The sequence below is a fragment of the Geotrypetes seraphini genome, chromosome 9, assembly GCF_902459505.1.
Source record: "Geotrypetes seraphini chromosome 9, aGeoSer1.1, whole genome shotgun sequence".
NCBI classification, from domain to species: Eukaryota; Metazoa; Chordata; class Amphibia; order Gymnophiona; family Dermophiidae; genus Geotrypetes; species Geotrypetes seraphini.
Window position 1 is genome coordinate 91288477 of NC_047092.1, and position 144179 is coordinate 91432655.

General features: G+C 42.4%; 1 protein-coding gene and 1 pseudogene across 2 annotated transcripts; one reads left to right on the forward strand and one right to left on the reverse strand.

Moving 5' to 3' along the window:
* Nucleotides 1-12238: 12238 nt before the first annotated feature.
* LOC117366419 lies at nucleotides 12239-13958 on the reverse strand (annotated as a pseudogene).
* Nucleotides 13959-20703: 6745 nt separating this feature from the next.
* On the forward strand, nucleotides 20704-112746 carry CLDN18 (claudin 18). Of its 2 annotated transcripts, XM_033959257.1 has the most exons (5): nucleotides 20704-20986; nucleotides 34145-34309; nucleotides 43093-43231; nucleotides 101820-101930; nucleotides 112438-112746. In XM_033959257.1, exons 1-5 carry the CDS (start codon nucleotides 20767-20769, stop codon nucleotides 112601-112603), a joined length of 801 nt encoding a protein of 266 aa, XP_033815148.1. In that variant the 5' UTR covers nucleotides 20704-20766; the 3' UTR covers nucleotides 112604-112746. The 2 variants fall into 2 exon arrangements, with proteins under 2 accessions (XP_033815148.1, XP_033815150.1); XM_033959259.1 differs by lacking the exon at nucleotides 101820-101930.
* The last annotated feature ends 31433 nt before the right edge of the window (nucleotides 112747-144179 follow it).

Genomic DNA, 144179 nt, shown 5'->3' on the forward strand with positions numbered 1-144179 from the left:
CAAACTTTTGCCTCACAAACCGAGAATGTTCTGGTGTACGAGCACCTCCCCCCCCCCCCCGCTCTAACTGGCACCGCACCCCCCTGAACCGGCATCACAAACCCCCCCCCCCCCCCGCGAACGCCCCCCATGAGAACCGCAAAGCACCCCCGTGCTGAAAGCAGCATCCGCCCTTCCTCCCTTCCCTCCCAAGCACTTGGCCCTTACCCCTTCTGCTCGTTATAAGTGTGAATGCGAGCTCCCGCCTCTTGCCTGGGCTTGGCCTTGAACATCTGTGCATGCTCAAGGCCTTCTGGCTCTCGTTCTCTCGGAGATCTGTACTTTCATTTACCTCAGTCTATCTAGATACAGAAATCATCATAAAATTCTGTATTAATAAGTCAATTGCATTATATTCATTGGGGCTGATATTCATACCATGGGAGGCAGCTTGTATAAGTCCTGCAGTTTACACTGGCTCTGGATATTCAATGCTGGGCCACTTCCAGTGATCAACATTGAATATTCAGGGGGGAGGGGGGGGGTTATGACACTAATTTAACAGGCTAACTCCAAATTCTGTATATAGCACCATAAATTGGATGTGCAGTCAGTGTGCACAGTCAATTTGCACGCACGGCTTAATTGTTTAACAAGCCAATTGGCACTGATAATTCATTTAAAATACAGCTAGAAAAAAGGCAGTCCTACAAAACAGATATTTTTGCAAAGGTTTGTCAATTAGACAGAAACTGCTGTTTTGATTAGGTGCTTTTCAATTAAACAATAGTGCCTGATTAAAAGGAAAAGTCGAAAGGTCAATATCAGTGCAGGGTGAGTCATCCAGGAGGTGTAGCTGATTAGATTAGGGCAGTTGAGGAAAATGTTTGTTTAGTGTTTAATTCCCGCCTACCCTCCTCAGCTCCTGCCCATCCCTGGCCTGATCTCTGATTTATAGACCCTTGAACCAATTAAAAGGCTAAAAAAGTAATTAGCTAATCTCTATTAGCTAGTAATTAGCACTTAAGTCAAAGAAATCCTGGAAGGGCATCCTACAAATTACATTACAAAATAATAATAAATAAACAGTGGGAAAACTCCTGTTTTACTTATTTAGATCTGAGATTCAGAAATCCTTTTAAAGGTTAAGGGCTAAGGGCTAGATTCATCAACCTGCCTGATTGGGCCCAATCTGGGCAGGTCTAACAAATTCAAGAAGATAAAATATGCAGATGGGACGATTGGAGGAACGCCCCCATCTGCCTGCACAGATCGCCGTTGTGCGATCCACGTGCATGCGCACACCATCTGTAGATGGTCTTCGCATGCCCGTCCCAGCTGCAACTTTTTATTTTTATTTTATTTTTACTTTTTAAACTTCAGTTTTTAGCCCTGCAAGCCTGTGGTTTTAATCAACTTTAAACCCGTGGGTTAAAACCATGGGCTCGCAGGGCGGGGAAGGGCAGGAGAGATTCGGAGAAGGGCAGGAGAACGGCGATGCAGCAGGAGAGATTTGGGAAGATCGAGGCAAAGTAGGGCAGCATTCATGGGGAAGATCGGGCCAGAGCAGGGCGAGCAGCAGGAGACAGAACCTGGGCAGAGCAGGGCGGCATTCGGGGGAAGATTGGGCCAGAGCAGGGTGAGAAGCAGGAGACAGAAGCTGGGCAGAGCAGGGCGGCATTCGGGGGAGAAGATCGGGGTGAGCACAGGAGATAGAAGCTGGGCAGAGCAGGGTGGCATTCGAGGGAAGATCAGGCCAGAGCAGGGCGAGCAGCAGGAGACAGAAGCTGGATAGAGAAGGGTGGCATTCAGGGGGGAAGATCGGCGCGAGCACAGGAAACAGAAACTGGGCAGAGCAGGGCGGCATTCGGGGGAGAAGATCGGGACGAGCACAGGAGACAGAAACTGGGCAGAGCAGGGCGACATTCGGGGCAAGCAGGCAGGAAAGATTGCAGAGCAGAGGGTTGAGAGCAGGGCTTCCAGTTGGAAAGACGTTTTCGACTGGTCCCCAGCAGTTGCTTCATCAGTTGATCGGCCAGCCCAGTCGGATATGAAATTTGGTGTTGTGAATCATGTCCCTGCCTACTTTGCATGCATTGTACCTCATTTGCATGCACGGATTCGAAGCGGATCGCAGGAAAGGTAAGTGAATCAGTCTGGAGGGAAATTTGATCATAAAGGGGTCGCAAACCGATTGGTGCACGATCGGTTTGCTTTGTGAATCTGGCCCTAAATTCACTAACCTGTCCAATCGTGTCCAAGATCCGTGTGAGATCCGTGTGAGATCCGTGGCAGGCCGACTGATCCACAACGGGTCCTTATTTAAATGGGGGAGATCAGAGGAACGCTTCCCACCGATGACACGGATCGCTTCTGAGCGATCCCGAAGCTTTGCCTGTAGATGGTCTGCAAATGCATTTGCTATCTATGAACTGCTTTATTTTCTGACTTTTTTTTACTCGCGAGCCCATGGTTTTAACCCGCGGGTTTAAAGCAAGTTAAAACCATGTGCTTACACTGCAGGGAAGGGCGGCAAGCAGGAGAGTTGTGGCAGAGAGTGAGGTGTCAAGCAGGAGAGTTGGGACAGAGAACAGTGTGGCCAAGAGTCGGAGCAGAGAGAGCAGGGCATGAAGAAGGAGAATCGGGGCAGAGAGCAGTGCGGCCAAGAGTCGGGACAGAAAGCGGGGTGGCAAGCAGGAGAGTTGGGCCAGAGAGCAGTGTGGCCAGCACCTCCCAACAACTGAGAGGAGAAGGGATGTGGATGTGCCGGCAGTGTTCCCTCTAAGCTGAGCAGGAGTCCTCCACCCACAGTCTCACCAATAGAGGGTGCTGTTTTACTGTCACATTTTTCAATTGTGAGGGACAGGCAAGTTCTGCAGGACTCCAGGGAGCATACCTGTCCTTAGCGACTGAAAATATTCCACCCCCTAGTGGTAGCAATGCAGCTGGAGGACACCTGCTCAGCTTAGAGGGAACACTGCGCACATCCACATCCCTTCTCCTCTCAGTTGTTGGGAGGTGACCAGAGGGCTATAGAACACTTTTTCTGCAAGCAAAAACTTAATGAAGGGTCACGGTGTAGATGAAGAAACTCCATTTTAGATCAGTGGGTTATAATTAGTACAAAGAACAACCTGTGACTCCATTTTATTGCTCTGAGAAATCACGTATGCATGCAGGCCTGTTCTATGTATCTGCCTTGGTGCCAGGCACGGCCAGGAGGCAACAGGATGCTGCTGTTAGCTAGCTTTGATGTATAGATTATAGGATGGATTTATGGTTTTGTTTTTCTCTCTGCTCTTACCTTTTGGCCAGAGCTGGTTATACCGGTTTGGACTGGCCAGGACCCTATATAACCTTTGTGTCCGAAACTCTCGGGGTCTTCTGTTTATGCAGCCAGTTCTGCCCAGAAGTCCAGCATATATGCTTGTTTAATAAAAAGCCTTTTTACATCTCTTCAGTCTCTGGCTCAAGTCTCTGCACTACTGACGAAGGGCCTTATCCTAAAAGGTACCTTCAGTTTTTTCAAGATCCACCATTATGAAGAAATGCAGTCGGGGCAGAGAGAGTGGGGCGGCAAGCAGGAAAATTGGGGCAGAGCGCAGGGCAGTCGGAAAGGATGTAAACAGTCGCTTTTTTGTTGATCAGCCAGCCCAGTCAGTGTTCCTGATTTTGGTTAGTGTATCGCTGCCTTTCTACATTTGCAGGCCATTTCCCCTCATTTGCATGCGCAGATCGGATCGGAGGATGATCAGCCACGAGGTTAGTGAATCAGGTCAGAGGAAAATCGGGTCTGTACACAATCTCAAACACGATCAGTGGGCTTAGTGAATCTAGCCCTAAGTCTCCTGTGGTAATGTAAAGAAAAAGTATATGAACACTGATTCAGTTTCAGAGTTAAATAGAAACAATCAGAAAAAGAAAACAATGAGAAAAAGAGTACAAATACCTGTCCAAGCCACTGCACTTGAGTAGAAACATGTTGCACTAAGTTAACCCTGAAAGTAAACAATGCATGTAATGTTTTATGGCTGATTTTAAAAGAAGAGAAAAACTCTTTGGGACAGATTTTGTAAAGGACGTCATTCTGTTATTGTTTTTATTTTTTTACCACTTGCTGTTATTGTATTAGAGATTACTTAGGTTGTGTTGTTTTGTTTGTATTTGTGTTTACAATGTATTTTATTATGTATATTTATTTGTGATCCGGATAGAATTTCTGGATATGCGGGATATAATTTTAAAAAAATAAATAAATAAATTTTGGTGTCCTCAATCTGGACATCCATCGACTTAGGCGTCCAGATAAAGTGGATAATAAGCCCAATTAGCGGTTTTAACAAGCAATAATTCAAAGTTAGACGTCCAAAGGCTGGACATGATTCACAAAATAGGTGTCCACAATTTCATGGATGCCCATCAGAAAAAGCTGCTCCTAATGGGATACGCATGAGCATGGCATGGGCATGACTTTGAAATAGACATCCATTTACATATCTACATGCTGCTCAGTGTCCTAAGGCATCTACCTAACGCCTAAAATGTAGGCGTTGCAAAAGCAGGTCTACTTTTGAGCATTTGTTGGTTGCTAGGTAGGTGTGAATTAGGTGAGCGTGATTTAGGCATCACTTAGGTGTGCTGGAGGCAACCGCATATAGGTGAATAGGGCTTCTATTTTGGGGGTTATAGAGAACTCTAGTTTGATATTAAGGTCAAAAGATGTTTAATAATGCATAATTAAGCAAAGCACCTGAAAAAATATATATATTGCATACTAAACCTTCTATTTTGGGGAGTAAAGAGGACACTGTTATTTTACCCCTTTAGTGTTCAATATTATATAATTTAACGATGATTGTTATACTTTGTTAATCGCTTAGTTTGTAATAAGCGATACATCAAATAAAATTAAACTTGAAACTTGAAACTTGACACCTCTTTAATAATAATAGAAAAAGATGTTTAATAATACATTACTCAAGCAAAGCACATGAGATATATACAGTATAATAATAATAATAACTTTATTCTTGTATACTGCAATACCATGGAAGTTCAATGCGGTTAACAATAGAAGAGACTGTACATTTACAGCGATGTTACATATTACAGCGTTGTTACATTTACAATGATGTTACATATATGGTAATGAAAAGGCATATACTAAAGAAGAGACTGTACATATACTAAAGAAGAGACTGTACATATACAGTGATGTTAAATATTATAGCGATGTTACATTTACAGCAATGTTACATATATGGCAATGAAAAGGCATATATTGTGGAGGCCTGAACAAAGGCAGGGCAGTTAGATAAAAACAGAGATTGAGTAAGAGAGGTCCGGGAAGGAGGGAAGGGAGAGTTAGCGGAATTTGTCGAAGAGGTAGGTTTTTAGTGACTTCCTGAACAGATGGTAGGGCGGAGAGTTGGAGATGAGGGCGGTTAGGCAATTGTTCCATTTGCCCGCTTGGAATGCTAGGGTTCTATCAATGAATCTCTTGTAGAGACAGCCTTTTAGGGAGGGAAAGGTGAATAAGTGGGTGTTTTGTGTGCGAGAGGGGCCTGTTATTTCAAGGTGCTCAGTATAGCATATTAAACCTCATTCCCAAAAGGCTAAAAAAATAAGAAGAGAATCCCTACTCACAATGGCTGTGGTTCAAAGTAAGTGGACATGTCTGATGCACAATCTTAGTCACAAAACAGGGATAGGGAAGCTGTCCAATAAACTATTGCATGAAAAATAGAGATCAAAATAAATCAATATGAAAAGGAAATATATATTCACATATTTTGAATATCATGAATATAAGATAATTCACATACACTCAGAATTGTGTAATTTGACCAAGAGCCGAAGCTCCTATAGTCAAGCCATCACCCAATCATTGTGTATGGAATAGTGACAAACAATAAAGAATTACTATATTGTGATTGTTCAAAAAGTTTTCTTCATTCAAAAAAGCTATAATAATAAATATAACTTAGCTTTTGGGATGTAAATGGGTCACGACGTGGGCCACAATCTTGACATCATTGTGACATCATCAATATGCACATAGATGACAGAATGTCACTAAAAATAATAGAAATGCCTGCCTAAATGAGAGCTCCCAAATGTACTGTCCATGTAACTTCTGTGAATGTTGGCTTGTAACCCATTCTGAGCACCTGGGAGGATGGGATAGAAATCAAATCAAATAAATAAATAAATAAATTTTTCCATCTTCCACAGGTCATGGGCTCAAATTCCCCAAAACAGCTTTTTTTGGTTTCATAAGAGTGTGTGGGTTTTGAACTTTGCCATTTACATTTGCAATTTGTTGTTTCCAGGATCCACAGGGAAACTTAATTTTACCCTGAGATGGCTATGATCTCCTAAGCTATCATCTCACATGGCAGGAACCTGTGCCTAAGAGAAACCGCCTGTGGCTCAGTGGTTAAAAATACTTCTTTCATCTTCCCACATTGGTGGGTTCAAATCCCAAGTATGGTCAGGAACTTCAGCACATATTCCTATTTTTTAGTGACAATATGCAATCTAGATGAATATTGATGATATCACAATGATGTCAAGATTGTGCATCAGACATGTCTACTTGCTCTGAACCACAGCCATTGTGAGTAGGGATTCTCTTCTTAGTTTTCTAGCCTTTTGAGAATGAGGTTTAATATGCTATGCTGTATATATTTTATGTGCTTTGCTTGAGTAATGCATTTTTAAACATATTTTTCTATTATTATCAGAGACCTCTTTACCCCCCCAAAATAGATTTAGTATGATATATATATATATATATATATATATATATATATATATATATATATATATATATATATATATACATGTACTTTGCTTAAGTAATACATTGTTAAACATCCTTTGACCTTAATATCAAACTGGAGTCCTCTATACCCCCAAAAATAGAAGCCCTGTTCACCTATATACAGACACCTCCTGCATGCCTAAGTGATGCCTAAGTCGTGTCCACCTAACTTGCACCTATCTAATGCTCAAAAGTAGACCTGGTTTTGCAAAGGAGTCTTCTTTACACCCAAAAATAAATTTTGTATGCCATTTGATTGAGAAACATAGAGGCCAAAAGAGTTTTTTTTAGAAAACAGCAGAGGAACTGCACAAATGTTGAAAGTACATTTTTGATATTAATCCTAGAGAAATTACTGCATGTGAATCAGGATATAAACTTGGTTTTGAAACTGACGTGTGGTTCAATGGCTGAGTGTATGGTGCAGTGGTTAGAGCTACAGCCTTATCACTCTGAGGTTGTTGGTTCAAATCAACCACTGCTCCTTGTGACCCTCGGCAACCAAAAAAGAAATATGATAAAGGAGTCAAATCTAAGTAGCACATAGGATATAAGTGGTATATAAGTAATTAAAAGGTAAATAAATAAAATTTTAATGTAAAAAAATATGCATACAATTTTAATGTAAAAAATGCATACAATTTTAATGTAAAAAATATGCATACAATTTTAATGTAAAAAAAAATGCATAAAATCACCATTCTAATGATGTCATAATGCTAACACACTATAACATTATAGACGTTATTAGGATGTCTATACAACTACTAAAAGGTATTTCTACAAAGGACATCTGATAATATAGACATGCTTAGATTCACTCAGCAGTGCACGTGATTCTCTATACTTAGCGTTGTCCTCCTGGACATCTAAACAACGCCTAATTTTTAGATGTCCTTTACAGCAGTGTTCTTCAACCGCCGGTCCGTGGACTGGTGCTGTCCGCAGAAAATTCCTGCCGGTCCGCGCAGGGCCGGCGAGACCGACGAGGCCGGGTATATAGCAGAGGTGGTGTTGGAAGGGCCAGATTAAAGGGCAAAAAGAAAGACAATAGCCCCAGGACTTTTCCTCTTGCCAGCATCGCTATAGGCTTTGCCGATCTTGATCACGCCCCTCTCTGAAGTGACTTCCTGTTTTTGAGGGGCAGGATTGAGACCAGTAGAGCTTATAGCGAATAGCAATGCAGACAAGAAGAAAGGTCCCTTAGCAGGACCACAATTGAAGGTAGGGTAGGTTTGGTCTTTGTTATTGTTGCCAGGGCTAGATTAAAGGGTAGGACCTGAAATTGTTAAGTGGGCCCCAGAGCCGACATTAGGGGGGAGCAAACAGGGCAGCTGCCCTGGGCCCCGCGGTCTGAATTTCTCTTCCCCTTCTCTCTATCTCCCTTACTTCCTGATCTGTTACTTTTCAGCGGGGTCCCAACACGGCAGCCATTCTCACATGCTGCCGGTGGCTGCCCTGAAGCTTTCCCTCTGTGGCGATCTGCCCTGTTGGAAAGCAGAAGTTGCGGCAGAGAGAAAACTTTGGGGCAGCCACCGGCAGCTTATGAGAATGGTTGTCGTGTCGTGGCCCCGCTGTGCCCAGCAAGACAAGATTCTGAACTGAAATTTAACATCTGATATCTCAACAAAAAGGTTCACTCTAGAGAGAAAACAGCAGCAGAGCGTCAGAAGGAGACCCTTTGAAAAACTCTTATGACTTGACTTTGGGAGGGCCAACAGGCACATTCTTTGTTACCAATGCAGATGCATAAACAACTATTTGTTTCACTGATCTTCTTTTCAGCTTCTCAGATTTATTTTTAACCCTTGGGGAGCTTTAATCTGTGGCCCTCACTTTTTTTTGTTAATGCAATGGCTCATTACATATGTGCAGATCAAAGAAAAGGGTCGAACTTTAGGCAGATCCTGCTCTGACAAATACAGCCATATCCTTGCCAGCAGCAGATCTACCTACCAGGTCATTCCACTACTCTCTGATAGTACCTGGAAACCTGATGGATGAGGACGCAGCATTAGAGTACCTTCATGTTCAATTGGTTTCAGAGTCTAATGCTACAGGAATTGAATATGCTCTAGTGATACAAGGGCATGAAGGAGAGAGAGGGAGGGAGGAAGAGATGCCAGAGCAAGGAGGTTCCTGCCCAGTTTAGCAGGACCAGGGATGAAGGCAGGGCTGATAGTAATCGAGTGCTCGAAGAATGAATCGGGGCCAGAAGCCAAGGGAGGGAATAAGAGATGCTAGATCAGGGGTGCCCAACGCGTCGATTGCAATCGACCAGTAGCTCAGGAAGGCAACGCAAGTCGATCGCGGAGCCCATCCCGGGCTCTGTGATAGACTCGTGTTGCCGTCCTGATCTATGGGCCGATCAGCCTTCCTCTCCAGTGTTCTCCCTAGGGCCTTTTAGCTGGGCGGTCCGCCCAGCTGTCATCTGCCGCTGCTGAACATTAAAAAAAACCCACCAAAAAACCGGCTTGGAGATTTCAGCCCGTAGCGAACTTATGCTCCGGGCTCTAACGTGCTTCTCTTCTCTTCCCTCCTAAACCGGAAGTTATGTCCGGGGGGGGGAGAAGGGAAGCCGACACGCACATGTTGAAAGCCCTGAAGCAAGCGTTCGCTACGGGCTAAGCGGGAGACAGGTTAGTGAAGCATTTGTTCTTCTTCCTGCCGGGTCCTGCCTACTTTCTGTTTCCGCAAAGGCAGGACCCGGCAGCATTTCCCCCAATAGGTTGATCACGATCTTGGGCTGATCAGCCTTCCTCTTCCCGATGGCAGAATTGACGTCGGGGAGAGGAATGCTGGTTGGCCGAAGCAGGGAGAGCTTGGGGCCTATTATTGGTGGCGTTTGGGTCCTGGTCCCCGATGGTAATGGCAGTGGCAGTGGCTTGGGGGAGGGCAGGGAGAAAGAAAGAAAAAGGGCAGGCAGGGAGACAGAAGGAAAGAAGAGAAACAGAAAAAAATGAAAGGGAGGCAGAGAGAAAGAAAGGGCAGGGAAGAGGAAGGAAAAGTTGGGGGAAGGAATGAGGTCTGGAGGAGAGGAAGCATACAGGCTAAAAGAAGGGAAGAAAGATTGTATGCACAGTCAGAAGAAGAAAGTGCAACCAGAGACTCATGAAATCACCAGACAAGGTAGGGAAAATTATTTTATTTTAAATTTAGTGATCAAAATGTGTCTGAATTTATATCTGCTGTCTATATTTTACACTAAGGTCCCCTTTTACTAAATCGCAATAGAGGTTTTTAGCGCAGGGAGCCTATGAGTGTCGAGAGCAGCGCTGGGCATTCAGCGCAGCTCCCTGCGCTAAAAACTGCTATCGTGGTTTAGTAAAAAGGGAGGGGGTATATTTGTCTATTTTTGTATGGTTGTTACTGAGGTGATAGTGCATAGAGTCATCTGCTTTGACCCCTTTGAAAAATCCTGGAATAGGAATGATGATTAACATTTTCTATGCGTACAGTGTGCTTTGTGTTTTTTTTTTATTTTATTGTTGGTAGATCATTTTGACTTGGTCATTTAAAAAGTAGCTCGCAAGCCCAAAAAGTGTGGGCACCCCTGTGCTAGATTATGAGGAGAGGGAAAAATGTGATATACATGTTGTGGAAAGGGGATGGTAGACTGGGGGAGGGGTAGTGTGACAGAAGGGAGATGGTGGATCCCCTTGGGGGAGGATAGTTATTGGAACTAGGTGGGAGTTGGAAGAATAGGGACACAAAGACAGATGCAGACCTTGCAGGGGGCAGAGAGACATGGAAAATGATGAACATGAGGGTGGAGTATGAAGACAGAAGTAAGATGTTGAACATGGATAGAGGGAGTAGGGAGAGAGGGGATATGCTGGACATGGTGAAGGGGGAATAGGGAGACAAGGAGAAGATGCTGAATAAAGAATGGAGAGAGTAGGGTGATGGAAGGTATCTGTTGGATTAAGATGGGGAATTAATTAGAAATTGATTAAAAGGCTAGAGAATTTATCTAGACTGCTGTACTTGTGAGTTGACAGGTTTACACTAAATAGAAATTAGGAAAAAGTAAAGCATACACATATTAAGTAGGCAGTGGTAGGCTCTCTAACCAGCTAATCAGGATGCACATTTCCTTTTCTTTTTTTAAACCCTGAGGCAAGCTGCTTACACTATAGGAGGGGTCTTAGGTATCTGGTCAATTGGAGTCTGGTACCCCCAGTCCACCTTTAATTCTGGGACTTAATAACAAAGCTCATGAAATTCTAGGTGGACGCCTTCACCATATATAATCAAATGCTTTATTTTGCAAGGACTTAATGGACAATCTGGGAATCTTCAGATGCAAAGTCTGACAAAAATATAAGAATCTAGGTAATAACATCATTTTACATATTGCCACTCTCCCCAGCTAAGAATGAGTCAGTCTATGCCATCTGTCTATGTCGTTCGACAAATCTTGAAATATTTTCCCATAATTTAACTGATATAAATATGAAAGATCAGATGGGAATTTTATCCCTAGATATTATATATAGGACTCAGCCCATATAAAAGGGAGGGTACTCTATAGTTGCGGAACAACTGACTTATCCAGGTTTACATTCAAACATTCTGACTTAGATGCATTCATTTTAAATCCTGATAATAGTCTTTTAATATCCTAAGCTTTGTGCTAATAGTGTTATGAGCAATTTGTTTAATGTTTCTCCTGCTTTATTATGTACTATATAAAATTTCAATAAAATTTTGGAACTGAAAAAAATTTATATATTATTTCAAAAATGTTTTAAAACATTTTTATTCAAGAAATTTGTATTAACATATTAATCACTTTAGGTTTATTAATATATCTAAATTGATATTGGATGATTCTTCTACTGGCTTCTTGCTTCTAATAAATCTAAAAAGTTTTACTATGGGGCTCATAATCGAAAGAGAAAAATGTCCAAAAAACAGTCTAAGTTGACACTTGGACGAACATTTCTCAAAAACGTCCAAGCGCCGAGAATAAAACCGGGTTTTGGACATATTTAAAAACAACCTAGGCCTTCATAGTGCCACTCAACATCCAAAGTTAAACGGGGCATTTCGGGAGGCGTGTCGAGGGCGGGAGTTGGGCAGGATGTGGGCCAGCTTAGAATTATTCGTACAGCATTTATAACCGAAAGTTTTACAACAGAATCTAGACGGAACTTGGACGTTGTGACTTAGACCAGTGGTTCCCAAACTTTTTTGTCCTACCGCCCCCTTTCCAGAAAAAATATTACTTAGCGCCCCCTGGAAATTAATTTTTTAAAAATTTTAATAGCAATTAATAGGAAATATATATTTATTAATGTTTCTACCTTTTTTGTAAACTATAGTAACGAAAGGTGTAAATTAGAAACATTGAACTTTGAAATTATGAAACTATTTATTGAACTCAGAATAGAATGTAATACAAAAAAAGTTAAAACATTCGAAATCATCTTAATGAGAAGGATGAACCTGGTGTGCTGCTACCAATTTAGTAATCCTCGGCTCTATTTTCGTCAGCAGTAATCTTAAATCACCGCGATTAACTATTTGTAATTGGTTTCTTTTTTTTTGTTAATAAATTGGTTACCGCACTGAACCCACATTCCACTAAATATGATGAAGGAAATGCAATTAAGAACTTTTGAATTACAGCCCATATTTCAGGATAAGCCATAGGGATCTCCCTTTGCAGCCAGAATTGTTGGTAGCCGCTTTCGAATTTAAATTTCAATTCATCATTTGTAGTTACTTCCATCAGTTCTTCTTGTAACTGTGGAAATTCTTCTGTGTTTACACTTGAAAAAGGATCCAAAATCCAATCAGGTATGTTCATTTTCAAAATATCATCAAATCGTTGATTAAAATCTGAATGGAGAGCATTCAAGTGTTCATAATAAGAAAGTATGTCTTCATCTTTATTTTCTGCTCCTGATAAATTTGGGAACTGGCTGAATTCCCCTCGTCCAAAGTTTTGTTTGTACAGAAGAAGTTTTGTCACAAATGCAGAAATAACAGATTTTGTTTTTATTAAATTCACTTCATCACCTTGAAGCTGAAGATTGCTTTCATTAAATTTTTGAAACAAGTCTGTCAAGTAAGCAATGCCACTTTTTGATTGAATTAAATTGGATCGTAAAGCATCATTTTTATCTTTCAAGAACTCCAGCACCGAGTTAAACAGTTTATAAAACCTATTTAAACAGGCACCCTTTGACAACCAACAAACTTCTGTATAAAGCAGCAAACGATTAAATTCTTCATCGTTTTCAATGCAAAGCTGTTTAAATAATCTGTCATTCAATGATTTGCTTCTGATTATGTTGATAGCTTTAATTACATATTGTAATGAATTATGTAGGCGTGCACTTAAATTTTTGGCAACTAAATGTTGAAGATGGATGGTACAGTGTACTGTGAATACATTCGGCACCTCCTTTTTTAAATATGCAAGAAAACCTCTGTAGTGCCTACCATCGCTGGAGCACCATCTGTGGCTACTGATAAGATATTACTCAGAGGTATTTCTTTTTCTTTAAAAAACTCATCCAATGCATGAAATATTGATTCTCCTTTAGTATCAGTTTGCAAATATTTTGCAAATAATAATTCTTGGCAAATTTGTTCCTCCTTTGTGAACCACACGTATGCTAAAAGTAAATCTTCATTTCCTGGCAAAGTTGACTCATCAAGCTGAATAGAAAACCGAGATGTTTTTAAATATCCACACAATAAATCTTCAACATCTTGAGCCATTTCATCAATTCTTCTTTGCACTGTATTATTGTTCCAACAAAATTTTCTTGATAATATCAGATGCTAGCTTGTGTAGCACAGTACGTATTACTTCACTTATAGCCGGTATAATTAGTTCTTCACCAATAGTATGAGGTTTTCCCGATTTGGCAATCATTAACGAAATATTGTAAAAAGCAAGCAAGCCATCGCCATCTTGTGTGGTTGCGGTTGAAAAGAGTTTTGCCAATGTCGGTTGTTTGATAAATTTTTCTTTTAGTGTTCTAAAATAAGATAAATCCTTATCTTTTTTATCACCATGAATTTTAGTCAAATGTTCTTGTAGTCTGGAAGGCTTCATAGCTTCATTTGATAAAACTTTCTGGCAAATCAGGCACATTGGTAATGTATTGTTTACAGGTGACTCAATAAAGCCATATTTAAATATTCGATATTATATTGTCCTACATTTTTTTCTTTGGTTGAGCCATTATTATCTGTAGAAAAAAATAAATTTTTAACCCTTTGAACCCTATGGGTCACTTTTCCGGCCTGCCTATCTGTCACCACTACCCGTGGGGCTATTAAACAGGCCCAGTTCTACTGAATTCTGTGTGTAGGCGAGATGAATCTTTGCCTCCCCAAACAAAAATGAATTAATTTTTAAGTTGAACAAAAATAAAAAAATACTGAAAATCCAAATTTAATTTTTTTTTATTGCATTAGAAAATATTATATTTCGTTAAGAAAAATAAGGTAAATGAATATTATGCAAAAATAAAAAATAACGTAAATAAATCATAATTAAAAGTGAATTTTCCTAGCTTTTAATTCTACAAAATCTTTTACCAAATCTTCTATGTCTAATTCAAGCCCAATTTTAGGCGTAGACGATTTTAGGCGTAGCTCCACTACTAGGCTCGGTTTTAGGCATAGGGCCTACGCCATAGGCCCTACGCCTAAAACCGAGCCTAGTAGTGAAGCCGAAAAGGGAGGGAGGTCAGGGTTCAAAGGGTTAAGGGGGTATTTTTAATAATATTTTTTTAGTAATTTTTTGAAATATTTTTGTAAAAAACAAACTAAAATAAATACTGATGAAATAAATAAACATGATATTATTAATTGTAAAGCACATATAATTATTACAAAATAAATAAATAATACTCACCAATTATAGTCGCACTATTTGTTAGTTAACTTTAACTTGTCACAATATCATATCACAACAATATAACCTTTGTTTGAGTTATATTATGCGTAATAATTACGGAGAAATCTCCTAATTCATAGCGTGCTCCAAAATCTGCTGGTAATACTGCCAGTAGCCAATACCACTGCTGCCGTTCCAGGCTTTGGCCTTGCGATCGACCAATCGCACGAGTGACAGTTACCTGCAGCAATGCTCGTAGTGCTCACGTGTTTTGGAACGGCAATTCAGTGGCACCACATGAACAGTAGCAGTGTGCGATTGCACATACCTCAATGCAAGTGAGGGAGTATGCGGGAACCGAGCCAATGTCCAGTACGTTGTTCAAAGAAAAGTTAAACGTTATGAGCGGAATACATAAATCAATTTTTCTAAATCTTCTCTTCTTTCTTTTATACTATCACCACCCCCTTACAGTTATTCATCACCCCCCAAATGCACCTGTGGCCATCAGCGCCCCCCTGAATCGCTGCAGCGCCTACCAGGGGGCGGTGGCGCCCACTTTGGGAATCACTGACTTAGACCATGTAAAACTGGTCTAAGTCACAAAAACCCACCTAAACTCACCAGATAAGCATTGCAAACACATAACACAAACCCACACACACTACCCCAGTGATCACCAACCCCCCTCATAAAAATTATATTTACAACTTTAAATTTCAGCCTCCAGACCATCATCACCTGGTCGCCTGGCATAGGAAAGCCTAGTCATCCAGCCCAGAGGTAGCTTAAGTCATCTTGGGGTTGGGTTAGGGACCTATAGAGAGGAGGACCCATGCCCATAATCACTGCATTGATATTGAAACATGTGCACTGCCCTATACGCCTCCAAATCCCTTTTTTACTGGCATATAAGTGGCTCCTGCAGCCATAAGGACTATTGGAGTGGTAGGTAAGTGGGTCTAGGATATTCTGGTGGTGGTTTGAGGGGATCACCATCACCTATAAGGGAGCTGTAGTGAGGAGAAGCCATGGCACCCTTTTTGTGAAGTTCACAACAGTGCCCTGTAAGGTACCCCACTATTTAGGTGGCATGTCTGGGTGTGCAGTCTATCACTTTGCAGACCCCTCTTATGTCCAACAGGGCTTGTCCTAGGCGCTTTGGACTTGGACGGAAAGTTGGATGGAAATGTGGTATAAAGATGGACAATTTAGCGACTTGGATGATCAGATCGGCAGGGCGTATAATTAGACGATTTTTGAAAGTAAAAAAAAAGTTGGACGTATCTTTCGAAAATATGTCTTAAGCTCTTTTTAACTTTGGACAACTTGCAAGATGGATGTAAACGGACTTAGACGTCCCTTTCGATTATGCCCCTCCACGTGTTTTTCCCTCCAATACAATTTTCTTTGGAAGGTCTCTCTTTGACTTTCTTATCAGCACCTTGCATTTGACTTGCTATTCCTTATGTTGTTGCCTATTATTTTCACTTGGATCCTTATTCCACTTTCTGAAGGAAGGCAGCTATCATTTGGCCTTCCTTTCTACTTTTTAATATGTGACATATATCTGGTCTGGGCTTCCAGAATAGTATTGGTGAATAACATCTATATCTGATGTAAAATTTGACCTTTGCAGCTGCTTCTCTAAGTTTCGTTTTTACCATTCTCTTCATGTTATTATAGTCTCCTTTTCAAAAGCTAAATGCTATTGTATTGGATTTCCTGTATGTACTTTAGAGATTATATCAAATCTGATCATGTTATGAGCATTGTTATCAAGCAGCCCCAGCACCATTACATCTTGCACCAAATCATGTTCTCCTATAAGGACTGGGTCTGGAATTGTTTTACCTCTTGGTTCCTGAACCAGATGCTCCATAAAGCAGTCCTTGATTTTATCAAGGAATTTTACCTCCCTAACATACCCTGCTGTTACATTTACCCAGTCAATTTTGAGGTAATTGAAATCACCCATCATTATTGTGTTACTCGGTTTGTTAGCCTCCCTAATTTCTGATAACATTTTAATATCTGTCTATTCATCTTGACCAGATAGATGGTAGTACACTCATCACTATCCTTTTCTCTTTTACACATGGAATTTCTATCCATAGGAATTCTAAAAACATAAGAATAGTCTTACTAGGTCAGACCAATGGTCCATCTAGACCAGTATCCTGTCTTCACTGTGACCAATCCAAGTCACAAGTACCTGTCAAAAACCTAAATAGTAACAACATTCCATACTACCGATCCAGGGTTTTTCCCATGTTTTATGAATGGAGTTTTGTCTAAGAATATAAGAATTGCTGCTGCTGGGTCAGACCAGTGGTCCATCGTGCCCAGCAGTCCGTTCCCGCGGTAGCCCCTAGGTCAGTGCCCTAACTGAGACTAGCCCTACCTGCGTACGTTCTGGTTCAGCAGGAACTTCTCTAACTTTGTCTTGAATCCCTGGAGGGTGTTTTCCCCTATAACAGTCTCTGGAAGAGCGTTCCAGTTTTCCACCACTCTCTGGGTGAAGAAGAACTTCCTTATGTTTGTACGGAATCTATCCCCTTTTAACTTCAGAGATTGCCCTCTCGTTCTCCCTACCTTGGAGAGGGTAAACAACCTGTCTTTATCTACTAAGTCTATTCCCTTCATTATCTTGAATATTTTGATCATGTCCCCTCTCAAGTCTCCTCTTTTTAAGGGAGAAGATGCCCAGTTTCTCCAATCTCTCACTATACGGCCCCTTAACTCCTCCAGCCCCTTAACCATTTTAGTTGCACATCTCTGGACCCTTTTGAGTAGTGCCGTGCCCTTCTTCATGTACGGTGACCAGTGCTGGACGCAGTATTCCAGGTGATTGCGTACCATGGCCCGGTACAATGGCATGATAACCTTCTCCGATCTGTTCATGATCCCCTTCTTAATCATTCCTAGCATCCTATTCACCCTTTTCTCCGTTGCTGTGCATTGCGCTGATGGCTTCACGACCTGTCGACCAGTACTCTGAAGTCTCTTTCCTGCGGGGGTCTCTCCAAGTAACGCCACGGACATCCTGTATTCAAGTAAAAGATTTTTGTTACCGACATGCATCACCTTACACTTATCCACGTTGAACCTCATTTGCCATGTCACAGCCCATTTCTCAAGCGTGTTTATGTCACGTTGCAGATCTTCGCAATCCTCCTATGTCTTCACTACTCTGAATAACTTAGTATCGTCTGAAAATTTAATCACCTCACTCGTCGTACCAATTTCCAGATTGTTTATAAATATGTTGAAGAGCACAGGTCCAAGCACCGAGCCCTGCGGCACCCCACTGGTGATGCTTTTCCAGTCCGAGTATTGTCTATTTATTCCCACTGTCTGTTTCCTACCTGCCAGCCAGTTTTTAACCCATGTGACTATTTCACCCTCGATTCCATGGCTCGCAATTTTTCGAAGTAGTCGTTCATGTGGAACCTTGTCAAGCGCCTTCTGAAAATCCAGATATACAATGTTGATCGGGTCATCCTTGTCTATCTGCCTGTTTACTCTCTTGAAGTGCAGCAAGTTCATCAAGCAAGATCTTCCTTTGCTGAAGCTGTGCTGGCTGGTCCTCATCAGATCGTGTCCATCAAGGTGCTCAATGATGCGGTCCTTTATCAGCGCCTCTACCATCTTTCCCGGTACCGAGGTCAGACTCACCGGTCTGTAGTTTCCCGGATCACCCCTCGAACCTTTCTTGAAGATTGGCATAGCATTCACCACCTTCCAGTCTTCTGGAATCCTTCCCAATTTGATCAACAGATTAGCTATTAGTTGAAGCAGTTCAGCTATAGCCCCTTTCAATTCCTTGATTATCCTCAGATGGATGCCATCCAGTCCCGGGGATTTATCATTTTTAAGCCTATCAATCTGCTTGCATACCTCTTCTAGACTGACCGTCAACCCTGTCAGTTTCCCATCTTCGTTTCCCGCATATAGTCTGTTGACTTCCAGTATATTATGTATATCCTCTTCAGTAAACACAGATGCAAAAAAATGTGTTCAGTTTGTCAGCAATAGCTTTGTCCCCCTTTAGCAATCCCTTTATTCCATGGTCATCCAACGGCCCCACCGCTTCCTTCGCTGGTCGTTTCCCCTTAATACAGCTTGAAGTTTTTCACCTCCTTGGCTATTTTTTCCTCGTAGTTTCTATTGACCCCTCTTATCACCTTATGGTACCTGCTTTGATGTTGTTTGTGCTTTTTCCAGTTTTCATCCATTTTTGACCTTTTCAATTCTTTAAACAAAGTCTTCTTGTCTCTGATCGCTTCTTTCACCATTACAGTGAGCCACGCCAGTTCCTTGTTCTTTTTCCTCTTGGATCCCTTGCCAATACGTAGTGTATATAGATTTTGCGCCTTGGTGACTGTGTCCTTAAAAAGGGACCATGCTTGTTCTAGCGTCTTTACAGTGCTTATCCTCTTCTTAATCTTCTTCCCCTCCATGAGTCTCATCCCTTTGTAAATCCCTTTTCAGAAGTTCAGCGCGGTGCCCGTCATTCTGGATTGATGTTTCGCCCCTATGTCCAGGTCAAAACGGATCATACTGTGATCACTGGTTCCCAGGGTCCCCTCTACTTCTACACCTTGTGCCGGTCCTCATAATCCATTTAGAATTAAGTCCAGAATTGTGTTTCCTCTCGTATTCTCCTTGACAAGTTGTTCCAGGAAGCAATCACATACAATGTGATATTATGAGCCGCTTAGTTTATTAAGCGGCTTAAAAATATTTTTTAAAAATAAAATAAAATATAAATAGCGGACTATGAACTTTTCCTCCAGAAACTTGTCCTGTAGAATTTTTAGCTTATTTGATTCAAGGCCCTCCTTAATGTATAATGAAATGCTTTCACTAATTCAGTCCACTCTATCACTACCATTGCTTATCTTCCTTTTTCCATGTCTTAGAGATACCTCATATATATATTTTAATTTCCAACTCTTCTATCTTATTTCTTAAACTTCAGGTATTTGCTTAGAGACATATCAAACAATGGCATTCCTATTTACACCTGTCTCAGCAGCTGACAGTGATAATTTGCAATCTTTACAATCTATCTGCCCAGTACTTAAGGATACCTTTTGCCAAATGCATATAAGGGAGTACAACCTTCTGCACTCCCTTATATGCATTTTACAAAAGTATTTGGGCTTTATATTCAGCACTATTTAGCTGGCTGGGAGCAGCTCGCAGCTAGCTAAATAGTACAGAGCTGGCTATCCACCGATATTCAATGGGATTTCACCAGCTATCTCCTGCTGAATATCCGGTTCAGTGGATAACTAGTATCTGACTATGTCACATGACAGACAGTCACTGCCAATATTCAGCAGTCAACCAGCTGAGTTCAGCAGCCTGGGAGACTAGCTTAAATTGCAGGCCTATCTTTGTCCACTATGACTTAGCTGGCCAGCCTATGAATAAGCCGGCCAACCCCCTCCCCCCCACACACACAATTCAATGTCATTTGCCAGATATGGTACTGGCATTGAATTTTTGGGTTCACTGCGGACTGTAGGAGACAGCTGGCTCTCTCCTGCAGTCTGAATATTGGACGGTTTGTGTTCAGAGTATAGCATAAAGGTATAATACTGAAAGAGAAAAATCAACACTCTCTTCTGACCCACCTCAAAACGTTCCAACAATGGACAAATGGAATTTTCTCATTTATACAATGATTTCCTAAAGTGATTGTTTTGGCATCGCACAACCTGCCACAAACAGGTGATTAGATGGGATAATAAAATCAAACAGTGAAATAATGAGGTAGAAGCTGAATTATCTTACACAAGTGAGTCAGTGATATTTTTGACATTACAGTTTGTTGACATGTGATGAAGAGATGTTGATGTAGTTCTTTAAAAAGGTTGGGGAATAGTTCATAACTATGACCCAATGAAACTAAGGGTGAAACTCAAGCACAGTATCTTGTGGAAACACACTGAACAAACAGAGGGAGTCAATGGAAAGCTGGTGATAAGAGCCATTGCCCTTTCAGGAGTTCAGTCACAGAAGTGCTTATGTTACCATCAGAATAAGCTGAAATTAGCACAAGGGTATTGGTGAGCAAGAGGAAATCATGTCAGTGACAATATGCCAGGTGATGGGTTTTGTTGTTGCTGCTTTAGGCAGTGCTGGAATAATCACAGCTACTGCTCTGGATATGTGGAGTACCCAAGACTTGTACGATAACCCTGTCACTGCCGTTTTTCAGTACCAGGGTCTCTGGAGGAGCTGTGTCCGGCAGAGCTCTGGATTCACAGAATGTCGGCCATATTTCACCATCCTGGGGTTACCAGGTAAGAGGAACGACACAGAACAAAACCTCGATAGGTTTTAGAGAGTTACAAATCCATGGGTATAGTCAGATGACTGGACATTAGGTAGGGAAGTTGTAATTTAAATCCAGCAACAAAACTATGGAAAGCATTACCGACTAATATTAACCAGCAATCTAATTTTAAATGTTTCAAAAAAGATCTAAAGACTTATCTTTCTCAAGAATTTGTTTTGAATGATTCCTAAATATTGTAATACTTGTTTTTAATTTGTATCACCATAATTATTTATATAAACTACAATATACAAATAAAGATTATATTGTATTGCATTTTTCCAAAGTATATTTTTAGTTGCAAACACAATGAAAACATTAAATCTGAATGGGTCATGTTGCTACTGTTGCTACTTCTAATACAAGCATATGAAATATTAAATATCTCTATAAAACATTCAATAATATCTCTGTTAAAGGATTTAGAGGACAACTTTTTAAAAGAATTCACTTAATTATTTCTATAGTGCTAACAGACGTATACAGCTGAAGGTTAAATGCAGATCTTGTGAAAAGACATAGGGAACTTTCTCACTCTCACTTTTCTATTCATGTCTAGAATTGTTTTTTTTTTTTTTTGGGGGGGGGGACAGGTATGGTGTACTACAAAGTGGTTAATGCATATCTCTCAACCTCTAACATACAGTATTTTTGTATTGAGATCCTTAGGTTAGACACCAATGACCAAGAACAGCTATTTAATTTATTAATAAGTTTAGCCCTCAAAATAATCCTAAAATTCTGGAATGATGCATCTACTTTAAATTAAAATGGTTGAATCCTGTATGTCTAACTGCAAAATGTGAATAAGTAAATAAAATCTGACCTGGGCTCCACTGCAGATTTTTTTCCCAAAAAAGAAAAAAGCCAAAATGGGCGCAAATGGATAAAGGGGTGAATGGAAGTTTTTCTTGATAATCATGTATGATTTTTGTAAATCACCTAGGTTTAGGCAATGTACAAATTTTAAAATAAATAAATAAAATTAGGCAGGGACAATCTATTACATGTTAAATGTACAGCTCTGAGTATGCCTTTTAGAACTACAGAAATGATAAATAGAAGTCGTAGTAGAAACAGGAAATTCAATTTTGCCACTTTATTTGGTGACAGACATTGAATTTCTTTTTTTTTTTTTTTGGTTAGTTGAGATATAGCCAGCTAAGCCAATAATCATGAGCTGGCCAACTAAATCCTAGAGGCCGAATATAGACCTGCTGAACTTAGCTGGCCAGTTGCTTAATATTAACGGTGACCTGCTAAGTTGCATAACATAGTTATCAACCAGATGGGATTTTCCTGGCATCTCCATCAGAAAAAATAAAGGAAGATACACTGAGTCTGAATTGGACTACTTATTCCATCATCCCTGTTATTAAAATCTTAGGAGTCTATCTAGACCGGAATTTTTCTTTCAAAGCTCAGATTAATGCTTTGGTTAAAAAAAAAAAAAATTATGTTGTAGAAATTCCGGACTAACAGATCACAGGATTTTAACAGTGATTTTTGTGCATCCAGACCACAATCTCCATTCTTGTACCATCTTTACCAGAATTCCTACCTATATCATGCAACTCAGAAGTGCTCCATTCCCACAACCTAGCTCCCAATCTCTCCTATTGATTTCTCCTCCCCAGCCCTAGATCTCTGAACCAGATCTCACAATAAAACATTTCCTGCTAAAACAGTACAACACTGACCTTATCCCTCTTCCTTTGCCAGGATTGGGACAACATAGGCATCAACATTTTGCCTATGTTGGCACCCCCATATTCAGGTACCCCTGCAGTGCTTACCTCATATACTATGTTGCATCTGTCCTGCTAAATGCTAGCATTTTATACATTTACACATGTAAGGGCTCCTTTTACAAAGGTGTGTTAGGGCCTTAACACGCGGAATAGTGCACGCTAAATTGCCACATGCGCTAGCCGCTACCGCCTCCTTTTAAGCAGGCAGTAATTTTTCAGCTAAAAACACCAGCACACCTTAGTATAAGGTGCCCTAAGAATTGCATAAATGTGGGCACTTAGATTATAGAATTGTGCTTCACATGTAACTTGAATGAAAAACACTGATTTATAGTGAAAGTCATTTTAGGGGGGTTGCAGATGAAATGCAAGAAGAATGAACAATCTGTGTATAGGTTAGTGTAGACTTGTTCTTTTCCTTCTAGTGTTCCTGTCCTTTGATGGTTGAACTGCACTTAGACTGAGAGGAGAAATATCATCATCATTTCATCTCTTATTTATAGTATACCATTTTTTCCAAACATAGGATTCATAGTGATTTATTTCATAAAAAAGTACCATAATGTCAAAATACAATAACAAAATCATTAAATAAAGGGATGTGCAAAATGGTTTCTGCAGACAAACAAACGTAGAAACCACCTTGAAAATGGTCCTGGATCCTTTGCAGGTAAAAGTGTGTCATTTTCAATATGACATCCAAATCTCAGTTTGGATGTCTTGTGGAACATGTACAAAAATCATGTAGCAAAAATGACCATTTTCAAAACAGAAAAAGTCTTCATTTCAAAAAGGACCACACAGACATCACAGCAGAGCAGTGGGGCTCCCTAGGGGGCACAGCGGTGAACTTTAAATAATAATGCCCAGAAACACATCTCACTATAACCCTCTTATAGTGTATGATGAGCCCTCCAAAATCCACCCCAAACCCACTGTACACCATACCAATCGCCCTTATGCCTGCAGGTGCCACCTATATGTAGGTACAGTGGGATATGACTTGGTTTTGGAAGGCTCACATATTCCATCATAAGTTTGGTAGTAAGAGTAAGATATAGGCCTGACCTATCTCTATAATGTATTATACTGCCCACTAGGCTACTCCAGGAACCTGCTTTCTGCTCTAATAGTTCTGCCCATAACATCTGAAGCTGTGACACAGGCAGATATGTATTCTTTCATTCACATTTGGGGGGGCTGGAAGGGGGTCAGTTACCACTGGGGGGTATAACAGTTCATGGCTTCATCCCTCCAGTAGTCATCTGGTCAGTTTGGGCACCTTTTTAGCACTTATTAATTGTTAAAACAGGTCTAGCCCCAAACATCCAAATTGTGCCCTGGACGTTTTCTAAAATCTTTGATTATTGCAGAAAAATATCCAAATCATAAACATACCCTAGTCCTATCCAAACCACACATCCAACATGCCCCCTTCATATTTAGGCACTCTGCAGACAACCACAATAGAAATCCATATACAAAATCCTTTTCAAAGATAGCAAATTGCAGTGATGAAGCAAACGGTGCGGGGAGGCCAGGGGGAACACGGAGGCCTTCCCGGGAGGGGGGGGGGGCGGTCCTTCGGGGAGGCCAGCGGGGAAACCGGACGCCAGGGAGGGGGGGAAGCCAGAGACCAGCACAGCAGCACTTCCCGACTGACTCTTCCTCCTCCCCTTTAAAGCAGGTGCAGCGGCGGCCGGCCAGCAAGAGCAGCGCTGCCGCTCCTGCTTTAGGGGGCAAAGGGGGAGGGTCAGATGAATCGGGAAGCCAATTTTGGGGGGATTTTAAATCAATTCGAATCGATTCATTCGAAGTGAATCAGTGAACCCGATTCGAATCGTGAATCGGGCAGCACTAGTCTGCATTATTGTTTGAGTTGCAGTAGTAGATTGTCAAACCATTTGTCTGAGCGTCTGCAGATTCTGATTTTTGTTTGTGATTGTATTATGTCTTCAAGGATGTTAGTGCTTAGGGTGCATCAGTGGTAAATGAAGTCTTTTGGGTTTCCCTCTTGTATCATGGTATAGAGAGATAGATCTCTTTCTATTTCTCCCATCGCACCTTCAGTGCATGCAATGGTAGTTCCTCCTCCACAGCCTTCCCACTATCGATTGGGACCTCAAGGCTCTGTCCTGGGACCACTCCTTTTCTCAATCTACACTTGCTCACTTGAAGCACTGATCTCTTCCCACGGCCAGTATCACCTCTATGCTGATAACTCCCAGATCTACCTCTCTGTGCCAAATATCTCTACTAAAACCCAGACCAGAGTCTCAGTTTGCCTGTCTGACATTGTCACCTGGATGTTTTACCACCATCTAAAATTGAATATGGCTAAAACAGAGCTGCTCATCTTCCCACTTAAACCCACCTCTCCACTTCCCTCATTCTCCGTCTCTGTGGACTACACTCTCATCCTTTCTGTTTTCTCTGCTCATAATCTCAGGGTCATCTTTGACTCCTCTCTCTCCTTCACCATCCAGATACAACATATTGCTAAAACCTGCCACTTCTTCCTCTCTAATATTAACAAAATCCATCCCTTCCTCTCTGAGCACACTACCAAAACACTTATCCATGCTCACTGCAATGCACTACTCTCAGGCCTTCCATTTAATAATAATAATAATAATAATAACTTTATTTTTGTATACCACAGTACCAGAATAGTTCAGAGCAGTTTACATGACAAGAGACTGTACATCTACAGCGAAATTTACAAATAAGTCAATCAATCAATATAACTTAGCAAGTCGGGAGCAGGCAAGAAGGAGATAGAGAGGTTATAAACAAGTTAATCGGCGTGGCTTAGGAAGTCGGGTGCAGGTAGGTAGGAGGTGCAGGTAGGGAGGAGGCAGGTAGGTGGGAGGTACAGGAAGGTGGGAGGTACAAAGCATAGTTAAAAGTAGAGTTACAAGGAAGGTGGGAGTCAGAGATATTTGTCAAAGAGATAAGTTTTAATTGACTTCCTGAAAGTTTGGTAGGAGGGAGAATTAGAGATGAGAGTGGATAGACATTTGTTCCATTTGCATGCCTGGAACGCCAGGGATCTGTCAAGGAATCTCTTGTAGATGCAGCACTTTAGGGATGGGAAGGCAAACAAGTGGGCGTTATGTGTGCGGGTGGGGCCAGAACGGACAAAGTGATCTGATAGGTAGATTGGAGACGAGCCTGTTAGGGTTTTGAAGCAGAGGCAAGCAAATTTGAAGATAATCCTTGCCTCCATAGGCAGCCAGTGCAGTTTTGTGTAGAAGGGGCTTATATGGTCAGATTTTTTGAGATTATAGATGAGTCGAACGGCTGCATTCTGAACGAGTCTTAAGCGTTTGATGGTTTTTTTTAATGAACCTATGTAGATGATATTACAGTAGTCTAGGATGCTCAGGATTAGTGATTGGACCAGTAATCGGAAGGAGAAGAAGTCAAAGTAGTGTTTGATGGTGTGGAGTTTCCAGAGGGTACCAAAACATTTTTTAATCTGAGCATTGGTGTGGACTTCGAAAGTAAGGCAGCAGTCCAGGATGACTCCAAGGATTTTGATTGTGGGGTTAATTGGGTAGTCTAAACCGTTAAGTTTCAGGGAGGTGTTTGTTAGCTTGTTGTTGGGACTGGCCAGGAAAATTTTGTTTTTTTCTGGGTTCAGCTTTAATTTGAATTGAGTGGCCCATTGTTCTATCTTGGTGAGGATGGATGAGGTGAATTGTTCAATCTCTTGGGAAAGCGAGGTAATGGGAATGATAATAGTGATGTCATCTGCGTAGATATATGATTTCAGTTTTAGGTTGGATAGCATATGACCTAGCGAGGCCATGTAGACATTGAATAGAGAGGGTGAAAGAGGGGAGCCCTGAGGAACTCCACAGGGATTGTGCCAGGGTTGGGAGAAGGTCCCATTGAAGTGTACTTGGTAAGAGCGGTTTTTTAGAAATCCTATAAACCAGTTTAGGACCTGACCGGAGATGCCGATGGAGTCAAGGCATCTGAGTAGAATGTCATGGTCAACCAGGTCGAAGGCACTGCTCAGGTCAAACTGGAGTATCAAGGCACTTTTTCCCAGAGAGAATAAGTGGAGGAGGTAATTAATCAGAGAGGCTAAGACAGTTTCTGTGCTGTGATTTGGGCGGAAGCCAGACTGGGAATCATGGAGAATGTTGAACTTCTCAAGGTGGTTCATGAGTTCGTGATTGAATAGGCCTTCCGTAATTTTTTGGAATAGCGGTATGTTGGCGATGGGTCTATAATTGGAAGCCAAGGAGGTAGAATCCTTGGGGTTTTTTATAATCGGGGATACAAGGATGTGGCAGAGTTCTTTCGGGAAATGGCCGGTGAACAAGCAAAAGGATATCCAGTTGAGGAGTTCAATTTTGAATGAGGGAGGGGCAGATTTCATGATGGAGGGGGGACAGCTATCTAGTAGGCAGTTTGAATTTGCATATTTGGAGTAGAGCTTGCGGAATAGGTTCCAGTCTGGGCTTTCAAAGTGGTTCCAGGTCATGTCTGCTATTGAACTATCAGGTCCTAGGGTCAGTTGATTGATTGTAAGGTCTGTACTGGGGATTATGAGAGACGATTTCAGAGTGTGAATTTTATTGGTAAAATAGTCGGCTAGGGTAGTGGCGGAGGATGGGAGGTCTGAGTTGGAGTGTTTGAGTTGGTCAATATTGAATAGTGAGTTGACTATTTTGAAAAGTTCTTTGCTGAGGGAGAATTGATTAATTGGGAGTAGTATTTAGAGCGCTTTTCTTTGATGATTCTTTGACTTTTAGTCGCCAGTTGAATCTGACATAATCTGTTTCGGTCTTGCGCCATGTTCTTTCTAATTTATGTACTTCTCGTTTTAAAGTTATAAGGTCAGCATCGAACCAGCTGTCTGAGGGACGGAGAGTTTTTTTGCGAAGTTTCAGTGACGCGATTTCGTTTAGAGTCTGAATGCTGAAATTATTCCAATCACGTATGAAATTAGGTTCTGGATTGGGGCTGGAAGGTGGGCTATAGTGAGACCAGAAGTCTGTTAGGTTTAATTGGCCTCTTGACCAGAATATCTTTTTAGGGTTGGTCCTAGTTTCCATTTCAGGTGGTCCGACCAAGGCGTATTAGCCCATGTTTCTCCTATGAGGCATAAGCTGGGGGTGGTAGGGACATTGGAGAGAAAGGTGATCAGGTCGAGGTGGTGACCTTTCCTATGGGTGGAAGTCAGGGGAGGCTTGGAGAAACCTAGCGAGGTAAGGAAGGAGAAGGGGTCAGCTACATTGGAGTTCTCTTCCTGTTCGAGGTGTAAGTTAACATCACCGGCAAGGAGATTGTGGGTGCCGGCTATCGAATTTGTAAGGAGGAATTCATAGAAGTCATCTTTTGCTTTGTTCCATTTGTTGGGGGGTATATAGAATGTAGTGACGATTAGGTTGTCTTTACAGTCAGTTTTGGATATTTTGCATGTGAGAATTTCCAGGTCATTAGTTAGTTTGGAGTCTAGGATTTGGAAATCAAAGTGGTCTCTTAGAATTATTGCTAGGCCGCCGCCTCTTTTACAGTTTCTAGATAGGGGAATGATTTTGTAGTCTGGTGGGAGGATTTCCCTAATGATTGCATCCTGATCGGAAATTAACCAAGTTTCTGTTAGAAGAAGGATGTCTAGGTGGGTTTCTTCTAGCCAGTCTTTGATTAGTTGAGATTTGTTCCTGACTGAGCGGATGTTCAGGTATGCCCTGGAGAAGATGAATTGTTCTAGAGGAGGGGGGTGCTCAGTATGTTGTAGGTTCTTTAGGGATTGGATTCTTTTGGGTCTTGGCCTGGAGGAATGGCGAGAGGTGTTGACAACAGAGATTAGGAAAGGGCCAGATTCTGTATAGTTATGAAGGAAACGAAAGGAGCGAAGAGGTTTGTCAGGCCCCGATATTCTATTCCATGTAGGGTAAGTTGGGATGGGTTCGAAGGCTAAAATTATTGAAATCCAACTTCTAGAGCCTAGTAGGTAGAGGAAGAGACAGGCTAAGAGCTTTTGTGTAGGGTTGTTCATGTTGGAGCTGGGGTGGAGGGGGAGGGGTGGGGAAGTGATTAAGAGAATGAGTAAGGGAAGAGACTAAGTGGTAGCATAAGAAGAGTTGCAGACTGGGTTGTCTGTGAGGACTTTACCTAAAACAGACTGTACTTAAAACAGACTTAGTATATCTCAACAGTATAGGCAGACTTAGGTAAGATAGGCATGTGAGATCTTGTCAGATTGGTAGAGACTTGGGTGTGGACGTAGATGATTATAAGGTAAGCAGTCTTTGCATAAACAGAGTAAGCATATACAGAATATACATATATTTAGTTATCTCACTCCCTTCCAATCTGTACAGGATTTGGCTGCTTGACTCATTTTCTGGGAGAGCTGCTATACTCGTTACCCTTCTCCTAAAGTCACTTCATTGGCTTCACATCTGTTTCCGAATTCAATTCAAACTCCTCTTACTGACCTACAAATGCACTCACTCAGCTGCCCCTCACTATCGCTCCTTGCTTTTCTTCCCATGTGTTCCCCCATGCAGTGGCGCAGTAAGTGGAGTGTGAGGAGGGTGGTACACCTCGGGCATGGTCTTACTCAGGGCACTGGCACCCCTCCTCCTCTCTGCCCCCCTTCTCACTCCTCCCCCCTGCCATGCACATGTCCTCGTGCCCCTTCCCCATACCTTTTTATCTTCAGCACAAGTCTGCCCCAGTTAGATTATAAGCTCTTCTGAGCAGGGACTGTTTATAAATGTTAACATGTAAAGTGCTGTGTACGCCTTTCAGCGCTATATAAATGGTAAGTAGTTGTAGTAATAGATCTTGGAGTCATCAGCAAAGAGGTGATATTGAAAACCTTGGGTGGAGATCAGTGCACTGAGAGAGGATAGTGGGATAGCAGTGGAGTATGATCTACCATTGCATATACTGAATGTGTGATGAGAGAGATAGGAAGAAAACCAAGAGAGAACAGAACCCTGGAATCCCAGTGAAGATAGCATATTGAGGAGTTGGTGTTGATCAACAGTGTCAAAAACAGCAGATAGATCAAGAAGGATAAGAATAGAATAGAGGTCTTTGGTTTCCAATTTCACATTATATTGCCCCTTAGAACTCCTGAAAATGTACTTAAGAGACTTTGCAATATACTCAGGTGGGAATCTTTTTCGCCAGACAACTTGTACTATGTTCCAAGGAGTACTAAAGTCACCACCAGAGAAGAAAGAGACCTAGATAGGCTGGTATCTCCTGACAGTCTAAATATTTCTCAATTTTTAGAGTCTTCCAAACAGGTGATAGAAAAGAGAGCCACTTTGTTGGTGATCTTTAAAATGGAAATTGAGAAGCAATGTATTCTAAAGCTTTATTCTGAGAAAAAACAAGCTCTGTTTTGTGGACAAAAAATAAAAATGTTTCCTGATATGTCCAAACAGACACAGGTTAGCAGGAAACAGTTCCTACTGTCCAAGCCTAAGGTATTGGCGGTGGGAGTGAGTTTTTTCCTAAAGTTTCCTTGTAAGTCTCTTATTACTTATAACAATGATAAATATGGGGGATTTTTGACCCATCACAGTTAGATACTTTTTGAAGGATAAACCAATTTTGAAATGCCACACGTGCTAGCCGCTACCGCCTCCTCTTGAGCAGGTGGTAGTTTTTCAGATAGCATGTCCTATAGTGCGCTCTAATCTGGTGCATGCGCTAAAATGCTAGCGCACCTTTGTAAAAGGAGCCCTAATTTTGAGGTTGTAGGGAATTAACGACAAAAGAAAGAAAGAAATAGGCCAAGTTTGCCTGTTAATGGGTTAGAAAATTTTCCTGAGTTGTTTGTTAAATGTGGTTCCAATTATGTGGACTAGAATATTTTCTTTTTGTTGGATGTTTTGGTGAAATGACTGTATAATTTTCCTGATTTTTTGTTATAATTGTAACATATATCAATCAATCAATCAATCAATCAATAAAAAGAATAGAGGCCTTTGGAGACTTTAGCAAGGGAATGTAGTGGGTCAAGAGAATGTGGTGGGTCAAGAATAGCTTGAGATGAAAGGAAGTCCAGGCAACAGCAGTGAATAGCTTGGATAAGGAGGGCGATGGGGCAATATTTGGAAGGGCATGTGAGTTCTAGTGAAGGATTTTTGAGGAGAGGTGCAACTATGGTATGTCTGAAGACATTGGGAACAGTTGCAGTGTAGAGTGATAGTCTGAGGATGTGACAGGAGGGATGACAGTGGGAGAGATAGTCCTGAGCAGGTGGGTGGAAATTGGATCAGAGGAGTAGGTGGGTTTGGAGGAGGAAAAAAAATCTGTAGTTTCCTCTTCAGTGATTTCAGAAAAAGAGGCAAAGGTGGCAGGTGTTGAAGGAAGGTTGACAGAAGGACAGATGGAAGGGGGGTGGGGGGAGATGACCTGGTTGAGAACTCAAGATGAATTTTCTAAACCTTGTTGTAGAAGAGCTCATCTATAGCCTGAGGAAAAAGTGAAGGAGGAATTGGAGGTGAGAGCACTTTGCATAGAGAGTTTAGTGTGGCAAAGGGATGGCGAGAGTTAGAGCTAAGAAAGTTAGTTAAATGGGTTTTTGGCAAGTGAGAGAGCAAACTGGAAGGATGTCAGCAGGAATTTGAATTTGTATGAAGTCAGCATGTATGTGTGATTTAAGCCTGTGACGAGTCAAGCGGTCATTTTCCCATCACATTTCCAGGACCTGCAGTGTTCCGGGCCAGGTTTTCTAACAACCCTCTCTGTATTTATACACATATACACTTCTAGGCCCTCTTAAAGGTATAATGAACACATTTATTGGTGTACAGGACTTAAGTCTGTTCCTTCACAAGTTCAGAGAAACCAAAACTCGATACTTTAAGTTCAGTCTCTTAGTCCAGTGTAACAATTTGTTCTATAGACAGTTTCAATTTCCATTCAGTACTTAATCAGTTAATCAGCTCTTAGCAATTTCAAAACCTCAGCCACACCAGATATTAGCTGTTCCTTTCAAAGCAGTGTTAGGCTCTTCAACGCACAGCCTCAACCAAATAATAATTGGCTTACCTTAGCCAGCATCTTTACTGTCCAAGCTTCCAATACATTCAGCAGGCTTCTCATCCAGCCAAGCACAACACCACTCACCATACCAGCTCTTCCATGTTTCAAGTTTATTTAAAATTTTTTATACTGCTCAATGAGATTTCTGAGCAGTGTACAATAAAAATACAGTTTTTGACAGATAAAACAAGGTTAGAACTTGACAATCAATCCAAGCAATCCTTATCAGTCTTCTAAGCAATCCTTATCAGTCTCCTTAACCCATGGCTTCTGAGCCTTCTCTGCTCAGGGAAGTCTCTTTCTGGAGGCTCTCACCTTCCCTCTCCTGGGGATCTCCCAGAATGAATTCTAGACTTGGTATATGAAGCTCTTCCTGCCTGTGTTCCACCCCATAACTCAGCAGGGTAGCCTGTTCATGCAGTTCAGCACCACCTGTTGGATGAGGATTGAGCTCTGAGCTACAAAGCTCAATACATCTTGGACCCTGTAGTTCAATGCCACCTGCTGGATGAGGATTGAACTCTGAACTACAGAACTAAATGCATTCTGGATCCTGTAGGTTACCCACTAATTGGCCAGCGCCCTCTACTGCCCACCAACATAACAACATCACTCATGAGGGAGAATCCCCGACTCCCTCACAAAGCCAAAGATGATCAGAAGAACGGGCACAGGAATGCAGGTAGCAGATGTTGGAGGTCAGCGGAGGATGGGGTTTGGCGTGCCTTATAGGATGTAAAATGAGAGGCATGAGGATAACTAGAGCAGAGGAGAAAATGGTGTTATAGGAGAAGACAGCTTTAACCTCCTATGTTATACTCCCTTACTATCCTTTCTAATAATGTAGCTCCTTTCTCCTTCCCCTTCTTGTCTAGTCTGTCCATTGGCCTAGGGAGGAGTGGGAGGGCAGTCTTCCATGGTCACTGTCTTGGTGAGGGTGCAGGCACCTGTCCTCTCTGCCCCCTGTTCCTTCCCTGCAGCACTTGTGCTTTGATTCCCTTCCCCCTTACCTCTGTAACATTCCTGGTGTGAGTAGCAACCCTCAACCTGCTGTCGCACCAGTGTAGGCTCTTCCTCTGATGTCACTTCTTGGACCCACACCTAGGAAATGATATTGGAAAAAGAGCTGATGCTGGCATGACAACAGGTTAGGGGTTGCTGCTTGCACCAGGAAAATTACAGAGGTATGGGGAAGGGAAGCGGCATGCATGCAGCAGGAGGGGATGGGGAAGGAACATGTGGTGGTACGGGGGGTGTAGAAGAGGGTAGGGAAGGAGTGCCACCTCCCTGAGTGCCTCTCATCCTCACTATACCACTGAGTCTGTCTACCTTATTATATACTATTTTAGACTGTAAGCTGCTTAGATAGTTTGTCTCCTGGGCAGAATAGTAAATCTTAAATAAACTTTTAAGCTTTAGGTGAGAACAGGAAGAATTTGAGTCTATTGTATTTTTATTTGGAATATTTAATGTTATATTTTGTTGGGAATAGGGAGGATTGGTCTGTGGTTATTAATGCAATATGTTTAGGGGGTAATATTCATCTATGGTAGTCACTGGTCAGCCCTTTGATTTAAACACTGGTTACCATAATTTTTTAAACCTGGATATTCAGTGCTAGTATCCTGATACTTGCCACTGAATTTTCCAAGTAGAACCTGCTCCTTTTGAATATCAGTACCTTAGTTTTTAATGATTTCATTTTTATTTTAAACCATTTGTTTCTGATAATTAGTGATACAGCAAACAACCAAACAAATAAATAAATAGACATACAATAAAACAAATTCAAGCCCTGAGTATCTGTAAAAACTATTAGTTGTCAATTCAAATTCTTGAAGCACCGACTTTAGGGACAGAAGTTATCAGAATATTTTAGGAGGTAATCTATAAATAGACAATCATTAAACTGGACAAAAGAGACTATCTCTGAACATTTTGTATCTAAGACAGAACCAGTCAATGTTATTTGAACTAACCCCTCCCCCTTTTTACAAAACTACATGTTTTTTAGTGCAGACCAGCATATCAAATGTTCTGCGCGGCTCTCAACGCTCATAGAGTTCCTATGAGCGTCGGGAGCAGTGCAGAGCATTCAGTGCACCGGCCTGCCCTAAAAAAACGCTTCCATGGTTTTGTAAAAGGGGGGAGGGTAAATTCTACTCCACTGCCTTCTGTAGTTTGCATTCCTTATTTTCAAAATGAGAGAATAATGAGAAATCCCAGTTTGATAACAGTTGGGATTAAAATCACAGAATTGTTTCCTAACCAGATTTTCCTTCTTCTTCCAGTACAGCTTAGACACCCTGATTCATGATGAATATGGTTTTTTTTTTCAGCCATGTTTCAGGCCGTGAGAGCACTGATGATTGTTGGCATTGTTCTTGGAGTTATTGGATTGCTTATAGCCATCTTTGCCCTGAAATGTATTCATATTGGAAGCATGGAGGATGCTGCAAAGGCCAATATGACCCTAACTTCTGGGATCATGTTTATTGTTGCTGGTGAGTAAATGTGTGGATCAAGAATCTGTTCCATGGGAGTGACATTAATAAGTGTGTAATAGTATGTTTCCTATATAACCTGTGTATTGATAGTACCATACACTACATACAGTTAATCTCAGCCAAAAGGTTGAGAAGCAATAGTGTACTTCTCTATATTGTTATATGGAGGGATCCAGAGCTATAGGGGATATTTCAGCATGATGCCAGCAAGAGGAGATTATAGTTGAAAATTAGAGCACAGAAGCTGCTAGCTAGATTTATTGGGAATATTTAGATTTTTTTTAAGGGAAAGAGGTAGATCCAGCAGAAATTGATTCAGTGTTTCAATTTGATAGGCTCTGCTATAAAACTGCTGATAGGGATCTTGGTGAGTCACTGGGACTTTAATACCTCCCACCCTCCCCACATCGCATCATCGAAGTGGGCCGGCCTACCAAAGGCCCCGAGGCTGCCTCATGAAACCGTGGCTAAAATACTGCTTAGGGGCAGCTGTGTGCCGAAGTTAAAAGCACACAGAGCTGCCGCTAGCCTACATAGAGGAAACATTTGCTGTAGAGGGAAGGAGGGAAGGGAGTAGAGATGCTTCTGACAAGGGAGGGGAAGGGGCTTCTGCTGGCAGGGGAGAAGGGAAAGGGAAGGGATGAGAATTATTATTGGATAAAGGGAGGAGGAAAGGGAGAAGGGGTACTCCTGGACAAGGGAGGGGAAGGAGCTACTGCTGATAGGGGAGAAGGGAAAGGATGAGAATTACTGTTGGATAAGGGGAGAAGGAAAGAGAGAAGGGGTACTCCTGGACAAGGGAGGAGAAGGGGCTACTGCTGACAGGGGAGAAGGGGAAGGGAAAGGATGAGAATTACTCTGGACAAGGGAGGAGGAACATTGGAAGGAAACAGCTGGCAGGGAGATTAGAGGAGGGGCAGGAGTCAGGATGGAATGGAGAGATCAGATGAGGGAAAGGGGAGAGACAGAGGAATGACAAGGTAGAGAGAGATTGATGCTGGGAAGGTGGGTCAGATGAAAAATAAGGAAAGAGGGACAAAGATGCTAGATCTGGTGTAGGAGAGAGGGGCATAGAAAGAACGCAGATACCATATGGGAGGGGGAGGGGTAGAGGGCAGACAGTGAATGGAAGAAGCAGATGTTGGATTAAAGAGACAGATCATTCAGGCAGACGCTGGATGGAAGAAAGTGAAAAGACGATGAAAGCAGAAACCAGAGACGACAAAAGATAGAAAAAAATAATTTTATTTCTATCTTGTGATTAGAATACATCAGATTTAAAATATGTATCCTGCTAGAGCTGATGTTAGACATAACTGGGGAGTGCAAAGCCCAGGCAGTGCGTCTTTAGCTTCCAGCTGGCTTAGGGCTCTCTCTGACCAGGAGGCAGTTGCCCTAGTTGCACTCCCCCTAACACCATTCCTGCCATGTGTGACTGCGGTATTCTGTTAGCATGATATTTGTGTAGCATTCTATAATAACACTGCACAACAAAGTTTTTGCTTCCTGAACACTGCTGGGTGTTTCTTATAGAATTTTGGGTGCTGATCATGAATATTACATCAAAAATTACCCATCACGTACCATTTCAGAGAAATCTTCAATTTTGTCGTGATTTTTTCTTATATTTGGATGCAAACAATTTTTTCTCCCATAAGTGTCTTATCAACCAGGTATAACTGGAATATCTGTGGAGACCTCAAAGTCGTTGCTCTGTTACTAGGACTGCAGCTTGGCTATACAAAGTACTGCTGTTTCATCTGCGAATGGGACAGCCGAGACAGAGAGTCGCACTATTCTAGAAAGAACTGGCCACTCCGTAAAAAGTTAGTTCCAGGACAGAAAAATGTAGCACATGAATCGCTTGTTGACCCGACAAAGATATTTTTGCCTCCTCTTCACATTAAACTGGGACTCATGAAGAATTTTGTGAAAGCAATGAACAAGGAAGGGGAAGGTTTTCGTTATTTAAGACAGATGTTCCCAAGAATAACTGATGCCAAGATCAAAGAGGGTATTTTTGTTGGCCCCCAGATCAGACATGTTATGAGTGACAAGCGATTTGAAGATCTGTTAGTTGGGCCGGAAAAAATTGGCTGGAAAGCCTTGAAAGACGTTGTTGACAATTTTCTGGGCAATTACAGAGCCCCAAACTACATTCAGCTGGTAGACAAACTTCTCAAAGCATACAAGAGAATGAAGTGCAATATGTCACTCAAGATTCATTTCCTCCATTCACACTTGGACTTCTTCCCCGCAAATCTCGGTGCTGTGAGTGACGAGCACGGTGAAAGGTTTCATCAAGACATAGCTACGATGGAGAAACGATACCAGGGCAATTGGAATCCGTCAATGCTTGCCGACTATTGTTGGATGCTACAACGTGATGCACCAGACACTGAATATAAAAGAAACTCGGGAGCAAAACACTTTTAATTCTGTTTCATTTAGTCGCTTGTGCGAAACGTAAACTTGACTATATATTTTATTGTCAGTAAACATAAAAATGTCTATTTCTCATAGTTCTTACGTGATGCAGTAAAACCAAAACCATATTTGAGCATACCAAGTTGGTACCTGTCATAATCACCAAAAACTTTTCAGGAATCAAGACTTAACCAAAAAATTGTTGTGCAGTGTAATTTGGCTTATTCAGTTTTCTTGATAGTAGAGGGGATATATGTGAAGGGGAGGGGAGACGGGGTTTTTGTTGATCCTTGCCCTGTATTATTTATATTTATAAAATGACAATTGTACAGAATATTGTTTCTTTTTATACTTTAATAAAATATGTTCAATATAAAATCATAACTATTTGAGGCGTGTGCGGATGGGATCAGATGGTTAATGGGACCGAGCTCGCGAGGACAGGGTGGCAATGGGGTTTTTAAAAATTTCAGTCTTATTAGTTTGCCGATCCACAAAATAATTATTTTATTTCCGCCGGTCCATAGGTGTAAAAAGGTTGAAGAACACTGATCTAGAGGGTCACTTCAGCCAAGCAGTATTGTAAAATTTATTTTCTTAATGGTCAACACTCCCTCCATCCCATTCTAGTGAGCAATGGAGTACCACATGTGAGAATATGCTGCCTGTTTGTCCTGGGATAAAGCACAGTTATTTATCATAACAGATGTTATCCAGGGACAGCAGGTAGATATTTTTACAACCCACTGACCTTCCCTGGTTGGCTTCTTAGCTTGCTTATGGAACTGAGGAGCTGCGAGCCTGCATCAGGCAGGAAGGCATTTGCACATGCACGGTGCGAATGGGGAGGGGGAAGTGTAACTGTCCTTTACTGACACAGCAGACACAATCTACCCAGTGGTGTAGCAAGGGTGAGAGGTGCCCCTCCCCCATCTTCTTCTCTGACCCCCCACCTCCACCTGCTTCTTCCACACCAGTGTCTGCTCTTCCTCTGATGTCACTTCCTAGGCACGAGTCCAGGAAGTAATGTCCGAAGAAGAGCTGACGCTGGTGTGACAACAGGTTGGGGGGTTGCTGCTCACACCAGGAACATTACAGAGGTACAGGGGAAGAGAAGCAGAGTGAATGCAAAACAGTAGGGGTGGGAAAGGAGTGGGGGGCAGATGCACCCTCACCAATACAGTGCATGGGACAGACCACCCCCACCTCTCCCCCTTACTACACCACTGAATCTACCCAGTGTAAAGGCCACAGTCCCATGACCATGAGCAGCCCCGCAGGTAGCCTGGACCCACAATGAAGGAAGTTCCAATGTGAAATTGGAGAGAAAAGCCAATATTTCTCAGCTGGGTGGCCGATCTTTGGACCAGTGACTTGGACTGTCCAGGACCATTGGTGTTCTGGGGCCCTCTGGCTACTTTATTCTGCCTTGTTTCAGTGTGAGTGCAGAGGACAGTGTACGATATGCTTAATTGGGGGATAGTGGCCCTGGGGCAGTCCCAAAGATTCCCTGAGAAGGGAGAAACCCTGGATTGCCTTGGAAATGAGTACCCTCATCCCTTTAAGCGGGGTTCCTTAGCAGGCATGCAACCTATTAGTATTGAGTTGAGGGGGAGGGTATGTGAAAGATTCATGATTTACCTAAGGCTGCCTTTTGTCCTGATGCATAATCTCTGGGAACTACATGTCCCAGAGTGCCCTGAGCTCTTGGGTGTTGAGTCAGAGGGGTGGGACTCACTGAGAGGAATATTTCTGCCCCAAGCTGGATTCATGAGAGAGAGGTCCAAGAGGGGGAGTAGAGAGCCCAGAGGAAAAGAAGGTGCATGCAGAGGCCTTAGCCTATTCTGTGGCTATATTTGTAGTAGCTTATGTCTCATCTGTGGCTTTATGTGCAGTGATCTCTACCTCTTTTTTTCCTGATGTTCCTCTTCTATCCTAAGCCTTTCCCTTTTTAGGTCTGCTTCTTACCAGCTATTAAGGGCTTTTGTTTTTACAGCTTCTGCCTCCATTCTCAATTTAACAGACACGGAGATTGTAAATGATCTGTTGGAGTGGCTTGTTGACTGGCCTGAGTGGTCTGTTCTGAAACAGGTCCTGCAACTTTTAACTGAGTATCTGGAGGAGCCCAAATTTTGAGATTCAGTGTCTTTATCTTGGGCCTCTGAAAGCTTCTCTGACTCTTTAAGAATATTCTTTACCATGGTCTGACATGGCCCTTGGTAAGGTGACCATACATCCCATTTTCAACGGGACTGTCCCATTATGGGACTGACTGTCCCGTTGTCCCAACCCACCACTTTGGGACGTCAAAATGTCCCATTTTCAGGGACAGCGTCGCGAAGCTGTGCGCGGGGAAACGGATTGGCCATTGCTTCCCCTCCCTCCCCACTAACCATCCTCTCTCTCGGGCATCCTAGGGCTTGTAGTTTCTCCACGAATCTAGGGGTGGAAATGGTGAGCGTCGGAACTACAACTACCGAAGTGTAGTGTGCGTGGCTCTAAACTGGCCATTCCCCTCTAGAACTGATGGTCCCCCAGCTAAACCGTGGCTTCTTGGCTGCCTGAATGGAACATAACCTCAGCCGCATGACCGCTAAAGTTCCTGCTCGCGCCGTGGCTGTTCTTGTTGCTAGAAGGACGAGTAAGTGGCTCGTGTTAGCGGGACGCGCTTTAGTGAAAACTTTGCAGCAGAGTAGGCAGCAAAAATAGGGAATATATGTGTGAAAAAGTACAGATGCTGATGAAAAGTTCTAGCCCAACAACGGCGGCCGCTGCTGGGAATTAACAGGTGGTGTAGCCAGAACCTTTCATCAGCATCTGCACTTCACTGTACAGCATCTGTAGTCCACTTCGGTTGGAATGGCAAGGTGATGATGATGTGCCCAAACTAAGTGAACCCGCTTTCGGATGTGCAGAGTTTGGCATCGGTGGACATGGGAAGGAGGCACTGGTGGCACTAAGGACACAGGACGGAAGCACTGGAGGCACTAATGACACGGGATGGAGGCACTGGGGGCACTCAGGACACAGGAAGGAGGCACTGGGGGCACTAAGGACACGGGAAGGAGGCACTGGGGGCACTAAGGACACGGGATAGAGACACTGGGGGCACTAAGGACATGGGAAGGAGGCACTGGGGGCACTAAGTACATAGGAAGGAAGGAAGGAGGGAAGGAATAGAAAGGAACAATTGTTGGGCCTGAGTACAGAAAGAAAGAAATGAAAGAAAGGATGCACAGTCAGAAGGAAACGCAACCAGAGACTCATGAAATCACCAGACAGCAAAGGTAGGATAAATTATTTTATTTTCAATTTAGTGATAAAAATGTGTCAGTTTTGAGAATTTATATCTGCTGTCTATATTTTGCACTATATTTGTCTATTTTTCTATAGTTACTGAGGTGACATTCCATATTTTAAAGTTATCTGCCTTGACATATTTGAAAACCCCCTCAAATATAAATGATAATTAACATTTTCTCTGCATATAGTATGCTTTGTAGTTTTTTAAAAATTTTATGGTTACCATTATGAATTAATAAGATATTATGTGTACATGAAAAATGAATGGAAGAAATTGGGGGTGGAGTTAGGGTGGGATTAGGGCGGGGCTAGAGCAGGATTGGGGCAGGACTGACAATTAACAGATGTCCCCTTTTGATGAAAAAAATAAATGGTCACGTTACCCTTGGCTCTCAGACTAGGCCACACTATCTTGAGTATGCTTTCTAGTCAAGTAAGCACAAAACTCTGTTGATGTCCTTTCATATTTCTGATAAACAGCCTCTATTTGACTGACTGGGGCCTTCCCACTTATCTGATGTGTTACTCTGGCACTTTACTTTAGCTAGATTGTGAGCCTTCGGGACAGATAGGGTAGTTTTTTTCAAGTATCTAATTTTATTTTAGCTTGATACATTGTAAACCGCATAGGTCAGTAAAATGCAGGAGTGGTAAATCAAATCTTAAATAAACATAAACACTTCTAACTCATAGTTTTCTAAGCCTTCTCAGTCAAAGTATGTACCCTTATTTTTGTGCCAGTTTCCTCTTCACTGGCATTGTGGGTGTCTGCTAGGTTGATATCAGTTGATTTGGGGGGGCCATAATGCAGTGGAATTATAAACCCCTTTTTTACAAACAATTCTAATGGTGCCTTTAGCTGGCTTGTGCTGAACTCAACATGATGTTTCTTTTTTCTACTGAGGGATGGGCAACTCTCTCCTTGCCTTATAAATTATTCATGCCACTTTACTTTTTTTTCTTAAGCTGGCATAGTCTTTATAGAAAAAAAACAAAAAATAACACAAGCAGAATACCAAACAAATGCAGTGTACCACCAAAAAGTATTCACTATAACTATCGAATTATCTGAGACTACTTAGAGCAGATTCCAAATACGGAGAAAAGACCTCAGTGTTCCCTGAGAATAAACTCAGGAAACTACTATGACAAATATTAAATTGTCATAGGAAGCACATCCTTGATCATGAAAAACTCCGTTAAAGTGCAGTGCATATATAAATATAATATCACATTCTTATGATCCAAAAAAAACTTATAATTAAAAAGAAGGAATCTGCACTTATCTCAGAATTGTCCTCAGATACGGAAAAGATCACCGCTGCTCGATAATATGCAATATCCCAGTGCAGGGACTCAGTTCAGCTTCTTGCAAATCTTATGACTCCCATCTCATAACTCCCGACAGGCCCTGTTTTGCAAAAACTGCTGCATCAGGGGAATTAATTTAGAAACGAGCTACTGCTTCAAAAATCTTCTTGAAGTTTTTTTTGATCATAAGAATTTGATAATATATTTATATATGCACTGCACTTTAACGGAGTTTTTCTATGACCAAGGATGTGCTTCCTATGACAATTTAGTATTTGTCATAGTAGTTTCCCGAGTTTATTCTCAGGGTACACAGGTATTTTCTCCGTATTTGGAATCTGCTCTAAGTAGTCTCAGATAATTGTATAGTTATAGTGAATACTTTTTGGTGGTACACTGCATAGTCTTTATAGAAACCATTGGATACAATTGGATACAATATGAGGTCAGAGGCAGATCCTACTCCCTGGCTGCCTTGGATTTGCCTTATGAATTATTCATGCAGGTTTAGAGTCTGTATAAGAATCTATAAATCTTTTGCTTCTAATAGCCAAATGCAGCCCCAAACACAGTTGAAACACAAGCAGTAACTTATTCCTTCACACACTAGCAGAGAAGAAGTACTCCACAGAATAGCACTTGGTCATTCTTCAATGAAGGCTTTTGATAAAGTGTTCAAAGGCAAAGAAATAACACTCCAAACAAAGATCAGATTTGTCCATGCATTCATTTTCTCAGTGGTCAATTATGGATGAGAAAGCTGGACACTACAGAAACAAGACGGAAAGAAGATTGACTTATTTGAGCTTTGGTGCTGGAGAAGGATTTTATGCATGCTGTGGACCACCAGAAGAACAAAAAAATTGATTTTGGAAGAGATCAAACCATCCATGTCACTCATAGTCCAAATGATGAAGTTGTGACTGTCTTCTTTTGGTCACACTGTCAAGAAGAGAAAGATCATTGGAAAAGGACATCATGTTTGGGAAGATCAAAGGAACCAGGCAAAGAGGGTGACCTGCAACCAGATGGCTGGACACATTGAAAACAGCCATGGGGATGATGCTGGAGGACCTTACCGGACTAGCACAAAACCAATTTATTTTTGGATCTGTAATTCATCAAGTCGCTAGGACTCAAATATGAGGTAATGGCACCTAACTAACTTCTATAAGCCTTTTTGAAATCACCTTTACTTTTAGTTCTGGAATCCCCACAATATGGAGGCTTAACTCCTGCATTTCCATGATTTGCATGAACTTTCTGATTTATAATTTTGAAAGATTTTATAAGTTGTTTGTGCACAGCTTCTCTTTGCTGTTGTCCATACAAATTTGTATATGTAATCATATATTTTGTTTTCCCCTTTATATTTAAATTTCTATTTGGTATATTACATTTATGGATATTTGATATAAAATGTTTTTTATAATTTATATGTTTATGTATGTGTATTATATTTTAGTGGACCCTTGATGTGGCCATGTTGCATCTTTTACATTATTTTAATAAAGCAACACTCTTATGTACTCTTCGAGATCTGAATATTTCTTTTTCAATTATCAGTGATGACTGCCATGTTTTCACTTTGGTCTGAATCTATTTATAAAGGATTTTTTTAAATAAAGATTTTCTTCCATTTCTAGCTTATCTGAAGGAAAAGATGTATGTCTCTATGTAGAGGATTAGTTTTCAAGAAGGGCCTGGAATGCTTATTAATGAAAGTCTTTCTTCTTCAGGTTTGTGTGCCATTGCTGGAGTGTCAGTGTTTGCAAACATGCTTGTCACTAACTTCTGGATGACCACAGCCAATATGTATGGAGGAGGTGCAATGGGTGGCATGGGAGGCATGGGAGGAATGACAACAGTGCAAAACAGGTAACTATATATCAATGTGTTAACAAATTATACGAGGACGCACAACATATAATATGTTCATATAATGATTCAAAATGTGTGATCGTGGCACAGAAGTAACCCCTCTTAAAACCCAGCATGCATCCCAAAAGAGGGAGAAAAAGTCTCAGACTAATGTAGCACTATAGAACCAAAAGGTACAAATCTAGACTGATTTTAATACTTTCACTGGCAAAAAAAACTCCCTCACAGAACAGCTCAGATTCAGAAAAGGGCAAAGTCACCCAGAGGCACATTCAAGGACTTAGCTGACAAAAGAAGACTTGAGCTCCAATGCTGTCATGTCTTCTCCAATCTTCCCAACAAGTGACCTTGTTTCACCAATGTTTGGCTTATCAGAGGAACAAACAATATAGCCTTGAAAAGTGCAGCCACGCTGGAAGTAGAAGGCGGAGCCTAATTAAGATGGCGACCTGAGGGAGCTCGGTGGAACGCCATCGGAACATTGTTGGAATATTGATAGTGAAATGAAAATCGAAGACTCAGGTTTATCCTTCAGAGCCTGGGTCAGGAGTAAGATTACCTGGTCCAATGGATCAATTCGTCGAGCGGCGCCTAGGCGGAGTACCGGAGGAGAAAGCCTTGGCTGGAGGGGGGAGTTCATCGGGGAACTCTAGAGCCTCCTTTGAGGTGGTCAGCTTCTCTCCGGAGGAGTGTAGCATGCCAGTGCAACCACGCCCACGCTCGTCATCGAGTGCGGCGAGTGAGGCTGGAGACGCGGCACACACGGATGACAGCGAAGAAGAGGAAGATCAGGCTGTTCAACGGTGTTTTAGCCGCCGCAGGAGCACAATTGCCACAGCGTGAGATTGTGAGTTTGGATGGGGACCAACAGAGTCAGTCTTTAGAGCAGCAATCTACAGGTACTGTGTGAATTAATCCTTTTACAATAGTCCCCTTAAAAAAGCCCCCAGTAATAGACTTGAACTCAATTTGGGAAGCTATTTCCGAATTGCAATCCTCTTTGGGAACCCAGTTGCAGAACTTAACTTCATACAGCTCTGGATTGCTATTGGAGACTACACAATTACATCAAAGAGTGGATAAAATGGAAGCAGAATCTCTGCACCATGGACAGAAACTAGATACTTTGACAGTGCAAAATCAGCTATTAATGAAAGATAATGGGAATATTAATTTTAAACTTGAGATGCTGGAGAAAGTGTCAACAAGACAAAATTTAATTTTCCTAGACTGATGACGTTATCACTACTTGACTTGTTCAAAAGATATCTCACAGAAGTTTTGAAAATACCACAAACCTCCTACCCACCGGTAGTGAGAATTTATTATCTTCCAATTGGAAAGAAGATAGCTGAAGAACAACAGGATCCTGCTGTAGAGACTTTAGATATGCTTGATCTGACTAATATTTTAGAAAGATCAGATTCTGAACAGTCATCAGTAGCCACACTTTTTGTTCAATTAGCATTAGAATCTGACAGAGTGGTTGATGAAAATATTTTTTAAATTTAAAGTTAAAGAATTTATGAAATGTAAAATTAGAATGTATCCAGATGTGTCCAGAGTAACTCAAAAAAAGAGGAAACAATTTTTGATTCTTCGTCCTCAGGTGTTAAAATTGGGGGGGCAACATTTGTGCTCAGATTTCCTTGTAAATGTTTAGTTAATTATCAGGGAACTAGATATGTATTTTTTGAATCTTCACAATTGTCAAGATTTATTTCAGCTAAAGAGGTGATTGTTGCTGGTAATCCGATTAACTTGCAAGAGGAAGGCTCATAAATAAGTGGCCTAGGTGTGATTCAGGTTCATCCTTCTGTTTTCCTATGAATGATTTGAGAATAATAATTATACCGATTTTTTCTTATATTTCATCCTTCGTTATAGTGGACTAATTAACAGTACAAAGTGAAAAAATTTCCAATGATTTAATTTATATTGATGAATATTAGTTGTCTTCTTTTGTTTGTAAGTGTTAAAAATGAATCATTTGTTTGATTATGAAAATGGAAATTAATAAAAAAGAAAAGTGCAGCCACGCTGAGACCAGTGTTTGTTCCCCTGATGAGCCAAACATTGATGAAGCAAGGTCACTTGTTAGGAAGATTGGAGAAGATATGACAGCGTTGGAGCTCAAGTCGTCTTTTGCCAGCTAAGTCCTTGAACGTGCCTCCGGGTGACTTTGCCTTTTCTAAACCTGAGCTGTTCTGTAAGGGAGTTTTTTTTGCCAGTGAAAGTATCAAAAGCAGTTTTGATTTGTACCTTTTGGTTCTATACTGCTACATTAGTCTGAGGCTTTTTCTCCCTCTTTTTGGGTACATGCTTGGTTTAAAGAGGGGGGTACCTTAGTGGCATGATCACGCAACATTTTGAATCATTATATAACTATATATCAATATCTTTTTAGTTCAATACTCTGCTTTTTCAACAAAGTTAGTTTAGGCCAGTAGTTTTCATTGCAAGGCCTGCAAGCTGATGGCTGCCCTCCAAGACCTTTGGGGCAGCCCATGGAGCCTGTCCAAAATTTTATCCCTCCCCACCACCACCACCAGTGGAATCTACTACTTTTATGCCCTTTTTTTCTAGTGCTGCACTCTTTGGGCCACAGGCAACATGAGTTCAGTGGCCCCAAAAGGTCTAGAGCTTCTGTCCAGCTGGCTAGGTTTTCTACCTAGGGATTCACATAAATGTAAGAGCCTTCCTGCTGGACCATAACTTGGGCTGGGAAGCAAGTTCAATAATTTCTAAAGGCAACATTCTAAAAGCGTATACTATCTAGCTATATTCCTACAGCTAAAACAGTAAATCTTAACATAAACTTTTTTTATACCTTTACATGAAATATTACTTTAGCTAATCTGATTGGTTGTTATATTAGCATTTTAATTGATTGGCTGTGGTTACATACTTAATTTCTAATTGGGCATGTTTGCTATTGATGTATGTCATTACCAGTCTTGGGAGGTGCCTGAAAGCACCATTTTATCTGCCTGACATAGCTTTGTCCCTGAGGCTGACCACAAGATCTTCTGGACATGTACTTGACTCTTTTCAGAATCCCCCTCCTTCTTCTTGGAAAGTGTTGCATCAGTGAGTAAGTGCAGAACATCTTGTCACCATGGACCATGGCACCACTTCTGCTTTGTAGTGCTGCTCTTAGCCCTTTATCTGATGTTCAGGTCTCTGAAGAAATATCCCCAGCCTTTTTGGAAAGTTTCCACAGAAGCTGTTCAGCAGTCAGCAGAGATGTGCAGTAAAGAAGTTTTAAAACTGTCATTTTGTCCTTAGAAGAATCCATCTTGTGCTTGGCCTGTTTTTTCCATCTTGGCCTTATTGTTGAGCACTCCAGGGCCTGTGGTTGGAGGTAGAGAATGACACAGTGACAAAATCCATCACCGTTCCCGTCCCCGTGGATAACCGCGGGAAACCATCTTCATATCATTCTTTAAGGAGAGAGGGAAGATTCAGAGTATGAATGGCCACAACCACTGCCCCACAAGCTTTGCTTTGAAGAATGCTGGTGTAGAAGGACTGAGGTTGAAATAGACACTAAAAAAATGACATGGGATTATTTCCCGCGGTTATCCGCGGGGACAAGAACGGTGATGAATTTTGTCACCGTGTCATTCTCTAGTTGGAAGGTCCCCTCGGGGGTCTCTCAGCCACAGGCAACATGAGTTCAGTGGCCCCAGAAGCTTTCCCTTTGCTACAGCTTCCTATTTCCATGGTAGGAAACTGTAGAAAAGGAAAAGCTTCCGGGGCTATCAAAGGCAGCGTGTTTACTTCACTCATGCTGCCTGTGGCACAAAGAGTGCAGCACTAGGAAAAAAAAGGGCTAAAAATGTGTCAGATTTGGCCAAGGGGAGGGTACTACAGAGATTCTGGACTGAGTAGGTGGGGAAGAAAAGGTAAGAAGATATCTGACGTCTGTGAGAAGAAAAAAGGGAAGGGAAAGGAGAGAACAGCAATGCCAGATCACAGGAGAGCAGGGATAGAAGGTAAGGAGGGGATAGAGATATGACAGTCTGTGAGGAGAGGAAAGATCTAGAAGACCATAGGAAGGAGGGAGATGAACCACAGGAAGGGGGAAGGAAGGATAGAGAGATGCCAGGGAAGGAGGAGAGAGAGATGCCAGACCACAGTAGGCATAAGAGAGAAGAGAAGGAGGGGAGAGATGCCAGATTGTGAGAAGGAGAGAGAGATACCAGAGCATGGGAAAAGGGAATGGGAAGGAGAGAGATGTCTGACTGCTGGAAGGGGAAGAGAAGGAGAGAGAGATGCCAGATCATAGTAGGAGGGAAGGAAAGCAGGGGAGAGAGATATGCCAGACTGCAGGAAAGAAAAGAGTGATACCAGACCATGGGAAGGGGGGAAGGGGAGAGATGTCAGACCATGAGAAGAGGGAGGGAAGGAAGGAAAAAGAAATGCCAGACCACAGTAGGGGGAGGAGGAAAGAGAAGAACGGGATAGAGATGCCAGACTGTGGGAAGGAGAACAGGAATATGCCAGACCATAGGAAGTATTTTTTTTAAATAATATCTCACAAGATCTTCAGATGTGCCTCTCATGAACTGTATATTGTGCTACAGTATATAAGACTTTGTGTACTCAAATCTTCATTTGATCAAGTGATTTTTAAAAAAATTTTAAGAATTTATTACAAAGCTCACTTAATAGACTAGAACCTAGGCACCTCCGGCAGCGGTAGGGAGACCAAGTTCCTGGATGCTGTAGGTGATTGCTTCCTGGAACAACTCATCAAGGAAAATACGAGAGGAAATGCAATTCTGGACTTGATTCTAAATAGACTAAGTGAACCGGCGCAAGGTATAGAAGTAGAGGGGAAGCTGGGAACTAGTGATCACAATATGATCCGCTTCGACCTGGACACAAGGGCGACACATCGATCCTGAACAATGGCCACAGCGCTGAACTTCCAAAAAGGGAATTACGAAGTGATGAGACTCATGGTGGGGAAGAAGATTAAGAAGAGGATAAACACTGTAAAGACGCTAGAGCAAGCATTGTCCCTTTTTAAGGACACGGTCACTGAGGCGCAAAATCTGTATATACCACGTATCGACAAAGGATCCAAGAGGAAAAGAACAAGTAACTGGCGTGGCTCATTATAGCGGTGAAGAAAATGATCAGAGACAGAAAGACTGTTTAAGGAATGGAAAAGATCAAAAACAGACTAAAACTGGAAAAAGCTCAAACAGCATCAAAGCAGATGCCATAAGGTGGTAAGAGGGGCCAAAAGAGACTACGAGGAAAAAATAGCCAAGGAGGCAAAAAACTTCAATCTGTTCTTTTGATATATTAAGGGGAAATGACCCGCGAAGGAAGCCATTGGATGACCATTGGATGACCATGGAATAAAGGGAGTGCTACAGGAGGGCAAAGCTTTCGCCGACAAACTGAACACATTTTTTTTGCATCTGTGTTTACCGAAGATGATATACACAATATACCGGAAGTCAACAGGCTATATGCGGGAAACGAAGACGGGAAACTAACAGGGTTGACGGTCAATCTAGAAGAGGTATGCAGGCAGATTGATAGGCTTAAAAATGATAAATCCCCTGGACCGGATGGCATCCATACGAGGGTAATAAAGGAACTGAAAGGGGCTATAGCTGAACTGCTTCAACTAATAGCCAATCTGTCAATCAAATCAGGGAGGATTCTGGAAGACTGGAAGGTGGTGATCTTCAAGAAAGTTTTGAGGGGTGATCCGGAAAACTAAAGACCGGTGAGTGTGACCTTGGTACCGGGAAAGATGGTAGAGGCGCTGATCAAGGACCGCATCATTGAGCACCTTGACCTACACAATCTGATGAGGACCAGCCAGCATGCCTTCAGCAAAGGAAGATCTTTCTTGACGAACTTGCTGCACTTCTTCTAGGGAGTAAACAGACGGATAGACAAGGGTGACCCAGTCGACATTGTTTATCTGGATTTTCAGAAGGCGTTTGACAAAGTTTCGCATGAACGACTACTTCGATAAATTGCGAGCCATGGAATCGAGGGTGAAGTACTCACGTGGATTAAAAACTGGCTGGCAGATAGGAAACAGAGTGTGGGGGTAAATGGACAATACTTGGACTGGAAAAGCATCACCAGTGGAATGCCACAGGGTTCGGTGCTTGGACCCGTGCTCTTTAACATATTTATAAACGATCTGGAAATTGGTACAACGAGTGAGGTGATTAAATTTGCGGACGATACAAAGTTATTCAGAGAAGTGAAGATGCAGGAGGACTGCGAAGATCTGCAACATGATATAATCACGCTTAAGAAATGGGCCGCGACATGGCAAAAGAGGTTCAACATAGATAAGTGTAAGATGATGCATGTCGGTAACAAAAATCTTATACACGAATACAGGATGTCTGGGGCTGTACTTGGAGAGACAGGAGAGAGACTTGGGAGTACTGGTCGACAAGTCAATGAAGCCGTCTGCACAATGTGCGGTGGCGGCAAAAAGGGCGAACAGAATGCTAGGAATGATTAAGAAGGGGCTCACAAATAGATTGGAGAAGGTTATCATGCCGATGTACTGAGACATGGTACGCCCCCCACCTGGAATACTGTGTCCAGCACTGGTCGTCGTACATGAAGAAGGACACGGTCCTACACGAAAGGGTCCAGAGAAGAGTAACTAAAATGGTTAAGGGGCTGGAGGAGTGGCCGTACAGTGAGAGATTAGAGAAACTGGGCCTTTTCTCCCTTGAAAAGAGGAGACTGAGAAGGGACATGATCAAAACGTTCTAGATAATGAAGGGAATAGACTTAGGTAGAGAGAACGAGAGGGCACTCTCTAAAGTTAAAAGGGGATAGATTCCGTACAAACGTAAGGAAGTTCTTCTTCACCTAGAGAATGGTAGAAAACTGGAATGCTCTTCCAGAGGTTGGTATGGGGAAAACATCCTCCAAGGATTCAAGACAAAGTTAGACAAGTTCCTCCTGAACCAGAACGTATGCAGTTAAGACTAGACTCAGTTAGGGCACTGATCTTTGACCTAAGGGCCTCCACAGGAGTGAACTGCTGGGAACGATGGACCACTGGTCTGACCCAGCAGCAGCAATTCTTATCTCCACCTGGATGAAAAAGAGAACAATATCTGGAAAGCAGTATATACTAATGCTCAAAGTTTAGGAAACAAGATTCTGGATCTAAAATCTATGATGGAAATGAGTTGGATATAGTGTCGATCATGGAGATGTGGTTCATAGAGAACCATGACTGGGATGCAGTTATACTATGCTATAATCTGTTCAGGAAAGACAGGGTAGGAAGAAAAGGAGGGGGGAGTAGCGTTATATGTTAAAGATCATATTAAAACCACACACAATTGCAGGATCTGCAGGGCAAGGAAGAGGCACTGTGGATCAATTTGGAAAGCGGGAATGGTGAATATATTTACATTGGTGTGATAGTCCTCCTTCACAGCCAGTAGAGGTGCACAGAGATTTAATAGTAGACATTTAGAATATATCTAAAAAAGGGGAAGTTTTACTAATAAGTGATTTTAACATGCTGGGATATCTCTATTGCAGAGTCTTCTAGAAGTAGGGAGATCCTGGATTCTCTACACAAAGAACTCTTCCAACAGCTGGTAGTGGAACCCATGCAGGATGGAGTCATACTGGACTTAGTGCTTACAAATGGGAAAAGTGTTTTTGATGTTACAGTGGGTGATCATCTGGTATCCAGTGATCACTGCATGGTATGGTCTAATATTAAGATGGATATAGAGTGGGCTCATTCAAAAGTAAAGATTCTAGACTTTAAAAAACTAACTTTGTTTGGATGGCGGATTACGTCAAGGAATTGTCTGGATGGAAACATGTGGAAGGAGTAGAAATGCAGTGGGGAAAACTGAAGGGAGTAATTGTAAGAGTGACAAACCTTTTTGTGAGGCAAGTAAGTAAAAGTAAGAGAAAAAGAATGCTACTTTGGTTCTCAAAAGCAGTAGCTGAGAAGGTAAGGAATAAGAGGTTAGCTTTCATAAACTACAAAAGATCACAGAAAGAGGAAGACAGGCAAAAATATCTGGAAAAGTTAAGAGAGGCTGGCCAAGTAGTCAGGAACACAAAGATACAAATGGGTCCGCCGTGTGAGCGGACAGCTGGGCGCAATGGACCACTGGTCTGACCCAGCAGCGGCAATTATTATGTTCGTATCCAGAATGAACGCAGGTAGGGCTGGTCTCGGTTAGGTCACAGGTATTTGACCTGGGGGCCCACCATGTGAGCTGACTGCTGATGTGATGGACCACTGGTATGACCCAGCAGCAGCAATTCTTATGTTCTTAATAGTCAACATTTTTTAGATATATCAGTGATAGGAAGAAATGTAAAAGTGGCATTGTGAGACTCAAAGGTGAAGAGGAGAAGTATGTAGAAGCTGATAAAGAAAAGGCTGAATTACTTAAGAACTATTACTTTGTGTTCACGGCTAAAGCAATAAGTGTAGTACCACAGAAGATAAATGTGAATAGGGATGGAGGAGTAGATCCTGATTGATTTTCAGAGGGTTGTGTTTATGAGGGGGTAGCTAAATTTAAGGTAGACAAAGCAATGGAGCCAGATGGTATACATCCAAGGGAGCTGAAGAAACTTAGGAAAGTTCTGGTGGCTCTGCTGACTGACCTTTTCAATGCTTCTCTAGAGTCAGGAGTAGTAATGGAGAGCTTGAGAAGGGTGGATATGGTCCCTCTACACAAAAGTGGAAGTAGGGAATTACAGATAATGGTGAAGTTTCTAGAATCCAGTGGATTACAGGACCGGAAACAACATGGATTCACTAGAATTAGGTCTTGTCAGACAAATCTAATAAATTTTTTTTGACTGGTTGACCAGAGAATTGGATAAGAGTGTGCTAGATGTGGTGCATTTAGATTTTAGCAAAGCCTTTGACAGTGTTACACACAGACATCTAATAGATAAATTGAGTGTCATTGGAATGGGTCCCAAAGTGACAGGCTGAGGTAGGAACTGGTTGAGTAGAAGACGACAGAGGGTAGTAGTCAATGGAGATCGCTCTGAGGAAAGGGATATTATCAGTAGTGTGCCTCAAGGTTCTATTCTTGGGCCTGTTCTTTTTAACATTTTTTATAAGCGATATTCCTGAAGGACTGTCAAGTAAGATTTGCCTCTTTGCAGATGATACCAAACTCTGAAAATAGATTAGACACCCCGGATGGTGTGAATAATATGAAGAAAGACATAGCAAAGCTTGAAAAATGGTCTAAAATTTGACAGCTAAAATGTAATGATAAGAAATACACATGAATTTGGGCTGCAAAAATCTGAAGGAACAGTACAGTTTAGGGGTAAAGAAGTAATGTGTATGACAGAAGAGTAGGACTTCAGTGTGATTGAATGTGATGATGTAAGGTGACCAAACAGGTTGTAAAGGTGATGGTGAAAGATAGAAGAATGCTAGGGTGCATAGGGAGAGGTTTAGCCAGTAGGAAAAAGGAGGTATTGATGCCCCTGTATAAGACTGATGAGACCTCATTTAGAATATTGTGTACAATTCTGGAGACTGCACCTTCAAAATGATATAAAAAGGATAGAGTCGATCCAGAGGAACGCTAATAAAATGCTGCATAGTTTTCATGATAAGGGGGCTCCTTTTATCAAGGTGCGCTATGGAGGTTAGCGCGTTGGACATTTCATCACGTGCTAACCCCCCCGGCAAGCCAAAAACCTAACGCCTCATCAATGGAGGCATTAGCAATTAGCGCGGCAGGCGGTTGAACACGCGGTATTACTGCCTACCGCACCTTGATAAAATTACTGCCTACCGCTTTAACTGCCTACCGCACCTTGATAAAATGAGCCTAAGGTGTATGGGGACAGACTTTAAGATCTCAATATGTATACTGATCGTCCTCCTTTCTAAAATTGAAGTGTAAGAAAGAGTTATCTCCACTATGATTTTATTTAATATTGTGACTATCTCTTGTATGTTGGATTATGACTCTGTATTACTTTAACAAGTAGAAGTTACTTGTGAATAATATGAAAATTAATAAAAATAAAATAAATAAAATAAAATTAGCTCTGCCCCGTACATCATAACGTCCAAAAATTTTTTTCAGAAAAATATAATAATAAATCAAAAAATGCTAGGTGTAAATTCAAACAGGAGAAAAGGCTGTAAAGCGCTTTACACCCCCAAAGGGCAAGCTTCAAAAACAATCAACTTAACAAAATACAATAAAAGATACTAAAATCAATAGAAAAACTTTAAAGCCATAATGCAGTTCGACTTAGCTGAGTCCCATCAGGTTCATATCGCCACTCTATCTCCACTCGCAACAATCCCACTCCCTCTCCCCTCTGCGAGTTACAGGTCTACAGCAGTCAGATTTTAGGATAGTCAAGCAAGCAATTGTTAGTGAATCACCACTTGGCTATTATGGATGGGATTTTACTAATTTGAATGGGTTGAATCGGATCGGATCGTTAAGTGGGCGGTGGGCCGTTTAGTGAATCGGGTTGGGGAACGATCGCAAAACTAGTAAAACTGGTTTTGTGATCATTGGTACTGGATCGGAAAGTTTAGTGAATCTAGGCCTTGGCGTATTGTGTTCAGTTTTGGAGGCCGCATCTGGCCAAGGATATAAAAAGACTTGAAGTAGTCCAGAGGAAAGTGACAAAAATGGTAGGAGGTTTGCACCAAAAGAAGTAGAAGAAGAGACTTGAAGACCTCAACATGTATACTCTGGAGGAGAGAAGGGACAGGAATGATAAGATATAGCCATTTAAATATTTGAAAGGTATTAATATAAGACTAAATCTTTTCCAGAGAAGGAAAATTGATAAGACTAGAGGGCATACATTGAGGATGAGGGGGTAGACTTAAGAATAATGTTAGGAAATTATTTTTCACAAAGAGGGTAGTAGATGCCTAGAATGGCCTTCTGAGGAGGTGGTGGAGAGGAAAACTGTGAAGGAATTCTAAAAAGTGTGGTATGGACACAGAGGATTGTTAATTAAAATATAAATGAGCAAACTTTCAAAGTCTGAATCCAGCAAAGGAGATGGTTTGGATAGGCTTGAGTGAGCTTCAATGGAAACTCCAGTATTGTAACCTAAGTACAGTAGCAGGTAGACTTCTAAAGTCTATGGCCCAGAAATAACAAAGAGAAGAGACATTTTAATCTAATCATGAAACTGTAATGCATGTAATTTCAGGGCAGACTGGTTGAACCATTTAGGTCTTTATCTGCCATCATTTACTATGCTACTATGTAAGTTTAGCTGAGAGAAGAAAGGGAGGTGGTCTTAGGAGAAAGACCACTGGCAGAGAAGCTTACAAGCAAGGAGTGGCTGTGGCATATGTAAAATTACATTGCCCACAATGCATAGCTCACATATTCGGGCAGGAAATAGCTAAAGCAATAAATTATTGTGAAATTACTGAATCACATAAAGCCTATCTTGGAGCCCTGTCAAAACCAGAGTAAGGCTGCCAGGAGCATAAGAATCAAGACAGGGTGATCAAAGCCCCCAGTTGAATATAAGCCCTCAGGTAAGTGAATCACTAAATAACATAACATAAGAATTTATTTCTAGACCGCAATTACCGTAGAGTTCAATGCAGTTTACAAAGGACTAGCTACAATACATAATTCGGTAGACAGATAAATTAGTCTTTAAGAACTAAAAAATTTCAAAAATAAAAAAGTCTTAAGTTGTTTTCTATAATGAAGATAAGAAATAGAGTTCAATAGCAGCCACTTAAACTCTTTATCTCATAGTGCCATCTGAAAAGGCAAAGTTCTAATATGATATCTCTTGTATCTACAGCCCTTGACTGGTGGAAAAGCAAATAAGGCTTTAGTACTGCATAGATAATATAAGGAAGAATAATAAAATGGATCAATCATAAAGGAAAGCACCAGACCCATTGCTACCTCATAGTAGAGACATCCTAGTTTAAAAAGAATCCGTGCCTTTACAGACAACCAGTGTAGTTCATGATAGTAGTATATAATATGATCATATTTCCTCAATCCATAAATGAGTATGGATTGCAGTATTTTGAATTATTCACAACTTTACATGATTTTTCTTGGTACATGATACATAAAAGATGTTACTATAGTCCAAATGACTAAGTACCAGAGACTGGTCCAAAATTTTAAAGGCTGAAAAAGTAGTTTCTGGAAAGCAGTATATATTAATGCTTGAAATATGGGAAACAAGGTTCTAGATCTAGAGACTGTGATGGAAGAGGCTGATTTGGATTTAGTGGTGATCACAAAGATGTGGTTAATGGAGAACCATGAGTGGGCTATAATCTGTTCAGGAAAGACAGGGTAGAAAGAAAAGGAGGAGGAGTGGTGTTATATGTTAAAGATCATATTAAAGCCAAACAATTGCAGGATCTACAGGGTAAGGAGGAGGCATTTTGGTCAATCTGAAAAGATGGAATGAAAAATGAATTTACATTGGTGTGATATACAGGCCTTCTTCACAGACAGAAGAAGTGGATAGAGATTTAATAGTAGACATTCAGAATATAGCTATAAAAGGTGAATTATTACTAATAGGTGATTTTAACATGCCAGACATTGATTGGGGAATCCTTATTGTAGGGCCTTCTAGAAGTAGGGAGATCTTGGAGAATTGTTCCAACAGTTGGTAATGGAACCTACATGGGATGAGATCATACCGGGCTTAGTACTTACAAATGGTGAAAGTGTTTCTGATGTTACAGTGGGTGATCATCTGACATCCAGTGATTACTGCATGGCTTGGTTTACTATTAATCTTCATAGATCAGTCATTGGACCTTTTTTATATAAACATGTGAATAAATAGAAGATTTATATCTAATCACTTATCATAATAAAGCCATTAGCTGCCTCTCCCTATTCAGCTGATGGCTCTATAATATCTATAAAGTCCTCGTGGTGCCCTCCTGGCCCTCTAAATCAAAATGTGGCTATATTTTATGATTTAGGGATCCTTTTACAAAGCCACGCTAGGGCTTTAACGTGCGGAATAGTGTGCGCTAAATTGCCGCAGGCGCTAGCCACTACCACCTTCTTTTGAGCAGGCAGTAGATTTATGGCTAGCGTGCGCTAATCCGGTGCGTGCGATAAAACCACTAGCGTAACTTTGTAAAAGGAGCCCTTAGTATTAAAAGATATAGAACAATTGGGAAAAAAATGAAGATTTCTCCAAAATACAATTTATCTTACAAACAATGGAATGCCCTTCAGACTTTGAGATGGAATACAAACCTGGTGATCACCTGAGTGGATAAAGGAGGAGCAATTGTGGTACAAAATAATGAGCAATATATTCAGGAGGGATATCGCCAGTTGAAAAATACAGATCATTATCAATGTTTACTAAATGATACCACGGGAGGAAATAAAGGACAGTATTGAACAAGTGGTAACCAAGGCTCTGAAATTGAATATGATTACTCAAAACGAAGCTGATGTTTTAAGAGAAAAATATCCTCAGACTACACAAATATATTTCTTCCCGAAAATTCATAAACATCTTCATATCCCTCCGGGATAACCAATTGTTTCTATGCAAAACTCTATATTTGAACCTCTATCTAAATTTTTGGATATGTTCTTACAAGTAGCAGCTCAAAAAGTAAAATCTTATATAAAAAAAACTCTACTCATGTATTAAATCTGTTACAAGAATTGGGACCTCATAATGATCATGACTGGTTAGTACCAATGGATATTACATCCCTTTATACGATGATTCCGGTGGATAAAGCATTACGAATACTTGCTGATATGCTGACTAAGGAAAATATACCTCCAAGAATTAAATGTACTTTTTTGTTGGAACTAGCAACTATTGTATTGTAGAAGAATTTATTTTTGTTTAAAGATGAATACTTTCAAGTACATGGCATTGCAATGGACGCCTCTTTAGCTCCATCGCTAGCTACAAGTTATGTGGCAGATACGGAGGAACAACTTATATACCCAGATGTACAGTTCAACTGTGTAAAATTTTTGAGACGGTTTCTTGATGATATTTCTTTATCTGGTCATCATCTAAAGAACAATTAATATCTTTTATAGAGTGGATCAATATTCTTGACCCCTGTATATAATTTACAGCAACATATAGTCAAACCATGGTGAATTTTATAGATATTCAAATCTCCAAAGTTGAGAATGAGCTGCATACATCACTGTATTGAAAAGCTACTGATAGAACTAGTTTTTATGTTTTCATAGTTTCCATCCTTACCGCTTATGACCAAGTGTTCAAGTTCAAGTTTCAAGTTTATTAGTTGACTTGATTAACCGCTTAATCCAAGTTTCTAAGCGGTGTACACTTAAAATTTACATATATTAGGGGACAAAACAATAAATACAATTAATAAATAAAATTAGTATATTAAAAATTAACATTACAAAAACAAAAATAAAATTAGTATATTAAAAATTAACATTACAAAAACAATAGGTAAGGAGGGATGAAATACAATTCATAAAGAAGAGGAGAAACATCAAGGGAAAATACAAAAGGGTAATAAGACATATGAGGAAAATAAAATAAACCTGAGCAATAAGATAAAAGATTAATTTGCAAATGCATCTTTGAAAAGAAAAGTTTTTAACTCATGTTTAAATTTTGCAAACTCCTTCTCCTCCCGTAAAAACATAGGGAGGGCGTTCCAGGTCTGCGGTGCTGTACAGGAGAAGATGAATTGTCTCCTCGTATTAATAATTTTCAGTGAGGGAATCGATAAAAGATTCTGTTCGCTAGATCGTAAGATTCTCTTTGCAGAATAAGGGATAAGTAACCTAAATAAAAAAGCTGGGGTCTTATTATATAAGGTTTTAAAAATAATTGTACATAATTTATGAGTAATTCTATATATGACTGGAAGCCAGTGAGCCTTTTTGAGGAGAGGTGTTACATGATCAAACTTTTTGGATTTTGTTATTAATTTGATTGATGCATTTTGAATAATTTGTAATCGTTTTATTTCTTTTGAAGCAATTCCTTTAAATAGGGAATTGCAATAGTCTATTTTAAACATCACCAGAGAATGAATCAGTATGTTAAGTGCTTTAGGACAGAGAAACTTAGAAATGGAACGAATTTTACGCAGTCTATAGAAGGTAGTTTTCACAATGCTACTGATATGATCATGATAATTAAGTTTATTATCAAAGATTACTCCTAGAATTTTTATATTTTTAACTAATTGAAGGGGAACGTTTAGAATTGAAATAGGAGTAACAAGAGAAAAACTATCCTTCCAAGGAAAAAGCATAACATTTGTTTTTTTAATATTGAGAGCCAATCTATTTTTGTCCAGCCAATGATGAACTTGATCTAGTTTCTTATTTATAGCCGAAATTTCATTTATATTATTGTTATGTAATGGATGCAATAGTTGTATATCATTGGCATAGGCAAAAATATGAAATCCAATTGATTGGCATAATGTCAACAGCGGAGCCAAAAAAATATTAAAAAGCAAAGGTGAAAGAATAGATCCTTGTGGAACCCCTTGTGAAATATGTGAAGGTAAAGATGAAGATTCATTAAAAATAACTGTAGATGTGCGATCACTAAAGTAGGATGTAAACCAAGCTAGAACCTCATCTGTAACCCCTATAGAATGAAGTCTAGCAAGGAGTAATTGGTGATCAATCGTATCAAATGCTGCTGAAAGATCAAGCAAGGTTAACAGCACCGATTGATGGTGATCTAAGAAATATTGAATAGAAGTTGTCATACCTATGAGAGAATGTTCTGTACTATGGTGCTGTCTAAAACCTGTTTGATTTGGATGTAACACATTGTTTTTTTCTACAAACTCTGAAATTTGATTAAAAACAATTTTTTCAGTTAACTTTGCCAAGAATGGAATGTTGGAAATTGGTCTATAATTGGACAGGTCAGTTTGACTAATATTTTTCCCTTTCATAATTGGTCGGATATATGATTTTTTCCAGTCTAAGGGCACAGTATGTTGGTTTAAACTTTCTGTAACTAATATGTGAATCATAGGTCCAAAGATGTCAAAATATTGTTTAAGAATTAGTGGTGGTATTTGATCAGCTTTCGAACCTTTGATATTCAGAGTTTTAAGAGTAACCTCAATCTCCTTTAGGCTTGGTATTTTAAATTTTGAACATTTTGAAGATAATAAATCTTGATTAGTTTGATCTAAATCAGTTGGAAGGGATAAGTTTTTAAATGATTTCTTGATCTTATTAATTTTTTCAATAAAATAATCAGCAATTTCTTGGGCTGTAGGAATTTTGTTAACTGATTCCAATTGTTTTTCTTTTTTGTTTGAAGTTATATTATTAAGGATGGTATAGAGAATAGAAGGGTTTTTGGCCTTAACTATTTTGTCGGAGTAATATTTCATTTTAGTTTGATTTATTTTTACTTTATAGAGTTCCGAATATTCCTTATATGTAACTAAATTAATATAAGTTTTATCCTTCCTCCATCTACGTTCAAGGGATCTTAGTTGATTTTTTAGAAGTAGAAGTTCTGCGGAAAACCATGGGTTACGAATTTTTCGAGCAGAGATGGTTTTATTTTGTATTGGAACCAACATATTTAAGGTAGATTGAATGGCCATATTCCACCTGTTGGTTAAATCGTCTATTGTCTTAGTAGCTGAATCTGAAAAATCCAACTCTAATGTAGCTTGTAAGGATTCACTTGAAAGTTCTTTAAAATTCCTAACAGCAATTGTTTGTTGTTTAACTTTCTGTTCTATATATGTATTATTATAAGTTAGAGAGATCAGATAATGATCCGACCATGGAACTGGAAGACAATGATTTAAGGTGAAGTTATTTATTTCTGATAATGGAATTAAGATTGTGTCAATAGTATGACCTGCTTGATGAGTTGGTTGAGTTATTAATGAACATAAATCTAGTTGGTCAATATAGGAAAGAATAGTATTAGTAAAATTATTGTTTTGATCATCAAAATGGATATTAAAATCTCCCATGATCAATGGATTTGAAGAGGAACTGCCAAATTCAAAAAGTAATGATTGAAGAAGAGCAATGTTATCAGAATTTATTGGAGGAGGTAGATAAATTAATAGTACATCTGTTTTGGGTTTTGATTGAATGGTAAGTTGTAAGTACTCAATAGGGGCATAACCCGTAGATTTATCCATTTGAGTTAATAATAAATCTTTGAATATTACTGCCAGTCCTCCACCTTTTTTATTAGAACAATGGTTAAAAAAAAAAGAATATCCATTTGGACAGGCAAATGAGAGATACGCTTCTTCACCTTCCGATAACCAAGTTTCAATTAAAAATAATATATCTAAGGATTGAGATGAAATAAGATCTCTGATGAGGTGATATTTTGTTTTAATAGAGCGAGTGTTAATTAAACCAATGTTTAGGGCTTTGCATTTATGTTTTTGAAGAAATTTTGAATTACTGGAAGGAGTTCTTTCAATAGAAATTAGTTTTAAATTAGATTGAAAAGCATTTTGTAAGTTATTTTGTTTGGCTTCGGGTTTAACGGGTCTGTGACCCCAGAAGACTGGAATAAATGAAGATATATTATCCATTTCTGCTGAGTTAGAATCCAGAATATGAAAAGCGAAAATAACATATAAAAAAAGGACTGTGAAACGAAAAAAATTATTTTTGTAGAATTTTTTTGTAATTTGTTTGAAATTATTACTAATTATGGAGGTACTCCATAGTCCGCACTGCAGTAACACACAAAGGAGCACATCAAGGAGCAGGACCTGCTCCTTGAGCACGCTCCTTTGGCGCGTGCCAAAGACGTGCGCCGCAAAGTGCCAGATTTTAAGTATCATATACTGGAAGTTGAGGGGTGGGTTCAGGAACGCGCCGCCGCTGTGCGGCGGCAGAAAGATCACTAAGGAAATAACTGAGAGAAATAAAAGCAAGGTAAGAGCCTTAACACAGTTAAAAGAAAACAAAACTTTAAAAACCATAAAAACTTGTACAATAATAACTTAAAGTAAATTCTCAAATCATGCAGTAACTATCAATGATTGATGAGAGTGTTAGCGTGCGCCGCAAAGTGCCAGATTTTAAGTATCATATACCGGAAGTTGAGGGGTGGGTTCAGGAACGCGCCGCCGCTGCACGGCAGCAGAAAGATCACTATTTAGTCAATTTTTACGCATAAACTAGTCTTGAGTATTGAGAAATGTGTGTCTTGTTGGATTACAGGACATTACATACAACTGAATTTGGAAGTTGAAATTTTTGAAAAGAATTGGTTGAAAAGAATTGGTAAAAAGTTTCCGATATCTGTGAATTTGGGTTGATTATCAACTGACCTTTGAAAAACAAGTATCAGATGTTATAAAAAGAGGATTCTATACGTTAGGGGGCTCATAATTTAAAAAGAACAAGTCCAAAAAGTGGCCTAAATCAGTACTTGGACGATCAAAAAGCCAGATCGTCCAAGTACCAATAATCAAAGCTGGTTGTAGACATATCTAAAACCAGCTTAGGCCTTTCCTCTACCTCTAAACGCCTAGAACAAAAAGAGGAGGGGAAAGGGCGGGAGGTGGGCTGATCTAGACTTAGTCATACAGCAAGTATAACCAAAACTTTTAACATGTTGCCTAGTTGGAACTTATGGGGTTCATAATAAAAAAAAAACCATCTAAAAAGTGTCCTGATCGTCCAAGTACCCATAACCAAAGCTGTTTTTTAGACGTATCTAAAACCAACTTAGGCCTTTCTCCTGCTTCTAGATGCACAGAGAGAAAAGATGCGTGTTTAGAGGAGGGGAAAGGGCGGGCGGTGGGCGGGAGGGGGCCAACCTACACCTAGGTGTACAACAGGTATAACCAAAACCTTAGGCAGGTTGCCTAGTCGGCATTTATACGTATTTGACTTAGACCAAGTCAAAACACGTCTAAGTGCCAAAAACGCAACCTTCCTATCCCTCCACTGCAAGCATCGTGGCAGGAGAGATGCCTCATTTCCCCTACCGCGATGCCATCACTCCTCTACCCGAACTGCCGCAACCCGCGGCAGGAGAGATGCCCTATCTCTCCTGCTGCGGGTCGCGGCAATTCCGGTAGAGGAGTGATGGCATCGCAGTAGGGGAGATGAGGCATCTCTCCTGCCGTGATCCATCACCCCTCCCACACACACAACATCGGGGCAAGAGGTAACCCAAGCCCTCTTGCCCCGTCCAACATGCGATCTCCCCAACATCGGGGCAAGAGGGAGCCCAACCCGGCCAATGTGCCTAAGGCCCCGCCCACAGGAGGGGCCTAAGGCTCCTGGGCCTATTCTGATTGGCCCAGGCACCTTAGGCCCCACCTGTGGCCTGGGCTTTGGGACAGCTGGGCCAATCTGGGTCCATTCTGGTGTCAGCTGCCTGCCGGACGGGCGGGTTTGGCAACCGTCTGTCCGGCCAACTTTAAAAGGTACTGGGAAGAGGGGTGGGGGTGGGGGTGGTCGTGGGGTCAGCCGGGGGGTCGCGGGTTGGCAAGGGGGGGTGATCGGGGGTTCTGGGGGGGCGGTCATTGGGGGGAGTGGGGCTGCGTCAAGGGCAGGAGGGCCTGGGATCTCTCCTGCCCGTAACGTAGTGGGGGGTGGGGGGTAGGGGGTCGCTGGGGCAAGGAGGGTTTGGGCTCCCTCCTGGCCCAATCTAGTCGCGGGGGGTGGTCGCTGGGGCCAGGAGGGCTTGGGCTCCCTCCTGGCCCAATCCAGTTGCGGGGGGGGGGTGGTCGCTGGGGCCAGGAGAGCTTGGGCTCTCTCCTGGCCCGATGTTAATCGGTGGGGCAAGAGGGCTTGGGCTCCCTCTTGCCCTGATGTTGTCGGGGGGGGGGGGTCGTGTGTTGGACGGGGCAAGGGGCTTGAGCTCTCTCTTGCCTCGATGTTGTCGGGGGGGGGGGTCGCGTGTTGGACGGGGCAAGAGGGCTTGGGCACCCTCCTGCCTGGATCGTTGTGGGGGGGTTCTGTAACCCGTGTTGTTTTTGACAGACACCGGTTACAGAATCCAGCTTTTAGGCGAAGGACTGGCTTCTCCTTCGCCTAAAAGCCCTTATGTTGGACGTTTGGGGCTTAGGCGTTTTTTTGGTTCATTATGGCCAAAAAGTGTAGATGTTGTGGGGGTGTACTTTTAGACGTAGTGGTGATCTGGGCGTTTAGTAGAGGCAGGCCTTAATCAAAACAAGGACGTTTGTTTTGGTTATGGACACTTTCCCTGCTTCTGCTTTGAACATTTAAGGACTTAGGTCAAAAGGGGACTTAGATGTTTTTTTTGATTATGCCCCTCCACACGTTTTGACTTAGAGAAAGTCAAAACAGGTATAATGCTAAAAAGGGGCCACTGGGCTGATCGCTGCTGCCACGATCAGCTCAGCGGCCCCGGCAACTTGACCACCCCACTCCCACCCCCCTGCAATGATTGTGGCCCTGGTTTGTGGCAGTTTAGGGGAGGGGTGATCACGATTGCGGCAGGAGAGATGCCTCATCTCTCCTGCCGTGATCATGACCCCCCACCCTCAAACCAATATCAGCAGGAGGGAGCCCAACCCCTCCTGCTGAGATGTGACCCCCCACCCCTGAACCAATACCGGCAGGAGGGAGCCCAACCCCTCCTGCCCACGATTCAACCCTCAAAAGACCGCCCCCCCAAACCCAGTTGGATGGATGGATGGGTCCCAAGCCCATCTGCCTGGCAGGCCTGCCATCCTCCAAATGGCGGGTTTTAGGGCCTGATTGGGCCAGGTTCCTAAAGCCCTGCTCACAGGAGGGGCCTTAGGTGCCTGGGCCAAACGGAATTGGCCGAGGGGCCTTAGGCACATGGGGCCAACCCAGCCCATGTGCCTAAGGCCACGTTCACAGGAGGGGACTAAGGCAACTGGGCCAATTCTGATTGGCCCAGGCGCCTAAGGCCCCTCCTATGGGTGGGGCCTTAGACGGCTGGTCCAATCAGGCCCTAAGGCCCACCATTCGGAGGAAGGCATACCTGCCGGATGGATGGGCTTGGGCCCCGTCCATCCAGTCAATTGATGTCGGGGTGAGGGGGACCAATCAGGGGTGAGGGTTGCAGTTGTGGAGGGGCACATCATAGGCAGGAGGGCTTGGGATCCCTCCTGTCTGTATTTTAGAGGGGTGGGGAGGGGGGTCGCATCTTGGCAGGAGGGGTTGTGCTCCCTCCTGCCAGTATTGGTTCAGGGGTTGTGGGGTTTCATCTCGGCAGGAGGGGTTGGGCTCCCTCTTGCTGGTATTGGTTTGGGGTGAGGGGGTCGCGATCATGGCAGGAGAGATTGGGCATCTCTCCTGCAGCGATTACGATCACCCCTCTCGCTGAACTACCACAAACTATGGCAGGAGAGATTGGGCATCTCTCCTGCCATGGGTCCTGGCAGTTCGGGGTGGGGGGGCAATTGCGATTGCAGCAGTGGAGATGAGCCTGCCGCGATCGTTGCAGAGGGGAGGTGGATTCTGTAGCCGGTGCTGTTTTTGACAGACGCTGGTTACAGAATCCAGCTTTTAGGTGAAGGTTGGCACCTCTTTCTCCTAAAAGCTCTTGGGCGTTTGGGACTTATGCTATTATTTGGTTGATAATGTGTTGCAAGTTTAAACGTAGTGGTGATTTGGGCATTTAAATTGCTGAACATAGAGGTAGGCCATTCTCAAAAAAACCTCATTTTGGATGTTTTTTTTAAGAACAGACATTTTCCCTGCGTTTAGGGCCTTAGGCCAAAAGGGGACTTTGACATTTTTTTATTATGCCCCTCCATGGGCCTTGAGGACCATAAGAGGATTATTCCATGAGAAATAGCTACACACTCTTTTCCATGCTTTAATAATTTCAAAATTGGATTATTGCACTATTATATACTTGGGGACCTCGACTAGGAAAGGAATCTGAAAAGATTGCAAGCCCTACAGAATACTGCAATAAAAGTTTTAGGCTTTAAGAAAAAAATTGATAGGGTAACACCCCTTTATTTGCAATATCATTGACTACCCATTAATTATAGAATCCAATTTAAAGCTTTATTTCTTGCGCATAGAGTTTTTATTCTCTACAGCCTGCTTATATACATTCATATTTGATTCCTTTTTCGCCATTAAGAACTTTGAGATCTATTCAGGATAATAGAATGGTAATACCCAATGTTCATAGAGCTAGATGGGAGTCTACTTGCAGCTCCAAATTTATGGAATCATATGCCAAAAGAGCTGAGATTAGAGGTAAATTTGAAAACTTTCAAAATTATGTTAAAAACAGTATTTTTTAAAGAAGCATTCGAACAAGATTTAAATCAATCATATATTCTGAATGTTCTAGATCTTCAGCTAGCAGTCTTGGGAAAATTTAAAGCTTAATGATAATTATATGATTTTATTTAGGAGTGAATGTTTTTTGTAAGAGTGAATGTTCTTTAGTATGCTCGTTTTTTATGTAGATTAGGTCCATGGCTTACCAAGGGGGGGAGCTGGCGGTCCGCCCTGTGTGCACGCCTTGGGGGCGTGCACATCCGGCTGTTCTCACTGCCTCTAACGCCAGCCCTGCAGCTCCGGGACTTCCCCACACCTGCTCCCCCCGATCGCTATTATTTTAAACGTTATGGCAGCCGCGGCGCTGTATCCATCGGAGTAGACTTCTAAACTTGGCCTGCCCCGGAACTCTTCCTGCAGCCACCGCCTGCCTAGGCGGGAACAGGAAGTTGCTGTTGCAGGAAGAGTTACGGGGAAGGCCAAGGTTAGAAGTCTCCTCCGATGGATACAGCGCTGCGGCTGCCATAACATTTAAAATAATAGCGATCAGGGGGAGCGGGTGTGGGGAAGTCCAGAGCTGCAGGGTCGGCGTTAGAGGGACTAAGAGCTGATGGTGCCACAGGGTCCTACGTCGGGGGGAGGAAGGAAGAAAGAAGAGTAACCGAAGCATTGGCAATTTGGGGGGAACAGGTTTGGGGAAGTCCAGAGCTGCAGGGGAGAGTGTTGCTGTACCCAGCTGGAGGGAGAAGGAAGATGAGGGAGGGAATGAAAGGAGATGCCAGGGCTTGGAGGGAAGGAGGAAGGTATGCCAGACTAAGGGAAAAGGAAGGGGGAGATCTCAGAGCATGGAGGGGGAGGGAAAGATGGAAGGAAAGGAGAGAAATGCCAGAGAATCAGGGAAGGGCAGATACCAGACTGTGTGGTGCAAAGGAAAGAAAGGAGAAGAGAGAGATGCCAGAGCATAGGGGATGGGTTGGTGACAGAGAGAAAAAAATGGAGAGGTGGCAGAGCTGAAATCAATCATGTACAAAGGAGAGAAGGGGCACAGGATAGATAGTTATGAAAGGAGCATAGAAAGAAGGAAGATGTTGTATGGAAGAGAGAGAAGGCAGACATTGGATGGAAAGGGCAGAGAGGGCAGTGACTGGAAGGGGCGAGACAGAAGGTGAACAGTAGATGGAAGGGGTAGAGAGAGGGACAGACACTGAATGGAAGTGTGGGGGAGAAGAGGGACAGCCACTGACTGGAAGTGTGAGGAAGAGGGGGAGCTGATGCTGGAAGGAAGTGGGGAGGAGAAAGAAAAAAGGGCACATGCTGGATTGAGGGACGAGGATAGAGTTAGATACTGGAAGGGGTGAGGGAAAGAGGTGGCAAGCTTTAGGTAGTAAAAAAGGACATTGATGAGAGGGTAGTAAGAATGTAATCTAGACAGATGCAGAAAATAAATTGAAAAAGAAAATGAGGGAAAAAAGGGAAAGAGATTGCAGAGGAGAGGTTTGGGAGAGGGAAGGAGAGGAGAAAGATGCCAGACCAATGGGGGTAAAAGGAGAGATGAAAGGGGGAGGCATACAGTTTCTGGAAGGGGCACAGAAGGAGAGAAGATGCCATATAGGGGAAGAGCGACGGCAGACAGTGGATGGAAGGAAGAGAGTTACAAGAAGATGAGGAAAGCAGAAACCACAGAAGACAAAGGTAGAAAAAAATGTTCTATTCATTTATTGCTTTAGGAGACACGTGTCACTGTTTCTGTGGTGTTGTATTGTATGCAGAGTCCAGCTTCTTAGTGGTTCAATTTAACCTTTGTCTATGTATTTCTATTTTATTCCCCCCTTTTACAAAACTGTGGAGTGTTTTTTAGCGCCAGCCGTGGTGGTAGCAGCTCTGATGCTCAGAATTCTATGAGCGTCAGAGCTGTTACCACCAAGGCTAAAATCCACACTACAGTTTTGTAAAAGGGGGAGGGGTTAGTTTGTGATGACATATTCCATACTAGGCAAAGGTGTTTTCTGTGTTCTGTGTGTTCAAAAGACATGTTTTTTTGTTAGGCTTGACTGCAGGATTGATCTGTACTAGTCTGGCTTGTTTAGTTTTACAATGGGTGTATTGATGTTGTACTGCTCACTGCAGTATGTAAGATGCTGCCTTTTCCTAGGTACTCATGTGTGACGTGTGGCTTGTTACTAAAAATCATGTTTTCTGTACAGATGGGGGGAGGGGTGTCAAAAAATTATAGGCCCCGGGTGTCACATATGCTAGCTACGCCACTGATTAGGTCTATACTATCTAATAATGGATTTCCTTTTTATATATGTTTTATTTTTATTATATTGTGTAAACCGCTTGGACCAGTAAAATGAACAAGCGGTATAACAGGTTTAATAAACCATAAACCATATGTAGTCCTTTTACTAAGGTGTGGTAGCCAATCTAACCTGCGTTGAAAATTAGTGGGGGCTAAATGCTAATGAACGTGTCCATAGGATATAATGGATGCGTTAGCGTTTAGTGCATGCTAATTTTTAGCATGCACTAAAATGGCTAGCACGCCTTAGTAAAAGGACTCATGCTTTTCACTTATGGACTATAAAATACAAGCTAAAATACTGTAGAAGAAATGTAGGGCTCCTTTTACTAAACTGTGCTAGCGGTTATCGCATGCACTGCATTGCCGCACATACTAGATGCTAACGCCAACATTGAGCTGGTGTTTGTTCTTGGCGTGTAGCACGGGGGTTAGTGCACGCTATTTGGCAGCACGCGCTAAAAACGCTACCACAGTTTAGTAAAAGGAGCCCTTAGCCAAAGAGGATATCCAAACAATATCATTAAAGCGGCCTATTTAAGAGCAAAGTATGCCATAGGGAATTATTGTTGACATCTGAAGTAAAAAATAAGGAATGTGGACTCATATACTGTATGGACAGAAATTCTCTCCCTTCTCGATGGAGATAAAACAAATTATAGAGAAATACTGGTATGTTATTCAGTTATTGAACATTATGTCAGAACCGCTTATCAGAGAAATAGAAATATAGGTGAGTTATTAAAAATGAATTTTCAGGAAACCCAAATGGGTACACATAGGCCTCCTTTTATTAAACTGCTCTAACAGTTTTAAGCACCAGGAGCCACGCTGAATGCCTCGCGCTATTCCCGATGACCATAGGAATCTATGAGCATCGGGAGCAGCGTGGGGCATTCAGCGTGGCTCCCCGAACTAAAAACTGCTTGTGCAGTTTAATAAAAGGGGTAATAGTGTATGTGGACGATGTCAGTTTTGCCCTCATGCTATGATCGGGGAGAAATGGATCCATCCAACAACTGGAGAACATATCTACTCTAAAGTCAATATACCTTGCACCACTACAAATGTTATCTATGTTATCCAGTGTCCCTGTGACAAAATCTACATTGGTTGCACTTTTCGTTCCATCAGGGTGCGACTCACTGAACACAAATCAAGAGTCATTACTGAAAGAGATATAGCTCCCATGGAATGATATTAAATGGTGGATTATATATATGATGCAAGTAGGGAGGGAGGGAGGGTGGAAATTATAAAAGAGCACTTAATATCAAGGTAAAAAATGGATCTTCTGCTTAAACTCAATGTCCCCAATAGGCCTAAATGAAGAACTCGATTGGATGTCTACTTTATAATAACCAGCTGTTGATTGCGCTAGGAATGTTTCTGTCTTTAGTCCGCTGTGGCTTTATTAAACACATTTTTCATCAATAGCATACATTAAAACTGGTTGCTAGGTGATGTCATTTCCCTAGCAACCTTTGCACAGGAATACTCATCCTATCAGTGACCCACTCTTTTAGTCTTTTCCTAGTGAGAAGGAATTTAATAAGGGATATGACATCAGATGCTGCTGAAAGGAACTAACTGTTAGTGTTGAGAAGACTGACACGATCTATGAATTACAAATAAAACAGTTCTAGACTTAAAAAAAAACACAACAACTTTGTTCAGATGAAAGATTACGTCAAGGATTTGTCTGGAAGGGAACATCTGGAAGAAGAAGAAAAACAGTTGTCAACATGAAGGGCACTTCTTCCTTCCCCTGGAACCTGATCTGTGGAGTCCCACAAGGCTCACCTCTCTCCCCTATCCTTTTCAACATTTATATGTCCTCCCTTAAACTCCTCCATCTCTCCCCCCTTGAAACACTTTACACTTACGAAGATGACATCTTTGTCCTCCTTGAGACTGACTGGAACCTCACCAACCTCTCTGCGAACATATCCTCATGTATATCGAACCTTCAATCCTGGGCCCACACTGTGCAGATGAAACTGAACGAATCCAAAACAAAACTTCTCTGGCTCGGCCAAAAATTGGACCAACTGCCCACCGCCATCCCTCTGTCCTCTGGCCCCACTCTGCATCTTGAATACTCAAGTAAAATTCTGGGAGTCATCATTGACTCTACATTTTCCTTCAATGATCACCTCAACTCCCTAATAAAAAAATGTTTCTTCAGCCTTCACATGCTGAGGAAAGTGAGAACCTGTTTCCATCAAAAACACTTTGCCGTCCTTGTCCAATCCACCATCCTTTCCAGACTGGACTATTGCAACTCTATCTACCTAAGCCTAACAAAGAAAAACCTTCAAAGACTCCAGCGGATTCAGAATGCCGCTGCTAAGCTTATCTTCGCAAAAAGCAAATTCGACTACGTCTCACCGCTGTTTTCCAAGCTCCACTGGCTTCTGATAATCTCCAGAGTCCATTTCAAATGTGCCTGCCTTACTTTCAAGATCCTACACGGCATCCTCCCCCCCCCCCCTTTATTCCTCTTTCTTGGAATTCTTCTAATCCCAATTCCACCAGATCCACCCAAAAACTGAAACTCTCCTTTCCCTCTCTAAAAGGCGTCTCCCTTGTAGGAAAACTAGGTTCCTCCCTCTCTTTTAGAATCACTGAGCTCTGGAACAACCTTACTTCCCCTCTTAGGAATCTGAGCTTCCTCCAACTCTTCTGTAAACATCTGAAAACCTGGTTATTCTCAAAAATGTAACTCTTCCTCCCTCTCTGATTATTCTAGTCCTCTAAATTTCCTCTTCATCCTTCCCTCCTCTGGAGTTCCTTTCTACCCTAACTCCTGTTAACCGTGTCGAGCTTTGCGAATGTAGAGATGATGCGGTATACAAACCTAAGGTTTAGTTTAGTTTAGTAAGGGCAACAAACTATTTTCTAAGGAAAGCAAGTAAAAGTAAGAGGAAAAGAGGCTGCTTGGGTTCTCAAAAGTAGTAGCTGAAAAGGTAAGGAGAAAGAGGTTAGCTTTCATAAATTACAAAAGATCACAGAAAGAGGAAGATAGACTTAAATATCTTGAAACGTTGAGAGGCTTGTTGAGTAGTTAGGAGATCAAAGATGCAAATGGAATAAAAAATAGCTGACACAGCTAAAATGGGGGACAAGACTTTTTTTAGGCATATTAGTGAAAGGGAGAAGTACAACAGTGTCATTGTGAGACTCAAAGTGTACATAGAAGCTGATACAGATAAGGCTGAATTGCTTAACAATATTTATGTTCAAGTTTAAGTTTCAAGTTTATTATAACATTTGATTAATCGCTTATTCCGAATTCTAAGTGATGTACAAAGTAATAAAATTACAAAAGTACAAAATAAGGGGAGACAAACTTAAAAGAAATGTATTATAGCCACTGATACATAATAATGATTAAAATTACAAATATAAACAACAAGTTTCTTAGCTACTAATACATAATAAATTAAGATAGACATACATTGATAAAAAAAAGAAACAAGAGGAAAACTCGGGATGAAATACAATTTAAATATAAAAGTAGAACAATCAAGGTAAAAACAATAGGATGGGAAATAAAAGATGATAGAAGTAGTAAAAAAAAAAAAAAAAATTTTCAGAGCCCAAAGCAGTTCAATTAAACATTGAATGCATCTTGAAAAAGAACACTCTTTAATTTACTCTTAAATATTCTAAGATTCTTTTCATCTCTTAGGTCAGGGGTGTCCAATGTCGGTCCTCGAGGGCTGCAGTCCAGTCGGGTTTTCAGGATTTCCCCAATGAATATACATGAGGTCTATTTGCATGCACTGCTTTCATTGTATGCTAATAGATCTCATGCATATTCATTGGGGAAATACTGAAAACCCGACTGGACTGCGGCCCTCGAGGACTGACATTGGACACCCCTGTCTTAGGTGAATTGGAAGAGAATTCCAGGATTGAGGAGCCGTGACAGAAAAAAGAGTCTGTCGCCTTGTGTTAATTACTTTAAGAGAGGGAATGACCAACAAATTTTGGTCACTTGACCTCAGAAGTCTAGGCGATGTGTATGGAATTAATACCCTATAAATAAAGGCTGGGGTTTTAGATGCCAGAGATTTAAAAGTGAGAAGGCATAGTTTATACATAATGCGGTGAGTGACAGGAAGCCAATGAGCTTTCTCAAGTAAGGGAGAGACGTGATCGAATTTTTTGGCTTTCGTAATGAGTTTAATTGAGGCATTCTGAATAATGTTCTATGTTCATAGCTGAAGCACTGAGAGTGAAACTACAGAAGACAAATGGAAGTAGGGATGGAGGTAGGGTAGACACTGATTAATTTTCAGAGGATAGTGTTCATGAGGAGATAGCTAAACTAAAGGTGGACAAAGTAATGAGGCCAGTTTGTGTACATCTGAGGATACTGAAAGAACTTAGGGAAGTTTTGGCAGCTCCATTGGCTGACCTTTTCAATGTTTCTCTAGAATTGGGAGTGGTACCAGAGTACTGGAGAAGGGTGAATGTATTCTTCTCCATAGGATAGGAAACAGAGTGGGAGTAAATGGACAATACTTGGACTGGAAAAGCATCAAGAGTGGAGTGTCACAGGGTTCAGTGCTTGGACCCATGCTCTTCAACATATTTATAAACGACCTGGAAATTAGTACGACGAATGAGGTGATTAAATTTGCAGACGATACGAAGTTATTCAGAATAGTGAAGACGCAGGAGGATAGTGAAGATCTGCAACGTGACATAAACATGTTTGGCAAATGAGGTTTAACGTGGATAAGTGTAAGGTGATGCATGTCGGTAACAAAAATCTTATACATGAATACAGGATGTCTGGTGCAGTACTTGGAGAGACCCCCCAGGAAAGAGACTTGGGAGTACTGGTCGACAAGCCCTCCCCTGGAATATTGTGTCCAGCATTGGTCACTGTACATGAAGAAGGACACAGTACTACTCGAAAGGGTCCAGACAAGAGCGACTAAAATGGTTTAGGGGCTGGAGGAATTGCCATAAAGTGAGAGATTAGAGAAACTGGGCCTCTTATCCCTTGAAAAGAGGAGGTTCAGAAGGGACATGATCGAAACATTCAAGATAATGAAGGGAATATGCTTAGTAGATAAAGACAGATTGTTCACCTTCTCTAAGGTACAGAGAACGAGAGGGCACTCTCTAGTTAAAAGGGGATAGATTCCGTACAAATATAAGGAAGTTCTTCTTCACCCAGAGAGTGGTAGAAAACTGGAACACTCTTCCAGAGGCTGTTATAGGGGAACACACCCTCCAGGGATTCAAGACAAAGTTAGACAAGTTCCTGCTGAACCAGAACGTATGCAGGTAAGGCTAGTCTCAGGGCACTGGTCTTTCGTCTGACAGCAAGATGACATTTGTGGATCGCCTGGTTAATGTGCTCTCATCACTGCTTAGGATGTCCGAGCCATGGTAAGTTGAAAATAGGTTTGCCTGGAAAGGGAAATGTGCACCTTACAAATGGCAAAGTCCACCATGTAGACCCTGTTATAAGAGCTAATAGGAAAAAACTAGGACCTTATTAAAATGAGCAAAGGTGGGAGTCAAACTGGAGAGTTTCAGAGGTCAAAGCTCGGAACAGGAGCATTACCGTGTTGAGCTACAAATGCTTTCTTATGCTTATAGCAGTTTGGTGAGACAAAACATTGCAGTTGTATATTATTGTTTCTTCACCATTTCAGAAATGTATACTTTACCATGATATAAACTAACAAAGTATGCCATGTTTAAAAGGAGAAATATAAGATGAGTTGAACTCAAATTCTTAGCATGGAAGGGGGAAAAGTTTATTTTTCTGCTACACAGCAAAGTTGTACAGTAATGTTATATTCAATTCCTATAAGAAGTGGAAAGCATCATCAAAGTGCACCTGGAAGGTAGATATGCCACAAGTAAAATACAGGCTGGAATTTGAACCCTCAAAGGCTGGAAGATTGGTAGAGAGTGCCTTTCCTCACTGACCTACAGCTCCAATGCCTCTGGCTCCCTTGTCATATCATATCTTAGTGAAGTGCTAAGGGAAAAGGAGTTTAGCTATAATGTCATAGTAGGCTGAGACAAAAGAGTGGTAGCTCAATGGTTAAAAGCGCTGCTTTCACTGAGCCCCAAACCCATATTCCCAAGTGTGCTTGAATACATGTGAGGTGGAGCTCTGTTTTTCTCACACGCTAATCTTCATTCTAAGCACTGTACTAATGCATGTATGACTGTAAGTAATCTGTTTTGTTTAGGCGTCATACCGGAAAAGTGGTGTTTTTTGCCCTTGCCAATCAGCGTCATTTGTGCTGCAATTCTTTAATACATAGTTGATATTTGTTTTCTACTTGAAAACCTTCCAAATCTTTAGGCATTCCTTTGCTTAAACTTATTTGAGTTCATCCTGATATGATCGCTAATGAGCATAGACAGCTCAGTCAAGTATGATATGAACGGGTGGTGAGATGGACCTTAGTAGAAGTAGCTGTAGCTCTATGTGTTAGGCGCCAGCCTGTGCTCCTAACATCCAGAGGTTGTGAGTTCTACACCCAGCACATCTTTTAATTGTGGCATACTACTTTGAAGGTGCAGATTGATGAGGTCACAATGAGGTCAGTTTTGTGCAACTGAAGACCTCCATTTTGCAATGAGGGAAGCTGAATGTTAAGGTGTGTATCTGTTTATTCTCTTTTTAAGTGCTGATAATGTGTGCTGTTTTTTCTTTGCTTTCAAAAGAGAGCCGATTGCAGTGCTGTTTGTTGTTCACTTTTGTTTCCTTGCATCCTAACAGTTCTCAGAAGTGGTGGAATTTGCTGTTTCTCCTCAGCATTCTGCAGCCACAGGTGCATGAGATACTTTCATTTACTCCTAACTACAAGCCCTTCTAGTAGGAATGTGTTTCTTTTGATGCAATATAGGCATTGGCCAACAGCTATGAGTTAAATCAAACTTCAGAGGGCTTGGACAGGTGTTGAAGAATGATCCAGTTAGGGGGGTATGTTTTTGGTGGGGGAGGGTGTTCAGCATGAGAGAGAACAGGTTGCATTAAATATTAGACAATGGGCTGCACATAATAAAAGCTGAAGCAAAATATTGATATGTAAAGGCAAGGCTAAAGAGTTACCAGGTGTCCTGGCTGAGAAATGAATATAACCTATTTGCTAACCTTACTCAAGACTTGAACCCCCTGATGTATGGAAGATGAAAAGTAATGCCTTAAGGCATAGAGCTATAGAGGTAACTTTGTTTAGAACATAGAGCTTCGTATCAAAGCTTAGAGATGTGAAGGAAATGACTACAACGTCACTACAGCTGTATATGGCAAAATGACATTCAATGCACATCCAATTAGATTTGAATCCTAACGGTTCCTATGACGTCAGACGCTAATTAGGCGTGCTTTAGTATATAGAAAGCTTTGGCACAGCCATTTTTCCTATGTAAGACCCCCTCATGTGAGTTGGTGTTTGTGGTGTTCCGTTTCCTCAATGATGAAACTTTGTGCTATGACTTGCCTGTTCTCCTTTATACTCCCTTCTGCCTTTGACACTCCTCCCCACCCCCATTATCTGTATTTCTTTAGTTTATGGATTTTTCTGGGTGTTGGTGTGAGGGATTGTTGAGGACTTAGGTTTTGTGTTAAGTGTGGAGGGGAATCAATTGTTAGGGAAAAGAAGGGGCCAGGTCAGGTTACACACAGATGCCCACACCCACCACTCTCCCTGCTTTCATAATGTCATGGTCTGCCCCACCTCCATTTTCCATATCTGCAACTCTCCATGCAAGAAATTCGATTTCCGTTTTGGAGCCATGCTGTAAGGTGAAGACATCTTTTCAGGCTACTTGTAGAACACGTTCAAACACACCCCCATAGGACAGCTAATGAGGTGTGATGGGCATGGTTAGGAAGCGGGCCAAGGAACCGCACCCGAACGGCGCCCAATAGGCATTGAGAAAGTTTTCCCGCCCTACTGACGTCTGACGCTACATAGGCATGCATGGGTATAAGAAGGTCCAGGTGAGCAGTGTTTCCTTTCTATTCTGTCCTATTGCTTATGCAGATGTTTGAGACTTTACTCTGTCTTAGTCTTTTACATTTTTTTCCCTATCTCTGCCTCCCATTTCTCTCTATTCAACAGAGCCATTAACAAGCTACATGTCATTCTAATATGTTGTTTTATCTTTTCTAGAAGCAGCTCAGATAGTAAGTCCAGGTGAGAATGATATTTTGTAAGCTACTTAGGTGTCCTTATGATAGAACTAAAGAAACCAACCAGCAAAAACTGACTTCTCTTTATGGGCTTTCATTGTGTGCTATTGTTTATAATAGTTATTTTATTTCTGATATCTCTTACTCTTCATTCCACAGGGCTGACAAAAATGACTGAGAAGACTGATAAAGACCATGCTGGTAGAAATTTTGATGGTAGAAATATGGATATGTAAGTAAAATGGATGTGTTCATACATCTGAGAGGGTTTACTCATAGAGCTAAAGTTAATTCTTTGTAGAATCAAATTACAGGCAAGTTAAAATCAGGTGAGAAATGGTTCTGTGTACTAACTCATTGATAAGAATAGGTTGGGTGTGTTGGGGGGGGGGGAAACACTGCCATTCAGTGGACATCCAATCAGTGTACATGGTTCAGGTGAAAAACTCCTAATGAGTGCCTAATGGCTGCCATTTTTAATAAGGAGTCTAAAGGTATGTTAGCACCTCTGTTACTTCTAGGTGTGTGTTCTGCCACAACTTCAGTGTTTAATTTTGGAGACATAGGTCTTTGTTAACAGTTTCTCTCTATTCTTCATTTCAGGTTAACTCTGCTCATCACCTATGTGTTTGCCAGAGAGAGACCAGACGAGCAGCTCAGCACACCAGCTTGCACCTAGCCAAACAGTTGTAGGTGAGAATGATATATGGTAACCTTTATTTGCTTACTCTACTATTCTTCACTTGAGTCACTCTTCTGATGAGTGAAATAAATGTTTCACACTTCTATTGTTCTCTTCACACAGGTATCCTTGATGACTTTCAGGAACAATAGTAAATTGATAATGTTGGCCTCATAGAACACCATGGCACGCATTCCTGCTGTTATATGCACACAAACTTTTTGTTTTCAGTTAGTCTATTCCCTCACATGAGTTCTAAACAGTAGCAGTGGAGGATTACAGGTGATATTAACCCACACCATCAGCGAGTTAAGGCTATTGCTTTAACAACTATACCACGGTGACATCTAAGCAGCTCAACATAAATGAGGTTAACACATTGCTTCAGGGAAGGGAGGACAGATATGGACCTTGGGGGTTGAACCCCCTGTTTGTGAACCTTATGTAAACCAGCTTCTCCTCTTTTCTGTTTTCAGGTGTCTTAGACAGGCAACTGCAGTATTGTCAGATGGAGTTTTGTATTACTGAGAGCAGTGCAGCTGTGAGCATCTTTGTGATTTCCACACCTGCTTAACCAAAATAGTGCAGCTCAAGAACCAGGAGGATAGATTGAGGTATGTGGCCTTTACTTCCATCACCTTCCGTGAAAGGAAGAAAAACCCACTTGTCTCATTTGGATTCTCCTGGTGTGGAGCCAACTCTTACTAGCAGTAACCCTATTCCTCAACAACAAATCTACCACAGTGACTTATATTCTCTTCCTTATGTAGCCATTTACTTTGGAACAGGGACTGGCTTACTTTGCACATCATAGCTGAGATGTCGTCATCTACCTACAGTTGCATATACCCTTGCATTCACTTGCTTTTTTCCTAAATTCTGCAATGATTTGACATCAGAGTGGCTAGCAGGTAATAGAATGAATGACAGACCCCAATAAAGATTGTCAAACTTTCTATATGTCACCTTGTTGTTATATTGAAAAGGGCCCATTCAGCAGTCCCTCCTGAACCCCTATCTTTCTTGGACTCTGTCCACTAAACTGCTGATGCTACAAGGTTAAAACCACACAGGAAAGTTTAAACAATTTTTTTATTCAAATATAAAACTTTTTTTAAAATTTAAACTTTTGAACAAAATAACTATTTACATATAACACATAACGCAGGGAAAGTGGGTGGGTGCCCCCCAAGAGCAGCTTGAGCTACCTCAGGTGAGGGGGGCGGAAGAGGTGCAGTTATTGAGAGGGTGTATGGCTGCTGGCACCATGCCCTCTTTCGGCTACCAGCCGCAAGAGGGCATGTTCCATCCTCTCAACACACCCTCTCAATACCTGCACCTCTTCCAAGAGGGCAGAGTAGGGCTCTATCTCCCTGACCGCCCCCTCCTGAGGCTGGTCGGGCTGCTCCTGGGGGGGAACAGCAAGGAAAGGGGGTGGGATGGGAACAGGAAGGGCAGGAGAGTGAGGGGAAGGGCTATGGGTGGGGGAAGGGGAAGGTCCAACAGGGGATGGTGGTGGTGGGGGTCCTGGAGGTAGTGGTGGTGCAGGCAGTGGGGGTCCAGGGGGCAGTGGTGGTGCAGGCGGTGGAGGTCCAGGGGGCAGTGGTGGTGCAGGCGGTGGAGGTCCAGGGGGCAGTGGTGGGGCAGGTGGTGTGGGTGGTCCTGAGGGCTCCCAGGGAGAATAATCCCCCTCCTCCTCCTCCTCCCCTTCTTCTTCTTCCCTCTCCTCCTCCTCCGCCGAGGACCAGGGTGGGGCTCCCTCCATCAGCTGCGGCGCCTCCTGAGGGGGTGCCTGCGCTGCTGCTTGACAAGAGGGAAACAGGATACAGTCAGATATGTCCACAACACTTTTGAACATGACATTCTTTACTACGTTATTTTCTTCAAATGCTAATAACAGGATGCAAAGCACCTACTCCACTGTAAACATCAAAATGTAGCGTAAGTAAGTAAGGCAAGTAGAACACCATAAAGCCATTGTGACATGATATCACAATAGCAGCTTTACTGCAGATTTTATGATTAAGAATGGTTTACAGCTACTCAAGCATTTTCATCTATTTATTCTGGTAGGCTGATCACAAAGAAACACACGCTGGACTCATTACTCACCGGCTTCAGCGCGCAATTCCTCCATCACCCCCTCAAGGAAGGCCCACTCCTGGCGCCTCAGCAGCCGCCCCCTTTTCCTGAGATCCTCAACTTGGATAATAGAGAGAGAGAGGGAGGGAGGGATATGATGAGTGCCATCTAGCACTGTGGCATAACATGTTTACTTAAGTATTGACCTCTATAAGCACATAAAAATGGAGTATACTGCCCTCCAAGAGCCCCTATCCGCTTTGCTGCCTGCCTCCACCCCCTTCTGCCACATGTTTTACATGAATGTATTCACGTACTCCAGCATTTTCCCCTTTCTGTGCTGGAGGCATCGCTATCTCTCTACTGTACCTGGGACAGTGGGGGGGGGGGGGGGGGTTTGAGGTGACATGGGCAGCATCACAAGGAGGAGTGTGGGATTGAACTCACAACCCCAGGGTGCTGAGGCTGTAGCCTATCAGCACTGCCCCACATTACAGCATGTCCTGGTGAGCTTACAATCATGCAGCAGGGGTAATAAAATAGTTTGGTCAGAAGGAGCAGCGTGGCTTGAAACCCCTGACATCAGGGTACTGACGCTGTCACTTTAAACGTCATGCCACTATCTCCCTAGACCAGCAGATTGATACAGGAAAGGTGAAGGTATTTGTTTTCCTTTGGCAAAGTTGATTTCAAGATGTTTCTATTACAAATGCAAAGCTTGTGAACCAAAAATTAGTTGTGTGCATGTTGTGAATGGAATAGATGCCTTCTAGGAGCTGAATTTGTCATTTGAAATCCTACTGCTGCTCCTTTGGGATGTGCTTTAATTTCAGTATTCAATGTAAAAGATTTATTATGCACAATTGTAGTTTTTAAAAGGAATCAAGATTTACCCACAAAAACATGACAATTTGATTGAGACAGGTTTCCATCATCATTACATTTGACATGATTATTTGTGAGGGCCTGACTTGGAATACTTACTTCCCTGGGATATGAGGCTCTTCGATTGTACCGCCGGGTCAGGCGGGTCCAGGACTCTCTATATTGCAGGTATGTCCTGCGATGTCCCAGCATCACAAAATAATGGTGCTCGTGCACCAAAAACAGCCTTGCCAGGAGTTTACTGTCAGCAGTGCTGAAGTTGGGCTGTCTCCTGGCAGTCATTTTAGGAGAAATAACTGCGTATGAAGAACGGGTGATTCTATGACGTCACAACGCAAAACAACGCGATGACGTTTTTGTGCCGCTTGGGCGTGCTTGCAGCGGCCGATCCGCGCTACATCAACTCTGTTGATTACATCCTAAACCATGCCGATATCACTGTTATACAAAAAAGTATAGCAGAACGCTTAGAAGCTTACCATGTAAAACTAATGAAACTTCACCTCCCCCAAACACAATGACAAGTTTAGCTTAGCTATGCATGTTTGGGTGGGTGGAAAAAAAAAGAATATTATGTCTTTGGTAACCTTAATCAGGACTTGAACCCCTGATCTTTGGAAGATACATGCAGTGCTTTTAAGCTCTGAGCTATGTTGGGGATTTGGGAATGGGAGTCTCCAGAAATGACTTTAGGTACAAGCTTAGAAGCTTACCATGTAAACCTAATGAAATTTCACCTCCCCCCATGTATTTAGGTTCACACTATCTACATTTGAACAAACACAATGACAAGTTATAAATTAAATAAATGAAGATTGGGAAGTGAGGTTCACATAGTTTAGCTTAGCTATGCATGTTTGGGTGGGTGGGAAAAAAAAATAATATTATGTCTTTAGTAACCTTAGTCAGGACTTGAACCCCTGACCTTTGGAAGATACATGCAGTGCGTTTAAGCACTGAGCTATGTTGGGGATTTGGGAATGGGAGTCTCCAGAAATGGCTTTACGTACAAGCTTTGACAAGGGGTAATCATTGCAAGTATCTACAGGTGTATTTGATCTGCCCCGGCTGGGCAGAAGGAGGAGGCTTTGGCGGTGGTGGTTTTGGTGGTGAGTGAGGGCGGGAGGGGGGAGTTGCCTGGCTGCTGCATCTGCACTCCTGCTGGCCACAGACCTACTGATCACAGAGCAGAGATCACAGAAGCACGCAGGTATGTGCGCATGCGCGGCTAGGGTTTTATTATATAGGATATACACCTATCGCATCTCATTTTCATCACAAACACATTAGCGAGACTATACACAATACATTACAAAGTTGAGCTTGGGTTTGATAAAATAAACAGCATAATTTTGACTCTGTATTACATTTATTGAACCATACTTAAGAATATGGGTGTTGCATCCGTGACAACAGTGCTTTACACCATTGAGCTACCAGTCTTTTGCCTCAACTGACTGTGATATGATAGCTAAGTAGAGCATACTTTAGCACATCACTAAGGTATGCTATGACAGGGGAACCAGAGACACAGGTGTAGGTCAGTGAGTAAAAGCACTATATCAATCATCTGTAGGTTGTGAGTTCAACTCCTGGCTTGTCTTTTACTTGTGGCATATCTACCTTCCAGGTGCACCTTGATGATGTCACAATGAGATCAGCATTGTGCTGCTTGCTACTTCCTCTTCCTGTGAACTGGAAGCCACATTCAGGTCTAATCTGTGTTTTGATTCTGTTTCTAAGTTGGGCCAGTGTAAGTTATGGGATTTACCTTTGTTCTGAAGAATGAGCTGATTGTTGCAATGTTTTAAGACCAGGAGAGTGTTCTTTCGAGCAAGATATCACTTCTAAACTATCCTCTCTGAAATAATGTCTTTGTGAAATCGAGAGAAAGCTTATTGGATGACTTAGGGTGCCTTTCCTGCCAGTCTTTGTGGAAGTTAAACGAAGTTTATAAAAAGTCTATATGGTGTTCAAAGTCCTATCCTTTCCACTTCTAATAGGAGGTGAGTATGACATTCCTGTACAGCTTTCTGTGTAGCACACATCTACCGGTTCCCACCTTCCATACTTATAATGTAAGTTCAACACCCACTCGGTATGTTTCATCTTCTAGTTCTCCTTTGAAACATAACATATTTTTTTCCTTGTATTAATGGTAAACTGTACAATTCTAGAGTTCAATAAGTTTTATTGAGTTTATATGTAACAGAAAACAGAACTAAAGAAAAAAAAGTCATCAATCAAGCAATACAAAAATCAAACCATTCTAAAACTGTTTCATAGAAGAATGAAAGTGAAAGACAGATCCAAAAATACAAGATTCATGATATCCTAGAGGAAAAAGATACAACACAGAAGTGATCTCTGCTAGGTTAACTAATATATAGTTTACAAAATGGTATACTGTGTTTTAGTTATCTTTTTCATCATCCTATACTTACAATGCTGAATGTGTGATAATAAAGAGTATAAATAAAGTATAATTTTAAAAAAAACAACAAACAAACAAAAAACCGTACCCACGTCTATCACGGGTCCATTGGAGACGTCTTAATGACGTTTCAGAAACCTGCGTCTATTTTGCGCGAAGAGGTTGTAGAGACGTCTACCGCACGCCTAAGTACCGTTTAATTGCCACTTCCGTTTCCCGGACGTCTAAAGCACGCCTAAGTTAGACGTACTAATAGAGAATTTACCCCTTAGTGTCTCTCCTAACCCCATCGATGCCATCTTGTTCAGCAGTCTGCGGTGTGGGACGCTGTCAAAAGCCTTGCTGAAGTCTAGGTATACGACATCCAAGGACTCTCCCAAGTCCAGCCTTCTTGTTACCCAGTCAAAGAAGCTGATGAGATTGGACTAGCAGGACCTACCCTTGGTGAATCCATGTTGACTGGGATCCCGGAGATTCTCCTCATTCAAGATCGTATCTAATTTATGCTTAATTAGTGTTTCCATGAGTTTACACACTATTGAAGTGAGACTCACCAGTCTATAGTTCGCAGCCTCTGCCTTGCAACCCTTTTTATGCAGAGGAACGATGTTAGCTGTTTTCCAGTCCAAGGGAACTTTCCCTGTACTTAGCGAGAGATTGAAGAGCACGGCCAACGGTTCCGCCAGAACATCTCTCAATTCTCTGAGCACTCTTGGGTGTAGATTGTCCGGTCCCATGGCCTTGTTTACCTTGAGCCTTGTCAGCTCGATGTAGACGTCTCTAGGTGTGAACTCAAAATTCTGAAACGGGTCTCCCGCATTTTGTTTTATCTTCAACTGTGGTCCGTGTCCCGGTGCCTCGCAGGTGAAGACTGAGCAGAAGTATTCATTTAGCAGTTCGGCTTTTTCGGAATCCGCTACCGCGTAGTTTCCGTCCGGTCATCTAAGGCGTACTATCCCGTCCGTGTTCCTTTTCCTATCACTAATATACCTGAAGAAGGATTTGTCCCCTTCCTTAATGGTTTTTGCCAGAGTTTCTTCCACTCGAAGTTTGGCCTCCCTAACTGCTGTTTTGACCGCTGCAGATCTGGTCCTATATTCTACTTTAGCTTCTCTTCTCTGCGTACGCTTATAGGAAAGAAATGCTTTTTTCTTCTCCTTAATGAGGTGCAAGATCTCCTCAGTGAACCATTGAGGTTTATTGTTTTTTTGCCGTTTATCTACTGATTTTATGTGGCAACTAGTTGCTTCGTGTATGGATGATTTCAGGGACAACCACATAGCTTCCACATTACCGGTCTCTGCTTGGTCCTGCAGCATCTGATGGACGAAATCCCCCATGCGTGCGAAGTTGGTGCCCCGGAAATTGAGTACCTTTGTTTTTGTGATTGATTTAGGGAAGCCTCTCCTAAGGTTGAACCAGACCATGTTATGGTCGCTGGAAGCTAGCGTATCTCCTACCGAGACCTCTGAGACGCTTTCCCCGTTGGTGAGTACCAGGTCGAGGATCGCCTGGGCCCTAGTGGCCTCTGTTACCATCTGTCTAAGATGTGCTCCCTTTATGGAGGTTAATAGCCTCCTGCTGCTGCTGGTTGTCGCTGAAAATGTGTTCCAGTCTGCATCAGGCATGTTGAAGTCCCCTAGCAGAACAATGTCGCCCCGTAGAGTGATATTCTCTATGTCTTCAATTAATTCTGCGTCCATGTCTTCCAGTTGTCTGTATACCACACCAAGATACAGGCATTTTTTGCCGCCTCTTGCTAGGTTTACCCAGAGGGACTCCCCGGTGTACTTGACATCTGTGATCCTGGTGGTTTTGATGTCCTCTTTAATGTATAGTGCTATCCCTCCACCTAACCTGCCCTCTCTGTCCTGACAGATTAAATTGTACCCTGATATAGCCATATCCTACCCGTGTGAGCCCGTGAACCAAGTTTCGGATATCGCCACCACATCTAGGTTGGCATTACTTATTTCAGTTTCCAGTTCTAGAATTTTATTGCCCAAACTGTGTGCATTAAGATACATGGCCCTCCACACCTTGTGTTTGCTAAGTCCCTGTGAGGTGTTTCCTCCCTGAGTCTGTGTGTCTCCTAGAGAACTGTTTGTAATGTCGGTCCTTACCTCGGAAGCAGAGTGTCGACTCATTCCATCAGGATAGTTCCTTTCCACACCAGTATATGAGTAGGTACCCTCCCCCAACTTACCTAGTTTAAAGCCCTACGAAGCAGGAGGGCTAATCGGTGTCCGAAGATGTTCTTACCCCTGCTGGTCAAATGGAGTCCGTCTGGTCCCTGAAGTCCTTGTAGTGCCTCTCCATGATTCAGGAATCCGAAGTTCATATTCCGACACCATCCTTGTAGCTACTCGTTAGTTCTCAGGATACATTCATCTCTGGCTCTTCCCTTGCCTCTAACTGGGAGTATTGATGAGAAGACTACCTGCGCACCCGTCTGGTTGCAGCTGAAGCAGGCCATTCAGGTGGGGTTCCCTGAATGGAAAAATCTGAATAATCAATATAGTTTGGAGTTCTTATGCTTCCAAGCAGACTTCCTGGGACATTGTGGTATAAATTACTATCTGGATATATTAATAAAAAACCAAAAAATGGTCTAAGAGACATTTGGAGCATTGAGATTAAGCAGCAAATTTCTGCATCTCAATGGCCACGAATTTGGTCTTGGAGAATGAGATGTACAGTGTCTGCATCTATGAGGCAAACTTGGTTCTTTTTGTTGTATAGAGCGTTTTGGACCCCTGTTCATTTACAAAAGTTAGATTGCTCTAAGTCTAATAGATGCTGGCACTGTAATCTGTAATCTGTAATCGGGGACACTGGGTCATTTACTTTATTATTGTCCCTGTATTAGGATATTTTGGAATTCAATTTGGACTCAAGTAAATTGTCTATTAGAAAACCATGTTGCACTTTCCTATGATACTATTCTGTTTGGCATGTCTATGAGGAAAAAAAGTCAAATATCATTACATAATAACAAACTTTTATTAATCATGACAGGGGTTGCCATTCAGCATATTACCGATAATTGGAAAAATTATACTAATTTCAATTATACATTTTGGTGGAATTCGCTATGTCATATTTTTAAGATGGAAAGAGCAATTGGTATGCAGAAAGGGAATTATAATAATTTTATAAAGATCTGGGGGCCATTGGAAAGATATTGTAATGAGTAAACATCATTTTCCTTAGCTAGATATATATACACATAGTGGGGGTGGGGGGTTGTAATGGAAATTTTACTAAATAATGTGATTATAATATATTTAAGATATGTTTGATTGCACTAATTGAGGAAGGGTGGGTGGGAAGGGTTATAATTTTTATGTTTTTACGATTATATGAGAAAGAATTCCAAGTGTTATATTGTAGTTATTAATGACATATTCCTGTACACTTGCTGTAAGACTTTAAAATGAATAAAGAATTATTTTTTAAAAAAAAGACTTTCCAATGACAACACCAGGCTTTTTGCACACATTATAGAGCACGCTCAAGTCCTAAAGTCTCCTTTCCTAGCTATAGCCTTAGATGCAGAAAAGGCATTTGACTGTGTAGAATGGTCCTTTCACTTCGGAACGATGAGTTGGTTTGGCATCCCAGATGGTTTCATTAAGATGGTCAAAATTTTATATTCCAACCCTACTACTAAGCTTCAAATAAACGGATTATTCTCTGCCTCATTTCAGCCATCAAGAAGCACTAGATAAGGATGTCCACTATCCCCTCTACTGTTCAACTTAGCACTTGAACCTCTATTAATAGCCATTCGATCCAAACCAGATTTTATTGGTCTACAAATTGATGATTTGTCTCTGAAGTTATCGGCTTATACGGACAATGTTTTACTATACTCGAATCTTGACTCAGTGCCACATATCTTAAACACCATCCAAAGATACTCTCCTATCTCTGGTTATAAACTCAATACTACAAAAACTGAGGTCATGACTCTAAACAGTATCCCATGTGGTGATCTCATATCCAAGTTAGGTCTTCGATACACACCAGATAAATTGAAGTACTTGGGAATCTTTTTTGCTCCCACTAATGAGGACATCAAGAAGTATGCGGTGGATCATATCTTCCTAATAATAAAAACTGTCACTGCACAATGGTCACCACTAAAACTCTCATGGGGCCGCTTGGACTCTATCAAAATGGTACTGTCGCCTAAAATTATCTACATTCTCTCGATGCTACCATTTCTCCTCCCAGAAGGTACATATGCCAAGATGGAAGCATTAATGAACTCTTATCTATGGAATCACACAGTTCCTAGAATAGCTTTGAAAAAACTGAAATGTACTAAAAACAATGGAGGTGTGAACTTCCCTAGTCTATATGACTACCATATAGCATTCTTATGCAGACAAGGTTCCCAATGGATATTACCTCCAAATTCTACTCATCTTCCAACCTGGCTGTAATTAGAGCATAAAATTTATAACAAAGATTTACTACAGCTCTTCTCATTTCTCCCCACTTCCATAGCGAAACAAACTAACCCAGTTTTAACATCAACTACATCAGCTATCAGAGAAATGGATGCTCTACTTGACATAAAGTAGTCCAAAACCACTTTATCCTCTATATGGCTCAACCCACAAGTGTCCATCCAGGGCAAATATATAGAATAGAAGTCCTGGATTAAATCCGGTATATGGACTATTTCCCAACTGTATCATGATAATGTCTGGATTACATTTGCGGCCTTATCTGATGAATACCATATTCCTCCTACTCAGTTTTATAGATGGATTCAGTTAAGACACTCTCTTCAATCACTGTTAAATAAAATCCCCATCACGCAAGAAACCCCATCATTACTGACTTCGTGTTCACTTCTAAGACTGAAGAATGGTGAGGCCTCTGCCTGGTACAAACTACTTAAGAAATATAAATTTGTCTCTTCATCGGCGTTACATGCAGTCTGGGCTCAAGACACGTCTACTTCATTCCCTGGCTCCACTTGGGTAACTATTTGGCTTAACTCATTTAGTTCATTACAGTCGGCGACGAGTAAACAATTAGTCCTTTTTCTATTTCATAGAGCTTATTGGACACCATACAAACTATCCAAAACTTCCACATCCAACTCCAACCTATGCTGATCCTGCTCATCTCAGATTGGTACATTAGATCATATGCTTTATCATTGTACTCTATTACAGACTTATTGAGATAAAATATAGTCTACTATCTGTTCTATTCTACCCATCACAGTACCCATTACCTATTCTGATATAATATTTGGTGGTCATGCACTGTCACAGATAATATCCAAATATGATGACAAACTAATAAGATCCTTACTATAATTGCCATCAAGATAATTCTTTTTCATTGGAAAGATTTTAGAGCACTATGTTACAATGAGTGGTGGAATACTGTCTGACTTTATGCAAAATATGAAAAAACTGTAGCTATTAATATGAACAACTTATCTACTTTCAATAAGACTTGGCAGAAAGTACTAGATTTTTGTAACATTCCTCACATTTGACTTGTAATATTATAGTAACATAGTAGATGACAGCAGATAAAGACCCGAATGGTCCATCCAGTCTGCCCAACCTGATTCAATTTAAATTTTTAAATTTTTTTTTCTTAGCTATTTCTGGGCAAGAATCCAAAGCTCTAACCGGTACTGTGCTTGGGCTCCAACTGCCGAAATCTCCATTAAAACCTACTTCAGCCCATCTACACCCTCCCAGCCAATGAAGCCCTCCCCAGCCCATCCCCCACCAAACGGCCATACACAGACCGTGCAAGTCTGCCCAGCACTGGCCTTAGTTCAATATTTAATATTATTTTCTGATTCTAGATCCTCTGTGTTCATCCCACGCTTCTTTGAACTCAGTCACAGTTTTACTCTCCACCACCTCTCTCGGGAGCGCATTCCAGGCATCCACCACCCTCTCCATAAAGTAGAATTTCCTAACATTGCCTTTGAATCTACCACCCCTCAACCTCAAATTATGTCCTCTGGTTTTACCATTTTCCTTTCTCTGGAAAAGATTTTGTTCTACGTTAATACCCTTCAAGCATTTGAACGTCTGAATCATATCTCCTCTGTCCCTCCTTTCCTCTAGGGTATACATATTCAGGGCTTCCAGTCTCTCCTCATATGTCTTCTGGTGTAAGCCTCCTATCATTTTTGTCGCCTTCCTCTGGACCGCTTCAAGTCTTCTTATGTCCTTCGCCAGATACGGTCTCCAAAACTGAACACAATACTCCAAGTGGGGCCTTACCAACGACCTGTACAGGGGCATCAACACCTTCTTCCTTCTACTGGCTACACCTCTCTTTATACAGCCCAGCATCCTTATGGCAGCAGCCACTGCCTTGTCACACTGTTTTTTCACCTTTAGATCTTTGGACACTATCACCCCAAGGTCCCTCTCCCCGTCCGTGCATATCAGCTTCTTACCTCCCAGCATATACGGTTCCTTCCGATTATTAATCCCCAAATGCATTACTCTGCATTTCTTTGCATTGAATTTTAGTTGCCAGGCATTAGACCATTCCTCTAACTTTTGCAGATCCTTTTTCATATTTTCCACTCCCTCTTCGGTGTCTACTCTGTTACAAATCTTGGTATTATCTGCAAAAAGGCACACTTTTCCTTCTAACCCTTCAGCAATGTCACTCACAAACATATTGAACAGGATCGGCCCCAGCAACGAACCCTGAGGGACTCCACTACTCACCTTTCCTTCCTCCGAGCGACTTCCATTAACCACCACCCTCTGGCGTCTGTCCGACAGCCAGTTTCTAACCCAGTTCACCACTTTGGGTCTTAACTTCAGCCCTTCAAGTTTGTTCAATAGTCTCCTATAAGGAACTGTATCAAAGGCTTTGCTAAAATCCAAGTAAATTACATCTAGCATATGTCCTCGATCCAGCTCTCTGGTCACCCAATCAAAAAATTAAATCAGGTTCGTTTGGCTCGATTTACCTTTTGTAAAGCCATGTTGCCTCGGATCCTGTAACCCATTAGATTGAAGGAAGTACACTATCCTTTCTTTCAGCAACACTTCCATTATTTTTCCAACAACTGAAGTGAGGCTCACCGGCCTGTAGTTTCCTGCTTCATCCCTGTGACCACTTCTGTGAATAGGGACCACATCCACTCTCCTCAAATCTCCAGGAACCACTCCCGTCTCCAGAGATTTGTTGAACAAGTCTTTAATAAGACCTCTCTGAGCTCCCATAGTATTCTGGGATGGATCCCGTCTAGTCCCATTGCTTTGCCCACCTTCAGTTTTTCAAGTTACTCATAAACACTCTCCTCCGCAGAATCCACTCCATTTGCTTGTGTAACTTTGCCAGACAATCTCAGTCCTTCTCCAGGATTTTCTTCTGTGAACACAGAACAGAAGTATTTGTTTAGCACATTTATTTTTTCCTCATCACTCTCCACATATCGGTTTCCAGCATCTTTTAGTTTAGCAATTCCATTTTTCTCTTCCTCCTTTCACTAATATATGTGAAAAAATTTTTGTCTCCCTTATTTACATTTTTAGCCATTTGTTCTTCCGCATGTGCTTTCGCCAAACGTATCTCTCTCTTGGCTTCTTTCAATTTCACCCTGTAGTCCTTTTTGCACTCCTCTTCTTGTTTTTTTTTATATTTCATGAACGCCAACTCCTTCACCTTTATTTTCTCTGACACTAGTTTGGAGAACCACATCGGCTTCCTTTTTCTCTTGTTTTTATTGATTTTCTTCACATAAAGGTCCGAAGCTATTTTTATCACTCCTTTCAGCTTAGACCACTGTCTTTCCACTTCTCTTATGTCTTCCCATCCTAACAGCTCTTTCTTCAGGTACTCTCCCATTGCATTAAAGTCTGTACGTTTGAAATCTGACATAATTGAGGATACTCACAATATTATTATTTATTTTTGCTATGCTAGGTTACTGTATACCATTAAGCACTTCTTCTTACTACTGCAAGACTGAAAATGTTTCTCCTTGTTTCTTATTGTTTGAACTTTTGTATTTTGTTTATTGAAAATTCTAATAAATATTATTGAACAAAAAAAATAAATAACACCCAGAGTTAGCTGTAAAACGTGCCAATGAGTTTTCATGCTCCTTATCAGGTCTTTAGATTACGCATAATAAGGGATCACACATATCAATCTTTCTTCTATTTCCTGTCGCTGTTCTCAAAGGCTCAGCTCCTGGTAAGCTTTGAGAACAGCGGAAATCCAGCAGATTGTGCAACTGGAGCCATATCAGCATCTTGGCTAATAGAAACTACCTGGTCAACAGGACCAGAATTTCTCCTAGAACCTAGTCATATACCTTCAGCTAAGGAGAACTAATTTGAACTCATAGACCTTGACTCTGACACAGAGAACAGTCAAGAGGTGAACAGTCAGACCAGTAGCATTGCAACTTCAGCTCATCAACTGCCACAATAACCGATCTCACCGTTTCCATGCAAAAATGTCTGGCTCAGAAATTGATTGACCTTTCTGAGATCTAGAACAGGTCTGATGGAGCCTCCCTTCTTCATGAAATCAAAGTAAATGGAGTTTATTCCCTGACCTCTCTCCTCAGGAGGAACTGGAAGAACCACCCCCAGGTCTGTTAGGGAATGTAGGGTAGACTGAACTGCTAACTTTTTGGCAAGCTCATGCACGGGGACACCAAGAAAGAATCTGTGATGGGAGAGAAGAATTCTAATTTGTAACATTCTCAAATATTATCTAAGACCCATTGATCTGAATTAATCTTGGTCTACTCCACCAGGAAATGAGTCAAGTGTCCCCCTATGCAGTACCACGTCATTGAGCAGATCAAGTAGGCGGTTTACAATTCATCTTGAAGACAGACCCTTTGGCAGGATGAAAGGAATACTTCTGGGAAAATTTGGTTTTTTGATTTAAGGAAATAATCAAAACAAACACGTCTAAAAACCCACCCAGGTTGGCACTTGGTTGACCTAAAAGACAGGTCGTCCAAGTGCCAATAATAAAACTGATTTTCTGGACATGTTATGCGACTTTTTAAGCCTCTGAATCTCACTGTGTACCCTGAGCTAAAATGGGCGTATTTTGAGGAGTGGTGTGGGTGTGATGGGGGCTGACCTAGACTTAGTTGTTCTGCAGAGATAATTGAAGGTTGTACTAGACATCCTGGACAAAACTTAAACATTGTGAGTTAGATGATGTAAAAACAGGTATAAATGCAAAAAAGGTATCCAAAGTTTATTTATATTTTAATATACTGTCTAGCTCATCCTGAGCCAGGGGGTAGAGCTGAACCTTTGGCACTCAGAGACACACTTCTGGTGTCAACCATTGAGCCATAATTAATTTTTACATTGCTTCATGAATGGAAAAGGTCTTGGGGGGCTTATTATTGCTGGTCATGGAAGGATTAGTGGTAGTGGAAGATAGTGCCTCAGATTGGGAAATGTTCAAGGCCTGGAGTGCTTTAGATTTAAACCCTGCCAGCTCCTCATGATGAAAAGGTGAAACACTGTGAGATCCTCTGGCTCACCCACAGGGATCTCATCCATGTACAAATCCCCCATATCCAAGGCATCCAAGGACACTGGCAAGGTGAACACAGCTGGAGTTTGTGCCAAGGATTCCACAGGGTCTAGCTCTGACATCGAGAACACTCAGTAGTGCTTTGAAGCCTGCTGACCCTGAAGGGAATCAATAGCAAGCTGATCCACACTGGAGAGAGATGGTTCCCCTAAAGAAACAGGTAGGAGCTCAGCAGGCCTAGAGCTGTGCAGTAAAAAGGCCTTATGCAATGGTAAAACAAACTCTGTGGAAAAAGGCACAGATGAGCCTCCAGAGTGTCCCACATCTTGAACTGCCTCACTTTGTGCCAATAGAGCCTCCGAAGGAAGTTCTGTCACTGAGAAAGAGGCAGAGAGCCCTTGCCCTGCTCCCTCAAACATGGGAGAGTTACTCTGCAGGAAAACAATGGCTGCCGAAAGAGCAGAAAGCAGTCTTCCCTCCTCAGCACAGGAAAACAGGGCTCCCTCTGATACCATCATGGCCTCGTCTGCTACCTTGGCACAGCCAGCTGAACACACTCCTGATGGTGTTTGCCACTTCCCACAGCAGGAACGCCATTTAACTGCCTCTGCTGCTATCTAAAACAGAATCACAACTAAAAATAAACCCAACAGCAATTAAAGATTTAAAGCAGTACACACCGATTTTGCCTGCAACAGAGAAAGGATAGAAAACCAAGACAACTCACCTCTGGGAGTTGAGAGCTGGGAAAGGAGAGAATTTAGATCACACAAAAACCCTTTCACTACAGAAAGGAGGGTGGGGAAGGGACCTGGAGGCCCACTTCTATCACCCAAAGCTGGCACCACTCAGATCTACTGAAGCAAGCAACAGGAGCTCAGAGCCAAATTAGAAAACGAAGCCTATCATCCATCCACCTGCTGGAGATAGGGCATACTAATTGGCTAGGAAGCTTATCATCCAAGAAGAGGACCTGCAAATTGGTTCTCTATCTCTACCTGCTGGTAGATGGACACAACACATTAGTCTCTGGATTCATCTGCTGCTGGCACTAAGGAAAACTCTTTTTCAATGAATCGTATGGCATCTGTGCCATACTCTTTCTCTCCTTCCCGGGCCATCCTTCTAAACCCACTGTAGGTGAAGAATTATTGCCAAAGATGTGAACTTTCATTCTGTATTCTACAATCTCCCAAATGAGGTCATAATTGCGATACCACAGGAATCGCAAGTAGTTTCTATAATCTAGATGCACTAGAAAGCAGTAGAACATTTGCTGGATGTCTGCTGTTATGGTAATAGGTTCTTTCCTGAAGCAAATCAGGACTCTTAGTAAGCTGTTGATTATTTCAGGCCCAGAAAGCAGCACATTGTTGAGGGAGACTCCTTGAAAATGAGCACTGGAGTCAAACACAATCCTGATCAGACCTGATTTTTGTGGATGGTACATGCCAAAGATAATTAAATATCAGCATTCTTTATTATCTTTCAGTGGTGGAGCTGGTTCTGCATGAATGCTATGAAGTGCTGTTTTATCTCTGGTTTCTTTCATGGGGTCTACTGCAGTGAAGTAAGTCAAGATAGAGCTTGTTCCCTGTTGTTGAGAAATCATGTTCTGGCTGTCTGAAAGGGTAGAGGAGCCACCTAACTGTTGGACTCATCTCTGAAGAATTCCTTGTTCATGAATTTTAGGAACTCTCTGTCCTCAACTGAACGAGTTGGTTTTTTATCATCCTTGGTGACTTGGAACACTATATCACCCAGATGATCTTCTGGATCTGGTGGTAAAGTGTAAACCTCTTTTACTTGCAGATAGTTCTGACAAGGCTTGAAGAAAGTGGTGTGCCCATTGGCCATAACACATGTTTTGTACACATCTACATTTGATCTCCTCAGCTAGTTGAGGCAGACATCACCTATCCTAGGGTGAATCAGTAGAGGGACCTGCTCTTGTTCTAAGAACTCTTCCACAATAGTAGCTGCTTCCTTCTCTTGCTGGAGCTTCTTCAAGGCAATATCTAGCTCTTCCCTTTTGTGTGCAGTGGCGGCTTTGGATCTTCTGGCTGCAGATTCTCAGCTATTGGTTGCAAATGAGGGTGATGTTGCACAACCTCAAGTGTAGAGATTTCTTCCCTGGTGTCCAGTATTTGATTGCACTCAGAATTGGTAGATCTCTCTTGATGCTGCCATCAATTACTTCCATCATATAACCACTTACTTTTCTCCCTGTCTTTGTCCTCCCTGAACAGGTTCTGAGGTGGTAGAGTTAACAGTTTCCCTGGATGTTAAATAAGTCAAAGAATTCTGTCCTTGCCATGGACTGATTATTTTGTTCATCGATGATGACATACAAAATGGACCAAGCTATCTGAGCAACCACCTAATCAGGAAAAACACATCCAGACCAAGGGGATCTCATGCACATTTCACACATCCCCAAATCAAAGGTATACAAAGCAAAAAATATATATGACGGACTATTAGCCACCAAAGCAGCAAAACTAGACTGCCACCTCTCCAATCTGCTGGCTATGACACCCAACTACTAAACATTAAAGAAAGAACTTAAAACTTTTCTATTCAAGAAATTTGTCAAATTATCTAACTAAAGCTGATCAACCCTCCACAGACCCCGATGCATACTACATATGTTAACCATGTATTCTCTCTGAGATCTTGAAGAGAACGAGAGCCAGAAGGCCTTGAGCATGCGCAGATACTCAATGCCCAGCCTAGGCAAGAGGCGGGATATTTCCTTAACTGGCATGGCACGCAGCAGATGAGGTAAAAAGCTTGTTTGGGTGGGCAGGTGGGCAGATGCCGCTTCCAGCACGGGAGTGCGATGCCGGTTCTCGGGGGGGGGGGAGCGTTCATGGGCAGGGGGTGCAATGTCGGTTAGAGCGGGGGGTGCTCATTTATCTAGACATGCTCGTTTTGCAAGTTAAGATTTGCGGGAGTGTTTTGCTCGTTTTGCAAAATACTCGCAAACCGCATTACTCGCAAACCGAGGTTCCACTGTACTCTCCAATTAAGAAAAAGCTCGTTCAAAGAGATAAGTTTTCAATAATACTCAAAACTTAGCATATGATGATTCTAATTGTAAGTTTGCTGGCAAAGAATTCCATAGTGCCAGCACCATAACAATAAATGCATAATTTCGTGTTCTCTCCCATTTCATTTTTGATCATTTTCATTAGTGATCGAAGGGTCCATGATGGGGAATAAGGAATAATTAAGTTCACCATGTAGACAGAACTGCTATGTCTTGTATGTCAGGGTAAGAATTTTAAACTGTAGTCAAAGATAGATGAGTAATCAATGTAATTGTTTTAAAAGGTGTTTTACGTGGTCAAATTTTCTAGTATTATTTAAAATTCTCACTGCCATATTTTGTAATGTCTGAAGACGTTTTAATTGTGATTTAGGCAATCCAGCATAAATCATATTACAGTAGTCCAATTTTGATGTATGGCATGTCAGGTGCCTCTTGCTTAATCATAGAATGTTTAGTTGGGCGTTGCTGCTCTGTCTTTACTTGAGTCAAGTTCCTGTATGGCACCAGAGTCGGTGCTTGAAATGAAGCTTTTTTTCAGTGTGCTCTCTAGGAGTGATTACCAGTAACAGTGCATTTGTATGCATGTTTGCATATGGATCACTGTAGTGGTATTTTGTCTCCGTGGTGTGCTTCACCTCAGACTTGCTTCTGTCAGGTAAGTTTGCCACAGAGGAATACATTTAAGTCAGACATTGTTTTCTCTACTGCACTGAGGCCTGGGCCTTTACATATTCTGCTGTACACTGAGCAGAAACTTTTGCTGTGCTATGACTAAGCTGACTCTCCCTGTCTTCAGGCCTTGTGAATTAGAGAATGACACGGTGGCGGTTTACCCGCGGCCACCGCATTTTAGCCGCGGGTCACCCGCCGAAAACGGGGAAGAAAACTAGCAGTCGCTGCGGCGACGGGGACAAGGCCATTCACCGCCCGCAGGGCGGTGAATGGTCTTGTCTCCGCAGTGAGGTATCAAGGATCGCGCGGTCCCCGCAGCCACCGCCCGCCCGCCCGTAGCATTTAGCCAGCTCCCTCCCTCCACCTCACCTTAAATTTCGAGTTTTCCGGCTTCCTTTTTTCCGAGCCGCACGTGTTCAAAAATCCGTGCACGCGTGGCTGCGCGAGTCAATCAATCTTCTCCTCTGACGCAACCGGAAACAGGAAGTTGCAGGAGAGGAGAAGTTTGATTGACTCGCGCAGCCGCGCGTGCACGGATTTTTGAACACGTGCGGCTCGGAAAAAAGGAAGCCGGAAAACTCGAAATTTAAGGTGAGGTGGAGGGAGGGAGCTGGCTAAATGCACGGCTTTTTGAACGCGTGCGGCTAGGGAAAAAGGAAGCCTGCAAACTCGGAACGAATATAAGGTGAGGTGGAGGGAGGGTGGGGGCTGCTGGACCATTCTTCATTACTTTGCCATACTAATTCCATTCTATGTTAGGTGCCACGGACTCAGATTCGAGTCCTAGCGATGATGAGTTAAAGATCCCAAAAGAAGCCAACTTCTAAATCCAGTGGTTAGAGCTACACTACACTCCTTGTGACCCTGGGCAAGTCACTTAATCCCTATTGCTTCTGACACAATGGGCAGTTCCAAAGACCAAGACTGGCCAGTGTCAAAGACAGGATGCTGAGCTTGATAGACCCTTAGTCTCCACTGTTTTTAGTGATCAACAAAGTTCTATGTTTCTATAATCACCCTAATTCTGTTATCATTGGACTAGATATTCAAAATGATTTAAATGGCCAGGACAGGCTCCTGGCTGTTCAAATCATCTGTCCAGGGCTAACCAGGCATTTTCAATCTTCATGTTCAGCCCAAATGCTGTCACACAATTCAGCAAAAATACCCAATGTTGTTCCTCATAATTTAAATATTGCTCATAGAAGGAACAACATTGGGTATTTTTGCAAATGGAAGTTGGAGGGTTAATTCCCTTGAAACAGCCAATTGAATGAAACATGAATTCATGCTGGGACACAAGATAGGTTGAATTTGTTTTGAATTTAAAAAGAAAAATGATCAATGAAGAATACTATAATGGCAAGAAAATATAATGATAAAACAGCAACTAATTTTGCCTATTTTTATATTTTAAAAAAGTACTACATAAGGTGAATGACCATATTGCTGTCTGTTGTTCTGCTGAGCACTGGCATTGAAACAGCAAAATGCATTTATTGCATACTTGTCCTCTGTCGGAAACATTATGGTGGTATATTAGTTGTGTTAATAAAAATTTATAAACAAAGCCCTGCCAGCTGAACATCTCTTTCTCTAGTTCAGCAGCAGGAACTTTGATTTATAAGAATGGAATACGCTAAATATTAGAGTACTAAGGCTTATATGGATGCTGCGGGGACGGTGACGGGGCGGTGAATGGGATGGCAGTGGCGGTGACGGGGCGGTGAAAGGGATGGCAGTGACGGTGACGGGGCGGTGAATGGAATGGCGGTGACGGGGCGGTGCAGAGGATGGTGGGCCGGGGACGGGGCGGTGACGGGGACAGATTTTTTCCCCGTGTCATTCTCTATTGTGAATTTCTCTAGCACCTTAATTTGAGCCTCAATGGTAGCTGCTTCCTTCTCTTGTTAGAACACCTTCAAAGCAATATCTAGCTCTGCCCTTTTATGTACAGTGGTGGCTTCCACCTGTTCTAATTCTGTCTATCTGCACACAGCATCAGCCTCTATTTTTTTGTTGATCTTCTAGTCTTAATTGTTGTGTTTCTATTGCATCTTCTTGTAAGCTATAGAGAACTTTTGTTTTCACTGCTTCTGCCTCCATATGCAATTTAATAACCATGGAGGCTATAGACCTGCTGGAATGACTTGTCCTGTGTTATCTAGAGGTTTTACTGGTCCTAGAACTCCAGAGTGTTTAGAACTGCCAGAATACTGAGACTCAATGTCTTTTACCTGGGGTTCTGTATATTGTTTCTGTTACTGTGGCCTTTCAGGTCAGATCTGTGCCAGACAATTCTCTGTATACTTTCTATGTGAGTAAGAACAGAATTCTGTGGATGTACTTTGACCTTGGGCAAGTCCCAATCCTCCATTGGCACAGGTACAAAATAAGTATCTGTAGATATATAATAACCATTTTGAATGTGTAACCACAAAAAGGTGGTATGCTAGTCCCATTAACTGCCCTTCCCTTCTCCACCCGCTATATAATTATATATATTTTTTTTATTTATAAGCATTATATCTACAATGATAAACTAAAACTAAACTAAAACTTAGCTTTGTATATCGGGTCTTCAACCAAAGTGGAGCTCAACTCGGTTAACAGAAACTAAAAAAGTACAAAGAATAAGAAAATAACAGAAATATTAGTATGGCTGATTTCCAAAATGATTAGCAAATAAAATAGTTTTTAAAGATTTGAGCATATACTTACACTTCTAGGGTAGGAAGCTTCCTTATTGAACTTCCTTGTCAGTCTATTCCAGGCCCTTCTGTAGTGAAGGTAGTTCCTCCTCTAGCCTGGGAGGGCAAAATAATGGAAAAGCAGCCTGAAGTCAACAAAATAAAATCAGTTTGTCTCCTTCTTGCAGCCATGATCAAAGATATGTCTTCATGCTGATAATGTTCAGACATAAATCTAAGGCAAAAATTAATATATTGGAACTATGATCCAAATCCAATCTTTCAACCTAATTCTAAGATCTATGAAATTAATCTTCTTTCATCATTTTCCAATTATCGACGTCATGACATTATCAGCATGAATCCAATCTTTCAACCTAATTCCAAGATCTATGAAATTAATTTTCTTTCACCATCTTCCAATTATCATATGCCATCAATAGTGCCAAAGACCTCAGAAACACCCCTCCTCCGTCCCATTATAGGTAAAAAATTTTCGGGGAGGATCATGTGTTACATCCTCACTGGTCCAGGTTCAATTTACTGTTTTATTACTAAATTTATAACTTTTTATTAGATTTTATATCTTCTATTGTGTTGTGACTAAGCGGTTGGACCCGACATGTTTCGCTTCTGCTTCATCAGGGATCCACACGTAGCCGCTATCATCCATACCGCAAAACAACTACTTTGCTACATGTGGATCCCTGATGAAGTCATCAATGAAGATAAGTACAACACAATAGAAGATATAAAATCTAATAAAAAGCTATAAATTTAGTAATAAAACAGTAAATTGAGCCTGGACCAGTGAGGATGTAACACATGATCCTCCCTGAAAAAATTTTACCTATAACGGGATGGAGGAGGGATGTTTCTGAGGTCTTTGGCACTATTGATGGCATATGATAATTGGAAGATGGTGAAAGAAGATTAATTTCATAGATCTTGGAATTAGGTTGAAAGATTGGATTCATGCTGATAATGTCATGACGTCGATACACACTGACATGATAAGGCACCCATAAAAGCAGCGATATTGGCTTTCAGAACTGGTGATTCTCTCTAAATGGCGCACTAAAAGAAAGGCAGCTGAATTGAAGATGTTTAGTGATGCCTATGTTAAATAGGTGCACTAATGTTGTTTAAGCAATGCTCAGTGTGATTCTGTAAAGTGCATCTAGAATCAGACTGGGCACTGTCTTTCTGAGCACCTATCTTATAGGCATTGTTTAGAGAATCTGGGCCTTAAGGTGTGAGTCACAAGAACTATTTTCTATCTGTTTCCATCTACTGGTAGGGGAATTCAACATATTGGTTTGAATTGCTCTGATAGGATGAAATGGAAATCTTTATCGAAATGTAGCAACCAATACTGAAAAAAATTGAAGGCACAATTACATTATGGAAAAATACAGAAGCATTATTTTATTCTCAGTTTTGCTTTCCATTCCTTTCCTATTACTTTCTAACTTTGTTTTTTTCACTGCTACTGAACATGACACCTAGGTAATGATTCCCAAGGTAGAATGTAGCATTGTGTAGCTATAGTTTGTGTTATTCTTCCCAATATGCATCACCATTACCCAATCTCTCATTTTCACAAGGTCCTTGTGTAGTTTTTCACAATCTACTTGTGATTTAACAGCTTTGAATAATTCTTTATCATCTACAAATGTGATCACCTCATTCAATTTTCCTATTTCCAGGTCATTTATAAATATTTGAAAAGGTTCTGATCCCAGTACAGATCCCTGGAGCACTCCTCTATTTCTCTTCTCCATTGATAAATTAACATTTTGTTAACATTTTCCAAGCCTTTGCATGGTGGCGATCGTCAACGATTTATTTGACCTGAATGAAAAGATGACATTCCTTTTTTGAATTTTGGTTAAATCTATATGGGTGACAGTATTCTTCAAATATTAGCATTTGTGATTCTTAAGACTCCTGAGGCAGACCTGTGGGCCGAAACATGTACATGTTGAGTCATTGAGTCGTTGAATGTATCATTGTGACATTGGAGGAATAAAGATCTTCACATTATCAGATGAGTTGGAGGACACTTTTTTAGTGCACATCATTCTGATCTGGACAATTCCATTTTGGTTTCTTTGTATTTGTGTCTGTTAACATTTTGGAACCCATATTCTGTAAAAAGTGGTTTATTTGTATGCAACAAATTGTTTGTTTTTCCTAATAAACTTTGCCTGCATCTTGTACATCTGTCTGCAGTTCTTTTTATGTCTTTAAATTATGTACAACAACTTTTCTTATTTTACATGGGTTGTCACTGGAATATTTGTCTAATCAGGTCAATCTTACTCAAAGAAATAGGACATGTAAAGACAGACTTCCATTATTATCGCAATATTTAAGTACTAGAAATGTTTGGTATAAACAGCATTTAATGGTCTATTCTCATATCAATCCACTTTCCAAACCTTGAGAAACACACTAAAATCTTATATTGGTAGGCTGTCACACAAAATATAATCTTCAAGGTAAGTATTACAGAGAGAAACCAGGGGTCTCAAGTGCTCCCAGCCAGAAGCCCGATATATGTTACAGAGCTAATGGCCAATGCGGTGAGCTATCATCGTTCCCGTTTATTTTCTCTGTAAAATTTTTAGCTATTTTTTTTGCTCTTTAACTTTTCAACTTTTTTTGTTTTTTAACTTATTTTATATTGTATATGCTTTTTACTACATTTAGCATTTAACACGACTGTGTTGCTGATCTGTTACTCTTCCACTTTATGCATGAGTAACTATTAAGCAAACTTTAACAACTTCACTTAACTTTCATATTGACGGATGATCTCCGTTTCGCCCCTATATTTCAAACAGGGGCTTCATCAGGAAAGAACGCCACAGGCAACACTGTTAATTCCCTGACGTTGCACAGTTACTTGAGCTGAAAGTGAAGCGACTGCTCCATAAGCTGACCCAGGAACATTGATCCGTTAATGTTCCTGGGTCAGCTTATGGAGCAGTCGCTTCACTTTCAGCTCAAGTAACTGTGCAACGTCAGGGAATTAACAGTGTTGCCTGTGGCGTTCTTTCCTGATGAAGCCCCTGTTTGAAATATAGGGGCGAAACGGAGATCATCCGTCAATATGAAAGTTAAGTGAAGTTGTTAAAGTTTGCTTAATAGTTACTCATGCATAAAGTGGAAGAGTAACAGATCAGCAACACAGTCGTGTTAAATGCTAAATGTAGTAAAAAGCATATACAATATAAAATAAGTTAAAAAACAAAGTTGAAAAGTTAAAGAGCAAAAAAAATAGCTAAAAATTTTACAGAGAAAATAAACGGGAACGATGATAGCTCACCACATTGGCCATTAGCTCTGTAACATATATCGGGCTTCTGGCTGGGAGCACTTGAGACCCCTGGTTTCTCTCTGTAATACTTACCTTGAAGATTATATTTTGTGTGACAGCCTACCAATATAAGATTTTAGTGCTATTCTCATATCAAGCCATCAAATGATGGAATGCTTTACCATTAAATATAAGGAAGCTTGATTATTATAGAGCTTTAAAGAGACCCTTAAAATGCATTTTTTTATAAAAACGTTTAACAATTTTGAAATGATTTCATTATACTTATAAATTATAATTCCTGTAAAGTGTCCTATCTTCAATTTCTAAACTGCATCAAATTCAGATGGGATTTTCAGAGTGTAAGCATGTTTTATATTGTATTGTATAGGCTGATTTCCAAAATGACCAGGAATATGTCTTATTTAAACCTCATAGTTCTTAAGATTTTACTTTAACAGATTTATTGATCTGTACTCTTTTCTGTTTCAGATATACCTTTGGCTCTGCTTTATTCGTAGGGTGGGTGGCAGGTGGCCTAACCCTGATAGGTGGGGTTATGATGTGCATTGCTTGCAGAGGACTGATGCCAGAGGAGACTACGTGAGTGACATCTTTAATACATAATAGGAGTTGCCCCTCAATTACAGTGATCAGTTGTCTCAGGCAAACAGACAATTTTAATAACATAAGAACATAAAAATAGCCTTGCTGGGTCAGACCAATGGTCCATCAAGCCCAGTAGCCTATTTTCACGGTGGCCAATCCAAGTTACTAGTACCTGGCCAAAACTCAAGGAGTAGCAATATTCAATGCTACCGATCCAGGGCTTCCCTCATGTCTTTATCAATAACAGACTAAGGACTTTTCCTCCAAGAAATTGTCCAAACCTTTCTTAAAACCAGCTATGCTATCTGCTCTTACCACAACCTCTGGCAACACGTTCCAGAGCTTAACTATTCTCTGAGTGAAAAAAATTCCTCCTATTGGTTTTAAAAGTATTTCCCTATAACTTCATCGCATGTCCCATAGTCTTTATCATTTTTGATGGAATGAAAAATTGATCAACTTGTACTCATTCTACTCCACTCAGGATTTTGTAGACTTCAATCTTATCTCCCCTCAGCCATTTCTTTTCCAAGCTGAAGAGCCCTAACCTTTTTGGTCTTTCCTCATATGAGAGGAGTTCCATCCCCTTTATCATCTTGGTCACTCTTCTTGAACAGAATTGAACTCATGGAAACATAGAAACATGACGTCAGATAAAGACCAAATGGCTCATCTAGTCTGCCCATCCACAGTAACTATTATCAATTTCTCTCTCCAAGAGATCCCACATGCCTATCCCAGGCCCTCTTGAATTCAGACACAGTCTTTGTTTCCACCACCTCTAGGAGATTGTTCCACGTACCTACCATCCTTTCTGTAAAAAAAGTATTTCCTCAGATTACTATCACCTCTTAATTTCATCCTATGACCTCTCATTCCAGAGCTTTCTTTCAATTGAAAGAGACTCGACTAATGCACATTTACACCATGTAGGTATTTAAATGTCTCTATCATATCTCCCCTCTCCCGTCTTTCCTCCAAAGTATACAGATTAAGATCTTTAAATCTGTTCCCATATGCCTTATCACTAAGAACACACACCATTTTAGTAGCCTTCCTCTGGACCGACTCCATCCTTTTTATATCTTTTGGAAGGTGCAGCCTCCAGAATTGTACACATTATTCTAAATGAGGTCTCACCAGAGTCTTATAAAGAGGCTTCAATACTTCCTCTTTCCTACTGGCCATACCTCTCCCTATGCAACCTAGCATCCTTATAGCTTTTGCCGTCACCTTTTCAACCTGTTTGGCCACCTTAAGATCATCACTTACAATCACATCCAAGTCCCACTCTTCCATCGTGTACATAGGTTCTTCACCCTCCATCCTAAACTGTACTGTTCCCTCGGGTTTATGCAGCCCAAACGCATGACCTTGCATTTCTTAGCATTAAATTTTAGCTGCCAAATTTCAGACCATTCTTCAAGCTTCACCAGGTCTTTCTTCATGTTTTTCACACCATCCGGTGTGTCTACTCTATTGCAGATTTTGATATCATCCACAAAGAGGCAAATCTTACCCAACAACCTTCAGCAATATATTTTATAAAAATGTTAAAAAGAACAGGCCCAAGAACAGAACTTTGAGGCACATCACTGGTAGCATCCCTTTCCTCAGAGTGATCTCCATTGATCACTACCCTTACAATCATAGACATGGACATAGAGCAAGGACATTGTAAAAAAGGGATCGGGACTGAGAGGGAACTTTTGGAAAAAGAACCTAAGGACGCAATGCAGGGGACCCGGGCCAAAGATATTGAGCAAGGACACTGTAAAAGAGGGCTCAGGTCTGAGTGGGAACTTTTTGAAAAAGGACCTAAGGGAGAATTGCAGGGGTCTTGTGCACAAATAAAACTGGCAAGCAGCACTAATAGAGAACAACGGAATCCAGAGGGACAACCAAAAACAGGGGAACAGGCTGAGGACGAAACAGACACACCACAGGAGGAGGATGACCGAGACGAGGCTTGGGTCTGGCAACTCACGAGGTGGCCAGGAGCACCAAACCACGAGGAAAAACAGCAAGAAAGGCGAACAAACGGGACTTACTTTGCCTATACACTAATGCTAGGAGCCTAAGGGCTAAAATGGGAAAGCTGGAAATCCTAGCCAGCAAAAAGGGCCTAGACATAATTGGAGTCACAGAAACGTGGTGGACTGATGACAATGAATGGGATGTGGCTTTACCAGGATTCAAACTCTACAGGAGATATAGGTCACACAAAAAGGGTGGAGAAATAGCGCTATATATAAAAGATTTCATACCTTCAACCAGAATGGAATCAACAGTAAGGGCGGACGACTTGGAATCACTATGGGTTAAGCTACCAGGAGGAACTGGAGCAGACACAAAATTGGGTCTGTACTATTGCCCACCTGGACAAACGGAAGAAATCGACCAGGATCTGGAGGCTGAACTGAGGCAAGTATGCAAAAGCAGAAGTGTGGTGGTGATGGGAGACTTCAACTACCCGGGAATAAACTGGAGTATTGGGCACTCAAACTGCATGAGGGAGACCAAATTCCTGGAGGTCATCATGAGGGATTGTTTCATGGAACAGCTGGTCACGGAACCAACACGGGATGCCACTCTTGACCTAATCTTCAACGGACTAGGGGGACCCGCTAAGGAGGTGGCGGTACTAGCCCCACTAGGAAACAGCGATCACAACACGATCCAGTACAGGCTAGAAATTGGATCATCAAAGGTGAAAAGAACTAAAACGACTGCACTTAACTTCAAAAAAGGGAATTATGATGCCATGAGGAAAATGGTGGGAAAGAAACTCAACGACAGCGCAAGGAAGATGGAGTCCGTAGAAAATGCCTGGACCATACTCAAGGACACAGTGCACGAAGCACAGAACCTGTGCATCCCCAAGTACAGGAAAGGGTGCAAAAAAAATAGAAAAAAAACCCCAGTGTGGATAACAAATGCAGTGAAAAAGGCGATAAGTGACAAGAAAGCATCATTCATAAAATGGAAAAAGGACAAAACAGAGGAGAACCAAAAGGAACACAAAAAACACCAAAAGGAGTGTCATCGAGTGGTTAGGAAAGCAAAAAAAAGAATATGAAGAGAGACTGGCAGGGGAGGCAACAAACTTCAAATCATTCTTCAGGTACGTTAAGGGGAAGCAACCAGCTAGGGAGGAAGTAGGACCCTTGGATGATGGGGACAGAAAGGGAGTGGTAAAAGAGGAAAAGGAGATAGCTGACAGGCTAAATAAGTTCTTCACGTCAGTTTTCACGAGGGAGGACACAACCAACATTCCGGAGCCCGAGGAGATCGTAAAAGGAGAGCAGGATGAAAATCTGGTCCAGCTAGAGGTGAGCAAGGTGGATGTCCTCAGGCAGATAGACAGGCTAAAGAGCGACAGATCGCCAGGTCCGGATGGCATTCACTCAAGGGTACTCAAGGAACTAAGGAACGAAATAGCTGAGCCACTTCGACAAATATGCAACCTATCCCTAAAAACTGGAGAGATTCCGGAAGACTGGAAAATAGCAAATGTCACGCCCATCTTCAAGAAAGGCTCAAGGGGAGATCCAGGAAACTACAGGCCGGTGAGCTTGACCTCGGTCCCGGGAAAGATGATGGAAGCACTGATTAAAGACAGCATCTGGGAACACATCGACAACTATGGGTAGCTAAAGTCGAGCCAGCATGGCTTCTGCAAGGGCAGGTCATGCCTCACAAACTTATTATACTTCTTTGAGGGGGGTAACCAACCAGGTGGATAAAGGGGAATCCATAGATATCATTTACCTTGACTTCCAAAAAGCTTTCGACAAGGTGCCACACGAAAGACTACTAAGGAAGCTATGGAGCCATGGGGTGCAAGAGGAGGTCCACCGATGGATCAAAAACTGGCTGGCGGACAGGAAACAGAGGGTTGGGGTAAAGGGATATTACTCAGACTAGCAATGAGTCACGAGCGGAGTTCCACAGGGGTCGGTGCTGGGACCGCTCCTATTCAATATATTCATTAACGACCTGGAAGCAGGAACAAAATGTGAGGTTATTAAATTTGCGGATGACACCAAACTATATCGCAAGGTCAATAACATGGAGGACTGCGAAGATCTCCAAAAAGATCTGACAACACTGGAAAAATGGGCCAAAAAGTGGCAAATGAGTTTCAACATAGGGAAATGCAAGGTCATGCATATAGGGAAAAAAACCCCGATGTTCACTTACAAAATGGGGGGATCAGCGCTAGGGGTGAGCGACCTTGAAAGAGACCTGGGAGTGATGGTAGACACAACATTGAAGTCGTCGGCGCAATGTGCCACGGCTTCAAGGAAAGCAAACAGAATGTTGGGTATCATTAAGAAGGGTATCACGACCAGGACAAAGGAAGTCATCCTGCCACTGTATCGTGCTATGGTGCGCCCGCACCTGGAGTACTGTGTTCAGTTCTGGTCGCCGTACCTCAAGAAGGACATGGAGGTACTTGAGAGGGTCCAGATAAGAGCAACTAAGCTAATAAAGGGCATGGAGGACCTCTCATATACTGACAGACTGAAAAAGCTAGGGCTTTTCTCCCTGGAAAAGCGGAGACTTAGAGGAGACATGATAGAAACCTTCAAGATCATGAAGGGCATAGAAAAAATAGACAGGGACAGATTTTTCAAATTAAGGGGATCAATAAGTACAAGGGGGCACTCAGAGAAATTGAAAGGGGAGAGGTTTAGAACAAACGCTAGGAAGTTCTTTTTCACACAGAGGGTGGTGGATACATGGAACGTGCTACCAGAGGATGTGATAAACAGGAGCACGCTACAGGGGTTCAAAGAAGCTTTGGATAGGTACTTGGAAGACAAAGGGATTGAGGGGTACAGATAAGAGTAAAGGTAGATTATAGGGATGGGATTAGAGGTAAGTTACAAAATTAATCAGAGACCACTGTTCAGGCACTAGGCTTGATGGGCCGCCGCGGGAGCGGACCACTGAGCAAGATGGACCTCTGGTCTGACTCAGCGGGGGCAACTTCTTATGTTCTTATGTTCTCTGTCGCCTTCCATTCAACAAGTTCCTGACCCAGCCCATCACTTTGGGACCCATCCCATTGGCACTCAGTTTATTTATTAGACATCTTTATGGAACACTGTCAAATGCTTTACTTAAATCTAAATACACCACATCTAGCGCACATGCTCTATCCAATTCTCTGGTCATCCTGTCAAATAAATTGATCAGATTTGTCTGACAAGACCTACCTCTGGTGAATCCATGTTGCCTCTGGTCCTGTAATCCACAGGATTACAGAAACTTGACCATTCTCTGTTTTAAAAGTGTTTCCATTAATTTGCTTAACACAGAAGTCAGACTTACCGGCCTGTAATACCCTACTTCTTCCTAGGACTCCTGGACTACTGTAACATACTTTACCTGTCATGTCCTACCAACATGCAAAAACAATTACAAACAGTCCAAAATACAGCCCTAAGACTAATATATTTACTGAAAAAATACGACCACTTTACCTCAGCTTTCCAAGACTCACACTGGCTCCCAGTACAAGCACGCATACAACACAAATTCTACTGCACCCTATTAAATGGAAATGGACCAAGCTATCTGAACAACTGCCTAATCAGGAAAAAAAAATATCCAGACCAAGGAGAACTCAAGCACAATTTACCCACCCACCCCAATCAAAGGCATGCAAAGCAAAAAAATATATGACAGTCTACTAGCCACTAGAGCAGCAAAAATAGACCACCACCTCTCAAATCTGATGACCACGACACCCAACTACAAAACATTCTGGAAAGAAATTTGTCAAATGATCTAACCATACCATATCAACCATTCCCAGATCCCGATGTAACCCAGCTGGGGATAAAATTATACAGTTACGCTGATGACTTCACAATTATTATCCCATTTGCCAACTCCATCTCGGAAACAATTCCAAAAGCATCAGAAGCCATAAACTTCATGGAACATTGGATGACAGACTTCAAACTCAAGCTCAATACTGAGAAGACAAAATTCTTTGTTGCTTCACCGCGCCCTCTTGACACCAAAACCCCACTAGACATCAACAAACATAACTACCCCATACAGCCCACCATTAAAATACTGGGTGTAACTCTGGACCAATGCCTCACCATGAAAGATCAGGTGGACTCCCTAATCAAAAAGAGTTTTTTCACCCTCTGGAACCTTAAATCCATTAAAGCATACTTTGATAACGCTGCCTTCAGAATCTTGGTACAATCCCTCGTATTAAGTCAACTCGACTACTGTAACATCGCCTACTTAGCAATCCCCCAAAAGAATATACGACGATTACAACTAATGCAAAACACTGCGGTCAGACTAATCTTCGGTCTAAAGAAGTCCGATCACGTGACGCCATACTTCAAACAGCTACACTGGCTGCCGATGGAAGCTCGTGTAAAGTTTAAGTTCGCCCTCCTCTGTTTTAAAGTTTTCTACGGTATAACCCCTAAATACATCACTGACCTATTCTCCTTCTCAGCCAACAAACACAAGAGAAGCTCCCACTCGCACTTCGTTTCTCCCCCGGTTAGAGGATGCAAACTAAAAAAACACCATGAGCATCTTCTCTCACATCAGGCTGCTCTATGGGGTAAAGACCTAGAACAACTCCTATTGCCCACCACTTATGAGGTATTCAGGAAACGCCTCAAAACTCACCTATTCCTGAAATACCTAGACAGCTGACCCACTTCCCTCCTTCCCCTCTCTTGCCCTTTCTCCCCATTGTTCCCACATCCCTTAAGTTAACTCAACTTGTACGTCAACTCAACTTGTACTCCACTAATCTTCTGTAAACCACATAGAACTTAACGGTATTGCGGTATATAAACTGTTATTATTATTTATTATTATTATTATTATACTATAGCTCTCAACCTTGTAATCTCTCTGGGAGAGCCCAGGCTAATTTCTTGTTGTAAACCACCTAGAACTGAAAGGTATTGGCAGGATAAAAGACATCAATATAATGTAATGTAATTACTTCCACTTTTGTGGAGAGGGACCACATCCGCCCTTCTTCAGTCCTCCAGTACCACTCTAGATACATGGTTAAAAAGGTCAGTCAGCAGAGCTACCAGAACCTCCATAAGTTCCTTCAGCACCCTCGGATGTACAGCATCTGGCCCCATTGCTTTGTCTGCCTTTATTTTAGCTAGCTCCTCACAAATTACAACCCTCTGAAAATTGATCAGGGTCTATTACTCCTCCATCCCTATTCACATTTGTCATTTGTGGTCCCACTCCCGGCGCTTCAGCCGTGAACACAGAATAGAAATATTTGTTAAACAATTTGGCCTTTTCTTTACCTTTGAGTCTCACAATGCCACTTTTGCACTTCTTCCTATAACTAATATATCTAAAAAATGTTTTGTCTCCCCGTTTTAGCTATTTTTTCTTCCATTTGCATCTTTGCTTTCCTGACTACACGATCAGCCTCTCTTAACTTTTCTAGATATTTTTGCCTGTCTTCCTCTTTCTGCAATCTTTTGTAGTTTATGAAAGCTAAGCTCTTATTCCTTACCTTCTCAGCTACTACTTTTGAGAACCACAGCAGCCTTCTTTTCCTCTTACTTTTATTTACTTTCCTCACATAAAGGTTTTTTGCCTTTACAATCGCTCCTTTCAGTTTTGCTCCTTTCAGTTTTGCCCACCACTCCTTCTAGATATTCCCATCCAGACAACAATTCCTTGACGTAAACCACCATCTGAACAAACTTAGTTTTTTTAAAAGTCTAAAACCTTTGCTTTTGAATGAGCCCTCTCTATACCCATCTTAATATTAAACGGCCTTTTAGTGATCACTGGATGCCAGATGATCACCCACTGTAACATCAGAAACACCTTCCCCGTTTGTAAGTACTAAGTCCAATATGACCCCATCCTGCATGGGCTCCATTACCAACTTCTGGAACAGTTCTCCTTGTAGAGAATCCAGGATCTCCCTACTTCTAGAAGATCCAGCAATAGGGATACCCAAATCAACATCCAGCATGTTGTTATTGACAGATGCTGGTTAGAGGGTTCATAGACAACGGCGCGAAAGAAAAAAGCGCGCGCTGACAATTGAGCGCAGCATGCGCCGCTGCGCTGCTCTAAATTACACTTTTTAGGGGCTCCGGCGGAGGGTTTTGTTGGGGAACCCTCCCAGTTTACTTAATAGACATCGCACCGGTGTTATGGGGGGTTTGGGGGGTTGTAACCCTCCACATTTTACTGTAAACTGAACTTTTTCCCTAAAAATAGGGAAAAAGTGAAGTTTTCAGTAAAATGTGGGGGGTTACAACCACCCACACCCCCCACAACGCCCCCACAACGCGGCGTGATGTCTATTAAGTAAAGTGTGGGGGGTTCCCCCCCCCCCTCGGAGCACTAAAAACAGTAATTTAGAGCGGCGCGGCGGCGCGCACTGTGCTCAATTGTCTGGGCGTGCCTTTGTCCCGGCGCGCTTTTGACCTGACACCGGTTAGAGAATCCAGCTTTTAGGTGAAGAACTGCCCCTCCTTCGCCTAAAAGGTCGCCTAAAAGGAATATGTAGAAGTGTTTGAGACTTGGGCTATTTTTTTGATCGATAATGTGTTCTAAGGTTAGTCATAGTGGTGGTCTGGGTGATTAAACTATTGAACGTAGAGGCAGGCCATTCTAAAAGAAAAACCCTCATTTTGGATGGTTTTGGTTTTTTTTTTTTTGAATGGACATTTTTCCCTGCTGCTACTTTCAGCATGTAGGGCCTTAGGCCAAAAGGGATTTAGACATTTTTTAGATTATGCCCCTCCACCTCTTCCTCTCTTTAAGAGATCATCACTTTACAAATTAACAAATAACCCCTCCCCCCCCCCTTTTATGAAGCTGCGTTAGGGTTTTTTTATTGCAGGCCACGGCGGTAAAAGCACTGGCACTCAAAGAATTCATATGAGTGTCGGAATTAATATCATCACGGCTGGTGATAAATAAAAGTCTAATGCAACTTCATAAAAGGAGGCCAAAGGGGAGGGAAATAAAACAAAAATGGAAAATAAGATAATACCATTTTATTGGACCAATACATTTTTCAATTAGCTTTCAGAAGCCAGAACCTCTTTTCTCAGGTCAGTAAAGTATACTGCTATTATAGTATCCTGCCCTGACCTCAGGAAGGGGATTTTAGTCTCTGAGTTAGTCAAAAATATATTTACAATTAGTCTATTTTCTATTTATAAATACTTTTCACACAGCTATAATACTACTTTATCCTAAAGCAAAAAAAATAAATAGAATTTTTTTTTCTATCTTTGTTTTCTCTGTTCTGCTTTCCCTCATCTTCTTGTCATTCTCTTCCCTTCCATCCACTGTCTGCCCTCACTCTGCCCTTTCTTTATGGCATCTTCTTTCCGTTCTATGTCCCTTTCCAGAAACTGTATGCCTCCCCCTTCATCTCTCCCTTCACCCCGATTGGTCTGCCATCCATTCAATGGTCTGGCATCTCTCTCTTCTCCTTCCCTGCCCTCTCCACACCACCATTGGTCTGGAATTTCACTCTCTCCTCTCCCTTCCCTTTCCTTCCTTCATCTTCCTTCTCAATTATTTTCTGCATCTATCTCGATTAAGTTCTTACTACCCTTCATACAATTTTCTTTTTCACTGTCTACTTACAGCTTGCCACCTCTTGCCCTCACCCCCCTCCAGTATTTCACTAACTCAATCCTCTTCCCCCCATCATGTGCCCTCTTTATTTATTCTCCCCTTCCATCATGTGCCCTCGTTCTCTACCCCTTCCATCTATCATCTTCTGCCTCTCTCTGTCTACTTCCATTCTGCATCACACCAACAATTAAGTACCCCCACTTCTACCAATGTAAATGCAGTGGTGTAAATAAGCATACCTAAATGTATCACTTTTACATAAGTCTCACAGTTTTCTTTAATTATATACATATATAACATAATGTAATTGTGAGAAACCATTCCTGCCCCATCCAAGCCCTCTCCCAAGTACCTCTCTCCCTTGGATTTACCTACTAGATGGGTTGTACTCCTGTTATAAAATACTGTTGAAACACGGCTATCCCTTATATACATGTAATAATAATTTGCCTAAGTGCTAGTATCTATAACGTATGCACAATTGGCACCTAACTTTAAGCATGAGGGGGAGAGAGTTTAGAGGATTTAAGATTTTACCATGAATAGTGATGGGGGAAAGACTTTAGAGAATTTGTTTAACATCTTGCCATGAGTAGTGAAGCTGAACTAAAGCTAGGAGCTTACTTAATTTCTGAAAGCTTTGCATTCTTAAACACTCTGTTTCAGGGTACTACCTATTTCTGAAGTGATTTTTACCTAATTAACTCTTTAGTGCCTACTATCAAGCCTATAGGCTGCAAAGCTACACTACAGAGATCAGAACACCTTGCATCAGTTTAAACAGGATATCACTAGTCAAATATAAATAATATGTATTCTAAGTATTTGCTATTAAAAGTTGTTTTTTTAAATTTGCTTTTAGTTACAAAGCAGTGTCCTATCATACCTCTGCAAAGAATGCTGGCTACAAGACTGCGGGGTATAAGTCTGCTACTGGCTATGACTCCGAGGTGAAAAGCAAAACTTACAATGAATCTCGACGCAGTGATGATGGAAAAAGCTATCCATCCAAATATGATTATGTATAAAGGCTCCTTTGACCTTGAAGATACACAATCCACAATATTCTATTCTGAGATGGTCACTAGTTGACAGTGTTAACACACAACATTCTCTTATGTTCTACATATAGTGATCTGCCATGAACAAATTCTACTACTAGCATGAATACATTATATATATATATATATATATATATATATATATATATATATATATATATATATATATATATATACATACACACACATTTGTAATTGTTGCTAAGTGTAAATTGAAACAAACCAAAAGTGATTGCAAACCCTTAAAAATTGTTTTCTTTTTAACTCATAACTTGGCATATTATTTGTATCACCGACATGACAGCATATCTTTATTCACATTTTAAAAAAAAAATCTAAACATGAGAGATTTAAAAAAAATAGTCACAAGCCAAAAAGCATTGCCTACTCATTCCTATCCATTGTGGCTCCTTTCTGAAAATTACCACCATGACCTTTAGTGATACTAGTACTTTGAGACTGCTGCTAAAGGTTGTAGTGGTCATTATGAGACATTGGGGGTGGAGACAAAGAGAGATCTGGATCATGTGAGAAGGGGGGGGGGGGAGAGAAAAACCTGCTTCAGCTTATGCAAGTCCTGGCCGATATTTATCCTTAGCTTGTATAAGTGTCTTATGCAGGTCTCAGCTGAATTATCAGTTGGAACACACATAGGTTCTGGTGGCCAGCACATGCTGAAATAGTCTGTGTAATTTAATGCTGGCATGACATGAGAAGACATTGAAAACCAGGGCCAATACTGTCTGCTGCAGCTTGAATATTGATCAGATTACAATTTTAGAATAAGAGGGGCAATTCTATAAGCTGATATCTCTTTTTAGATACCCCAGTAGCTTTGTGGTGAGAGTGTCCGGATTCCATTATCAAATACTACTGTAAACTGGTATTGGGGCACATGTACACCAGTCATAGGCCTGGTATAACTGTGGCCACCCAAATTTAACAACCTTATAAAATACAATAATCTCCACATTCCCTTGGGAATGTGGAGATTATTGTATTTTATAAGTTGTGCATGTAAATGGCAGCCCCATTTCTATGCCCTTTCTATGCTTTGCCCATGTGCATGCCTTCCTTGCATTTATGTGCTAAGCCATATACATGTACCTTTACAGAATAGCAGTTTGGTGTTTAGCTGCCACTTGCATGTGTAAGTGTACAATTACCCATGAAAGTGATAGTATTCTGTACACTTACATACCCAACTGGCATGTTAATGTAGACATCTTGTTATAGAATTAGAGGATTAGTGGGTAATTCTATAAAGGAAGTTCCAACATTAGATACCAATTAAGAATGTATAAATTTGGCTATGTGCTATTCTGCAACTATGAGGGGGTGCTGAAAAGATCTCAGTCCAATCAAGAAGAGAATGATGTGGATATGGCTTTATACAATGATCTAAAACAATGTTTTAAAAAAAACTTAGAATTTCGTTTCTGCAAATTGACGCTTAATGAAATTACACTCTTTTCAGCTACAGTGGCAAAATAATGTTCAGGAATTTAGCAGCCCCTTCGTAAGTGCATGTCTTTGATAGCATATAGCTTGCAGATGAGTGTTCATATGGGTGAAGCCTGGGCAGGGCTCACATGTTGTCACACCTGAGCTCCTGAAATGCGCAGCGAGCCCACGGGAACGTGACAAAACCTATGACCCAGCGTGTCCCTTACTACTAGGGACCCTTCAGGACTTTATTCTGGCAATAGGGACATGCAGGTAATGAGTTCAAGTCAAGAAATGGCAAAAATAGTCCCTTTATTCTGGCCAGTAACCAAAAATACAGGCTTCAGCCTTGCAGGTTGCAGGAAAACATACATTCCATGAAATCATATAAGAAAACAAAACATCAAAATCAAAGTGTTCACGTTTCTGTCACACTGATTGCAGAGTAATCCCCTGCTTCTGGGCTTTGATAGTATTAACATAACTCAGTCCTTTTCACTAAAGCAGATATATTTTAGGCTTGCAGCGTTTACTCACAGTTCATACAAAACAAAACCACTGTGCTGGTCAAATGCAAGTATCATACATACATTTCCCTTCTGAAACGTTGCTGCAGTAACCATACACAACTGAGAGAGAGCAACGTAATTACCAGCTTGGCAACAAGCCAGGAAGCAATGCACATGTTTTGTTGGAAACAACACTCCAATGCTTTCAGGTAAGGTTTCAGAGTTCAGTTTTCAAGGAGAGGTACTAAACTCTCTTCAAACAAACATACAGTTTAAACTAGAAGCTCAAAGACTGAAGGCAGCAAACAAAACTCTTATGCTTCACTGTATTTCCATAGCTATTGGACAGGACTCAAGTTCCTACCGGGCTTTCCTGAACATCCATGGCTTCTCCCTGATCCTGCTCCCAAGCTCAGAAGGAGGAGACAACTCCTCTGCATCGATCATTTGCCAGTTGTGTTACCTTCCTCTGACTGGGGAAAAGAGTGACTGACTCTCCCCATGTTTGCCTCTTTCCTGTTTGCCTCCTTTTCCTTCCTGCTCTGAGGGAGACACATTTTATCCAGGTGAGAGCCACTCACGCGCCCCTCAGACAGGGGTGGGGGAAGGGTTTTCCACATACAGGGTCTGCTCCCTATGATTACAGGCAGGATTCTTTCTAGCCCTAGTTCTAACAGCAAAAGGCTGTTCAAAAGGTAGCAAACTTCTAGCAGTGGCAGGAACAGGTTTTAAAACTGGGTACAGCTTTCATGCCTATCCCTTTTCTGCCATGCTTCATCTGACACCATCTCACTATCTGAGCCAGTAGTCCAGCTAACTCTGTAGATTGGCATGCACCTATCACTCTCTTACATATAAGCTCAGTGTGATTTCCTCTCTATTTCTGGGACAAAACCCGGGACGGATTTGGGTTTGTTAAAGACAAGACCCGAAACAGAGTTGGGTTTGTCACAATGTACTGAATCTGTGGCTGGTTTACTGCTCGAGGTCTGACCACATATGTACATATACTGTATACTCAGTAATGTTAGCATTTTATAAAAGTAAGTAGACATATTTTATTTATAGAACAGGATCCATATAAGTTCTCTCTAGGCATCTAAATGTAGGTGCCCTTTATAAAATTGCCCTATTAGTGTCACACACGTTAAGGGATCAAATTTCAGCCATCTTTTCTGTTTTGTTTGTTTTACTATAAGAATGCATACTAAAAAGCTGAAAGCATGTTAGAGCGAAACTTAAGGGAAGAACAAGGAATACTTTGCTCTTACACAGGAGAAAGAAAGATAGTAAGAAATAATACTTTTAAAAATAATGTGTCCTCGACAAAGAAAAATGTATCAACATTAACATAGCAACAGATTTGATAGGGTTGGTTCTAACTGGTACACACACACACATTTTCATGCTTCTCTCTTTCTTTTTCACTGCATGACTGGGGGAGGGGGGGGGTTTGGTTAGGTGGGCGAGGTGTGTTATAATGTTCCTTTGGGTTATTCTTCTGTTGGGCTTGTCGAAGAGTTATTTATTCTTTTTATAGTCATGGCCTAATCTCTTTATTGTTCACATCTCTTGAGGTTGGGGTGGGGGGTGGGGGGATGTTGTTATATTATGTACTTTTCACTATTGTATTTTCATTCTTGCACTGTCAATATTTCTGTATTATTTTGTCTTCTGATGTTACAATTTGAAATTGATGCAGGACTTTAGATGTTCTTTGTATTAGCTATATTCCTAAATTTGCCATTGGTGATTATATGTGGTTTTTTGCATCAAATAAAAATTGTTTGATCGTAACATAGCAACAGACTTGAAAGTGCATAATTATATTGTGACAAAAGAGCATGTTTGCACATCCAATTGACTAGACTAAACAATACAGGGGGTGTTCAATAATTTATTTACCTCAGTAGGACAGAAGAGTTTTCTCAAACAATTTTTGTTTTAGTTTTCAGTATAGTCCCCTGATAGCTCCATACACTTCATCCATTTTTCCTACAATTACTTCCTATATCACTTTGAATTCTGAAATTGCGATTTTATCAAAATTTTATTAAACTTGAAAACGTGAACCCCTTTGAAAAGAATTCTGTTTCACCTTCAAATCAGGACATGACAGCTTTTTTGACGTCTTTCATCACTTGAAAATCATTGCCCATGGAGAGATTTCTTCAAAATTCAGAACAGGAAATAATCAGAGGGAGCCAGGTCAGGACTTTAGGGTAGATAGTTCAGCTGCTGAAACCCATATTCTCAGATTGTTGTGACACGTGAATTGGTTCATTGTCGTGAAGAAGCAGCATGCCTGCAGTGAGTTTTCCTCATCTTTTCTCCTTGATTAACTCCCACAAAGCAATCATTGTGTTGACGTACTCTCCCTAGTTATGGTTGTCTTGTGTGGCATGAACTCCAGAAGCAAGTCCTTCATCATCCTAGAAGACAGTTGCCATGACTTTGCCTGCAGATTTTTCTGTCTTGAACTTTTTTGGGGTGGGGGATGACTTGAGCTTCCACTGCATTGACTCCATTTTGGACTCGGGATCTCTGTGATAAACCAAGTCTCATCTCCAGTCACCAAATGATGAAAAAAATTCACTTGATCTTCACAGAGCATCTCCAAGTTCTCCTGACAGCACTGGAGCCTTGTAGCCTTCTGATATAGTGTCAGCATTCATGGAACCCATCTTGCACTAACATTGGACGTGCCCAACTTTTCATGAATTATTTTCCAAACTGTACCTGCCAAAATGCCCATTTCTTCAGCTATTCAGGAAACCTTACTTCGTCTCTCTGACAAAATTAAATCCTTGACTTTCTTGCACATTTCTGTGGAAATTGCTTCCACAGGCCGTCCAGTGTGTGTGTGTGTGTGGGGTCATCTTCAGTGGACTCTCTACCCCACTTAAACTGCTTGCTCCAAAATTTTACTTTGTAGGACAATGGGGCAGACTCACCATAAACTGCAGTCATGCGTTCATGGATCTCCTTTGGCGTTTCTCCTTCTTTTGTGAGAAATTTTATCACTGAACAGTGCTCCAAATCTAGCAGTTTCTTACTTGATTCACATGAGGATTCTCCTGACATCCTGTCTCTTGGAATGTTAAAATTACACTGAGCCGCAACTGTGCATGAGTAATCTTGAGACTTGTTTCAACATGCTTGCTACTTTCTTTCATACTCGGGTAGATAAATTATTGAATGCCCCTCATATCTTCCCTGGGCAACAGCTCCAGATCTGAGCCTTCTCCTCCATGTTCTCAACATCTACACTTAACCAGGCCTACTCCAAATCTAAACCCTCTGCTCTAGCTCCATCCCACCTATGTTGCTTCTTCTCCTTTTCAGCCTCTGCCTGCTTGTATTGCTGTCAAAAGGTTGAGACAACATGAACAACCTCTACCTCTCAGACATTTTAGTGAGCAGTGAAAGGACAAGTGAAGAAATAGGTTCTTGGTTATACACAGAACTGTTTCTCAGAGTGTATTGAGTACTGGCACCTTTTCCATTGCCTGTTAAAATTGAACTATCATAAGTATTAATGAAAGATTCCAGGCTCTACATCTAGTTCTGCTTTATCATTAATTCTGTGGCTGGTTTCTTGAGACATGGCTTTATTGTGGGCAGGTCCTTCAGTGATTATCCCAACCCTGTAGGATGGCCTGGTATTTGAGAACTGTCACATTTTGGTTAGAAATAATGCACTGGTGGAAGCAGATGAGGAGCAAGATCAGTGGTGGTAATAATAATAATAATAATTTTATTCTTGTATACCGCAATACCATGGAAGTTCAATGCGGTTAACAGAGGAAGAGACTGTACATTTACAGCGAAGTTACAAACATGGCAATGATAAGGCTTATAATATATAGGTGTAACAAGGACAGACCATTTAGATAAACAGAATCGATTATGAGAGGCCCTATAGTGGCTTGGCAGGGTAGGAGAGTTCAGAGTTTGGAGGCATTTCAAGGGAGGGGGAGGGGAGTTAGAGGAATTTGTCAAAGAGATAGGTTTTTAATGACTTCCTGAACAATTGGTAGGGCGGAGAGTTGGAAATGAGGGTGGTTAGGCAATTGTTCCATTTGCCCGCTTGGAATGCTAGGGATCTATCGAGGAACCTCTTGTAGAGGCAGCCTTTTAGGGAGGGAAAGGTGAACAGGTAGGCGTTTCGTGTGCGGGAAGGGCCTGCTATTTCAAGGTGCTCAGACAGGTAGATAGGAGAAGAGCCGGTTAGAGTTTTGAAGCAGAGGCAGGCGAACTTAAAGATAGGGAGGGAGTTAGTGCACAACTGGAAGATGTTTATAAGCAGAATGTATGCATGGAGCTGTGTATTATAGAGGGGAGAGTGAGAGGAGATATGGGGATTTGTAGGTGATTATGGATAAGTAGATGTTTAGGGGTTGTGGGGTGTGAAAGGTAGGAATGTGTGAGAAGAGTGTATGTGCAGCAGTGTATATAGCAGATGTCTGTGCATTGTGTTCAACAGAAAAGGAAATGCATTTCTTTCTTTATTTCTCCAGTGTTGAAGTACTTGCTCACCCTTAATATGGCTCGTGGAGATCCCCAAGTACCGCCAGCTGAGGACCTCCTCCAAAGGCAGCCAGAACTCCCCTCCACCAAGCATAGAAGTTGCTGGCAGCATCCCCAAGCCACTGAGGTGCCAGCATCTGTGACTCAGAAATGCTGCTGCTGCCTCCCAAGCTTGGCAAAAGGGACCCCTGGTCACCATCAGAGGAAGTCCTCAGCTGACATAGCTTGAGGGTCCTCATCAGCTGGAGTATTTATATTTTATGTCTAAATTAGAGGCTCTGACAGAGACCCATTTACATAGTAAATGTAGTATGTAGAATGTATTCTTCCCAATGAATACTTCCAATTTAATAAAATGTCTTTGCTTATTTGTAAATGGGTCTCTACCAGAGCCTTTAATTCAGTAACATAATTAAATGAAATAGCTATTTCTGAAGTTTATGGGGCTGGGCAGGGCTGGAAGAAATTATTTGCAGGGATGGGTGGGGACAGATTAGATTTCAGTGGGGATGTATTTGATTTCTAGTGGGGATGGGTTTGATTCCAGCGGGGTAGGCGGGAACAGGTTTAATTTCTGTCCAGGCACAACTCTCTAAACCAAAGAAGACATAAATTCTCTTTGTAATATATAATGCCAGACCGATGGGGGCAAAGTGACTCAGGAAGGCAGTCAAGACATTTCACTGAACTTGTGGATTGTGGAAGCTGAAGGTCTGCCACCATCTTGGACTTAATTTCATAGCTTAGTCTGTCATCAAAAAAAGACCTGACTAACCAAATTTTTGACAAGCACCATAGATGTCTGGTGAATGTTGTTGATGCAGCCTTGTTTGGATATTTCTGGAGTTATGAAAGCAGAGTGATATTTTTACAGGAAGAGGCGCTTCATGCTAGTTGTAGATGCAATGTAGATGAGGCTAATATAGAGAACCAGTTCTTTGATGCCCTGCAAGAGACAACTGCTGCTGGAACAGAAAATTCTTAATATTGTAGATGGCCCTCGCCATCCACCGTGCATGATGGAAGGCTCCAGGTGCTCAAAATGATGGCTTCACTTTATCTTTATCTGGGCAGCTGCCAGGAAAAAAAAAACAGCTTAAGAAGCTCCTTGTAGTCTGCCCTTGGATGTGATGCATTCAAAGCTGTTCTGCATGAAGTTGTAATTCTTTTCTTCTTTCTGAAGGACTGATGTGTCTGTATCAAACATATCATCCACAGCAACCTTATACAAATCCTGGGCTATGTATAGCCAATTTTTCTAAATCTTTTGAACACCACAACATCTGCTCCTCCATTAACTCCAAACAGCTGGGGTAAGATGCTTCCAAGCACAAATACATATCAATGCTTCAGTTAAGATCTCTTGCTGGGAATATGAGCATTTCAGGGTGAGAATGTTCTCAGTGATGACTCCTGTGTGGTAGAACACCTTACCAAAAGAACTAAGAACAGAAATGAACATTATCAAATTCAAGAAAAAACTAAAGATACTCCTCTTTACAGACTACTTCAGCTGATATATGTGCTAGACACTGGAGATTAGAAAAACTAAACCCAATAACAAGGAAAAAGTAAATAGTGCAACAAAAATTCCTCCTATAAGCAACAAATACACTGGGAGATTACTATCATGATGAAAAAAAAAAATAATAATAATAAAAAGTGTGATTAATTAAATTAATTAATGAAATTGTGTAGGGTCCTCAGTTTACAGAACTCACAATCAGAACCAGCCTGTAATGTAGAGTTGAAAGAGTGTAACCCAACAGGGTTTATTCACTAGTGTAACATCTCTGGACCCGTGATGAATTTTGTGAAAAATGTGCAAAAATATACTAATCATTCATCAATTGTAATCTCTCCGATGTATTGTGCAATAAAAATTGCTACAAAGTCCAAATTGATAATATTAATAATAATAACAATAATAAGTTTATTTATATACCATAAAACTGTGTCCTCCTCCAATATTTGAAACAATTTCCTGATATGTATCCAACCTCAAAGAATTTAAAGAGTACTTATCTCACAATCATTAGCAGTCCATTCATTCCTGTCACAGTGTTGTCCATGCCAGTCAAAGTGAAAAGCTCTATGGGGCTCCATTTCAGAGGATCTACACCTCCTTTGTCTGGAGCTGAAGTATAGACTTCTCCAATTGAGAAGGAACTGCGTTGTGACAAGTTGATTTCCAGAAGAAAAATAGCGCTTCGGCACAGTAACCCACAGGATTTTAATGGCAATTTTAGAGCATCCAGCTCTCAGTGTCTGTTTCCTGCCCATTTCCTCATTGGCAGCTGCTAGGCTACAACTCCCTTCTCCCTCTGTAGTCTAATGGTCAGACACAGCTGAAGAAAGTAATAACTAGGATATAGAAGCACTTCCTTCCTATGTAGCTTTGTGACATGGAGCTTCCTGTCCCAGATTTACAGGGACAAATATTGTAAATGCTCATGTACCCATAGAGCTTGTGTCTATGTCTACCACTCAGTAATACTGGAGCTTGCTCAGTTGTGGGAAGCAACAAATTTTTGTGCTTATTGCTATCCTCTTTTATTGCTTGTTTTGATTTTTTTTTTTCCTAGTCAGAAGAACATAAGAACATAAGCAATGCCTCTGTTGGGTCAGACCTGAGGTCCATTGTGTCCAGCAGTCCGCTCACGCGGCGGCCCAACAGGTCCAGGACCTGTGCAGTAATCCTCTATCTATACCCCTCTATCCCCTTTTCCAGCAGGAAATTGTCCAATCCTTTCTTGAACCCCAGTACCATACTCTGCTCTATTACACTCTCTGGAAGTGCATTCCAGGTGTCCACCACACGTTGGGTAAAGAAGAACTTCCTAGCATTCATTTTGAATCTGTCCCCTTTCAACTTTTCTGAATGCCTTCTTGTTCTTTTATTATTCAAAAGTTTGAAGAATCTGTCCCTCTCTACTCTCTCTATATCCTTCATGATTTTGTAAGTCTCTATCATATCCCCTCTAAGTCTCCTCTTCTCCAGGAAAAGAGACCCAGTTTCTCCAATCTCTCAGCATATGAAAGGTTTTCCATCACCTTTATCAGATGCATCGCTTTCCTCTGAACCCTCTCGAGTAACGCCATGTCCTTGTTAAGGTATAGCGACCAATATTGGACGCAGTACTCCAGATGCGGACGCACCATCGCCTGATACAATGGTTTCATTCTGGTTGTAATACCCTTCTTGATTATGCCTAGCATTCTGTTTGCCTTCTTAGCAACCGCTGCACACTGTGCCATCGGCTTCATTGTCACGTCCACCATTACCCCCAAGTCCCTTTCTTGGGTACTCTCATTTAATAACATCCCTCCCATCCCTTGGGTTTCTGTTTCCCACATGTAATACTTTACATTTCTCAACGTTGAACTTCATCTGCCATCTCGTCGCCCATTCCCCTAGTTTGTTCAAGTCCCTTTGCAATTCTTCACAGTCCTCTTTAGTCCGAGCTCCACTAAATAGTTTGGTGTCGTCCGCAAATTTTATTATCTCACACTTCGTCCCTGTTTCTAGATCATTTATGAATATATTAAATAGCAGCGGCCCGAGAACCGAGCCCTGCGGGACCCCACTCGGGACCCTCCTCCAGTCCAAGTAGTGTCCCTTCTCTCATGCCCTTTGTTTCCTACCCGCCAACCAGTTTCTGATCCATCTATGTACGTCTCCTTCCACCCCATGGTTCTTCAGTTTCCAGAGTAGATGTTCATGGGGCACCTTGTCAAAGGCTTTTTGGAAATCTAGATATATGATATCTATGGGGTCTCCTTTGTCCATCCGTTTGTTAATTCCTTCGAAGAAGTGCAATAAGTTCATTAGGCACGATCTCCCTTTGCAAAAACCATGTTGGCTGGTTATCAGAAGTTCATTTCTTTCAAAATGTTCATCCCTTCACACCTTAATGTTTCTTCTCTTTAGCCTGATCTAGTCTTCTCAGAACCTTTTCTCTGCCCCTTCACCAAATCTAGTAGATTTCTCTCACAAACTCCAGTGCTTTAAAGTTTCTGTTAAAATTCTATGAGTTACTAGTCATGAGGAAAATATTTGACAACTTAAAATGCATAATTAAAAGCTTGAATCGTCTAGAAAAGAAAAATCCAACATTGTTACAAAAAAATACAGTGAAAGGAATAGTACAGCTGTGATTAAATTCAAAGCAGCTAAAAGCCTATAAAATGTGATATTATAGAAATAATATGTGATATTATAAAATGTGATGCATTAGATCAACTCGGGCTCCTGCCACCCACATCCCCTCTTTAACATAAGTCTGTAGTGCTGCTTAAGAAGTCAGCAGGAAAATGCCTAAAGGAGGCACCGAAAGAATCCTATTAGAGGCAGTGAGATCCCTAGCACAACTGCAAGAGAGTCAAAATAGCAAAACTGTTTGGAGAGGAAAGTGTAGAAGGGAGAAAACATTTCAGGTTTAGATGGCATATCCTTAAACTGCCCACACAAGAAAGCAAGTGCTCGCTTTCCTCATTCTAACACACAAGCAAGGGTTTCTCATCTTAAAATACAGACGGTACTTTCAAATGCCGAATCTATGCAAAAAGGAGACCAAGTCATGCATCTATGAAAACAGAATACTGAATTTGAATGAAATGTTAGTTCTCTATCGCATTTAAAAGTGGTCTAACATGGCTAGAAATATAAAATGGTCTAACATAAAAGTGGTCTAACATGAAAGAAATATAAAATGTTAATTGACAGCCTGATAATGTGAATCCCTTTTAAACTCAAGATATCCAAAAACAGTTAAATTCAATTTCTCTCTGAGATCAAGGAAAACAGACATGTTTTATGGAGGATAATCTATTGTGCCGGTACTATGCACTCATGTTGGGTATGTGAAACATGGAAACCAAAACTGAAATTATAAATATACCCACCTTTTACTAAACCTCGATAGTGATTATTAGCGTAGGGAGCTGCGCCGAATGCTCCGCACTACTCCCAACGCCCACAAAAACTCTATGAGTGTCGGGAGCAGCACGGAGCATCCAGCGCGGCTCCCTGTACCAATAACCACCATCAAGGTTTAGTAAAAGGGGGAGGGGCAAATTATTAGACTAGCAATGATAGGTTACAGCTGACTTCACAAAGGCTCATGTTTCTATTTAAAGACTTCCTTCAAGGTATATAAAACTGTTTGTACTCAAAGCACTACCAATCTGGCCATATCCTGAAAATAAAGTTTCAGCTGCATTCTTAACCACCATGGGTAACATAAAAATATCTATTCCACATTGACATTTTTTAAAATCACAAATCCAAATATATAAAAACATCAGTACCCAAAGATGCTTATATCCAAAGTAGATAGGCAATGATGCTTACTGAAGCAGCAGAGATCAGGACTCACCAATAATACACAACACACAGCTGTTTCAGGGTAACTGGAGGATTTATATTCACATTAATGTGTTATACAGCTATTAAAAGGTGAAGTAAAACAGAGGCAGTCCCTTGGGGAGGCTGGAGGTTTCGAGTCGGCTGCGCCGCGCGTGCGCGGGTGCCTTCCCGCCCAGCGCAGGGTGTTTCTCCTCATTTCTTAGTTTTCCGTGGAGCCGAGAAGTCCATCTTTGACTCTGCATTTAACTTACTTTATTTATTTTATTTCTAGTTAAAAAAAAAAAGTGTTTCCTCCGTTCGGATGCCAGGGCAGACCGCTCGGCCACAGCCCAGGGGCTTCGATCTTGCAGCGGCTGTTTTTCCTTCTATGTCCCAGCCAGCTACAGGCTTCAAGAAGTGTAGCCAGTGCCAGCATGCGATTTCTCTCACCGAACCATATAGCAGATGCCTCAAGTGCCTTGGGCCACAACATCACCCAAAGTCGTGCGAGCACTGTGCTACTCTTCAACATCGAGTCCTTAAACGTAGTCTACTTTCAAGTGGAGAAGCTCTTCCAGATGGATTCGACCACTTCCTCAACTCCGAAGCTGACTTCGGTCTCGCCTTCGACCGAGGGCCCTCCTGCCTCCACTGCTTCAACCTTGAGCCTTATCAGACCTTCCTCGTATGCAGCAGCTCTTTCTTCGACGACGTCTGCTGTATCTTCCCCTGTATCCTCAGATCAGATAGCTCAGCAAACAGTTCCACTGGTGGTGCTAAAGGTGCCTAAGACTTCTAAGTCAAAGCACATTTCCACTGCCTCAGTGGAACCTCCAGCCAAGGCAGGTGGTCCGGTTTCAGACGCGGATCCATCCTTGCTGGCTTCTTTCCAGACCATGTTAGAGCAGCAATTTGTTCAGTTCCTCACCAAAATGGGACCAAAGGTAGCTACTCTAATCCAGCCTGGGTATTCTGCAGACTGCTGCATGGTCGAGCCTCTTCCTATGCCTCAGTCTGAGTCTACACACTCTATGCAGGGAGCAGAGTCTCTGCGAATGTATGGTCTGGCAACTAAGAACGTAAAGCAAAGAGCAGATTCTTTGCAAGTGCCTCGGCAGGAATCCTCACACTCCATACAAGGAGCAGAGTTTGGGAGTGCATGGAGGTTCCTCCATCAAGCTTCTGGAGCTTTGATCCACAGCCTCCAGTCCTATCCATTCTTTGGTGGCATCAGCTGCTTCTCTCTCCGGGGCAAAGTCTCCTCGCTTTTCGAGATCTGCTTCTAAGCACTCCATTCCTCGCCTCCTCATCACATTTTTTCACAGTGGGGAATGCCACAGATAGACCTCTTTGCAGCTCCACATAACTACAAACTGCCTCAGTTCTGCTCCAGGATATACTCTCCTCACTGCCTCGAGGCAGATGCTTTTCTTCTGGAATGGACAAATCTTTTCCTCTACACATTTCCTCCATTTCCTCTCATTCTCAAGACTCTGGTCAAATTGAAGAACGATTTATTTATTTTATTTTATTTTTTATTTATTTATTTATTTAGATTTTTATCCCATCCTCCCAGTAGCTCAGAACGGTTTACAACTAAACATTCACAATGGAGTGTAATTGGAAATACAAGATTATACAGTAGATTTAAATGTTTGGACATACACAATGATTCTAATCGCTCCTCGGTGGCCGAGACAGAGAAACAGTTGACACTGGAGATAACCAACAACATTGAGTGTGAGTGAAAGAACTGGTACAGGAGATAATCAAAAACAGTGAGTGTGAGTAAATGAGCTGTCAAAGAAGATAACCAAGAAAAGGGAGTCTGAGTGAAAAAGCTAGCACAGGAGATAAAAGCTCCTTCACTCAGACTCACTGTTGTTGGTTGTCTACTGTGCAAGCTCTTACACTCACAATCACTGTTGTTGGTTATCTCCAATGCCAGCTCTTTCACTCAGCCTCACTGTTGTTGGTTATTTCCTGTGCCATCTTTTTCAATCACACTCACTGTTGTTGGTTATCTCCTGTGCAAACTTTTTCACTCAGACTCACTGTGATGATTATCTCCTGTGCCAGCTCTTTCACTCAGACTCACTGTTGTTGATTATCTCCTGTGTCATCTTTTTCACTCAGACTCTCTGTTGTTGGTTATATCCTGTGCCAGCTTTTTCACTCAAACTCACTGTTGTTGGTTATTTCCAGTGCTAGTTTTTCACTCACACTCTCTGTTGTTGGTTACCTCCTGTACCAACTTTTTCACTCAGACTCACTGTTGTTGGTTATCTCCAATGCCAGCTCTTTCACTCAGCCTCACTGTTATTAGTTATCTTTTGTGCCAGCTCCTTCACTCAGACTCACTGTTGTTGGTTATCTCCTGTGCAATCTTTTTCACTCACACTCACTGTTGTTGGTTATCTCCTGTGTAAGCTTTTTCACACAGACTCACTATGATGGTTATCTCCTGTGCCAGTTCTTTCACCCAAACTCACTGTTATTAGTTATCTTTTGTGCCAGCTCCTTCACTCAGACTCATTGTTGTTGGTTATCTCCTGTGTTAGCTTTTTCACTCAGACTCACTGTTGTTAGTTATCTCCTATACCAGCTTTTTCACTCGTACTCACTGTTGTTGGTTATTTCCTGTGCCAGCTTTTTTACTCACACTCACTGTTGTTAGTTATCTCCTGTGCCAGCTTTTTCACTCACACTCACTGTTGTTGGTTATTCCTAGTGCCAGCTGTTTCAATGACACTCACTGTTAGTGGTTAACTCATGTGACAGATTTTTCACTCTCACTCACTGTTCTTGGTTATCTCCTGTGCCAGCTCTTCACTCACACTCACTGTTGTTGGTTATCTCCTGTGCCAGATCTTTCTCTCACACTCACTCTTGTTAGTTATCTTCTGTGCCAACTTTTTCACTGAGACTAATTGTTGTTGATTATCTCCTGTGCCAGATTTTTCACTCAGACTCATTGCTGTAGGTTATCTCCTGTGACAGCTTTTTCACTCAGACTCATTGTTGATAGTTATCTCCTGTGCGAGCTATTTCACTCAGACTCACTGTTGTTAATTATCTCCAGGGCCAGCTCTTTCACTCACATTCACTGTTGTTGGTTATCTCCTGTGTTAGCTTTTTCACTCAGACTCACTGCTGTTGGTTATCTCCTGTCCCAGCTTTTTCACACACACTCACTGTTGTTGGTTATCCCCTGTGCCAGCTCCTTCACTCACACTCACTGTTGTTGGTTATCTCCTGTGCCAGCTCTTTCAGTTACACTCGTTGTTGTTGGTTATCTTCTGTATCAGCTCTTTCACTCACTGTTTTTGGTTATCTCGTGTGCCTGCTGTTTCTCAGACTCACTGTTGTTGGTTATCTCCTGTGCCACCTTTTCACTGACACTCACTGTTATTGGTTATCTCCTGTGCCAGATGTTTCACTCACACTCACTCTTGTTGGTTATCTTCTGTGCCAGCTTTTTCACCTAGACTCACTGTTGTTGGTTATCTCCTGTGCTAGCTTTTTCACTCAGACTCACATTTATTGGTTATCTCCTGTGCCTGCTCTTTCACTCACACTCACTGTTCTTGGTTATCTCCTGTGCCTGCCTTTTCTCAGACTCACTGTTGTTGGTTATCAACTGTCTCAGCTTTTTCACTCACACTCACAGTTGTTGGTTATCACCAGTGTCAGCTGTGTCTCAGACTCAATGTTATTGATTATCTCCTGTGTCAGCTCTTCACTCACACTAACTGTTGTTGGTTATCTCCTGTGCCAGATCTTTCACTCACACTCACTCTTGTTGGTTATCTTCTGTGCCAACTTTTTCACTGAGACTAATTGTTGTTGGTTATCTCCTGTGCCTGATTTTTCACTCAGATTCACTGTTGATGGTTATCTCCTGTACGAGCTCTTTCACTCAGACTCACTGCTGTTAATTATCTCCAGTGCCTGCCGTTTCTCAGACTCACTGATGTTGGTTATCTCCTGTGCCAGCTTTCACTGACACTCACTGTTGTTGGTTATCTCTTGTCTCAGCTTTTTCACTCACACTCACTGTTGTTGGTTTTCGCCAGTGCCAGTTGTGTCTCAGACTCAATGTTGTTGATTATCTCCTGTGCCAGCTTTTTCACTCAGACTCACTGTGTAATCTGTTTCTCAGACTTACTGTTGGTTATTTCTTGTGCCAGCTCTTTAACTCAGACTCACTATTGTTGGTTATCTCCTGTGTAAGCTGTTTCTCAGACTCACTGTTGTTGGATATTTCCTGTGCCAGCTTTTTCACTCAGACTCACTGTTCTTGGTTATCTCCTTTGCTAGATCTCTCACTCAAACTTACTGTTGTTGGTTATCTCATGAGCCCAAATCTTTCACTCAGACTCACTGTTCTTGGTTATCTCCTGTCACAGCTTTTTCATTCAGACTCACTGTTCTTGGTTATCTCCTGTGCGAGCTCTTTCACTCACACTCTCTGTTGTTGGTTATCTCCTGTGCCAGCTTTTTCACTCAGACTCGTTGTTGTTGGTTATCTCCTTGCAAGCTCTTTCACTCAGACTCACTGTTATTAGTTATCTTTTGTGCCAGCTCCTTAACTCAGACTTACTGTTGTTGGTTATCTCCTGTGCCAGCTTTTTCACTCAGACTCACTGTTGTTGATTATCTACTTTGCCAGCTCTATCACTCACACTCACTGTTGTTGGTTATCTCCTGTGCTAGCTTTTTCACTCAGACTCACATTTATTGGTTATCTCCTGTGCCTGCTCTTTCACTCACACTCACTGTTCTTGGTTATCTCCTGTGCCTGCCTTTTCTCAGACTCACTGTTGTTGGTTATCAACTGTCTCAGCTTTTTCACTCACACTCACAGTTGTTGGTTATCACCAGTGTCAGCTGTGTCTCAGACTCAATGTTATTGATTATCTCCTGTGCAGTGGCGTACCTAGGGGGGGGGCGGGGGGGCGAGCCGCCCCGGGTACCAGCCCTAAGGGGGTGTTCCCGGCCTTGCTGTTCAGTCCCCGCCCACCCCCGAAGGACCGCTTGCCCCACTGACCTTCCTGCACCACCTGTGAAGCAGCCCGCAGCAGGATCGCGAAGTCAGCGTCAGCATCCCTGCGCTGCTTCCTGCGCCGCGATCCCGCCCCTCCTCTGACGTCAGAGGAGGGGCGGGACCGTGGCGCAGGAAGCAGCGCAGGGATCGCTGACGCTGACTTCACGATCCTGCTGCGGCTGCTCCATAGGTGGTGCGGGGAGGCCAGGGGGGCGAGCGGTCCTTCGGGGTGGGTCGGGGGCATCAGGCCTTCAGGGTGGGGCGGGCGGGCAGGCAAGCAGGCTTTCAAGGGGGAGGGGGTGACAGGCAGGCAGGCAGGCCTTCAAGGGGGGGACATGCCTTCGGGGGGGGGTGCAGACCTTCAGGGGGGTGCAGGCCTTCGGGGGGGGTGTAGGCCTTTTGGGGGGTGCAGACCTTCAAGGGGGTGCAGGCCTTCAAGGGGGGGAACAGGCCTTCAAGGGGGGAAAGGCAGGCAGGCCTTCAAGGGGGGGACAGGCCTACAAGGGGGGGGGACAGGCCTACAAGGGGGGGGACAGGCCTACAAGGGGGGGTGCAGGCCTTCAAGGGAGGTGCAGGCCTTCAAGGGGGAGACAGGCCTTCAAGGGGGGGAAAGGCAGGCAGGCAGGCCTTAAAGGGGGGACAGGCCTACAAGGGGGGGACAGGCCTACAAGGGGGTGGGACAGGCATTCGGGGGGGTGCAGACCTTCAAGGGAGTGCAGGCCTTCGGGGGGGGGTGCAGTCCTTCAAGGGGGTGCAGGCCTTCAAGGGGGGGAAAGGCAGGCAGGCAGGCCTTCAAGGGGGGGATAGGCCTACAAGGGGGGGAGAAGCTACAAGGGGGTGGTACAAGCCTTCAAGTGGGGGACAGGCCTTCGGGGGGGGGTGCAGACCTTCAAGGGAGTGCAGGCCTTCGAGGGGGGTGGTGCAGGCCTTCAAGGGGGGTGCAGGCCTTCAAGGGGGACAGGCCTTCAAGGGGGGAAAGGCAGGCAGGCAGGCCTTCAAGGGGGGGACAGGCCTACAAGGGGGGGGGGGAGAAGCTACAAGGGGTGGGACAGGCCTTCAAGTGGGGGACAGGCCTTCGGGGGGGTGCAGGCCTTCGGGGGGTGCAGACCTTCAAGGGGGGGACAGGCAGGCAGGCCTTCAAGGGGGGGACAGGCCTACAAGGGGAAGGGACAGGCCTTCAAGGGGGGTGCAGGCCTTCAAGGTGGGACAGGCAGACCTTTAAGGGGGGACAGGCCTTTGGGGGGGGACCATGATTTAGAAGTACACGGAGGGAAGGGGGTGTTCAAAGAGACATGCATATGCCAAACTTTGGGGGGGGGAAGAAATAATGGGTCTGAAAATAGAGGAGAGGGAGAGATATGATGGACCATGGGATTTAGGGAGGGAAGGAACAGAAAGGGAGAGAAATTGGACACAAGGGATGGTGTGGAGGAGGGATAGAGATACTGGATAGGAGGGTAATTAGGAAAAGAAACGGAGAGATGGTGGACTCTGGGATGGTGGGGAAGGAGGGAGAGATGCCGGATGAAAGGGTATTTAAGAAAAGGTGGATCTGTGGAGGGAGATGAAAAAAAGGAAAGATACCAGACTTCCTGGGAAGGGAAGGGAAATGGAAAGGGAGGACAGAGTTGGCAGATGGATGGTTAGCATGCAGAAAGAAGGAGACCCTGGCAAGCAAGTTATCAGAAGAAAACCAGAGCCTTGGACCAACAAGATTTGAAATATAACCAGACAACAAAAGGTAGAAAAATTAATTTTATTTTCTGTTTTGTGATTATAACATGTCAGATTTGAAATGTGTATCCTGCCAGAGCTGGTGTTGGACTGCAAACGTGAGCTAGGATTTAACAGAAAGAGGAAAAGTCCTTTTTGTTTCTTTATTTTATTTACACCACAGCGCCAGTGTGGTTAGGAGAAGCCAAAGGGGGTGAAAAAGCTATAAAACCCACCAGGAGTTTTGAAAAAAATCACACAACTGGGCAGGAAAATCGAATTGAAAAACCAATTCAATAGGGCTGAATCGAATCAAAATTTTTTTTTCCTGTATCTGGCAGCATTAGTTTGCGCTACTGTCTTAGACTTTAGGACCTGGGATTGGGGAGAGATGGCATCCTCAGTACTTTATAATGCAAGTGAAACGAGGATTTGGTCAGACTTTTGAAGGGTCTGCAGAAAAAAAATATTGTATAGGCCGGGGACATGAGACAGCAGGAAATGGGAACTTTTCTTCCTTCTATTTTTGTGAATGGAAAGGTTGAGGATGTCAGAGAGGTCAGTTAAAATATGTGCTTTATAAGAAAATATAATAATGTGTTTTATAAAGTTTATAGCATAGCTGGCCTACCCAGTGAGGTGTTCCTAGTGGTGATGGTGGCAGCGTGTCAATGTGTTGAGAGGAAGAGGTGGTCTGGGAAATTCTGCTGAGCAAACTCCGGGCCCATTTCCACCCCCCAGTTAGTCCACTCCACTCAACTGATTCACACACTGAGTGGGTCTTTGGGTGTTGTTTTGGGATCTCTTCCAGTGGTTTATCTCCTTCTGGTCCAAGGAAGGAAACTTTGTTATCCTTAGCATTGACCTACAGAATATGTTTGTAACAGCGCTGCTTGTGTGGCATTAGGCTATGTAGTGATCGAAAGAAAAAAACAGACCTTTGCACATTTTTGCACTATATGGTGGGTGTATGAGGAGATTCACATTTCCTGCACAGCTAAGTCCATGTGAAGTTACCTTGTGCTGTATTTGACATCTAGCAAGGTCTCTGTTTGAAAGGAAAGATCTAAACTTAAAAATGAAGTGGCCAGAAGTTATGGTAAAAGCAGATAGTGTAGCTGGTTTTAAGAAAGATTTGGACAAATTCCTGGAGGAAAAGTCCATAATCTGTTATTAAGACATGGGGGAAGTGTCTGCTTGCCCTGGATCGGTAGCATGGAATGTTGCTACTCTTTGGGTTTTGACCAGGTATTAGTGTCCTGGATTGGCTACCATGAGAATGGGCTACTGGGCATGATGGACCATTGGTCTGACCCAGTTAGGCTATTCTTATGTTATGTTCTCATCTGTAGGGGCCTTTGTTTTCACTTCTTATTTTAATGTATTTTTTTTCTGGGAACTTATCAGTGTTTTTTATAATGGGAACAAAAATGGAAGAGAATTAATGTGTGTGGAATGGGGGGTAACTAATTTCTTCAGCTAAATAATTCAATCCACTTCAAACAGACATAGGAGAACTTGTGCACCATTCACACACCCTCCAACCAAAAACATCAAAAGAAAAAAACTGTTCGACAACCTCCTAGCCATTCGAGCTGCAACACTCGACCCCCAACTCTACAACCAATTGATATCAACCACAGACTGCAAAACCTTCAAAAAGAAATAAAAACCCTTCTATTCAAAAAACACATAAAACCGAACTAACACAATCAGAACTGTCCCAAGCATCACCTGCAACTACTCCATATGTACTTCTAATGTCATGACAATTTAGACATAATTTATGCTTTTTTATGTTTGGAATAATGGTTACATATATGAGGTTCAATAAAAGAAAATTTTCACTGCCTGTTTCTATTCTGACCATTTATTCCATTTCATGGTTATTGCAAAAAAAAAAATAAAAAAATTTTTTTACATGGGGGGGGGGGGGTGTCAAAAAATGATGGGCCCCGGGTGCCACATACCATAGGTACGCCACTGCTCCTGTGTCAGCTCTTCACTCACACTAACTGTTGTTGGTTATCTCCTGTGCCAGATCTTTCACTCACACTCACTCTTGTTGGTTATCTTCTGTGCCAACTTTTTTCACTGAGACTAATTGTTGTTGGTTTTCTCCTGTGCCAGATTTTTCACTCAGATTCACTGTTGATGGTTATCTCCTGTACGAGCTCTTTCACTCAGACTCACTGCTGTTAATTATCTCCAGTGCCTGCCGTTTCTCAGACTCACTGATGTTGGTTATCTCCTGTGCCAGCTTTCACTGACACTCACTGTTGTTGGTTATCTCTTGTCTCAGCTTTTTCACTCACACTCACTGTTGTTGGTTTTCGCCTGTGTCAGTTGTGTCTCAGACTCAATGTTGTTGATTATCTCCTGTGCCAGCTTTTTCACTCAGACTCACTGTGTAATCTGTTTCTCAGACTTACTGTTGGTTATTTCTTGTGCCAGCTCTTTAACTCAGACTCACTATTGTTGGTTATCTCCTGTGTAAGCTGTTTCTCAGACTCACTGTTGTTGGATATTTCCTGTGCCAGCTTTTTCACTCAGACTCACTGTTCTTGGTTATCTCCTGTGCGAGCTCTTTCACTCAGACTCTCTGTTGTTGGTTATCTCCTGTGCCAGCTTTTTCACTCAGACTCGTTGTTGTTGGTTATCTCCTGTGCCAGCTTTTTCACTCAGACTCGTTGTTGTTGGTTATCTCCTTGCAAGCTTTTTCACTCAGACTCACTGTGATGGTTATATCCTGTGCCAGCTCTTTCACTCAGACTCACTGTTATTAGTTATCTTTTGTGCCAGCTCCTTAACTCAGACTTACTGTTGTTGGTTATCTCCTGTACCAGCTCTTTCACTCACACTCACTGTTATTGGTTATCTCGTGTGCCTGCCGTTTCTCAGATTCACTGTTGTTGGTTATCTCCTGTGCCAGCTTTTCGCTGACACTCACTGTTGTTGGTTATCTCCTTTGCCAGATGTTTCACTCACACTCACTCTTGTTGGTTATCTTCTGTGCCAGCTTTTTCACTTAGACTCACTGTTGTTGGTTATCTCCTGTGCCAGCTTTTTCCCACACACTCACTGTTGTTGGTTATCCACTGTGCCAGCTCTTTCACTCACACTAACTGTTGTTGGTTATCCCCTGTTCCTCTCAGACTCACTGTTATTGGTTATCTCCTGTGCCTGCTTCTTCACACACACTCACTGTTGTTGGTTATCTCCTGTACCAGCTCTTTCACTCACACTCACTGTTATTGGTTATCTCCTGTGCCAGTTTTTCACTGACACTCAATGTTGTTGGTTATCAACTGTCTCAGCTTTTTCACTCACACTCACTGTTGTTGGTTATCACTAGTGTCAGCTGTGTCTCAGACTCACTGTTGTTGATTATCTCCTGTGCCAGCTCCTTCACTCAGACTCACAGTTGTTGGTTATCTCCAGTACCAGCTTTTTCACTCATACTCACTGTTGTTGGTTATTTCCTGTGCCAGCTATTTAACTCACACTAACTGTTGTTGGTTATCTCCTGTGCCAGCTCTTTCACTCATACACTCTGTTGTTCGATGTCTACTGTGCTAACTCTTTCACTCACACTCACTGTTGTTGTTTATCTCCTGTGCCTGCCGTTTCTCAGACTCACTGTTGTTGGTTATCTCCTGTGCCAGCTTTTCACTGACACTCACTGTTGTTGGTTATCTCCTTAGCCAGATGTTTCACACACACTCACTCTTGTTGGTTATCTTCTGTGCCAGCTTTTTCACTTAGACTCACTGTTCTTGGTTATCTCCTGTGCCAGCTTTTCACTGACACTCAATGTTGCTGGTTAACAACTGTCTCAGCTTTTTCACTCACACTCACTGTTGTTGGTTATCACCAGTGTTAGCTGTGTCTCAGACTCACTGTTGTTGATTATTTCCTGTGCCAGCTCCTTCACTCAGGCTCACTGTTGTTGGTTATCTTCAGTACCAGCTTTTTCACTCATACTCACTGTTGTTGGTTATTTCCTGTGCCAGCTATTTAACTCACACTAACTTTTGTTGGTTATCTCCTGTGCAAACTCTTTCACTCACAATCACTGTTGTTGTTTATCTCCTGTGCCTGCCGTTTCTCAGACTCACTGATGTTGGTTATCTCCTGTGCCAGCTTTCACTGACACTCACTGTTGTTGGTTATCTCCTGTCTCAGCTTTTTCACTCACACTCACTGTTGTTGGTTTTCGCCAGTGTCAGCTGTGTCTCAGACTCAATGTTGTTGATTATCTCCTGTGCCAGCTATTTAACTCTGACTCACTGTTGTTGGTTAACTCCTGTGTAATCTGTTTCTCAGACTTACTGTTGGTTATTTTTTGTGCCAGCTCTTTAACTCAGACTCACTATTGTTGGTTATCTCCTGTGTAAGCTATTTCTCAGACTCACTGTTGTTGGATATTTCCTGTGCCAGCTTTTTTACTCAGACTCACTGTTGTTGGTTATCTCCTTTGCTAGATCTTTCACTCAGACTTACTGTTGTTGGATATCTCATGTGCCTGAATCTTTCACTCAGACTCACTGTTCTTGGTTATCTCCTGTCACAGCTTTTTCACTCAGACTCACTGTTCTTGGTTATCTCCTGTGCCAGCTCTTTCACTCTGACTCACTGCTGTTGGTTATCTCCTGTGCCAGGTTTTTCACTCACATTCACTGTTGTTGGTTATCTCCTGGGCAAGCTTTTTCACTCAGACTCACTGTGATTGTTATTTCCTGTGCCAGTTCTCTCACTCAGATTCACTGTTATTAGTTATCTTCTGTGCCAGCTCTTTCACTCAGGCTCACTGTTTTTGGTTATCTCCTGTGCAAGCTTTTTCACTCAGTCTCACTGTTGTTGGTTATCTCCTGTACCAGCTTTTTCACTCATACTCACTGTTATTGGCTAACTCCTGTGCCATATTTTTCACTCACACTCATTGTTGGTTATCTCCTGTGCCAGCTCTTTCACTCACACTCACTGTTGTTGGTTATCTCCTGTGCCAGCTTTTTCACACACACTCAATGTTGTTGGTTATCCACTGTGCCAGCTCTTTCCCTCACACTAACTGTTATTGGTTATCCCCTGTTCCAGCTGTTTCACTTAGACTCACTGTTAAAGGCTATCTCACACTCACTGTTGTTGGTTGTCTACTGTGCCAGTTCTTTCACTCACAATCACTGTTGTTGGTTATCTCCTGTGCCAGCTCTTTCACTTACACTCACTGTTGTTGGTTATCTCCTGTGCCTGCTCTTTCACTCACACTCACTGTTGTTGGTTATCTCCTGTACCAGCTCTTTCACTCACACTTACTCTTGTTGGTTATCTCCTGTACCAGCTCTTTCACTCACACTTACTCTTGTTGGTTATCTTCTGTGCCAGCTTTTTCACTCAGACTCACTGTTGTTGATTTTCTCCTATGCCAGCTCTTTCACTCAGACTCACTGTTATTGTTTATCTCCTGTGCCAGCTTTTTCAGTCACTCACTCTTGTTGGTTATCTCCAGTGTCAGCTGTTTCTCAGACTCACTGTTGTTGATTATCTCCTGTGCCAGCTTTTTTACTCAGACTCACTGTTTTTTTGCTTCGGAAACCAGCCCATAGAGGCACGCGAGCACCGCGCTGTCCCTCCCCCGAACCAGCGGGTTTGCTACATAGACCGACGCGTGAAACCAGCCTTCTGCTTTGGGAACCAGCCCAGAGAGGCACACGAGCACTGCGCTGCCCCTCCCACGAACCTGCGGGGTTGCTACATTGACCGACGCGTGAAACCAGCCTTTTGCTTCGGGAATCAGCTCAGAGAGGCACGCGAGCACCGCGCTGCCCCTCCCCCGAACCAGCGGGGTTGCTACATAGACCGATGCGTGAAACCAGCCTTTTGCTTCGGGAACCAGCCCAGAGAGGCACGCGAGCACCGTGCTGCCCCTCCCCCGAACCAGCAGGGTTGCTACATAGTCCAACGCGTGAAACCAGCCTTTTGCTTCGGGAACCAGCCCAGAGAGGCACGCGAGCACCGCTCTGCCCCTCCCCCGAACCAGCGGGGTTGCTACATAGACCGACGCGAGAAACCAGCCTTTTGCTTCAGGAATCAGCCCAGAGAGGCACGCGAGCACTGCGCTGCCTCTCCCCCGAACTAGCGGGTTTCCTACATAGACCCACACGTGAAACCAGCCTTTTGCTTCGGGAACCAGCCCAGTGAGGCATGCGAGCACCGCGCTGCCCCTCCCCCGACCCAGCGGGATTGCTACATAGACCGACGCGTGAAACCAGCCTTTTGCTTCGGGAACCAGTCCAGAGAGGCACGCGGGCACCGCGCTGCCCCTCCCCCGAACCAGCGGTGTTGCTACATAGACCGACGTGTCAACGGCGTGCCGCCGTTCGGCGCACGGCAAAGGCTCGTACGCCTTAGCACACGCCTTTGTGAAGCGTCTTGGTGTAGCGTCCTGGAGAAGCATCCTCAACTACCGTGCTTCCCCCATTATAGGACCTCCTCCTTTAGTAAGACACCCCCCTTTTTTCCCCACCAGGGAAATATAAGGCCCCCCCCCGAAAATAAGGCACTATTTGGCAAGCATGTCTTGGCGATCCAGAGTACTGGTATAGTACCGTATGCATGGTCACACAACTTCCTGCTTCCGCTGTCCAGGAAAACAAGCCCAGGAACAGCCTCTGTACACCGAGGCCCTGATTCTCCAAAAGTGTGTCCCGATTTTAGGCAGCTGTAGACGTCCTACAGCTGTCTAATCAGCCAATCGGGATGCACGTTTTTTAAAAAAAAATGCTCCCCAGGCAGGCCGCCCGGGAGAGGCGTCCTATACTAAACGCCGATTCTGTAACCGGCGTCTTTAGAGAATCGGGTTAAATTAGACGCGGCCGCTATACTTATGGCAGCAAGGGATCTCCCTGCTGCAATATGTATAGCGGCCGCGGTTGTTGCGGCCGCCTGTCCCATCACCGACAGGAGAATGCCTAACTTCTCCTGTCGGAACCCCGAGCCCCCTCCCCCCCAAACTCATAATCGCCGACAGGAGGATGCCCAACTCCTCCTGTCGGAACCCCAGAACCCCCTCCCCCCCAAACTCGTAATCGCCGACAGGAGGATGCCCAACTCCTCCTGTCGGAACCCCGGAACCCCCCCCCCCCCAAACTCATAATCGCCGACAGGAGGATGCCCAACTCCTCCTGCCGGAAAGCCCAACGACCCCCCGCCCCAACTAATCTCCCTCCCCCAACTAACCTTTCAATGTTGGTCAGCTGGACGGGTCTTGCTGCCGTCCAGCTGACGGGTCTGCCTCGTGGAAATGAGATGGCACGCCCCTTCCCGGCCCATCCCTGCTAAATCTAAGGCCTGATTGGCCCAGGCTGTAGAAGCCTGGACCAATCAGGCCTTAGGCATAGCGGGTCCGCCTTTCTCCACTAATCCTAAGGCCTGATTGGCCTAGGTGCCTAGCCTGGGCCAATCAGGCCTTAGATTTAGCGGGGATGGGCCGGGAAGGGGCGTGCCGTCTCATTTCCACGAGGCAGACCCGTCGGCTGGACGGCAGCAAGACCCGTCCAGCTGACCAACATTGAAAGGTTAGTTTGGGGAGGGAGATTAGTTGGGGCGGGGGTCGTTGGGCTTTCCGGCAGGAGGAGTTGGGCATCCTCCTGTCAGCAATTACGAGTTTGGGCGGGAGGGGGTTCCGGGGTTCCGACAGGAGGAGTTGGGCATCCTCCTGTCGGCGATTACGAGTTTGGGGGGGGAGGGGGTTCCGGGGTTCCGACAGGAGGAGTTGGGCATCCTCCTGTCAGCGATTACGAGTTTGGGGGGGAGGGGGTTCCGGGGTTCCGAAAGGAGGAGTTGGGCATCCTCCTGTCGGCGATTACGAGTTTGGGGGGGAGGGGGCTCGGGGTTCCAACAGGAGGAGTTAGGCATTCTCCTGTCGGTGATGGGACAGGCGGCCGCAACAACCGCGGCCCCTATACATATTGCAGCAGGGAGATCCCTTGCTGCCATAAGTATAGCGGCCACGTCTAATTTAACCCGATTCTCTAAAGACGCCGGTTACAGAATCAGCGTTTAGTATAGGATGCCTCTCCCGGGAGGCCTGCCTGGGGAGCATTTTTTTTAAAAAAACGTGCATCCCGATTGGCTGATTAGACAGCTGTAGGACGTCTACAGCTGCCTAAAATCGGGACGCACTTTAGATTAAGTAGGGATGGGCGGACCCGCTATGCCTAAGGCCTGATTGGTCCAGGCTTCTACAACCTGGGCCAATCAGGCCTTAGGCTTCGGCGGGATGGGCCGGGAAGGGGCGGGCCCGCCTCATTTCGACGAGGCGTGCCTGCTTGCTCGACGTGCAAGACCCATCTGTAAGAACAGGTTTGGTGGAGTGGGGGTTGTTAGCGCCGGGGGGGGTGCGTCTTCGGGCAGGAGGGATTGGGCACCCTCCTGCCAGTGACCGATATTGTCGGGGGGGATCGGTAATGTCGGGGGGGGCGGTCGATAGTGTCGGGGAGGGGGGTGCGTCTTCAGGCAGGAGGGTTTGGGCACCCTCCTGCCAGTGATCGGTCAGGGGCCACGGCCCGCTATACTTATAGCGGCAGAGAGATCCCTTGCCGCGATAAGTATAGCGGCCGCTTTTACTTACAATGTAGACCATCATTTTGCTGGCCTACATTTTTAAGCTTCTCATCTACTAGGGAGACGCGTAGGGCCACTTAGGTTCAGCCTAAGGCCCGCCTAAGGCCCTTAGACGAGCTTAGGCATCTTGCCGGTCTCCCTAGGCTCCCGGAGGCGCCTTCAGGCCTGCCTGGGGAGCATTTTTTTTTAAAAAACGTGCATCCCGATTGGCTGATTAGACAGCTATAGGACGCCTACAGCTGCCTAAAATCGGGACGCACTTTTAGAGAATCTGGGCCTAAATGTTTTTCTGGTTTGTGATACAGTTTTTTCTGGTTTGTGATACAGCTTTTCTGGTTTGTGATGACCTATACCATATACAGGTAATAAATGTCTTTTTTTCAGCAATAAATGTGTACTGTATTCTTCTTCATGGAAAAATAAGACATCCCCCTGAAAATAAGACCTTGTGCATATTTTGGAGTTTTTAAAAATATAAGACAGTGTCATATATTCGGGGAAACAGGGTACTACCGACTGTCAGCTTAGTTTCCCTCTTTATGACCCTGCCATATCCAAGTTATATTACCAGTTCTTACACACATTTATAACGGTTAGGAGCTTAATTAAGTGCTAGTAGCTTAAATAACCATCAGAGACATAATTAACAGTCTTAGGCAAGCCTAACTGTTAAGCTGCATGATTAACTGCTTTATACACAGGCAATATTAGTCGCTTGAACTAGGTCTCCCTATAGGCCCTCCTAAAGAACTGCCTATCGACCAAGTATAATTATTAGATGCACATACCCTCTATGTGTTAACCACATGAATAACTGTTAGCCACATTCTTAACTATCAGAGACTGTGAATTGCATTTATAATTGTTAGTCATATGTACAGCTGTTAATTGCATGAACAACTGTCAGTCACATGTACAACTGTTAATTGCATGAACAACTGTTAGTCACATACACAACTGCTAACTGCATGAACAACTATTAGTCGCATGTATATTAGTCATGTATTAGTTGCATCTGACCAACCGCACGAATCAACTGCAAGTGACACATTAATCATTCACAGGAATAACCATTAGAAACACAGGCAATTATTAGTTGCTACTACTCGGACCTCCTTAGAACTAATCCCTCCTAGATCAGCTACCCAGGACTCCTTGAGCACTTTCTTCTCCCAGGTCACAATAAATTAAAACAAACAAAAAAAAAACCACTTCAGCCACCCAATATAATTCAATAATCCAGAATCGTACCCCTCTATCCAACCACTTAAGAACATAAGAACATAAGAAGTTGCCTCCACTGGGTCAGACCGGAGGTCCATCTCGCCCAGCGGCCTGCTCCCGCGGTGGCCCACCAGGTCCTTGACCTGTGAAGTGAATTCTTGACCTTTATAATCTACCTCTACTTCTATAACCTACCTCTGCTGCTATCTGTACCCCTCAATCCCTTTATCCTTTAGGTACCTATCCAAACCTTCCTTAAACCCCTTTACTGTGCTCTCGCCTACTACAACCTTTGGAAGAGCATTCCATGCGTCCACCACCCTCTGGGTAAAAAAGAACTTCCTAGCATTGGTTCTAAACCTGTCCCCTTTCAATTTCTCCGAGTGACCCCTGGTGCTCGTGGTTCCTCGCAGTTTCGAAGAATCTGTCCTTATCCACTTTCTCTATGCCCTTCAGGATCTTGAAGGTTTCTATCATGTCTCCTCTAAGTCTCCTCTTCTCCAGGGAGAACAGCCCCAGCATTTTCAACCTGTCGGCGTATGTAAAGTTTTCCATACCTCTTATCAGCTTAGTCGCTCTTCTCTGGACTCCTTCGAGTACTGCCATGTCTTTCTTGAGGTACGGCGACCAGTACTGGACACAGTACTCCAGGTGCGGGCGCACCATTGCACGATACAGTGGCATGATAACTTCCTTTGTCCTGGTTGTGATACCCTTTTTGATGATGCCCAGCATTCTGTTTGCTCTCTTTGAGGCTGTCGCACACTGCGCTGATGGTTTCAAAGCTGTGTCCACCATCACCCCCAGGTCTCCTTCAAGGTTGCTCACCCCTAGCAATATTCCCCCCATTTTGTAGCTGAACATCGGGTTCTTTTTCCCTACGTGCATGACCTTGCATTTCTCTATGTTGAAACTCATTTGCCACTTTTTTGCCCATTCCTCCATTCTCGTCAGGTCCCTTTGCAGGTCTTCACAATCCTCCATGGTTTTGACCCTGTTGCAGAGTTTGGTGTCATCAGCAAATTTGATGACCTCACATTTCGTCCCCGTCTCCAGGTCATTGATAAACACGTTGAATATGAGCGGTCCTAACACTGATCCCTGTGGAACTCCACTCGTGACCCATTGCCAGTCTGAGTAGTGCCCTTTTACTCCAACCCTCTGTTTTCTGCCCGCCAGCCAATGCCTAATCCATCGGTGGACATCCCCTTGCACCCTGTGATTCCACAGCTTCTTTAGCAGCCTTTCGTGGGGTACCTTGTCGAAGGCTTTTGTGAAGTCAAGATATATGATGTCTATGGCTTCCCCTTTATCCATCCGGCTGCTTATCCCCTCAAAGAAGTGCAGTAAGTTCGTGAGGAATGACCTACCCTTGCAGAAGCCGTGTTGGCTCTCCTTCAGTTGTCCATTTTTTTCTATGTGCTCGCAGATTGTGTCCTTGACCAGTGCTTCCATCATCTTTCCCGGGACCGAGGTCAGGCTTACCGGCCTGTAGTTTCCTGGGTCTCCTCTTGATCCCTTCTTAAAGATGGGTGTGACATTTGCTATTTTCCAGTCCTCTGGTATTTCCCCAGTCTTCATGGATAGATTACATATTTGACGAAGTGTTTCCGCTATTTCGTTTCTCAGTTCTTTTATTACCCTTGGGTGGATGCCGTCCGGACCTGGTGATTTGTCGCTCTTCAGTCTGTCTATCTGTCGGAGGACATCCTCTCGGCTCGCCTCTAGTTGGACCAGCTTTTCGTCGTGGTCTCCGTTTATAATCTCCTCGGGTTCCGGGATATTGGATGTGTCCTCTCTCGTGAAGACTGACAAGAAGAACTTATTTAACCTGTCAGCTATCTCTTTTTCCTCCTTTACCACTCCTTCCTGTCTCCGTCGTCCAGTGGCCCCACTTCCTCTCTGGCTGGTTGTTTCCCCTTCACATACCTGAAGAAGGGTTTGAAGTTTCTTGCTTCTCCTGCCAGTCTTTCCTCATATTCTCTCTTTGCTTTCCTAACTTCTCGATGGTATTCCTTCTGGTGTCTTTTGTGCTCCTTCTGGTTTTCTTTTGTTGGGTCCTTTTTCCATTTTCTGAAAGATGATTTCTTGTCACTTATCGCCTTTCTTACTGCATTTGTTATCCACGCTGGATTTCTTGCTCGATTCTTTTTGCACCCTTTTCTAAACCTTGGGACGTATAGGTCTTGTGCCTCGTGCACTGTGCCCTTGAGCATGGCCCAGGCTTCCTCTACGGTCTTCATCTTCCCTGAGCTGTTGCTGAGTTTTTTTCCCACCATTTTCCTCATGGCCTTGTAATTTCCTTTTCTGTAGTTGAGTGCTGTCGTTGTGGTTCTTTTGACCTTTGGTGTTCCTACGTTTAGTTTGTACTGGATCATGTTATGATCGCTGTTCCCTAATGGTGCTAATACTACCACCTCCTTTGTGGGTCCCTCTAGCCCATTGAGGATTAGGTCCAGAGTGGCACCCCCTCGCGTTGGTTCCGTGACCAGCTGCTCCATGAAACAGTCCCTCATCGCTTCTAGGAATTTAGTTTCTCTCGTGCAATTTGAGTGTCCAATGTTCCAATCTATTCCTGGGAAGTTGAAATCCCCCATAACCACCACCCTTCCACTTTTGCATACCTGCCTCAATTCATCCTCCAGGTCATGGTCGTCTGCTTCTGGCTGTACTGGTGGGCGATAGTACAGTCCCAATTTGGTGTCCGCTCCTTCCCCTCCTGTCAGCTTAACCCATAGTGATTCCAAGCTGTCCGCCCTTACTGTTGTTTCCATCCTGGTTGAAGGAATGGAGTCCTTTATATACAGTGCTATTCCTCCACCCTTCTTGTGTGTCCTGTCCCTCCTGTAGAGTTTGTATCCTGGTAGGGCCACATCCCATTTGTTGTCCTCGGACCACCATGTCTCTGTGATTCCTATTATGTCTAGGTCTTTATTACTGGCTATATCTTCTAGCTCCCCCATTTTAGTCCTTAGGCTCCTGGCATTTGTATATAGGCAATTTAAGTCCCGGTTTGTTACCTTCTCTTTTGAGTCACCTCGTGGATTGATGCTCTTGCCGTTCTCCTCATGGGCTGCCAGTCCCCGAGCCTCGCTCTGTTCA

Coding starts and splice junctions, on each gene's coding strand:
- CLDN18 (XM_033959257.1), top strand. CDS start 20,767: ATGTCAGTGACAATATGCCAGGTGATGGGTTTTGTTGTTGCTGCTTTA. Junction 20,987..34,144: donor CACCATCCTGGGGTTACCAG/GTAAGAGGAACG, acceptor TTTTTTTTTCAG/CCATGTTTCAGGCCGTGAGA. Junction 101,931..112,437: donor CTGATGCCAGAGGAGACTAC/GTGAGTGACATC, acceptor ATTTGCTTTTAG/TTACAAAGCAGTGTCCTATC.